This window comes from Astatotilapia calliptera, chromosome 15 (assembly GCF_900246225.1).
Source record: "Astatotilapia calliptera chromosome 15, fAstCal1.2, whole genome shotgun sequence".
In the NCBI taxonomy this organism is placed as follows: domain Eukaryota; kingdom Metazoa; phylum Chordata; class Actinopteri; order Cichliformes; family Cichlidae; genus Astatotilapia; species Astatotilapia calliptera.
Genome location: NC_039316.1, coordinates 19,768,167 through 19,912,345, shown reverse-complemented (window position 1 = coordinate 19,912,345; position 144,179 = coordinate 19,768,167). Strand labels below are relative to the sequence as shown.

At 40.0% G+C, this 144,179-nt stretch overlaps 5 protein-coding genes, 2 long non-coding RNA genes and 1 pseudogene across 7 annotated transcripts in view; 2 read left to right on the top strand and 6 right to left on the bottom strand.

Moving 5' to 3' along the window:
* LOC113007115 (GTPase IMAP family member 8-like) overlaps positions 1-1,278 on the bottom strand; it is a 9,881-nt gene extending 8,603 nt beyond the window's left edge. Inside the window, exon 1 of the mRNA XM_026143531.1 lies at positions 1,197-1,278. Coding sequence (XP_025999316.1) covers positions 1,197-1,221 — 25 coding nt within the window. The 5' untranslated portion in view covers positions 1,222-1,278. The remainder of the gene's footprint in view (positions 1-1,196) is intronic.
* A 17,247-nt stretch (positions 1,279-18,525) lies between these two features.
* Positions 18,526-19,842, top strand: LOC113037578 (G2/M phase-specific E3 ubiquitin-protein ligase-like). Its single transcript, XM_026194816.1, has 4 exons — positions 18,526-18,653; positions 18,778-19,045; positions 19,190-19,359; positions 19,839-19,842. The coding sequence occupies exons 1-4, from the start codon at positions 18,550-18,552 to the stop codon at positions 19,840-19,842; spliced, it is 546 nt and encodes a 181-aa protein (XP_026050601.1). The 5' UTR covers positions 18,526-18,549.
* Positions 19,843-20,389: 547 nt separating this feature from the next.
* LOC113037577 (uncharacterized) lies at positions 20,390-21,734 on the bottom strand (annotated as a pseudogene).
* A 25,308-nt stretch (positions 21,735-47,042) lies between these two features.
* Positions 47,043-60,964, bottom strand: LOC113037576 (uncharacterized). Its single transcript, XM_026194815.1, has 8 exons — positions 60,150-60,964; positions 57,917-57,989; positions 57,284-57,608; positions 57,060-57,107; positions 56,462-56,557; positions 48,849-48,932; positions 48,729-48,757; positions 47,043-47,270 (listed from the first exon to the last, which is right to left on the bottom strand). The coding sequence occupies exons 1-8, from the start codon at positions 60,641-60,643 to the stop codon at positions 47,205-47,207; spliced, it is 1,215 nt and encodes a 404-aa protein (XP_026050600.1). The 5' UTR covers positions 60,644-60,964; the 3' UTR covers positions 47,043-47,204.
* A 4,450-nt stretch (positions 60,965-65,414) lies between these two features.
* On the bottom strand, positions 65,415-67,532 carry LOC113006713 (uncharacterized). The gene is made up of 4 exons (XR_003269797.1): positions 67,466-67,532; positions 66,215-66,307; positions 66,099-66,127; positions 65,415-65,697 (listed from the first exon to the last, which is right to left on the bottom strand). It is a non-coding gene; the product is annotated as an uncharacterized LOC113006713 (long non-coding RNA).
* Positions 67,533-72,311: 4,779 nt separating this feature from the next.
* LOC113006760 (proline-rich nuclear receptor coactivator 1-like) lies at positions 72,312-78,438 on the bottom strand. The gene is made up of 2 exons (XM_026142921.1): positions 77,647-78,438; positions 72,312-75,128 (listed from the first exon to the last, which is right to left on the bottom strand). The coding sequence occupies exons 1-2, from the start codon at positions 77,980-77,982 to the stop codon at positions 74,658-74,660; spliced, it is 807 nt and encodes a 268-aa protein (XP_025998706.1). The 5' UTR covers positions 77,983-78,438; the 3' UTR covers positions 72,312-74,657.
* Positions 78,439-91,708: 13,270 nt separating this feature from the next.
* Positions 91,709-101,957, bottom strand: LOC113006675 (cysteine-rich protein 2-like). Its single transcript, XM_026142773.1, has 8 exons — positions 101,760-101,957; positions 97,208-97,302; positions 95,368-95,425; positions 95,147-95,278; positions 94,295-94,363; positions 94,053-94,147; positions 92,749-92,806; positions 91,709-92,162 (listed from the first exon to the last, which is right to left on the bottom strand). The coding sequence occupies exons 1-8, from the start codon at positions 101,800-101,802 to the stop codon at positions 92,098-92,100; spliced, it is 615 nt and encodes a 204-aa protein (XP_025998558.1). The 5' UTR covers positions 101,803-101,957; the 3' UTR covers positions 91,709-92,097.
* Positions 101,958-123,210: 21,253 nt separating this feature from the next.
* LOC113037297 (uncharacterized) lies at positions 123,211-124,204 on the top strand. The gene is made up of 3 exons (XR_003274611.1): positions 123,211-123,239; positions 123,785-123,853; positions 123,968-124,204. It is a non-coding gene; the product is annotated as an uncharacterized LOC113037297 (long non-coding RNA).
* The last annotated feature ends 19,975 nt before the right edge of the window (positions 124,205-144,179 follow it).

Genomic DNA, 144,179 nt, shown 5'->3' with positions numbered 1-144,179 from the left:
GCATGAGTATAGGTCTCTTTTTCCTCTTCTACTTTCCCATTGTTGTGTACTTTTTCAGTGTTTTCCTGTAACGCTGCCGATCTCCGACCTGTATTCCCATGTGATGTCTATGTTGTGTGCGTAAGTCGGGGGGGTTTCTATTCCACTGCGGGGCAACCTGCATGTGGCCAATAGAGTCTTTCATTCAACAATGAGCTATTATACGAAAACCCGCTGAGAACATGTGAGTCCCCACATGTCGTTTTCACGTCCCACGTCTCAGACAAAGTAAAACGTGAGACACATTTCGTTTGATGTGGTGTCCAACTTGTGTCGTTTAGTTTATTTCAGTGTTTTATTTTTTAGAACACATGTTATACTTGTTTTAGCAGCTCATTTTTAACTAAAACTGTTATTAAGAATATTATGATATAGGATTTTAGTGCTGTTTGTGGATATTCTGAAGACTGATGTAAAGTTGTCTTCAGAAACGATCAAGTTATGTGTTTTTAATATTCATTTCAGCTGCATCCTAAACTCTATTTTATATATTATTCCAGTGTAACAAACAAATCTGTCTAGTCTTTACTGGAACCTTTCAAAATAATTCACAGTTGAAACACTCCAACTCACAACAGAGCATCCCTCCATCAGGTCCAACCTACTATCAGTGGCTCTAAGGTGCCTGTGCTGATAGCTCTAGGTCTAACAAACTGCATTCAAAACAGGTGGGTTATGTGGTGGCTAACTGTCCAAAGATATAATGGGCATAACAAACTTAAAAAAAAAATTAAAAGAGGACCATGTGAGACATGTAAATCAGAAATTCTAGTAAAGTTTTTTTTTTTTTTTTCTCTTCTTTTTTAAATCTCTAGTAAATGGCCACACAGAGACCAAGTTCACGCGCTATTTGCAAGCCACACATTCTGGAAACGACATTCAACCTGCAGCCATTTTGTTAAGGGCAACTGCCATTAGTGAAGCTAGACTGAAAAGTAATAGCCTGGACTGAAGTCTTAAAAACAATGGAGACATACCTTGTATGATTTAATTTTAACTTTGCCGTTTTCTCTCTCTCTCTCTTTTTTTTTTTAAACCTTGGATACTTCTTTTCTTAAAGAAAACTAATAAAATAGAGATCGCCCCGTGCTTTAATTCTGAGATGTTTATTATAGAAATTAATTTTAAATGAGAGTGAAAGTGATAAAAGTACTCACCTTTCAATGCAGGTTTGCCAGCCATGTTTTTGTTTTTTGTTGTTTGTTATTTCCTAAGCAGTTGATCGAGTGTGTTCACTTTCTGGGGGTGACATTGAATAGTTTCGTTTCACTGAAAGAGCTGTAATATAGTCTGACCGTAAACTCCTCCCCAAGTGACACAAACAAGAGGTGGAGTAAATAACAGAGCTGCACCCAAATCACGGTATGGCAGTGTAGGAAGTCAGAGACTCAAAAAATCACCCGTTTCTCTGAATCCGACTTAGTATTGATGATCACCCCCTGTGATTTATTTAGGCTTCTTCATCTATTAGTCGGTCAAAGGTTATTTATTCACACACAGGAACAGAATAGACAAAAGATTCTGTAAACGAGAAATCCATTTTCCAAATCTGACTTGGGGGAGATATTACAGTGTTTAGAGATGATATATGTAAAACAAAATAGATGTAGTGATATCATAAAACGCCTCAGCAAGCGTGGTGTGAGACGAGTATTAATTGTCCCCAACTCTATTCACAATGAAAGTATATCACTCTATAATTAAACAGATAAAAATAAAGGCAAAGTATGTAAATACTTAAGAGCCCGTTCCCTTCCCTCTCCACCCTCCTTTATCTTTGAAGTTTCTGCTCTCCTTCGCTCTCTGGCGCCTTTTCCCTTGAGGCTTTTAGTAGGTGCAGTAGGTGAGCTGTTGTACACTTGTTTTCCATTTTCTTGTTTACCTCAGTATTTAAAGTTACAGTAAGTAAAAAACAAATCTTCACTACATCAGTTGAGCTGCTGAATTTGAACAGTTTAAAGTCAGACAGATGTGATTCACAGATTTGACCTAATAGTCAGGACACCGTGTATTTTCAGTAACGTCAGCCCCTCCTTTGCTCACGCCTTATGTAAACAGCCGTCCATAAGTAGCCTGTTTGAATTTTTACAGTCCTTAGGAGAAATTGGGGAGGGAGATGACTCCCGGGCATTCCTGAGTCTTTCGGGCCACGGCAAAGGCGGCCTGAGGAGGAGTGGGCACTGCGGCTGCTGCCTCTGTTAGTGTGTCTCAGCTTGCCCACCTTTTCGCTGATGTTTGTGAAGGGACCAGCTGGTTGACGCAGCGAGGGAGGTAGTAGTAATGCTGCCAGAGGACCATTTGACCGCGCGACCCATAACGCCATGAGGGCAGCCACGACCCTGAGGAGATGTTTCTCTGCAGGGCAGCAGGGTGCACCAAGGTCGTTATCTCCAACTCCCGACACAATTTGATTCCCCTGCGTCAGGAGCGCGCACCGGGCAGGGACAGCGGATCCAGTTGACTCCGCCTTCATTCCAACCTGCGAGACGTGGAAATAGTGATGTTTTACTTTTGTGCGTGCGGGGGGAAGGGGGGGGGGGGTTGTTACGTTATGGTTCAGTGTATGGATTACAACAGAGCGTTCTACCATAGCTCTTTTCTTCCACAGTCTACTTCCTACAAAACTTTATACATTTCAATGAAATTGTAAAGCTGAAGGATCAAGATTACTCAATGTTTTTGGGCTAGCAGCATGAACGTAAAACTGTTAAAGACTCAACTTGAAATGCAGACAAAATTAAAGAAATAAAATTGTTAACATTATAAGGCAGATTATACACAATTACTCTTCAGTGTACCCATGGAAAACTTGCTGTAACTGTGAAAACGTTTTACAAGGCAAACAACGAAAAGCTTTTTTGTACATGTGGGCTTTCCACACAGAGCTGGTGGAACCATTGCATACACCTGTCCCACTGAATCTGTCAAAAAAAAAAATAGGGCCAGCCTTAAATTTCTGAGGATTTCTTGTAACCGCTTGACAACAAGAATTTATGATTAAGTTTCCCCAGCTGTCATCAGTGTCGCGTTCTCTCGCTGCAGTAGTGGCAGGTAAATACCCCATTGTTAAGAAACAATTCACAAAGACGCAGACTTGACACTGAACTAAACCTACACTAAACACGAGGGCACATGACACAAAACCTAAGGACAAAACCTTAAACCAGAATAAACTGAAACATAGACTCATAATAATAATCAACGAAGCATAACAAGACAATCAGGATACCACCATAATAAAGAAAAATATAGGAAACTGAAAATCCTGGGTCAAAATGACATTTTTCTTTTCAGTTGTGTAGCTAGTAACTGGGAATCAAAGTAGCTAACCTCTCCAAATTACTGTTATATCAGTTAACAACAGCTTATCAGATAACAAGCTTAAACATGAAAAAGTACATCAGTTTATTGATTTGTTTAAATAAAACAGCTCATTCATTATTTCTGTAATACATCCAACTTTCATAAATGTCTACATATTTAAAATATTACAAATATTTCAACTGATTGGAGTATAAGTTTTCATTTTGCATTAAAATAAACAAATAATAATAAAAAATAAATATTAACAATTAAATAAAAAATACTGTTAGGACTTACTAACAAACAGTGTTATTATTACACCTGAAAAGCATGAATTCCTCGATCTCCAAAAGTTGATTCTGTTCATCTGGACGTAGCGTTTTCAGTGGGAGAAATGTTTCGTCACTCATCCAAGTGACTTCTTCAGTCTGAGCAGACTGCAGGTTTCCCCAATCTTATATAAGATTTCATACACACACTCAACACACACAATGAAACTACACGAAATGAGTATACCACTAAACTTGAAGTAAAATTATGAAAATTCAAAGAAAGAAAGTATAGAAATACAAAAAGCCTAAATTTAAAACCTAAAATATCAGTAAAGCCTAAAACACAACCTTCACTGTCTTGGGTCAAAAAAGGTTCGGTAATATTAAGGGGAAACATTTGCAACCCGAAGTTCATTCCACTTTTGTGACCTGTCATTAAACAAACAGGTAAACAAATCAATAGGATTGCAATGAGGACTGAATGGATCCAAGTACAAGTGAATATGATTTATTGAGATTTATTGGAATGAAGTATAAATGTTATTGTCCTTCAAAATGCCTTATATGTGCTACTTTTCCAGATTTGTAATATGTAGATTTTGTTGTGTAGCCTCTTATTTGTGATTGTCTCTGATCACTCTGTTTTGTTTCTGACATAACAGAATGAGAGCGAAGCACTCCATTTATCAGCAAATTAACCTTATAGCAGCTTTATCCAAAAAGCAGTATGGATTTGTGTGGATTGTTATGTGTAGTCAGAAATGTTTTGCATTAATATAAGAGGAATTGAATATCTCATTAAACTCCAAACAACAGATCTGCAGGAAAAATATCAAATCATAAGTAAAGAAATATTAATACTTAAGCAAAAGACACAGCAAAAGTATGTCTCTTTCTGCAATTTCACACAAATCTGTCATTGTTTCAAGCTGTTGATGGTAGCATAGATGTTTAGAGGTTTGGGATAAGAACAGGGGGAAGCTTTCACCATACTGTAGGTAACTGCTTCATCTTCATCTCTGCCATTTTTTGCCAGAACCTAGAGGTTAATTTACATTGTGATTAGTTTTATAATGTATACAGTCACTTGCCATTTTGTTAGGCTCACCTGTTTGACTGCTCAATAATGCAAATAATCACATAATCATATGTCAGCAATTGTGCATTTGCTAAAATAATGTAGTAGTTTTTTGTCGACATGGTCAAGGTGATTTCCTGAGGTTTACACTGAGCATCAGAATGGCAAAGAAAGGTAATTTAATTGATGTAGCATGATTGTTGGTGGCGGACAGGCTGCTCTGAGCCATTCAGAAACTATTGATGCACTAGGATTTTCCTTTATAGACAAAAGTCATTAAAAAGAGAGGAACTCCACTGAGCAGCAGTTCTCTGAGCAAAAGGCCTTGTTGATATGAGAGGTCAAAGGCCAGTTTGCGTCTAGCTGATGGAAAGGCATCAGTAACTCAAATAACCAATTATTAAAACCAAAGTAACCAAAACGAAAATAGAAAATTGGAAAAATGTTGCCTGTTCTAAAGAGTCTTAATTTGTGCTTTTAAATTTGAAAAGCAGTGACTTTGGTTTAAACAAAAGCATGGCACCATCCTGTTTCAGTCTGGTGGTGGGTATATTGATGTGAGGGATATTCTGATCTTGGGCCTTTTCTTTATGCCAAAGCCAAACTGTTGTTGCTGACCATGTCTTTTTTCTTTTTTTTACCCATCTTTTGATAGTTGCTTCCATCAGGATAATGTGCCATGTTATCCAGCTCAAATCACCTCACATTTGTTTCTAGAATAAGAAATTGGGTTCAGTGTACACCTTTGGGATGTGGTGGAGTGGGAGATGTCATCAAGGCTCTGCAGCAACAGTGTGATGCTATCATTTAAATATGAATCAAAATTCATGAGGAATGTTTGCCACTAAGAATTAAGGCAAAAAGGGGGCCCAGCTATGTAAAAGCAAAGTGTACATAAATCTGCCCGGTCCATGTAATTGATAACAATAAGGTTACCAAAGTTTTAGTAGTACTCTTGGTGAAGGTGATGGAGGCATAGCGAACAGCATCTTCAGGATCAGCTGACACAGAGACAACAACATAATGATTGCTGGGTTGATTCCACACTTCAGAGAGGAAGCAGTGCATAACTCTTTGCTATTACAGAGAGCTGAATAGTTGTGAAAGCAGACTGAGTCAGTATAAGGTCATTTTTCTGTTTTCTTCTTCTCTTTTTAAAAAAGAAATTGGATATCATCATAAATTAAAAGAAAAAAATTGCTGAATTTATTTTAATTTAATAAAACATTAAAAGATAAAATACAATTTTAAGTTCGCATGTGCTTAGTTTATCCCAGATTGGGATACAAAAAGTCTTTAGCAGTCATAGCCTATAACAAGCTTATAATTAAAGCAAAACTTACAGTGATTTCCCTGGTCTGCAATCTGTTTTCGGAAAAAGAGAAACCCACTTAGAGTCTTCAGGCTGCTTAGATATTTTTATTTATAAAAGGTTCATCTTGTGGAGGCTCTTACCTTTAAATTTCTTCCACTGGATGGATGGATGGATATAACAAGAACTACACATATTAGGAGTGCTACTACACCCACTAACGCAGCAATCACCTTCCCCCATTCTGAAGAAAAGGACAACATTTAAAAAAATTTCCAGTTTCTGTTCTGTTCATTGGCTAAAAATAAAATACTTTTTTTTGTTTTGTTTTTTTCCAGGCAAAGAAATGTTTAATCATCTTCTTGTGAGTAAAGAGATTCTTGTTGAGCAACAACATGATGTAAGACTTAGATGTGACTTAGAACATTAACTTTTAATAGGAAATGTGTCAAAATACAACATTTGAATTTCTTGGAAGGACAGTAGCAGAGTTTATATCAATACTGATTATTCTATATGGAAATTACTTGGATTGCAAATTGAGACGAAGAGCCCAATGACCACATTAACTTATATAGAGAGTCACCAGTACACAGGAGTACAGGAACTGCAATATTTTTAAAATTAAAAAAATAAAATAGAAACGAATCAAAACAAATACCAAATTCTCACCTCTTTCCATACCTTCATATTGTCATCATCATCATTTTTCACTTGGCACTTGAATAAATCATAATTCTTTGATGTGTAAACATTATGAGAAGTTGTAAATGTCACACTGGCTGAGCAGGCAGACTGTGACGTCTTCAAGCCTTTGTTATTATTATCAGTGGATTTATCTTCATACAGCCACTTCACTGTGTATCAGCATTGCTCATACATTGACACAGAGCAGGTCAAGGTCACCATGTTGCCTTCTTTACGTTCGCTCACTGATGAAAAAAGAAAAGAAAAATAAGGAGAATTTTCGGCAGTCCTCAGAGTAACTATGATTTTTACAGTAATATGATGTTGAACTGAGCCGTTTTGAGCTGATAGTATTATGATGGAAATACCCACTGTTAACAGGAAAGAGTCTGTTTATAAAACCTGGACCTTCTTGTTTTCCTGATTTGTTGAACATTCTGCAGGTGTAATCACCAACATCCTCAGCTGTGACATTTATCACCAGCGAACAGTTTACAGTCACACTTAGTCTGGGTGATTTATTCTTAGCATTTGCATGCATCTTCCCATTTTCAAACAGTGTCACTGCGCTCGGCTTTCTAGATGTAGTGAAGAGCCAGGTAGTGCTGTTACATTTTTCCTGATCATCTTTCACATTTCCACAAGACAAAGTGACTTTATCTCCAACTCTGACAGGACAGAGTCCTGAACTTCTGTTGCTGGTAAAATCAGAAACAAATGCAAAAATGATTATATAATATGATTATGATTATAATAATTTTAGATACATCAGTTTTTAAATAGTATTTCTCATTTTGACAAAGAAATTATTTGAGGGGGGCCTGAATGACTAAATAGAATGATACTTATACTATATAGCATCTTTTTTAATTCAATCTTTTTCACTTAATTAAACTGAAAGTGGTTTCTCCCTGGCGACGAAGACACTCTAAACTTGGGCAAACGTTTTGTGTTTACATCTCTTTCAACCAAGTAAAAGTTTGAAATTCTACTTGTAAATGTACACGTATCCTTACCTGATAATTGAAGTATATGTACCATTAGAGAAAAAAAACATTTGAATCCCTCTGCATTCCACCATTGTGTCTCTTGGGTTTTCTTCTTGTTTGTCACACTGTGTCTAAAAAAGTCCCTCCTATAAAGATATGTACCAGTCATTTCTGTCTACATGATTTTTACTTAAAAGGTAGAAAAGCCAAATGGCTGCTCTCTGGGACTCTAAGTGTCAATAGTCCCATGAATGACTATCCTCCACCTAAAACCGTGGTCCATAAGAAGAAAAATCTTATTTCTGTTATTGAAACAATGGAAACACACACTCTTAATTGATTTACATGGCACTATTGCATGTCAAGTTTGAATTCTTCTCTGTATTTTGCTTGCGCTGTCTGTGTTCTCTCATTTTCCCCTTTAAACATAACCAGTTGTGTTAGAGCAGCGGTCCCCAACCTTTTTTGCGCCACGGACCGGTTTATGCCCGACAATATTTTCACGGACCGGCCTTTAAGGTGTTGCGGATAAATACAACAAAATAAAACTAGTACCGGTACTGAAAAAAAGAAGATTTATTCATAACACACGTGAAAAGACCCAGGAAAACCGAGTTAACGATAAAAATGATAACAAAATAACGCTGAAAACCGATAAAAACCCTGAAAACCATACATTTCACACCTGAGCCTCAACTCTCGCGACCCGGCATCAAACGACTCACGGACTGGTACCGGTCCGAGGCCCAGGGGTTGGGGACCGCTGTGTTAGAGGACTGCCCATCCCAGGGCCTGGCTCTATTGGATGTGTCTTACTGTTCAACAATTATATTTGATGTAATGCGGAATTTCACTTTGGTCAAAATAGGTGTTCAACAAATCAGTGTGCTTGGTTACCTTATCAGCTTGTGATTTCCATCAATGTGCCACAATGAGTTTGGACCTGCAACCTGATATGTTCTTCGTTCTGGTCTCCGCAAAACTGCTCTAAGGGCAGCTGCTCCAGGATTTATTCGTAACATGCTTGCTCGAACCCTCCTTCGCTGTTCACGTAGTTCACGTACTCGCGGGGAGGCTCTGACAGCCTCAGGACCAATTTGTTCATTGCCAGCGACAATGTCCTGCACATGTTCATCCAAGGCACTGTCAGTCAGTTCCGCATACATTGATGCACGGGTGAAATGATACTGTCTGAAATAAGACAAAAAAACACGAGTATTTTATCACTGCCATAACAACACACTAGTTAGTGCACATTCAAATATACAAATTTTTACAACTTCACAATACCATTTAATTTGAATAAACAGTGAGTGTGTGTCACAAAGTCACACTGGTTTCAAAAGTCACTGACCGTAGATGTCTTCCAATTGTACGAAGTGAAACATTCAAAATATCAGCCATCTGAGGTGCAGTGAATCCACATGACTTCAGGAATGAAAGCTGTTCCCGAGTGATAAGGTAAAGGGATCTACCTCTACCTCTGTCGAAAACCACTGGTGCCTGGTATCCAAAAGAGCCTGAAAATATATAAGCGTTTGGTGTATTTGGAAAATAGGTTAAGACAGAGTCATAATTTATTTCACACTTTTGATGAGTCAAGGAATCGACACAATATGTGCTTACCTTGTTGGCCATGCTGAGTAGACAGTTCAACCTCCTGAATCAATTCAGCCAAGTCACGCAGAAGTTGATCTGCTGCAGTTACACTGATCAGTCTTCCTCTTGCCCACCGAAGGCTTCTCTGCATTGTCTCCAACCTCAAAGATATCAAAAAATTACTTCTTAATTCATGTTATATTTTCAGGCCATATTCCCCTTAAACATTTTATGCAAGTTAAAATGTTAGATGTTTTCCATCATGCTTTGATCATACCTCCTTAACGCTAACTGTAGCACATCTGGCCCAACATTGTCCATCAGCAGCCGCCGTGTGTGTTAAGAATGTTCTTGCACCTTGAGATGAATATCCTCCAGGCCATACTTTGTACTGTGATCCCACAAAGACAAAAATTGAAATTATTACTTTCAACAGGTTTATATATTTAAATAAATCAAAAATTTCATGTTAGTCTTCTGAAAATTGTGACTGAGCACTTTTGGAAACACTCTGTCATCCCTGTAAGTATTGGGACTGTGAACAGTTATAGAATACATCTGAAATAAATGTCAGATTCTAACAGGTTATAGTTCTGTTAATAGAGCTTTTGAATCTACGTTTCATACATATTTCTATCTTTAATAACAGTATGTCAACGATGTCAACCAATATTTTCATATTTCAAACACACACCCAAGTTAAAAATTTGAATCTCCACATCTTCTACTCTGCATATCTGAAAAATCAGTTTTGATAATGTTACAAATCCATTGTCAAATGTTCCCATCTATGTCATTTATCTTTGTTTATTTTAAATGCTGTCATTAGTTTTTATTTTTTTTCCAACTTATTAACAAAATGAAAATGGTCTACATTGTTTTGTTCACTTAAATAAAACGACATTTTTGTATCGTACTCTGGGTTCTTGAAGACCATGCTGTCTTTTAACTTTATTCTTTATTTTCTGCATATACTGTTTATTATTCATTTCTTTACTCGTTGAGGCTGTTCTCCTGCCATTCTGTGTTCCTAGTGCAAAGTCTGCATTACTGTGTCCTATCTTTAGTTGGTTACTACTTTATATTGTTGACGTCTAGTCTTTTGTGCACTTGCTTTTGCTTCCACTGGTCATACTTGTTTGATTCAATTCACCTGTGTCTTGTTTCTCCCAGCTGCGTCCTCTCTCCCTAATCAAGTATTTAAGCCCTCAGCTTTCCTCAGCTCTTTACTCTGTTGTTCTGTTTCAAGTTGTACACTTTGTTTGTCTACCTTGTGGCTTTCTGTGCATTAGTTTTGGATTCTAGGAACTTTTTAAAATAATCAGTATTATTATCTCTCTTCACTGTGGATTTGCCACACTCATATTTAAGGTCAGTTTTCAGTTCATGGAGTTTGTCTTTCAGTCTGCAGTAGGGCTGCCACGATTACGTCAACTATCAAAATTGTCAACATTGTTTGAAGCTTTGTAAGATCACAAAAGACACAGGAATAAGTAGTAGGATTTAAGAGTGTAATAACGGACGGAAACAGAAGATGGCAGCACTGCATGTACAAGGATGCCAGCTGCCGTTAAACCCTGAAGAAGAAGCTCTGTCCCAGAATTCATAGCGCAGCCCTGCTCAGTTTCCAACAATGGCAGCAGCTAGTTAGTTTTAATGTTACTCTCATTATTCTTTCTGGGTCACAAAATAAACGTTTAACATATTTTCAGGCGAGAATGTAGCTGTGTAAACCTCAAATATCTGCTCAGTTTATCAAGACACCACATATTTTCAAAAGCACTCCGACGTTTTCGGAGACGTCTGTTACCCACTAGCTCGATAGCTAGCCGGGGGCAAGGTCACTAGAGCCGTGAGAACAGCGGACTCCCGGCACATCGTTTTCAAACCCACCGCCATCTTTCGCTACTCAGGATAAATATATATAAGTCACTTAGATAAGTTAAAGATGATATTGTTTGGCTTTTTTTAGTATTTTATTTGTTCCTGAGTAAATCTGTTTGGCTGAGATTAAAGTTATAGTTTTTACACAGCTGAATAAACGTCAAGCAGACTGATTATCAGAAGTGTGAGATGCTGGAGAATATACTCTGGTATCCTGTTATATTTTAGATAGGAAGGAGTTTATTTACAACATTAACATTTCAACCCTGACCATAACTACGGATCAGATGAAAAAATCAACATCAATTCAATGTCGTCTTGCTATCTGGGATGGCAGTGCAGTACCGTGTAGCCTAATCCGGCTAATGTAACAAGTGTTATAAAACCGTATTTTAAATAATATAAAGTGGCTAAACTGAGTACCATATTAAAGACCTTATTAACATGCCTCATGCCTAAAATGGCATTCCTAACGGACCAAGGTTAGCATGATTTTTTTTTTTTTGCTTACTACAAAGCTAACATGTAACATGCGCTTAAAAGGACAAAGTAATGTTTCGGAATCATCGCTTAGCTTTTAGTTAGCAAAGTCGAACAGTAATTGAGATTAACTAGGGTACTTACGGTCAAATGTGTTTTTTGTTGGTGCAGAGATTTCGCATCACACAACACAAATATGAGGTTAACTGTGATTGGTTACCACAAATTCTGATCACAGGTTGTGGTAAGGGGTGGATAAAAAAAAACAAAAACCCCACAACCTTCAGTCTTGCTGATCCAATCACAATGTACCTTCTCCCGCCGTACTTTGAATTTTCGGGATGCTATATATGTATCTATATATCTATATATATATATATCTGCCCAGCCTTTTGGCGGACTTTTTATGGACAGTCATGTCTAAACGGAGCGCTGCATTTCGACGGAGAGTGTCCTGATTTCGTATTTGAGGTGAGAGACAAACGACTGGAGGTCCATTGTGCATCAAAACAATGATTTTATTAAAGCACATATATGTGGGAAGCCGAGCACGATCACTCAAACAGCACCGATCTTCCCAGAACAATAAATGAGGAGTCATATATATAACATCATGGTTTCAGGAAATATAACGCCCCTTGTGCGTCCAAGCTAGGGATGCACCGATACCACTTTTTTGGAAACGAGTACTTGCATTTCAGTACTCGCCGATACCGAGTACTTAATAAAAACATGATTTAAATTTGCAGGTAACAGCTTTAGTCTTATAATTTAACAAAAAACAAACAAACAAGGGACTAGTTTGGAATTAAGAACATTTATTTAAAATGAAAAGCATGTTGTATGCAACATATTACTGAATAAATAATTATAAAAAAACAAAATTTAATTTTAAATTTGTTCGTCTGTTTCTCTGTTTAGAAGTCTCACTAGCACAGTCACAGCTGGGATGACATCAGAGGCTAGTGCGTCGTAGCTGCTCACTGCTCAAGAGCCCATTGGTGAGCGGTGAGATAGTCAGGGAGTTCGTGCACTCGCTTTTGCTCAATGAGGGACTGGAGCATGTAATACGTGCTGTTCCAGTGCGTCTGTACGTCCTGTTGCAGTCTCTTTATTGGCTGGTTGAGCTGTCCCTGAATGTCCTCGAGGCGGGAGTAGGCTAAGGCGGAATGTTTAAAATGCCCAACTATTTTCCGTCCCACTGCTACAGCATCAGCTATGCTTCTCTGTGCTAATAAGCGTGGGTAAATAAGCGTGGGTAAACTCTTTGTACTCGTTGTTGTGTTGGGATTTTCCACTTCCCCTGCCAGTGGCGGACTCCCTCAGACATTGGTGCGTTGGTGGTTCTTTGTGTCTGGGGATGGGTGTCCAGGTACACACCGGCTCACTCCTTGGCGGCCGCTTATCGGAGCCTGGGGCTCGCTCGGGCCACTTCGGAGGTGGGGTGCCCCCGGCCTCTCGGCCTGGGTCTCGGTCACTCAGGCACAGCTGGCTGCTGGCGGAGCTCACGGGCACGTCACTGCAACTCCCCCTGGCTTCTGCTCCGCGGCTGCTGGGTGAGCCCTCATCTGGGACTCTCCTCAGCTCTTTCTGGGACAGTGGCGCGGCTGCCCCTCTGTTGGTCTTCCTTGGTCTCTTGTGTTCTGGGGGCCTCTGGATGTCTGGAGTTTTGATCTCCTCCATACCTGCTTCATGCCCTAGAGGACGGGGCTGTGGCCCCCCCACACCCTCTAGCAGATCATTACATGAAGGAACCTTTTAAAAAAACAAGCGCGTCCATGCTCACAGGTGTACACACGGGTGATCACACCCACAAACTACACCCTTTTTGGCTCCTACCTCAAAGCACACTGTGTTCTGTTGATCTTATGTGCTGCACAATAATGTTTAATATTTAGTATTTACTGTCATATTCCCATATATCATTGTGATGTTGTTTATTCTATTACTCTTGTTCTCTTCTGCTTGTTTTCTTTTTTCTTTCTCAACAGGTGATCCAGGTGATCGATATATGCTTTTTTTTCTCTGCCCGTTCTGTTGGTTTTTGTTTTTTGCCCTTCTCCCCCGTCCCTCTTCTCACCTGTTTCTCTTTCCCCTTCTTTCCCCCAGTCAAGTCTGTCCCGTATTCAACAAGTGAAAATAAAATAAACAATAAAAGGTGAATTAAATGGACCATTATGGCAAGGCTGGGATGGTCAGTTTGGTAAAGTAAATCCGTTGGGCATCTTTCTTTGCCTTTAGACAATAATTCTGATGGCAAAAGAGCCAAACGGGACAGGCAAAAAAAAAAAAAGACGTTTCACCTCTCATCCGAGAAGCTTCTTCAGTTCTAAGGTCAAATGGTGGAGAGTCCCAGATATAAACCTAGTGGGAGTAACCCCCCACAGAAGGACAAAAGGACCCCCTGATGATCCTCTAATCGCCTGAGCCAAGGTGTGAAACTGGGTGTGGGTCCCAATCAGCCAGAGTTTCGGGTGTGTTCATTGTGAAACCTGGCCCCACCTTATCATGCGAATTCCTGAGATCAGATGGCCCAGGATGTGAGTGGGCGTTAAGGCGTCTGGGAAGGGAACTCAAAACTGGATTATAGATGGCAGAGAGTTGGTGTCGTAAACCACCGCCTCTGTTCAAAGATGGTCGCTCACAGTGGACATAGATGGCTTCTTTCACTCCTCTTTCAAACCATCTGTCCTCTCTGTCCAAAATGTGAACATTGGCATCCTCGAAAGAGTGTCCTTTATCCTTAAGATGCAGATGGACTGCTGAGTCGTGTCCTGTGGAGGTGGCTCTTCTGTGTTGTGCCATGCGCTTGTGAAGTGGCTGTTTGGTCTCTCCGATGTAGAGGTCTGGGCATTCCTCGCTGCACTGTACAGCATACACCACATTGTTAAGTCTGTGTTTTGGCGTTTTGTCTTTCGGGTGAACCAGTTTTTGTCTGAGCGTGTTGCTGGGTCTGAAATACACCGGGATGTCATGCTTGGAGAAAACTCTCCTGAGTTTTTCTGATACACCGGCTACATAGGGGATGACAATGTTGTTGCGTCTGTCCTTCTTATCCTCGCTGGTGTCTGATCTTCTTTTCTGTTCCTCTTTGCTGACTTTAAGAACGCCCATTTAGGATAGCCGCACGTTTTGAGTGCTTCCTTTACATGTGTGTGTTCCTTCTTTTTTCCTTCAGGCTTAGAGGGAACATGTTCTGCCCGGTGGTGTAGGGTCCTAATTACTCCAAGTTTGTGGGAGTCAAACAGGAGGTACTGGTTCGTGTGTGTGGGCTTCCGGTAAACTTCGATGTTGAGTTTGCCGTTCTCTTCAATGTGCACGGCGCAGTCCAGGAAAGGCAAACGGTTGTCCTTTGTGTCTTCCCTAGTGAACTTGATGTTTTTATCCACAGCGTTAATGTGAGCAGTGAAGGATTCCACTTCTTGTGTCTTGATTTTGACCCAGGTGTTGTCTACATATCTGTACCAGTGGCTGGGTACTCTTCCTTTGAAGGAATGTGAAGAACTCATCAATATTTATTTTCATATTAATTATTTGGAGTGATGGGTTTGAAAAAAGAGAATTACATCATGGTGTCAGTTGTTTACAAATTGTAGAATTTGGCATTCGATTTTTAGCACTTTTGTAATCTTTATTTCCTTGCACCAATAAGTTGATGTTGAGACACTACAATGTGACAATTTACCCTTTTCCGTTTTTAGGGAAAGTTCTAAATGGCATTGCCAGCTAATTTGGTTTAAATTTGATTACAGATGCCACTCCTGCTACTCGGGTGGTCGTTCCTGTAAACCTAAATGCCACTGAATTCAGGCAGGCACTACGGGACAATATTGCATACATACCTTTGCAGTTCGATCTATGCAAAGTGAATGGACAGCGGCTCATTCTTCCTCTTGAAGAAGAGATGCCCCAAGAAATTAGAGCAAGAAACCTACTGGGTTGCTCCAATCTTTATATCCGTCCAAAGGTATTCAAATGTTCCACTGGGGTGGCTGATATGGCATAATTGTCACTATTACTGTAACTCAGTGGCGCTCCAGTCACCCTAGTATTGTATAAGACATCTTTAACATGTTACTGCTCAGAATAATAAATGCTGTGATTTTCCCCAAAGGATTTGAGACATTCATCTGCAGTGTTGCCAACTTAGCGACTTTGTGGCTATATTTAGCGAGTTTTCAGACCCCCTTAGCGACTTTTTTCCTAAAAAGCGACTTGCGACAAATCTGGCGACTTTTTCTTGTATTACTGGAGACTTATTTATGACGACTTTTTGACGTGAAAACACGTATCGCGCTTACTCTCAACAAGCAGCGGTGCTGCGGTGGGCACCTCACCCGTGCCAAAGCGCTCCCAGGCGGAGGATAGTCCTCCCCCAGCTGCTATCAGGGCATGAGACGTTCACACCTGTGCGTCCAAAAGGCAAATGAATCGTGCATGAGCGAAGCCGCTGCGCTGCTTCATTTTAAGTGTGGCTGTTTTGGTTCTTGTCTTTGACTTGTCCTCTGTTCTTGTTTGTCATTTGTTGTTCCATTTCATTTATATTTAAATACTCTGGTGTTTTAGATTACAGAAGCCAATGAGGACTCAACTGGTGGAGAAGTTGTGCAGTCTGAAATGGCAATGAAACTGTTTGACAACTGCCTTTGGACTGTAGCACTATAAATGCATTACACCCTCTCATCATCAATATTTACCATATTACAGTGTGCTGCATGACACCGAGACACCAGACCATGGCAGGCACAATGTACAGGAGCCAGAGGTTTTCAGGTAAATGGCACTCTGTTTGTTTATGAGTTGGAATTTTAATCTTAAACTATTGCACAATTTTATTTATTTTTTTGGTAAAACAACTGTTGTACAAACTAATTCTATCATTATTATAACTTGGATCATTTTGTGTAGTCTAGATCAATAAATATCTGCATTGGGGTCTTCTTCCTGCTATGAAATATTTCTGCTATTGCTTTGCAGTGGTCTGCATGAAAACCATACAGTTCATTCTAGTAGGCATGGTCTCCAGGAACCAGAGGTTAACAGGCAAGTGGTAGTTGTTGAACAACATGCCAAAACTTAAGTGTAAACTGGAACTTATAAAGCACACACCATAGGTAAATAGACACTCAATTAGTACAATATACGGGGTGAGACCAGCGAATATTAAAATTTTAAAGGTTGCATGTATTGAATTGATAACATTTATGTGCTCTGAATATAGACCAATGGTTCAATTGCCTCATTCGGTTTCTGTTTTGCTTTTTCATGTTTTTCAGATATGTTGATGTCGTGATATTGGTATTTTTAATTGCTGAAAATGCATCGATAACACTTTAGTCAGCCTGACCATTCAGACACTTGGAACTACAAATCACCCAAACTATTCCCAGTAAATGGGCACTGTAGTGGCAGTAAAAGAAGACTGCTGCCCTGTGATAATCTTTTGTGCGCAGGGAAAACTGCACTGTCAAAACTTGAAAGTTGCATTGTATAGTTTATTGATCCATTTTGGCAACCAATAACAAGATCCATTTTTGTTGCTTCATGCTGCTTGTCTCTCGAATTAAAAAAAAAAAAAAAAAACCCAAAAAACAAAAGGCCCATCTCAGTGCATGCTGGTCTTATACCAGTCTCTTAAGTTATCAAAAATAGCCCTGAAATTCTTCCTGGCTGACTTGATAAGATAAACAACAAAACAATGAAGTGAGCATTAACCTACAAATAAATAATGATTAACCCAAAAATAGAAGTAAACTAACAACAAACTTTATATTTTAATATTTTGAAATTTGTTAAAATACAAATGGCTCCAACAGATGCAATCAAGGACCACATGGCCATTTTAAGTGGCTGTATCTATACAGTAAAAGAATGTGAAATCAGATTCTTTGATCAGATGAGTCATTCCATTTCAGTATATATACATGATATTAAAAAAATCAAATGCATTTGTTCTGTTTAGGGAAGAGTTTTACATCGACTCTGCAGAGTCAGAAGTATCAGACCTGGATGAGGCTGTCCTGTATGGAAGCCCATTTCCGCCACTAAAAAAAAAAAAAAAAGCTAGTATCCATAACTCGAAATTTCGAGTTATTATCTTGAAATTTCGAGTTATTATCTTGAAATTTCGAGAAATATAACTCGAAATTTCGAGTTACTTTTCTCAAAATTTCGAGTTAGCTCTGCCAATCAAAAATATACGTGAATGAGGTCGCTTTCTTGTTACCCGGAAGCATATGGCGCAGGACCGCGCACTCAAAAACGGATCCCAACAAATTAAAGTATGTTTGCTGATAGTAACACCATGTGATTCAGCTAATAACACAGGGATTTCATCATTTGTGAAGCCAGGCTGAAAACACTCAGCAATCTGTGCATTCACGACTGGATGTAATACCGGTAGCTTAGCTGTAGCATTTGTAGCTGAGGGCTTCAGCTTCCGGGTAACATGGAAATGACGTCATTTACGTAGATTACTGATTGGCAGCGCTAACTCGAAATTTCGAGTTGCTTTTCTCAAAATTTTGAGTTAATATGTCGAAATTTCGAGAAAATAACTCGAAATTTCAAGAAAATCACTCGAAATTTCGAGAAAATAACTCGAAATTTCGAGAAAGTAACTCGAAATTTTGAGTTATGGATCCTTTTTTTTTTTTTAGTGGCAGAAACGGGCTTCCATAGTCCTGGCTTCCCCTGAACAAAATGACTCACATGTATGTCTCATGAACAACACTGCCAGAACTGCTGTGTATGTGTTTCATGTAGTCATGACCTTTCTCCCCCCCTTTTCTTCAGGACGAGATGGACCTTGTGACTGTGTTGAAAGATTTCCAGGAAACGCATCTTGACACCAGCAATTATTGTACAATAATAGCCCGACGAAGGAAAATCCTACATAGTGCCTGCATGGCACTTTCTAAGTCATATTTTGCCTGGCATAAATTGCCAAATATTGAATTTGTTGGTGAAATGGCCGATGATTATGGAGGCCCAAGGCGGGAATTTTTTCGGTAACCCATTCCCATCTCTCTCACACAATAATAGAATGCGTGAATGTGTTTTTTGTTGTTGCAAAGATGAAATCACAATTTGACTCATTTTTTTTGTTTGTTTTTTTACTACGTTTTCCTGCAGCTTACTTATGGTTGAAACTCAGAATTCCCTAGGGATTTTTGAGGGGAAGCCTGGCAGTCTGTTGTTCAGCTATAGTCAGCAGTTGCTGTCAAGCAACAAGTTTTATACGGCTGGTAAACTGATTGCTTGGTCGATAGCACACGATGGGCCAGGGCCACGGTGTATCAACAGACACCTGTTCTGTATGATGTGTGGCCAGAAGACATCTCTTGATGACTTCGATGTAGAGGTCTTCATGGATGAAGACATCAAACAGAACATAGAAAAGGTAAAGCTGTGTGCATGCTGAGGTGTAATTAAATTCAATGAAACACAATGCATAGCTTAACTCATCAGTGGAGCGTCTCAAAATGTAAGTACACTTAGTGAATGCTTTAAACGTATGTATTTATGGAGGTGCCTGATTTTCAAGGTTTCCAACTGCAGCACCCCAGAAGACCTGGCAGACTTGAAAAGTCACCTTGGGGACTGGATTGCAGGCTGTGGTATCCCTGACATCTACACTGCCACACTACTAGATGTTAAGAGGATAAGGGGCGAGATTGTATCTCATTTTGCCAAAAGTGGCCACCTACAGATTAGGTCTGTAATTTTTATTATTTTTATGGGTTTTTTTGCCATTTTTTTAAAGTAACTTCAGTTCTTTCCATAAATATAAAATAATTATTACTTTTTTATTTTTTAACCCTTTAAACACCAGTTTGTCCACTGCACCAGCTGGACGACAAACTCAAATCTCGCAATTTTATATAATTGCATTGCTACTGAAATTTCTTGTATTATTAATAGTAGAGTCTGGGGCATATAATTGATTCACATCAACATTGATTATAATGCATTGTTATTTTAGTGCAGAGAGAGCAAAAACAAAAACTCCCTCTCAGCTTGTTCGTGGCCAAAAATGGCCACCCCTTGTTTACATTTACAAAATGCTATAAAATTCATATATATTAAGAAAAATGTCCAGCTTTTTTTACTTGATTTTTTAGATTAGCATCAGGGCTATTCATCAAAATCAAAATGTCATTCAAATTCTGAATTTTAACCCTTTTAAACACCAGTTAGAGCACATAATCATAACAACTCATAAATAGAGAAAATCATAAAATCCCTTTTTTTTTTCTAAATAATATATGCCAACCATGATGAAGGTTAGATGCATAGCAATAATTAACAGCACCAATGACATTTATGCAACATTGTTTTTTTCTGCAGTGGCAGAAAAACCAAAAAAATTCCCTCTCAGCTTGTTCGTGGCCAAAAATGGCCACCCCTTGTTTACATTTACAGAATACTATAAAATTATTCTATATTAAAACATTTTTCTACTTAGACCAACTTTATTTTTTAAATGAAAACCAGTCCTAGTCATGAAAACCAAAATATAATTAAAATTCAGAAATTATACCCTTTGAATACCAGTCAAATTATATGTTACTACTATGTTTTTTGGGGGGCAATAAAGTTCACATTTTTTCAGCAGTTGAATGACGAAACCTTTTTTTTTTTTTTTAAATCATTGCAGGTCAGTGCCAGTAACAAAAATTATTATTATTAATATTTTGTATTATTCCTGTGAGTAATGACCCCAAAAAAAGAAACTCCCACTTTGTTAGTCATGCCAAAAACGGCCTTTTATTGCTTGTTTGTACAAAATAATGCTCTTTCTGTGTTTGTGTGTGTATGTGTGTGTGTGCACGCGATCTTTGCAGACACTCTTTCCACAGCTGGAGCAAGTGGTTGCCGTTCTTCTTCTGTTTATACACAGTTCGCACCTTTTCCTCATTTTGTTGATGGGCTGTGGGTCATACTCTGATTCTGACTGCTGTATCTCAGCAACAATAGCAGCGGCTGCTTTTGAGCGTGGGGCACAAGGCCATCTTGCAATTTCTGGAGTCACCAGCATATGGCCCAGCTCCTCCAGGAACACCCTTCGTTGGTAGGTTTTGGTGGACTCCCACTCAGGATGCACTGCTTTCCACAGGACAAAGGCATTGTATGCTGAGACGTCCAGAAGATTGTAGAACAGAGCCAGTGGCCAGCGACTGGTTTTCCTCCGACAACTGTAGGTGCCAACAACCTTGTCTAGGTTATCCACTCCACCTTTACACCTATTGTAGTCAAGGATTGCTGCTGGCTTCTTCTTTTCCCCATCACTGACTGCTGGTTCCCTATGCTTTGTGCTCAAAAGAAGCACATTCTTCCCTCGCTTGGGCATGTAGGAGACTGTCATGGTTTGGTGAAGGCAAAGAGAGATGAAAGAATCTTCCTCTGTCGCAGCTGAACAAGCTGGGGAGGGAGCTCTGGTTTGTTTCTCCGGATTGTGCCAAGCAGAGCTAGTTTTCTTCTGAGCAGCTCCTCTGCCAAGCTGAATGAAGTAAAGAAGTTGTCACAAGTGACAGTGTGTCCTTGGAAGCCCCTCTGTCAGTTGTAGCACAACTCTCATTCCCTGATTAACTTCCCGGGAACTTCCAGGTGATTTTCGTGTGTAAATTTCCATCTTCCAGGCATAGGAGGTTGCACATCACAGGTCACCCAGATTTTAATGCCATATTTTGTAGGCTTGCTGGGCATATACTGTCGAAATCCACATCGGCCTTTGAATGCAACCAGCTGCTCATCGACACACACATCAACTCCTGGATTGAACAGCAGGGGGAGACGAGCAACCCACTTTTCCCACAGGACCCGAAATGCAGCAAGCTTATCGCTCCTGAAACGTCCCGGGCGGGTGAGCTTGTCATCAAAGCGGACGTTAGCACTGATCTGGGAGTAGCGGTAGAGGGGCATTGTAGCACGAAATATTGCCCGTCCGGTCTTGTCAGCCCACAAACCACGCGTTGTTTCATCTCTTGGGCGGTAGACACCAGCTAGAATCAAAATTCCGATGTAGGCTCTCATCTCCACATCATCCACATCCCTCCAATCCTCACACTTTCGCCTCCCATACAGGTTTGTGTGGGTGCACAGCAGCTGAATGATCTCTTCTGTCACAAACAGGTCAAATGCAGATCTCAGGGTGCTAATGCGGGCAACTGCGTACAGGGTGGGCCCTGGAGTGATACTAGTGGGTACTGGATTGTAGCGCATGGTCTCCTCAGCAGTGGGAAACCACTCAATATTCCCAGAACGAGACATCCACTCAGCCACCGGCGCCCCGGTCTCTGCCGCTTCTCCTACCTTCTCTGCCATTAGCCGCTCTGCCTCGACTGCTGTCTCTGTATCATTCTCACTTGCTGAAGAAGAGGAATCGGGCACTGGATGGTAATCCTCATCACTGGTAGTGATGCTGTCATTCTCTGAGGAGACTGAAGAAGATGCCTCTTCTTCAGATGCAGAGGATTCCTCGTCATCTTCGCTTTCTGAGCGCATCACATAGTCAAGTGCTTGAAGCAGTGAATATGACCGTCTTGCCATCTTGCCAGAGCAAAAATGATCTTGAAGCTGCTGGGTTTATTTATAGCTTTACAAATGACTGCACCTGTATAAACCCCAGGACAGAATTAGAAATGGTCCCAGTTTGTTGTTGTTTATGCTACAGCTACAGCTTTGAACTTTGCAGAGTGTCCTGTGAGTTCTTTCTGTTTTTTTTTTGCAGGCAAAAAACGGTGTTTCCGTCTGTCTTTGAATGCCGCTTTTTACGTCACTCGGATGGTGCGTTCAGGGCGCCATCCGAGTGACGTGAAAAGCTGCGTTTGTCGGAACAGAACGCCTTTTTTTCGGCGTTTAGAATAATTAAAAGGCGTTTTTTACGCCATTTCTTAACCAAACGGGTTAGAAAAGTGGCAATTTTTGGCACTAATGGCTTGCCAAAACAGGGACTAGCAGTAACGTGGATCTGTTAGGCGTGCTTCCCCATGACACCAGGAAAAGAGATCGCCACTTTCAAAATAAAAGCTCATCTAAAAAAATACATGCAGGGCTTTAGCAGTCGAACTTTAAAAAAATAACTACATAAAAAATAAAAAAGACCAGTAATTTTATACGTTTTAAATTGTAAGTTTGAGACTTATAAAATAGTACTGATAATTTCATAATTCAAATTAGACAAGAATCGGGTCTGATCACCAACAAAAACCGCCCTAAAGTAAAGGGACAAAATCAACACAAGGCAGTACAATTGGGAAAAACAACAATCATAGTTAGCCAATCAGGCCGATGGCAACAGATTGCATCACAATTTGTAACATCAAAGACCAGCGGTCCCTTTCCCGGTCTTTCTGAAGAAACTTACAGACACAGTCATTCAGTCATCTCTTCTACTTTGTGCTCTTAGTGGTATTAAGAACTTCATAAAACGTAAGTATTGATATTGAAGCCGTTTTTGTTAGTGCCTTTATACTATGTATAACACATTATAATGTAGTGAAAGATAAAAAATCTAGCCATTTAAGTTCCTGTGAATATAAAGACCCCTAAAATTTGGTCTGACTTTTCTATCGGCCTATGAATGTTTTATATATGTGTATCTCCATTTTTCTCTCGAAGAAAAAAAATTACTTTTGATAAATTCACATTTAGTATTGATAGCAATGTATTTGTAGGTGTCATAGTTTGATGAACTTATTGTTTCAGGGATATTTAATTGAAAAAAACCACCTGAATGTATTCATGAAAATGGCATCTGTTTTTTTTATGAAATATTAAGATCTTACAGAATCAGACAAATCTTCCAGATCTATAACAGTTTTATAAACTTTAAGACGTTACGTTTGGGCTGTTAGTAGGAAAGAATTGCTTAAGGCTGGCACTCTGCCCTGGCAACCGTCTCCCAACTTTGCAAGCCAATTACTTTCCCAGTTACTCTATACAGCAGCTGAGTAACCAATAGGAGTATAGCTAAGTATTTATCGTATTCATAGCCCTGTATTGTCATGAAATTGTACTGTGCTGGAAGACAATTTACATAGCAGACAGGAGGAATAGTTGACAGGAACATATATAAAACAGAAATCTATTCAGCCCCAATGTTTTCACTGCCTGGTGCAAAGGGTAGTGGTCATCTCCCACAGAGCTGTTTCTGGTCATAAAATTGCCATTTTCTGCCCAGTTAAGGAGGGCGGGACTGACCAAAAAGCAGGGACAGTAATTCTATAATTTTATTGGCTCAAATGATTAAAAAGGGGAGCCAATATGAACTAAAGCCACAGAGACCAAGCAGGCGCACTATGTTTGTGTGTGTGCGCGCGTCCGTGCCGTGTGTGGGATGGGCAGGCAGGCAGGCAATCTTTGACTAGGTCTTCAGTAAGATGTCTGTAATGTTGCTGTTTTTCACTTCAGGAGCATGAATCCTTTTTCAGATAATCTTCCTATGATGATTCATTGTTTTCTATTGTCCACTGTAACCTATTTTCAAGTATTATTTTAATTAATAATTATTTTAATTATTATCTGAAAAACTTAAGTGGGGAAAAGAAAATTGTGATTTTTTTTTCTGCGTTCCATCCAGAGTGAATTGGATAGACTTACATGTGCTGTAATATTTGTATGTATTTTATGAAGGCTCATAAGCGTTTAATTAATTTTCAGACCAACATTTTGTAAAGATAATTTGTGTTTTTACAAAAATATTGAAATGTTTTCAGGTATGTAAATATCAAGCAGGAACCTCAGAAACACACGTAGGGTTGAGGAAGTTCATGATGTGTTTGTTTTATATCAAAATGTGAAGAGATGACATGAAAGCAACAGGTGTTACTGTATTCTGTCAGAACTGTATCCAGCAGAAATGTATGAACCTGTTAATGTGTTTATTTTGCTTTTTTTCCCCAGAATGGCCTTAAGGAAACTGACTGACAACCGGCCTGAGACGCCGTATTTCCGGCCCCCACCCATTCATATCCGGGTGTTGAAATGTTGTGACCAGCTAAAGGTGATTCAATTCAATTTTATTTATATAGCATCAAATCACAGACACACAGGAGTAAGATCATAGAAATACATTTCTTTATTTATGTATTTATCAGGTGATCAGCTGGGTTACTGAGGATGGAGAGGTCAAAGCACTGTTAACCAAAAAAAAAATAAAGTGGCAGCAATCACAGACGGAGAGACAGTGGCAAAAAATTACTTTGTTTGAAGAGTTCTCCTCCAAAGTAAAACAGGACATGTCCTACATGATGAGGGGACATGAGCTGAGGGGCCAAGCTCCCCCTTATCTCATCAATATCACTGCGAGGACACAGTTCTTTAAAGCTCCTGCCCTGGCAGTCTCGGAGGCCCTCATCATTAAGGCGGAGGAGCTGCTTAATCCACCTTCCCCAGCCAACACCACTAAAGATGAGCCCAACATCTGGAGGGCTCATGACAGTGGAAGGGGAGGTTGTGGAGGTAAATATTTGTGGTTCCATCAGAATTGATATTGCTTCAGGTTTTCAAAGAAACCATTACTTTTTTGTCTTTAAAAGTAAAAATAATAATTTTTGTTGTTGTTGTCGTCAAACAAACACAAAATTGTGAGAACAAGATCAACCACTATTATTTTGTAAATGGTTGTAGATTTATCATTAACAACAATAATAAAATAATAGATGTAGTAAGTCAAGAAAGTAGCACCTAGATGTACACACACAGATTTATGCAATCACTATAACTGACATTATATTTTAATTGAATTTTCAGTGTTCGGCAGTGAGGACAGTTTGCTCAGGCAAACAACTGGTGCCAATACGCACTCTCCAGCTAAAACAGGTAATGGTGCAACTAAAGTGTAATATTGAAAATGGTGAAAATAGGCATATTTGAGATTTCCATTAGTTAATGAATAAATGTTTCATTCTGTCATTTTTGTGATTTCAGGATGGGCATACCATGACTGTCTCCTTGTGGAGGGAGGCATCAATTGACAATGTTCATGTGGGAGATCAGATAAAGGTCTCCCATGTCAAAGTAAACCACTCTGCCTATGGTGTACAGCTCCAGACGATCTCCTATACTAAGATTGAGGTATGGAGAATCCATATGTTTGTACCAACATGTAATAGCAATGTCATTTAACAAAATGTTTAGAATTATAGGTGGTCCAAAAGATTGACTCTGTTCATCTGGATGTAGCATTTTCAGGTGGGAGAAACGTTTCGTCACTCATCCACGTGACTTCTTCAGTCTCAGACTGCAGGTTTCTGAGGTCTTTGATCAGGGCCCATGACAATTTGTATATTATTGATCAATGAACTGACCTTCCAGCCTATTGTTCCTTCAGTGGCAAGACAAGGCAAGTTTATTTATATAGCACAATTCAACAACAAGGTGATTCAAAGTGCTTTACAGAGACATTAAAAAACAAAAACAATAAAAGGAGCATGATTTAAAATCGATTAAAAAAACAAAAACAAAAAAAAAACAGTAGATAAAATCAGTAGTTAAAATGTACGTTTTGAAATTTAAGCTTAAAGGTGTGGATTTGGTGCTCTGATCTGAGGCTTTCTGGGAGTGTGGAGCATAAAAGCTGAATGCAGCTTCTCCGTGTCTGGTTCTGACTCTGGGAACTGATAAAAAACCGGATCCAGATAACCTGAGGGATCTGGAAGGTCCATACTGGGTCAGGAGGTTACTGATGTATTTTGGTCCTAAACCATTCAGAGCTTTATAGACCAGCATCAGAACTGTAAAATGAAGACATGCACAACCACAAGAGATTTGTTAGGCATTACTTTATTTGCAAATTAGATTTTTTTCAAACATAATAAATGTCTGCTAAGACATTGAGCAGCATCAGTAAAGCACATATTAAATTTTCCAAACACATGACTTACAACAAACCTAACTTCAACTCATTTTAAAAGAGTTTTTTCTTAAATAGAACAAGTTCAAGCTTTTGCAGCTGAAAAAAAAAGGTTTATATGTGTGAAGGAACTAACTTACAGAAGTGTTTCAGGATAAAAGGTGAATCAAATGGACCATTACGGAAACGTAACGCTGTTACAGTCCTGCAGCCTAACTGAAGAATTCAAACTGAGTGGCATGGTTCAGGGTTTTGTTTCTTTCTTTCTTTGGGATAATGACACTAATGATTGTGGGCACAAAAAGCTGAAATGGTTTGAAATCTCATTGTGTACTTTCAGTTCTCTGTTCCCAATCCCCCAGAAGACCTTAGACTCTAAGGTCTTCTGGGGGATTGGGAACTGAAATGATACAAAACAAATGCTCTAAGGCTTAGAGCATTTGTTTTGTATCATTTAAGTTCTAAATTATCAGACATGGTGCCAACTCACAAAGTGCAACAGGAGAATTGTATTATAATTTTTCATGTATCTGCTCAGTGATGCAAAAGAGAGAATGCCTTTCAAGTGGTTGAGCATTATCACAATAAAATGATTCATGGCAGAGTCTGTAACTGCTCAGTTATAGAAATAGACACCTGGTTTTACTGACTTCTCTACCTTAGTACCACAAAGTGCAGTTGCATGAAACAAGTGACTCTGATGCTTTTTTCCCCAGCCACCTGACTGTTATTGTTTTGTGTAATATTTAACTGTCATATAGTAAATCTAATCAGGGACTTTTCTTTTTATGATTGTAAATATTTATTTTATTACAGTTACTATTTTGCATCATTTTGTTGTTTTTTTGTTTTTAAAGCTTTTACAAAGCTTCATCTTTCATGAGGTGACGTATCTGATAATGAGTTTTTTGGTGTTCTGATAATCTTAGTTTCTAAATGTGCCAAATGTAGTGTTTGTAATTCAATAAACTTTCATGGGAGAAAAAAAAAAAAAAAGAAGTGTTTCAGGAAACCATAATAAAAAGTATAAAATACTGAAATGCCTATTATGGATATATTTGATATCAAGAAGAAGACAGATGTGTCGGTCGCGAACGAAATGGCTCTTAGAGGCGGATCTTTGACGTGAACGACGCGAGCCGGCTTCTTATCACGAGCTGTGTTTTTTTTTTTTCTTCCTTCTCTCACCCTGCTCTCTCGCACTTTTTTTCCGCTTCACTCCGCACGCGAGCCTTGTGCTTTGTGCTGGGCAGAGGGGGAAGGGGCGGTAGTTACACTCGCAGTAGCACAGGAACAGAGCGGGAGGGAAAGAGGAAGAGAGCCAGGGACAACAACGTCACATTAGGGCTACGTCCACACGTACCCGGGTATTTTTGAAAACGCAGATTTTTCTATGCGTTTGCACCTATCGTCCACACGTAAACGCCGGTTTTGGTGACTGAAAACGGATATTTTTAAAAACTCCGGCCAGAGTGGATATTTTCTAAAACTCAGTTTTTGCATTTACGTGTGGACGAGAAAAACGGAGAAAATGCAGCGTCAAAGATGTGCGCCTTTTTTGACGTCACACTGTGCTCCACGTTATTGTTTTGGTGAAATGAATTTCTACAATACTGTTACTGTTAATTGTAGTCTCTGCAGTGTATAAATGCTTACATATACACACATAGTTACTGTCCCTCCACACATACGACTCTGCTTCTATGCCCCAGCTTTGTTTACTTTTTCCCACCGAGGCTTCTAGACTTCTGATTGGCCAACATTTCTACACGGTTAGGAATATATCGCCACCTGCTGCTTTGGCATGTTCCTAACAGCGTTTTCCTTCATTTCTGCGTTTACGTGTGGACGGGACTATTTTTTAAAACGAAAACGGAAAATCTTTGTTTTCAAAAATACCCCGTGTACGTGTGGACGTAACCTACAAAGGTATAGAAATCACCCACAACTATTTTCAGTTAAGGATGATAAAGGATTCAGAAAGTTTATTTATGCCTATATGACAGAGAATATGCATCTTCTTTTTGTTTTCATATTTTAATTTATATTTAATTGTGTTGTGGTTTGCAGCGTTTTGTGTTGTTTCATTTAAATTTGTTTAAAAGGAAAAAGCTGAAAATTTAAGTAGTTAAAAGTTGAACTTTGAATAGTTGGTTTTTCTATTATATGATTTATTTATTACATTTTATGTGGAGTGAATAACTAAAAGTATATTTACGGTGGCCCCTAGAGACAAAGCACGTACATACTTCAAAACACGTACAAACTCCAAAACACGTACAAACTCCAAACACGTAAAACTGAGAAGCACGTAAAAACTCCAAAACATGTACAAACTCAGAAGCACATACAAAATACAACAGAAGTGCTCCACAATGTTAGGCCCAGTGTTGAGCTTTTGTTACCTAGAGGCTACACAAGCCAGCAAGTACCAACGACCAAGCCGGGTAGTATGTCACAAGCTCCCTTGGTGGAGTGAAACTCTGCCGTCTGCTCCTTGCTATGTAAAATATAACCGGGCGCTGGCGTAAACTCTCGACCGTCTCACACTTTGTTTAATTAGTTTTCTGTTTGATGTTTATTCAGCTGTGTGAAAACCCCGGAGGAACCTTCCTGAGGGATTAATAAAGTTAAATTAAATTAAATTAAATTTAATCAAGTGACTTATATATCATGTTTAACCCGAGTAGCGAAAGACCGCGGGGGTTTGAAGACGTGTGTCGGTCGGCTCAGATATTTGAAGTTTACACAGCTACATTCTCACCTGAAAATATGTTAAAAGTTTTTTTGCGACCCAGAAAGAGAAATAAGATTAATATTAAAACTAAGTAGCTGCCGCCATTGTTGGAAACTGGAATTGGCTGGGCCGTGCTATGAATTCTGCGATATGCTTTTTCAATTTTGTTGGTCCAGGTGGAAAATCGGGAGAAATTCGGGAGAATGGTGGCTCCATGAGATTTTCAGGAGGGGCACTGAAATTAGGGATTCTCACGGAAAAATCGGGAGGGTTGGCATGTATGGTTGTGGCAACACCACTAACCTTGTCAAACACCTCAGAGTAAATCATATCACAGAATATGAGGAGTGTATGTTGAGGCAAACTGAAGAGGAGGACAAGGACAGGTGCTGCTAGGGCGAGACAGACGTTTCTCACGGAGTCCTTTAGTGCTGCAGGCAGGCAAGGTGTTCAAATAGTGCACAACTTCAGTTTTTTTTTATTTCTATATGATGAACTCTGCATTATTAAGTGATAAGAACAAGTAATCTGATGTCCTGTAATCATTATGACGCTATAATTTGAGATACAATAAATAAAATAAGTTTTTGTACAAAGTATCGGTATCGGATCAGTATCGTCGATACCACCCTGAATATTACTTGGTATCAGATTGGAAAGGAAATCAGTGGTTGTCAGGGCTCTGTGTGCGGGCAGGCGGAGAGGAGGATCTAAGCGCAGGACTCGAACACAGAATTGTAAATCAAAACCTCAGCTTTATTGCTGACATGAGAACCAAACATGAAGTGAATACAGAAACCAAAAAAAAAACACACACACACACACACACACACACACACACACACACACACACACACACACACACACACACACACACACACACACACACAGAGGCATAATCTGAAGGTACGACACATGTGGACGCGGGAAAACACAGGGCTTAAATACACAGGGTAGTAATGAGGGAATGGGCAACAGAAGGGGGACACAGCTGGGAGAGATCAGGGCTAACGAGACGTGGGGGAACCAAGCTGCACACACTAACATAAGACAAAGACTTTCACAATAAAACAGGAAACATGAATTACTAAACAAGAACGCAGACTCGACACTGAGAGACAAAATAACATGGAATACATACATGGAACTCAAACAATACATGAAACCACAAATCCTTAAGCACGGATAAACAGAAAAAAGAAACTAATAATAAGCATCATTATCACTACAAGAGAACAAGAAAACAATCCATGAAGCAGAATTAAACCAAAATATAATAAACTCAAAATACTGGGTCCAACGGACCCAGAACCGTGACAATGGTATCGCACATCACTACCGAAAACGTTTGTCTAGGCTTGTATCTCACTTTTTTCATTTCAAACAATCAACATAAAATTTCACAGACATATTTTTATACGGTTTTTAAGGCTGTGGTGTTCATTTTTAAGCCCAGCGGCAGCAGCAACACTGGGCTGACACTAATTAGCTAGCAAGATTATAAACCTGGTGCTAAACTAAGAGAAGCCACAAAATCTGTTTGAATAAGAGTAAAAGTGTACTCACCAAGTCAGTGTATCAGGTAAAGATCCACAGCAATTATAACAATAATCTCTTGAGCTGAAGCTTCTCCAGGTTTGCTCAACATATTCCAGAAAAAATGCTGGCCCCATGAACATGTGGACTGATCCGTGCTAGGGAGGAGGACAGTAGTGATGTGGCATTTTCAAACCACATCGTTTCATCCTTCCGCACTGAGAAGCAACATTTCCAGCTTACCTAGCTTTTCTAAGTAAAGAAAACTCAAATAAATTGAGTTGATCACCATTTTTGCATGAAGAGTACTGGTAAGTTACTTAAATTGAGTTCTAATAACAAATTGATAAAAATTGAGTTCTGCCTACGTAATATTTTTATTAGTATGTCTTTTTTTAATTCTATACTTCTGTTTAGAATATACTTCTGTTTCTATATGTAATGTAGTATCATGTTCTCATTGTGTTTTTTTTTTCTCCTTTAATGCAGCACAAACAGGTAAGAAAGGCAGTATTGTGTCCCCATTATTGCTTTCTTGTCATCTTTTTGAGTGTGTGGTGCGAGTTGGATATGAATTTCAGTTGACTGCCATTGCCATTCCAGAATGCAGATTCTGCTCTGTAGTCTCTTGCATGAGACTGGTTCAGACCATTTTGCTTCCTGGCTTGATCCTGATTGGAAAAAAGACCAGTTAACTAAGTGGCATGGATGTGTGGACTGATTTCAAATGTGCAGTAGTGATGTGCGGATCGATCCTGAAATATCGATTCCTCCGATACCAGTCATTTATGTTCTAGAATCGATTCTCACATTAAAATATCGATATTTTAGTAATTTAGGGTAAATTTGTAGTTCATCATTAACAGGAGCACAGTGGAAAGAAACTATAACATTCGGATTGTCTACATTCAAAGGAACTACTTCCTCTTCCGCCTTTCATAGTCATGTGCGAAATATGGCTGTATAAATGTCTCGCATCCGCTAGTGCGCACTCACAACAATGGCTGAGCGTAATTGTGCGGACGTATTTTACCTCCACAAACAGCTGAGACGTGGTTTGCGATACATGTGGCAAAAAAGTGAGGTGTTGTGGCCATACTTGCCAACCTTGAGACCTCAGAATTATGGAGACATTCAAAAGGGGTTAAATACATTTTACAGGGTTTATTTATCGGATAAAATACGTTAAATGTCACCGTTATTATTAGAGATGGCACGATACCACTTTTTTTATATCCGATACCGATACCAATATCATAAATTTGGATATCTGCCGATACCGATATGAATCAGATATAGTGTTTTTTAATCAACAAAATTGTTTTTTTTAGATATCTTGCTGCATTTTGTATAAGTTCATACTCAAGTTTAAAACAACAACTACACTAAAGCTATTCTGTTATACCTGTATGCAAAAAAAAGTTTCATAGTTCAGCAATACTGATCAATCTAATAAACTTAAACCTACACCATCCTCCCTATTCTGGTATTTTAAAGAGTACTTAGCGTAAATATTAAGCAACCTAACTAATAGGGTTACAACTCCCAGCAACAACAAAAATAAATAAATAAAAATAGGGAACCACCCCTCACGCTCCACCTCATGATGCCTAATTGACGTAATCAACCTTAATTTGATGCAGTGTGAAAAAAAATGCACAGAAATCAATTATTTTTCAAGAAATATTAAATAGATTCAACATCTTTCTTCAACAAAATTGCAGACTGCACAGATGGTACCTTCCCAAAGGAAAAAGTACTATAGCTTACTAGGGTATATATATTAGACTTAATAGTTACTATATACATTAATTGACTTCTATTCATTTTACATCAAATTAAAACTTTGGGTGTCAGATAATTATTTATTAAAAGCTAGACATTTTAAATGAGAATAAGAAAGAAAAGTATGTCTTTGTGCCCCCTTTCCCCTGTTCATGCCCTATCGGCCCCCCTGGCTAAACTTTGCTAGATCCGCCCCTGCACAGTTACCAGCCGTCAGCTACGTAGAAAAAGATCCTGGTGTAGAAAGTAATATTAAATAAATTCTAACAACAGCTGATCAAGCTTAAACGTGCTGCTGTTGTTCAGCCGTTGGTTTCCTCTTTCTGGTGCAAAGTGGGCCAAAAACAAACAAGAGAGACGGACTCGCGACAGAAAAGCCGATCAGCTGATCATTAAGCAGTTTCATGATTGAAGTAGCAGCAGGAGAGGGAGGAAGAGAGAAGAGGCAGTCGCTCCATAAATCGGTTGTTAAGCTTAACGCAGGAATGCTTTACATTCAGAGATGGACTTACACACTTGCTTTACTTCTCTCGGGGATAACTTTGTCGGAGATGAAATGCCGGGTTGCTAGCGAAGCTCCACATGCTATCCAGACCACCGACAGGTCCCGCATGCCACAGCCGCTCTATCACGTGACCACACTGCTCCGACGTGCTAACGTTCTGAGGCGAGTTACGGCGTGTTGCAAGTTTTGTGAGGTGCTTTCGTGATATTTAATGGATCGGATTACATTTTTTATTTTTCTCCGATATGACGAGCGTATGTCGAGATGAACTGAAGAGGAGGACAGGGATGTGAGTGAAGTTGGCCCCCCCCACCTTCTTCAAATCCAACAAAAGTGGTATCAAACGTTTGTGCTACGTCTGTGCTGGTTTGTGCTGCTAAATTTTTCATTTGTGCTGCTATCATTTTAAAGATATTAATTGAAATTTCTATAGGTCATCAGAGGTCAACCAGCCCCCCCACATTAATTAAATTTTAAAAAATGGGTGTCAATCAACTGTGCTACGTTTGTGCTGGTTTGTGCTGCAAAAATTGTCGTTTTTGCCGCTTTCATTTTAAAGATATTAATGAAAATGTAAAGGTCAAAAGGTCAACCAGCCCCCCCACATTATCCAAATCAAACAAAATTGATGTCAAACGTTTGTGCTACGTTTGTGCTGGTTTGTGCTGCAAAAATTGTCATTTGTGCCGCTTTCATTTTAAAGATATTAATGAAAATGTAAAGGTCAAAAGGTCAACCAGCTCCCCCACATTAATGGAATTGAACAAAATTGATGTCAAATGTTTGTGCTACGTTTGTGCTGGTTTGTGCTGATAAAATTGTCGTTTGTGCTGCTATCATTTTAAAGATATTCAAGAAAATTTCTAGAGGTCATCAGAGGTCAACCAGCCCCCCCACATTAATGGAATCAAACAAAACTGGTGTCAATCAACTGTGCTACGTTTGTGCTGGTTTGTGCTGCTAAAATTGTCATTTGTGCCGCTTTCCTTTTAAAGATATTGATAAAAATTTCTAGAAGTCATCAGAGGTCAACCAGCCCCCCCACAGTAATGGAATCGAACAAAACTGGTGTCAAACGTTTGTGCTACGTTTGTGCTGCAAAAATTGTCATTTGTGCTGCCTCTGTTTTAAAGATATTTATGAAAATGCAAACGTCAAAAGGTAGTGCTGTTTGTAGTGCTATTATTTTAAATATATTAATAAAATTCCATCCATTTGCGTATCCTTTTAAGGGTCGCAGGGGGTGCTGGAATATATCCCAGCTGTCATAGGGCAAGAGGCAGGGTACATCCTGGACAGGTTGCCAGTCTGTCACAGGGCCAACACACAGGGACAGACAGCCATTCACACTCACATTCACACCTATGGGCAATTCGGATTAACCAATTAACCTATCACCACAAGCTGCATGCCTTTGGAGAGAGCCCGGAGAGAACCCACGCAAACACGGGGAGAGAACCTGCAAACTCCACACAGAAAGACCCTGACGTGATGGTGGAATTGAACTCAGGACCTTCTTGCTGTGCGGCAACAGTGCTAACTACCGTGCTGCCGTAATAATAACATTAAACAACATTTATGAAGAAATTTAAAGGGGCATGCCAGTAGGTGCGTTTATAATTAGATAAGGTGTTTTGAGCCAATAAGCTGGTTGTGGATCACTGACTACCATGTTTCTTAACATTACCTTACTCCATCTAGTGTGCTACCAGCAGGGTATATGCTAAAATGCTAATGGTTGTTAAAACATTAACCTAATAATTAGGGGTGCAACGATACACAAAATTCACGGTTCGGTTCGGTTCGATACTTTGGTGTCACGGTTCGATATTTTTTTCGATACAAAAAAATGTTCACGCCTTTTTAATTTGTCATTTATTAAAATTATAAATATATATTTTAACTCAAAAGTACAGTTTTTAAATTTAACCCTAACCCTTGTGCGTGTTTTTTATTTTGACAGCGAATGCGCACCTGCGGACCACTTATGTGCAGCCCTGGTTATATAGCTCATCATATCACAGCCACAGAAATTCTTTTGTCCATGAAACCATAAAGCTGCACTTTCTTTTTGCCTTATAGTCTGATTTGTCATAACTTCTCCGTTTTGTGGTAAGCTTTTCTTTGGCTGTCACTTCTTCACCCTGACCTGTCTTATTTGGCTCAGCAGAACTGAAATATATATCCTGCTGCTTTTACACACGCACTCACATAACGCTCAGCGATTCTCTGCGCGATCAACCTCTCACATGTTTAAGCTGCGGGAGATTTCACTTGTCATGTTTGCATAGTAAGCTAACGATTGATAAGACGATGTCAGAGGAATTGGTGCGCAAATTATCATCACTCACCAATCAGTGCTGTCCGAGCGATTGCAAAGTGAAAGCAAAAAAACAAGCACAAATTCAAACGCGATTTCAATATGTCACATATTGACAGTGGTTCACCGATGCCAATGACATAATTACCCAGCTACATTTCCGAAAAAATGTAAAAGCATTGACATATATTTTTCCTTCCTACAATAACCCGACGGGCAGGACAGAGATAGATTTTGGTGGCTCGACTGGAAAAATCGCTAGCCCCGGGACGTCAGGCTAGCGATATTGCGAGCCCTGTATCTGATTGAAGAATCATGCATCTTTGGAAAAGAGAGTTTATTACAGAGAAATGGCTCTTTCCAAAATAAAAGCTATACTATACGCTTCTTCTGGGCTATATTCTCAGCAGCATATTAAACATATCAGGTCCCCATAAGGAGACTCATGTGCTAACGGCTGTCTAAATGACTCGGCTAAAGTTTGTAGCATGCATGCTTGTTGTTTTTGCACTAGGATGATGTAAATGTGCAGTCATATTCGTTGTGTTCCCACTAGTGCTTTCAGGTTAATCTCGTTGAAATGACGTTAACGCCACAACACGGCAAATCTCCGTTAACGAGCTACCCCTGATAGCCCCGTGCATGGGGCTAGACAGCCAACACATTAACGAGCTAACTGCGCTAACACACTAGTTCCCACACATGTAATTGAGCATTGCGTGGCACATCCAACATACTGTTTTACTTTAGTCCATGACGCGCTTACCTTCAGGGTCATATGTCACATGAAAACCAAAATAATTCCAAACGCCAGATCTGAATGAGGGTGGGGGAGGTTCAATTTGCCATGTTGCAAGGAGAGCTTAACTTCTGTCTCGCTAGCTTTCCCTGCGCTCTTCCTTCTGACGATGCTGTCTGTGTCGTTATACTGTCGAGCGCTCAGTGGATCTGCGCTCGACAGTGTAGCCTAGGCGGAGTAGTCGAACGCAGATTCACTGAGCGCTCAACACAGACAGCATCGTCAGAAGGAAAGTTGATAAAATAAATTACAAATTTTGTATTGTTCGATACATATGCGTACCGAACCGAAAGCACTGTATCGAACGGTTCAATATCGATACGAATATCGTTGCACCCCTACTAATAATATGTGAACTGTAGCTTTTAAGTCAAATGCTAATATTAACAAAAGTGCTGTCATTTGTATGTGGGCTGTCATGAGCAAGTTGTATAAAATTAACATACACAGGAGTGCACTTCAGTGATTGAGCAAATCTGAACTCAAAGGCTCCAAACAGCCTGCAGAACTGTGAATCTTAGGTAACTGTCAATGTTACCTGAAAGGGCCGACCTATATTTTTTGCAAGAGTAAAACTTCTGTAGCCATGGTCACAAAGGGCTATTAAATGAGTGGGCTATTAAACACGTGTGGGATTGACACAGACACAGATTTATCTCAACAGAGTCTGGATTTATCTACAAGTATTTTAATGATGAGCTTTGAACATTGACTAAATTCATTTTTATACCGATCAAATGAATTTTGAACTTGATCGTGTTAAGGATAAACTGATAAACTCTGCCAAAAAAACCCAAACATAGCGACCTGTGTTTGGTTTGTGATCACCAGGGGGTGCTATCATACACATTCTTCTTCTGAGAGAAAAAAACAACAGTTGAAGAAAACATGTGCTAGCTGTCTTATTTGCATTTTTAAGCTAGATCCCATGAGCAACAGCAATCATCAACACTTCAATTTACTACGTCAAAACAGTGTATCAAAGTAAGTAATTTTATGTCCACTTAAAGATGTAGAATTAAAGTTATAACCAAATTTGAGCAGTAATATATCACATTTTTAATTTTTGCTTGACAGATGCCAAAGAAATCAGTGGTGGACAAAATTGCAGTATTGGCAAGGCCATGATGATTCACTTGGTAAAATAAATCCGCTTGGCATCTTTCTTGGCCTTAAGACAACAATTCTGATGGCTAAAGATCCAAACGGGACACAAAAAAAAAAAAAAAAAGAACAAAGCAGCTCTCCTTTTCAAAACAAAGACTGCAAGACTTTCAATGTGGAACTCCCATTTGAACAGTGGATACATATGATTCCACATAAAGTCACATACAAAAAGAATACTTTCAAGAAAAGGGAATACACAATTTTGAAGCCAGGTACATGGACTCATGTTGTAAACCAGGGAATCTGGAAAGAGGTTAAAAGTACATGCACCATTACTTTTAAACGAGACAAGGTGTACCCCAGAACTGTATCTTGTTTTATTAAAATCAGAGACTTTTGCAAAGAGTGTAGTGGCCAGCTGTACATTACATGTGATAAGGAACCTGAAAATCACTGCTCAATGGTGCTGAAGTGTGTAATGGCAAACACGGATGAATGCATGCACACTGGCTTTTCTAAGAGAGCCATGTCCGGAAGTCTGAGGGCACAAGTAACAAAAGAACTTTGTGAAGGCAGACTGCAGCCCCATGTGTGGAGAGCATCAGAGGCAGCAAAGCTGATGGACTTTGGTGATCCAGAGCCAAGCCATCTACCAAATTTGACAACTCTGTGCAAAGCCAAACACAAACAAAATCAACTAGAAGTTGCTCATAAAAACCCAATACTGTCTCTCCACTCATTAAAATACAGTTCCCCTCACAGTGTAAGCATTTGGGACATTGGATTAGACAAGTTCTTCTGTCACTACTGGAGTCACACTCAAATGCTGATGTACAAGACTGAAAAGCACCCCATAGTCGCCTTTGATGCGACTGGCTCAGTTGTAAAAAAGCTTCTCAGGCCTAATGGTTTGTCTGGAAATATCTTCCTGTATCAAGGTGTGCTAACAGGAAGGGACAACTCTCACGTTCCAGTGGTGCAAATGTTGTCAGAGAGACATGATGTCCAGGCAATCACAAGATGGTTATCGGAATGGATTCATGCTGGAGCACCAATCCCAAAGGAGGCCATCTGTGATTTCTCCTTAGCTTTACTTGGTGCTTTAGTTAAGGCTTTAACACATCATTCAGATTTGAAGAGCTACATTAATGAATGCTTTGGTGTCTTGCTTCGGAAAAAATCCTACAAACTACCACCATGTTTCATCAGAGTGGATGTGGCACACTTAATCAAAATGATTTGCCAGTGGGACTGTTTGAGAAAAAAGCCTCATCGGGTGAGGGATTTCTACATGCGATCAATGGCACAACTTGTCAAGTCCCAATCCTTGGAAGAAGCAAAGGTCCTAATACGCAGCATTGCTATTGTGGCATTAAGTGAGACAGAAGGCTGTGACAGTTTTGGAAACCCCATTATGTCATAAGTGTCCAAATCAAATCTGAAAAGAAAAATTGCAGATGAGACTATGGCTGTTTCTGATGACAAGGAAGAAGAAGACATTAGATTGGATCCATGCACAGAAATAAACACTGACTTAAGGCAGTGGGTGGCAGATATTTGTGAGGGGAGCAGGTGCCATGCTGAAGAGCATGGTGATCGAGACTATGCACTATCTACCTGAGCTCGTCCCACACCTAATTAGATTGGGAGGATACCTACCACTCTGGACTGGAGTAATGGTTCCCCTATTTCAGAGCGAAAAACTCACTGCAACTTCAGCTAATGTTGAAGCAGAGTTCAAGAACATTAAACATGGTCTGTTCAAGCATGAAAATCTCCCTATGAGGATAGATAAATTCATTGCACGTCATCTTGGTTTTATTGAAGGGAACATGCGGATCTGTTCTGCAAAACAAATACGAAAAGAAGCAGAGGTTGCCAGACAGGATGGTACAATGAAGCGTCAGTATCCACACAAAGCCTTTGTGGAGCAGGAAGTGGATGATAACCCCTCTCAGGAGCCCAAAATTGACACAGACATGGACATTGAAGAAACAGCAGCTTTGGAAAACTGGAGATGCCTTGCAGTTCCACCAAAGAAGAGGAAATTGACCTCATACCTCTCCCCTTGAACACCTGTGCCTTTGATGCCTTCTGTCAAAGTCTGTGCTGTGCTTACTGTGACAGTCGTACTGCTCAAAACATGTTGAATAGTTCAGAGGAGAACAAAGTATTCCAGCTTGTGAAATCCCTTGCTTCAAAGGGTGTCACTCAACATGCCTATTCATTGAGGGCAGAGGTGCTGAGCTCAATATTCTGCCCTGTTCAGTTGAAGACTGGTGTTCATCGTGTTGATGCACAATGCCATGTGTCCACAGTAATTCAAAAAACAATGACGGAAAATCCAAGTGTTCACTTCACAAGACAGTGTTCCTCCCAGTACTGCAAACTTTACACACCAAACACAAGGTAAATACCTTTTGTTTCCATTGATCTGTCAGTCCTCTCAGCTTCTGGCATAGCTCACCTTCAGTCTGCTGTTGAACAAGGGCTCAACCTTCCAGCATCGCCATGCCTAAGACCAATCGAAAGTCCTGATGCATCTCCAACAGCATTTAAAACAGATTCATCAGGAAAGCAACTTTGCACAGGGACTGTTTGTCACAGTTTCACCCTGAGAGACCTTGTATGGATTGACACAGACCTTGGAAAATGCTCTACAGAAATTCTGGAGCACAGTTTTCACAGTCCAAAAAGGTTTTGCTTACTGAATTCCCATCCACTCTGCTACTTCAAGGAGAGAAATTCACACTGAAAGCAGTCATTACATTTCAGGAGGGCCCAACACCAGAAACACTCGGGCATTATATGACATTCTGTAACAGGACCCCGTACATTTGGGAGATGTATGATGACCTAAGAAAGGATGTAACCATAGCATCTGAAAACACCAGCGTATGTCCGCACGCTGTGCTCTACACAAAGGAATGATGGCAAGATCTCATGAAAGAAAGTCCTTTTCTAGTTTGTGAGTTAGATGATGGAAATAGCTGTTATTTTTCAGTTATTGTATTAGACTTGTGAGGCTCAGACAGTTCCATGTATTTACCTTTTCTAACAGGACATATATATATACTACATTGTTCTCGTAGTTTTGTATTTTGTTACCAGCAAATAAAGTTTTTTCTCCAACCGAATGCATTAATTATTTTAAATGCTATATTTAACCTAGTTTTTAAATAAGTTATAGCAGTTTGATTACTAGGTTTAAGAGTGTGATCATAAGAAAAAAATATCCAATGCTGGTTAATATCTCTCAATTTCTTTACAGTAAAGAAAGTGGCTGGTTGAGCTTTAGAAACTTTTGGTAATATCTTTAAAATGAAAGCGGCACAAACGACAATTTTAGCAGCACAAGCCAGCACAAACGTAGCACAGTTGATTGACACCAGTTTTGTTTGATTCCATTAATGTGTGTGTGTGTGTGTGTTGGGGGGGGGGGGGCTGGTTGACCTCTGATGACCTCTAGAAATTTTCTTGAATATCTTTAAAATGATAGCAGCACAAACGACAATTTTAGCAGCACAAACCAGCACAAACGTAGCACAAACGTTTGACATCAATTTTGTTTGATTTGGGTAATGTGGGGGGGCTGGTTGACCTATTGACCTTTACATTTTCATTAATATCTTTAAAACAGAGGCAGCGCAAATGACAATTTTCGCAGCACAAACCAGCACAAACGTAGCACAGTTGATTGACACCCATTTTGTTTGATTTAATTAATGTGGGGGGGGGGGGGGGGGGGGGGGCTGGTTGACCTCTGATGACCTATTGAAATTTTTATTAATATCTTTAAAATGATGGTAGCACAAACGAAAAATTTTGCAGCACAAACCAGCACAAACGTTTGATACCACTTTTGTTGGATTTGAAGAAGGTGGGGGGCCACATGTTCAAATAGCACAACTCTGCATTATTAAGTGATAAGAACAAGTAATCTGATGTCCTGTAATCATTATGACGCTATAATTTGAGATACAATAAATAAAATAAGTTTTTGTACAAAGTATCGGTATCGGATCAGTATTGTCGATACCACCCTGAATATTACTTGGTATCGGATCGGAAAGGAAATCAGTGGTATCGCACATCACTAATGTGCAGTCTACACCTGTTCCTTTCAGTACACAGTCCACAAAAATAAAAATCTTTAAATTCAACCAACTTTGATTTAGATGTTTGTACTACCACTTTGAAGTTATGAAACCGATACACTTCACTCCTGAAACAATTACAGGAAATATATCTCAAAATCCACTGAAGACTTGCACACTGCTCAATGAGGCCTATTAATCAACCCAAAATCCTGGCAAAACATTTTACTCTTTAATCCATCGTGTTTGTAGATAAGTCTGTGAGCTTACTCTTTATTCTGCCTGTAAGCTAGATTTACCTTTCTTATTCGCACACATTATTCACACACACTGTGTGTACATTGTTGTACAGACATTAGTTAGCTCAGCGGTTCCCAAACTATTTTGCTAGGCCCCCCTTTTTTCTTCAAGAAAAATGTACGCGCGTGCATGCACAAGCACATCCTCCAACTACACACAACCATATTTTGCTCCATTGCTGTTTATTTCACACCTCAAACATTTAGTAAACAATTAACAAATACAAGTAAACTGCAATAAATTACAGGTAGTAATAAAATACACTACTAACTGTTTTACGCTACGTCCACACCTACACGGGAATTTTTTTGAAAACGCAGCTGTTTCGTCCACTGAGATTTTTTTAAAACTCCTTTTTTACTTTTCCGTGTGGACGAGGAATACAGAGTTCGTCACGCGACGTCAAAGGTATGTGACTTTTTTCACATCACACTGTGCGCCACGTTATTGTTTACATGAGATGAATTACAGAATGGCAGATAGAGACAAAATACTGTTAATCTGACTATTTGCAGGTTTACACGCTTACATATACACATGCAGTTACTGTCCCTCCATTTACAAAGGCAGAGGCGTCACGGTGTAATTATTTTACGTGTAGTTGTTTTTTTCCTGTGTAATAATATTCAACATTGCTATCAATACATTTTTCAAAAAATGCCTCTCTGTGCAAAATGGGTTTAAAAACATAAACAACTGTAGGATACTGTTAGTCCGTGATTTGAACCGAGGGAACAAATCGTGGCAGGATCAGCCTGATATTATTTGTATCCTTTGTATCCCACTGTAACTTTACTGTATATAAAGAGCTAACATCTCCAAAATGTCATGAGTAGTTAGTCATTACAAGAAGTGTTTGTGAACTAAAAGAATGTGGGATACTGTTTGTCCGTGATTTGGAGAGCCCAGCCCGTGCTCCCCATGAAGGGAAAAGCAATTCTGCAGGGGAGACCTACCTCGGCACTTGTGCAGGTGAAACCAAAAGGAAGATATGCTTCACCATATTTTCTAGTCTTTGGCTTAGAATGGAGTTGGTTTGGAAACATATTCAGCTATGCTTTATCTCTTGCTTTGAGTTTGTGTGGGCGCCCCATGCTAGCAGTGTCCAAGCGTTTTGTTTTTTTTTCCTTTTCATACCGCATTTACTTTATTAATGAAAATATTTTCATCCAATCGAATTCAACTATCATGTTTCTATACGCATCTTCTTCATGTCAACAGTTACAGAGTAAAATAGAACTGATTTCTTGCAGTCTTCATATCTTTAAAAAAAAAAATTAATATATCCTCATACAGCCACTTAACTTTGTATTTGCATTTCAGAATAGAGCGGGTTAACATGACTGCAATGTTTTTTTTTAATATATTCAGTGCCTGGTGGAAGGAAAAAAAAGGATAAAACATTTCAGAAAACCTCAATGTAGAGATTATTATTATGATATTGTATTATGACCCAAGAAAATAATAAGAATAATCAGAAGAGAACTGCTGGATGATGGATATTTTAAGATAAGATAAGATAAGATAAGATAAGATAACCTTTATTAGTCCCACACGTGGGAAATTTGTTTTGTCACAGCAGGAAGTTGACAGTGCAAAAGTTATGACGCATTTATTATGACATGATGAGATATTTTGAGCAATTAACATTTTGACTCTTAATCACACAGATAACAGCAGAAATCTCTTGATCTTCTTTTTGTCCCTGAACTTTCTACTGGTTTAAAGACCAGCATCCTCAGCTGTGACCTTCTCTGTCTAAGACACGCTGTCTGATTTTTTTTTTTTTAAATGTTAGTGAATCTTCCCAAATCAAGCAATGTTACTATTGCTGCGTTAGAACTACTGAAGGGAGTGTTAGTTTAGGTAAATTTTTCCTAATAATCTTTCACATTTTTGCAAAACAAAGTGACTGCTGCTGTAAAAGTGATAGATGGCAATATGTTAACAGTGCTGAAAGTTTGAAGGTACATTGTTTCAGCCAGCAGGGGGCAGTTGTTATGATGAGAACAGGACAGGAAGCTAATATGATGACAACAGGAACTTCCTGGGTTGACAGTTCCCCCACAAAGTCAATTAATCAAAAATGTTGATCTACCCCCTTCTAATCAAGTATTGCAGTAATCGTGTTAATAGCATCAAATATTTGGATATCAGAAACATTAAATATGCAACATGAAAGGCACTATGAAAGCTGCTGTTTTATACCAGGAGTTTCAGGTAAGTCTGGATGAACTCTCTCATCTTTGTTTCTGGGTCTTCTCCTGCTTTCTCCAGGATGCCTTAAAACAAGTAGTCCATCATCCCTCAATCACAGTTTCTTCCAAGAGTCTCGGTGAGGGAATTTACCAACTCTGAGGTCTGCATTTTCTGCAAAAAGTGATTCCACCTGCTGCTGGCTGAACTCCACTGAGTTTTCCACTGTAGAGAATTTCCAGTAAGGACAGGCATGTGTCAGAACTGGACAATTCCTTATCTATAGATTCCGAGTCCACCTTATCACTGGTGTATGTAGAGCAGGGGTGTCCAACTTAAGGCCTCAAGGGCCGGTGTCCTGCAGGTTTTACATATCACCCTGGGTCAACACACCTGAATCGAATGATTAGTTCATTACCAGGCCTCTGGAGAACTTCAAGACATGTTGAGGAGGTAATTTAGCCATTTAAATCAGCTTTGTTGGATCAAGGACACATCTAAAACCTGCAGGACACTGGCCCTTGAGGCCTGGAGTTGGACACCCCTGATGTAGAGGCTGCTCTTGGGAATTCGTCAAGGCAGTTTTTTTTGGTGGGTGTAGCTCCTTTGCTGCTGAAGGGAATCCATGTCTTTATACGAAATACTTCTCAGATCTTCATTATTGTACTCCAGAGTGCTGAAGTTTATGAAATTATAGCTAGATTTTTGTTTTATTACCTTAAAGGCTGGCAGAGAAAACTAATGACTGAAAAATGTTTGTAATCATTAACGTGCCGCCATGTTCAATACTGTTGAGATTCCCACATCACTACAGTACGGTGCTACAGTTTGAGTAACATTTAATTCAAACTTACAGATTTTCCCTTTCCATATCTGAAAGCATTGTCTACCTACAAAACAAAGATCCAAACAAGGAACTTTGCTTTGGGACTGCAGTACATTTTCAAAAGTGGAATCATTTATCAAACTGTAAAAAGCTCTAAAATGGCTTTAAAAAGTAAGAGGTGAAAAGGCAAGTGGCTGTATTCAAATGACACACAAGTTTAAGAATGGAAATAGGAGGCCTGACTGGAAGAACATAAGATACAAAACAACAACAGAGTTCTTAAGCATTTCTTTATTTGCAAATTGCGTTATGCTAAAATATTATAACTATAAGACTCAAAGCTCATTAGAGCACATCTTTAAAAACATGACTTACAAAAACTTCCCCTAATTCATTTCCAACTACTTCTTACTGACAGTCATAAAAATAAGTTCAAGTTTTTACAGTTGAAAAATTCCTCAACTCAGGTCTAAATTATATTAACCTTTACATGTCGAAGTGCTTGCACGAATGGATATAAAGCACAAAATATAAAATGTAAAAATATAACAAATATTTATTATTGATATATTTGATGTCAAGGTTAAGACAGGTGAGCACATATGATCAGTGTTGGTCAAGTTACTTGAAAAAAGTAATCAGTAACTGATTACTTCCCTTAAAAGTAATCCCATTACTTTACTGATTACTTATTTTCAAAAGTAATTAATTACTTAGTTACTTTTTAAAAACACGATTTACAACCTGAATAGATGATAAAGCAATAGCTCTTTCAGCCCAATTCTACTTTTTTGCATAATCCATCATACAGAATGTAATCAAATGGAAAAGTCTCTTTTTAAAACTTGTTTTATTAGTTTTAACCTTTTAACTTTATGCATCAAGCAAAAATTTAATTATATGCAACATTCACTGACTGGAAGAAATTTGTTTAATATTTAAACCTATTTTCTACACATTCCAGCACATAAAATAAAATATTTTTTTGTGTTTACACTCTCCCTTTCAAATAGATGCAAGTAAAACACAGCAGAAAATAAATAAAGTCAAAGACTAGCGGTCCTGTTGCTCTATTTTGACCTGTAAAGCAGGAGTGGGGTGGGCGGATGTTTGCCCTGGTGCAGGTGTGCCGCAGCGGTCAGTTGAAGAATCCGCGAGTTTCTCTGTGAATTTCCCATTACATCGTAGCGCACGCGGTGCTTGCTTGGAAGTTTAGGGGTTACAAGTAACACGTTACTGCCCATCTCTGCATATGATACTGTTAGGTTTTGTATTGTTGATTGTCATTTATGCTTAGAAATATTTAACCATGTATGCTTAGAGGTGTATAATTAATTGTGTAGTGATAGGTTGTGTGATCTTTAGCAGGCTGCAAAGGCTTGGTGTGTATTCCACACTAGAATGCACACCCACATCCTGGGAGCACGAGAGAGGTCGTACCTTCCCTTATTGTTTTATGGTAGGATTAATGTAGCTACGTCTGTTCTAGTCCAAGTGCTTTTTGTTTAGATGAACTGTTGGATTTTCCAGACCAGCAGGTTAAGGAAGTCGTTTATGGGGTCACACTCTGACCCCCCCCACACACACACACACACACACACACACACACACACACACACACACACACACACACACACACACACACACACAGTATTCTTTGTTTACATGTATACCTATGTAAGATGCTATATGTTAATGACCCTATGCATATTCATGTAACCACAATAAAAGGAGTGCTATGGGGAGCCTGGCTGAGAGTCTGACGGAGGTCAAGTGGTGGAACGACACTTGGCTCCAGGCAGGACTCCCTCATGCATGAGTAACATGAAGAACTTTGCCTACTTGTGTCTTGCTTTGCAGTGTAATTATATTGTCTTCAACGTTCCAGCGGATGGGTTCAAGCTACAAACCTATCAGATACATTCTGCAGACCATCGCCATTCTGACATTTGTACATGGAGAGATATTTTTTGATACAGCTGCTTTGGTGAATATCAGTAGATATTCTGTACAACTGCTTTTTAAAGAACTAGGCTGTGCCTTGGAGTGCCACAGAGGCAAAAAGATCCATTGGGTTCCTTAAAATATGTTAATAGGCTTTAAGACAGTTTACCCATTCAGGGTATGAAGATCTATTAATGCCCATTGCCTACTTAAATAGGAGCATTTTATTCCTTTTCCAAATCAAGGAATAAAAGTGCCTCAGCCTGAATTGTTTTGTCATGTATTGGTCGTAATATTTTGATTATGTACCATTATTCTCTACACCTACAGATTGAGGGACACCAGTAGTTTTTGCTTTGCTTGGTTTTTTTCTTCTTGTTCTTTTCTGGTCCAAAAATAGAAATGTTTTAATAACTAATAACAGAAAATATATTTAGTGAAATACGATTACTGCATTGCATTAGGACTTAAATGCTGCCCAAATTTATACTGAGTTAAAATGAGTTTCTGTTTTAAAGGTTCTTGTGCAAATATATAGCACACTGATGTTGTTCAGCCCTCATCAGAAGGCTGGGCATTTTCCTGCTTCACTGTTTCATCATCTTCCTCATTATACCCCTGTGAAATAAAGCAGAATTACATTCATGAGTTGTCTGACATAGTCACATTTTCCAGTAACAATATAATGACTCTAATCTTTAGGCATTTTTAGGCACGCCTGTCTGCATGTTATGAAGTAACATTTGAAGGTAGAACTTTCTGTATATTTCTGTTATGTCTTTTAAATGGATCCTTACCTGTAAACCAAAGTGCTGGTATCCAAAACACAAAGACTGTAATCATTGTTCCTCACTGTCTCTTTCTTTTATTTCTTCTATTACACAAGCTTTAAAAATACATTCACACCAGTGTCCTAGTATATGCAATAAGCGATTTAAGCCACAAGTCACATTTGCACACAACTTTTTCCTGTTTAACCACGCCCACACTGATAACACTTCGAAAGACATGATAGAAAGGCCGTATCACTTCTCATCTGCGTGTCTGTGTTGCGATTAGAAAACATGACAAGTAAGAGTATATTTTTAAGTCGATCTTTTTCAGAGTATCTTTTAGTATCTTAAAGTACTTTGAGCAGTCATAAAACTTCAAAAATGGGCTGTTTTAAAGTGTAATTTTTTCCTGTGCTTGCTGATTACAACAACTTAAAAAATATAGATTACTATTCTGCTAGTTTTACCAGGTTCATGTCATTAAGTATACTTTGCTTTAATTGCTTTTTGGCATGAGGGACTGACAGGTCAGCCTTACAGATACATTGGCTATGAAGCATGCACGAAATATACTGTGAAGTCAACGTGTGCTATAAATGTGGATTCAAGTGTGATTTTATGAGGTTTATTGAAAAGTCTAGCACTGTGAATGCCAGTCCAATTTTGTCAAATGGAGATTCTTCTCTGTTGTTTCTTGTGAGTGATTGGCTCTTTCATTCATTCATTACCCTTCATTTAGCACAAGGTAATTATACTAAAGAAATTGCATTATAATACCCAGAACATGACATGACCCTCATTTGGTGCACAGTTCCATCCAAAACTTAGGATAAAAAATGCTATCAATGAATAAAATTAACCATGAAAATAATGGGCTGTAGCTGTCTGTAGCTTTGGTGTGATGGGTTTTTTTTTTGTTTTTTTTTTTTTGTTTTTTTACAAAAACATGTCCATGAATGGAACTCAGTTTATAGATGGATTTTTTTATTTTATTTCGATAGTCAAAATAAGTCAGACATTTCTCCAAACTCAAAACGCTGCTAGGATTTAAATCATGTGAGATTTTTAGTTTCCATGAAATTTCAGCTTATTTGGTATTATTTATCATGGTTATTTAAGCTACAATAGAGGCACATATCACACCACAGGATGAGAAGCCTGTTTGTACTGGAACTGCATGAGAAGGTACTCATTCCAGAGATTCAATTATGGTAAAGCTGGTTATAAGATTTGTGTATAAGGAGGGGTTGATTTACAAATGGATTATTCACAGTTGACTTTGTAATCTGTTTAACAGACTCACCATGTTTCCATCCATTTTTGCTTTTGCAACTGAAAAGACAAAAAAAAAAGATTTAAGTTCAGATTCCAAAAACAAAATTCAGATTTTTCCACCCTTTTGTTTACATATGACTATTCTCACCAGCTTTTGTCAATATGTTGACGATCAGAACAACCGTTATGAGTGTTGCCAGACTCACAACGACAACAATGAGCCTGCACCAGACTGGAAAAAGAATGAAAACATGAAAGTATATTTTAAAATTAATGCAATCTGAAGTTTGGTTTCCCACAGCAACTTTTACATCTATTTGTCTTCTTTAAATTAAACCAGTGGTTCTCAAACCCTTTACATCATTCCCCACATGGCAGGAAGAAACAAAAACAAAACAATGACAAAAAAGCCTTGCTTCAACTTTATTTAGATAATAAACTCATTCACAATTAAAATCCTTCAGTAAGTTTCGTTTTAAACAAACAACTTTCATTTGCTTCATTATTCTGCACCACTTCTTCAAAAAAAGGAAACAAGTTAAGCAGAATGTGAACTTGGCCAAACATGGAAAAATAATGTTCAGTCTTAGGCTGAAACTTGTGAACGTAGATGAAAAAATATATAAATTAGTGAGAGTTTAATACTATTCACTCTTGCCTGTTCTCACACAGCCTGTTTTTATCTGCTGTGGCGTGGCTATAGGGGAGGCGGACGCACCTGAGTGGCATCCCTAATCATGCCTCGCTGGCTTAAAACAGGATAAACTAGGTCCTGTTGTTGTTGATGTGCATAGGCTGTAGCCGAAAAGCTGCAGCCGCGTGTGTATGTCGACAGCTGCAATAAGTGTACTGAAAAGTGCAAAAATGTGGTCGTGTCTCTCGTGCCCTACACCTGGGTTTGTATGGAATCAGAACGATGCCACCTTGAAACGAAACCGAAAAAAATATTGAAACCGAAAAAAAATATTGTAACTGAAATAAAAGTACTGAAAAATCTTGTATTGAAACAAAAAAAAAAAAAGTGATTGTGAAAAACAATAAAAAAAAATTTTCCGCTTACAATTGTTTTTTTTTTTTTTTTCAATTTCAATCCATTTTTTTTCGGTTTCAATCCACTTTTTGGTTTCAATCCATTTTTTGGTTTCAAAACATTTTTCAGTTTCACTCTGCTGGCACTGTTTTGGCGTCCGGGGGCGCGCTGGGGGGGCGGGGATTCCAACCCACATGTATTTGCATATATTATAATGCTAACCAATGACTGGAGAAAACACTGACGACGCGGCTGCGGTCACGGACAAACTTGCATGTGTCTGTTCGGGAATGGCAGATGCTGAGAGGTCCAGCGTTTACATTACCAACTATTTCAAAGTGACAGCCTGAGGTGTTCTTCAGTAAATTGGACTACTGGACAGGAGGACCTGAGGCCCCACCGCATTATTTTTGGGAAGTTAAATGTGTTTGTAAGCTAATCCGTAATTTAGGTCCTTAGCTAGCTACATAGCTAGCTAAAATGAGCACTCGGCTGTCGGGGAAACTTGTTTTGTAAAGTTCATTTAGCTAACCCGTGGCAGGTGAATGAATTTACCCTGACTAAAGAAATCAAGAGAAACGCACCGGGCTGCTTAGTGACTAACCACGGTTACTGTACTTTTATTATGAGTATTATACTGTAAGAGCAACAAGCTGGACTCTGCTTCTGCTCCTGTGGAGAGCTGATTATTAAATATGTGCAAACAGCAGCATGTTTTCTGTCGCTTTCCACATGTGGAAGGACATTAACGCCAACTTTTAAAAACCTGGCACTTCAGTAACCCCTCATTAGTCAATAGCTACGGATTAAATAGCAACGCCCGATACTTATGTACTGAAACCAACTACTTCCGCTTGTCAGCTTAAGTTAAAATATTAAATTTTTCCTCTGCTTATTTTTTTAGTATTTCTTTTTTCCTGAGTTTGTTACAAATATTCAGGTTAAAAAACTGTCCGAATTATTTTTAATGAGTTATGTTCACAAAGTCACTCTGTACAGCTTGCATCCTTTAGGACAAATAATTTGAAGCATTAATATTTCTGGTTCAATACCACCGCTGATAACACCTCCGTATGTTGTGACCAGGATGCAGCAGCAGACTGAACCTCGACTGAAACCTGCTCCATCATCTCATCTTTGCAGATGTCCATTTATAAAGCAACTGTATGCTAACGTCAAGGATGCATACAGCTCCTCCTCCCTCCCCCCACTTGGTAGGTCAGATCATAACCTGATTCACCTCACCCCCCGCTATGTGCCAATTGTGAGGAGGGAACCTGTGACCACCAGGACTGTTAGGAGGTGGTCAGAGGAGGCAATAGCGGAACTACAGGGCTGTTTCGAGGTGACCGACTGGGAAACACTCTGTGAGCCTCACGCCGAGGACATCAATGGGCTTACTGAGTGTATCACAGACTACATAACTTTCTGCACCGACTCCATTGTTCCAGCTCAGACTGTTCATTGTTACCCAAATAACAAGCCGTGGGTGACTAAGGACATCAAAGCCCTCCTCAACAACAAGAAGAGGGCTTTCAGAGGGGGCAACAAAGAGGAGGTGAGGAAGGTCCAGGTGTTACTAAAGGACAAGATCAGAGAGGCTAAGGACAATTACAGGAGGAAGCTGGAGTGGAAACTCCAGCAGAACAGCATGAGAGAGGTGTGGAGGGGCATGAAGACCATCACTGGATTCAGGCCAACCAACAGCAGGGGAGCTGAGGGAGGTGAGAATAGAGCCGACGAGTTGGATCTGTTTTTCAATAGATTCGACACCACAGTGTCTGCTCCCACCCCCACAACCTCACCTGCAGTCAGCCTGGAATCCAGAGCCACACCACTGTGCCAGCCTCTCTCTTCACATGTTGCCTCCTGTGAGATTCCTGACACCCCTCCCCCACCCATCACCTTCACTCAATACCAGGTTGAGATGCAAATGAGGAGACTTCACTCAGGCAAGTCTGCTGGACCAGACGGAGTGAGTCCCCTTGTCCTCAAGACCTGTGCCCCCCAGCTGTGTGGAGTCTTTCATAAACTGTTTATGCTGAGTCTGAGTCTGCAGAGGGTCCCGGTGATGTGGAAGACATCATGCCTCGTCCCTGTACCAAAGACGCCTCGTCCCAGTGGCCCCCAGGATTACAGGCCCGTGGCACTGACCTCCCACATCATGAAGACCCTGGAAAGGCTCATCCTGGACCAGCTGCGACCCATAGTAAGACCACATCTGGATCCCCTTCAGTTCGCTTATCAGCCTCGTCTCGGAACAGAGGACGCCATCATCTACCTGCTCAATCGTGTCTACACCCATCTGGACCAGCCGGCGAGCACTGTGAGGGTCATGTTTTTTGACTTTTCCAGTGCTTTCAACACCATCAGGCCGACCCTCCTGGGTGATAAGTTAGCAGCGATGCAGGTGGATGCTTCTCTGGTGTCCTGGATTGTTGATTACCTGACAGGAAGACCACAATATGTACGTCTCCCACAGTGTGTGTCTGACAAGGTGATTAGCAACACAGGGGCACCACAGGGGACTGTCCTCTCCCCCTTCCTCTTCACCCTCTACACCACAGACTTCAGCCACTGCACAGAGACCTGCCATCTTCAGAAGTTTTCTGATGACTCTGCGGTGGTTGGATGCATCAGCAGGGATGATGAGACAGAGTACCGGGCTGTGGTCGACTCCTTTGTCACGTGGTGTGAGCAGAATCATCTGCAGCTCAACGTGGCAAAGACCAAGGAACTGATCGTGGACTTCAGGAAGACCAGGAAACACTTGACCCCTGTTTCAATCCAGGGGGTCAGTGTTGACATTGTGGAGGACTATAAATACCTTGGAGTACACATTGACAATAAACTGGACTGGGCTAAAAACACCACAGCACTTTACAGGAAGGGCCAGAGTCGTCTCTATTTTTTGAGGCGACTGAGGTCCTTCAACATCTGCCAGAAAATGCTGAGGATTTTCTATGAGTCTGTGGTGGCCAGTGCGATCCTCTATGCTGTTGCATGCTGGGGGAGCAGGCTGAGGGTCGCAGATGCCAACAGACTTAATAAACTGATCCGTAAGGCCAGCAATGTTGTGGGGATGGAGCTGGACTCCCTCAAGGTGGTGTCGGAGAGGCGGATGCTGTCCAAGATAAAGACAATGTTGGATAACACCTCCCACCCACTCCATGACATGTTGGTCAGTCACAGGAGCTCGTTCAGTGAGAGACTGAGATTACCGAAAAGCACCACTGAACGACACAGGAAATCATTCCTGCCTGTGGCCATCTCCCTGTACAACGCATCCACTTAACACACTGTTTGCTGCTACAACTACACATGTTTCTTTTCCAAATATTTATTTATAAGTGACTTATGTATGTATGTATGTATATATATGTAGATATTGTACTATTCTTAGTTAGCGTATTGTCTGTCTTGTCTTAATGTTGGTTTAAAATGGAGCACTGTAACAAAAAATAATTTCCCCCAGGGATCAATAAAGTATTCTGATTCTGATTCTGATTCTGATCAACAACTCAAAGGTAAACATGATATTAGAAAATGTGTTAGTATATAAGGCAGGGGTGGGCAATTCCAGGCCCCGAGGGCCGGTGTCCCTGCAGGTTTTAGATGTGTCCTTGAACCAGCACAGCTGATTTAAATGGCTAAATTAGCTCCTCAACATGTCCTGAAGTTCTCCAGAGGCCTGGTAACGAACTAATCATGTGATTCAGGTGTGTTGACCCAAGGTGAGATCTAAAACCTGCAGGACACCGGCCCTCGGGGCCTGGAATTGCCCACCCCTGATATAAGGCCTTTAAAACAAATAAAAAATAAACAGCTCATATGTCAGCTGTCGGCAGAACTGTAGGACTGAACAACTTCAGATCCCGAGTGTGTGAGGACAGAGAAGGAATCAGCTCTATTTCAGATTTGAGAGAAACTTTATATTTCAGTTTGTGATGATTCTGTTCTGTTTGTGATTATAGGAGCCGTCCTCAGCACCACCCAGTGACAGATCATCCTATATCTTCAATCTTTGTAGTAACTCCAAAATTAACTGAAGAAAACAGTACAAAGGTTAAAGTACCACATGTGCTGTCAGTGAAAGCTGCAGCTGTTTTATTGATAAATTTAAAGACAAAAGGATTAATCACCCCTGTAACTGTCATTATTAGTAATGTGCAAATCATGAACATGAATATCGTTCAATACTCGAGAATCACTTTACTGACTCATGAATCATGATTCACAAGCCCAACTGACTCACTGACTCATCCCTGTTGCTGTTAGCAGCAATGTATCTAGCTTATAATTAAAATTGTGGAGAAAAACACAACACCCAGTATCTTAACAAAAAAAATTTCTGCTCTGAACTGGAAGAAAAAACACTGAGTAGAAGCTCATATCAAGACAATAGCTCCTCCATTCACAGTAGCATCGCTCTGCTAACATGCTAACAGCACATTTGAGCTACTCACCCCCTCCCTTCCTGTGCTGAATCGTAGGGTAAGTGAATCACTCAGGACTCACTAACCCCCTCCCTCCTGTGCTGAATCATAAGTGTAAGTGAATCACTCAGGACTCACTAACCCCCTCCCTCCTGTGCTGAATCGTAAGCGAATCACTCAGGACTCTCTCACCCCCTCCCTCCTGTGCTGAATCGTAGAGCGAACGAATCACTCAGGACTCTCTCACCCCCTCCCTCCTGTGCTGAATCGTAAGCTTAAGCGAATCACTCAGGACTCATTGGTCGTGTCCAAATTCATGGGCTGCATCCTCCTGAGGACCCGGCCTTCGCGGTCTACGTGGGCCGGGTCCTCAGAAGATCGGGTAGGCCGGAAGTAAACGGCCGTGAAATTGGACGGTCTAGCCTTCTGATTAGCGTCACCGCTGTCTCGGTGGAGTTTAATAAACTCAGCCGTCTGCTCCTTGCTGTCTAAAATATAACAGGACACTGGAGTAAACTCTCGGCCATCTCACACTTCTGTTTAATCAGTTTTCTGTTTGATGTTTAGTCAGCTGTGTAAAAACCAAGGAGGAACCCACTCGGGGGATTAATAAAGTTTCATTTTATCTAATCTAATAACTTTAATCTCAGCCAAACCGATTTACTCACGAACAAACAAAACACTGAAAAAAGCCCAACAATAACATTTTTAGGTTGTCTAAGTGACTTATATATTACGTTTGTCACGGCCGGGCGGGTTACACACAGTAATTCGGCGTGCCCGTGTGGCGTGCTGGCTAGACCCAAGCGCGGCGAAGGCTAGCGGTGGGTTTGGAGCAGGCACACAGTTATTCTAGTAACGATCAGTGCACGAAGCGTGGCTTCGGAACGGTCGTTACCGACAGAGAGCGAGCGGAGCCGGGAAGAGAAAAAGGATTGAAGGGATAATCACTCACGGTTGCTGAATCAGGCGGAGACTGACGTCGGCAGAGTTTCGGAGCTCCTGACACGAAGAGAATGATGTCTGAGCGGCGAACAGGTGGGTGGCGTCTCTCTTTTAACCCCGGCCCCGTGATCAGCTGATCACAGCTGATCACCGGCTGACAACGTTTAACCCGAGCAGCGAAAGTCCGCGGTGATCTGAAAACGATGTGCCGGGAGTTGTGCCATTCTCGGCCGCATCAGTAAGCCTCGAGCTCCCGGCTAGCTATCGAGCTGGTGGGTAGCAGACGTCTCCGAAAACGTCGAAGCACTTTAGCAAAGATGCGATATCTTGATAAACCGAGCAGATATTTGATGTTTACACAGCTACTTTCTCGCCTGAAAATATGTTAAAAGTTTATTTTGTGACCCAGAAAGATTAATAAGAGTAATTTTAAAACTTAGTAGTGGCCGCCATTAGCCAGAAACTGGAGCTTGGCTGGGCCGCGCTATGAATTCTGGGATATGGTGGGCCACGAAGGACACACCCGACCCATCCTTCAAATTCGGAAAAAGGAGCACGCATTTGTCGGCTGCATTCGGAGGGGTCTACGAATTTGGACAGCCCTCGGCGCGTCGCTGTGACGTAATCGGTCTACAAATGCGGCCTCAGGAGAATGCAGCCCATGAATTTGGACACGACAATTCACCCCCTCCCTCCTGGCTCACAGCTTCTTCTTCTTGGTTGCCAATGTTAAGGCGCATTACCGCCCCCTGGCTCACAGCTCAGTGGACATTTAGATAAGAAAATATATATTTGACACATTTAAGGAAAATACTAATTAGTGACTAACCACAAAATACTAATAAAATAAAAATAAACAAGATAAATGTTTATTAAGCAATTTTGATAGGAAATTGCTTAATTTTAGAAATGTTTTTTGCTCTATAAAATAGTTGTTTTCTTTTAGAATCACTCATCTTAGCAGTAGGATATACATGAAAATATACATTTTTTTTTCCTCTGGTCAACTGACTCAGTGAATCAAATGACTCAAAAATCCGATTCACTTTGGTGAGTGACTCATTAAAACTCGATTCAGTCAAAAGAATCAAATTTACCATCACTAATGTGGTCATACCTGTATTTATGTTGTTTTCAGATGTTATTTCAAAGTTATTTTTAAATTCATAAAACTCTCTTGATTACTTACCTGTTGAAAGAGGGGTGAAGGAAAAAGCTCCACTTTGTTATTATATATTGTAACGCACACATAAAGACATAACTTGATATGTTGCTGTAATATTCAGAATGGCCACAGTTGCAGAGCACAAAGACTGTGATATTTTATATATGAGTTATCTCTACTGATACCCGTGATGTTGTGGATCCACTTCACTTTTGTGTGTTCACAGTTTTCAGGAGTCGAAATAGAGGAGTTATTATCTCCAGGTTTCTTTTCAGTGACTGCTAGAAAAGAATTGCAAAAGAAAAAAATCAACGTTGTAATAATAATTATTGTAAAAACCAGCATCTTCAACTGTGTCAACAAATTATCTAATCAAATGCATCAGATTGTTCTGTCATTTTTTTTTGGCATGTGAATAAATACAAATTCTGTAATTTGTAAATATAATCTGAAGTTATTAATTTCACACTGTAACTTTTGCAACAGTTTTTTTATTATCTTTAACCAAATCACATCCTTAATTTGGTGTTAATGATGATGAAATTGTCTTGTTTCTGCATTCTCAACTGAACAACAAAACACAACTCAATCAACTGCTTAATAAAAAACTGTCAGCCTGCCATCTGATATGACTTAACATCAAACAGCACTGTCAAAATAACCCCCAAAAATTTTCATTTCAGTTTCAATGGTTTTTGCTGCACATTCACTTGTTTACTAATTGACCAACACAAACCTGAATGCTTAAACCATCCTTCATGTCAGACTGTGTTGTGGTTTTACCTGTATTTGTGTTGTTTTTAGACATTGTTGTTGAATTTGTTTCTTCACCTAAATAAAAGAACAAAATTCAGCCAAGTGTTCACTTGGAAACTGCACCTATTCTAACAGAACATACAGACAATAAAGCTTCAGAAAATGTAAATGAATAAATACTTTCGGTAGTAATTAGTCACATTAGTTTAATTTTAATTTAAAATTGATAAAACTCTGCCTTAGTTACTTACTTGTTAAGTGAGGGCTGAAGGCAAAAGGCTCCATGATGCCATGCATTCTAACTACACACATAAAGTCATAAGGTGATATGTTACTATAGGTAAAATTCATTATGGTGACAGTTGCGGAGCACGAAGACCGTGATGTTTTTACATATGAAATCTCTCTATTGACATCCGTGCTGTTGTGGATCCACTTCACTTTCTTGATGTCTTGATCACACTTTTTAGGAGTCGACACAGAACAGTTCAAAGTCACATTACCTCCATATTTCTGTTCAGTGACTGGTGAAAATGCATAGCAAAAAGAATGATTAACTCGGTACTGATAAGTATTCTAACATATCTATTGCACTGTAATGAACTCTAACAGCAATTTGAACTCGAAGATATTGAAAGTGTAAATACTCACTGACAACAACAGAAAGATCAATGAGATGAACAGAACTGGGATTTCTCCCTGTGTTTTCAGGCACTGTGCAGGTGTACTGACCAGCATCCTCAACTGTTACCTTGGGTATAACCAGAGAACAGTCTGTGTTGACACTCAGTCTGTCTGACGTAACTTTTCCTCCAATGCTCATTTGATTAATAAGCTCTTGTTCAGCTGCGCCATTTGAACCAGTGAATGTCCAGAAGCTACACTTTGGACAAGGCAAACTGACTTTCTTTCCATCTCTGACAATTAAGGGCAAAAGACTCACTCCTCCCTGTGTTCCTGCAGATATGAAAGAAAAACGCCTGCATTACTATTACATATTAGTGTAGATATTTTTCAGATGTAGGAAAGTTTGCACAAAAAAAAAAAAAAAGCTTGGTTCTCATCTGTTCCAAGACTGATGAAACAAACACGCCTGTCTGCATGTTATGAAGTAACATTTGAAGGTAGAACTTTCTGTATATTTCTGTTATGTCTTTTAAATGGATCCTTACCTGTAAACCAAAGTGCTGGTATCCAAAACACAAAGACTGTAATCATTGTTCCTCACTGTCTCTTTCTTTTATTTCTTCTATTACACAAGCTTTAAAAATACATTCACACCAGTGTCCTAGTATATGCAATAAGCGATTTAAGCCACAAGTCACATTTGCACACAACTTTTTCCTGTTTAACCACGCCCACACTGATAACACTTCGAAAGACATGATAGAAAGGCCGTATCACTTCTCATCTGCGTGTCTGTGTTGCGATTAGAAAACATGACAAGTAAGAGTATATTTTTAAGTCGATCTTTTTCAGAGTATCTTTTAGTATCTTAAAGTACTTTGAGCAGTCATAAGACTTCAAAAATGGGCTGTTTTAAAGTGTAATTTTTTCCTGTGCTTGCTGATTACAACAACTTAAAAAAATATAGATTACTATTCTGCTAGTTTTACCAGGTTCATGTCATTAAGTATACTTTGCTTTAATTGCTTTTTGGCATGAGGGACTGACAGGTCAGCCTTACAGATACATTGGCTATGAAGCATGCACGAAATATACTGTGAAGTCAACGTGTGCTATAAACAGGGCTGGACTGGGACAAAACAAAATCAGCCCGGACATTTTGACTAGAGACCGGCCCACCAGGTGTTATAGGAAAAACCATAAAGCCTTTGAATGAAAACAGTTGGAAGAGTCAGATAATTATTTGTTAAAAGCTAGAAATTTTAAATGAGAATAAGAAAGAAAAGTATTTCTTTGTGCCCCCCTTTCCCTGTTAATGCTCTACCTGGCCCCCCTGGCAAAACTTTGCTAGACCCGCCCCTGCACAGTTCCCAGCTGTCAGCTACACAGAAAAGGATCCTGGTGTAAGTTGTCTCTCAGAAACAGTTCATAGCTTTCCTTCAACCCATTTGTCATGGTTGGCTGTGTGGCAGGCAACCATACCCAAAACACTGGAGCAGGGGAAGCAGATCAAACAGTTCGAGAGGCCGACCCGGAGGTTGCCGGCACAAAAGTTCATAAGTCAAACAGTCGGGGGGCCAACCAGGTTGGTGACCCAGTTGACATAGCTGGTGGTGTGGAAGTTGCAGGTGGTGGAGATGGTGGTGGCTGAACGGTCTCGCCAGAACCGTCAGCAGACAAGGCAGGAGGCTGGACGGGCTCCTCGGGCCCTGAGCTACTTGATGCTGTCCTGAAATATGAGCTGCTGGCCGGAGCAGCCAAGCGAGCTGCTGGCCGGAGCAGCCAAGCGAGCTGCTGGCCGGAGCAGCCAAGCGAGCTGCTGGCCGGAGCAGCCAAGCGAGCTGCTGGCCGGAGCAGCCAAGCGAGCTGCTGGCCGGAGCAGCCAAGCGAGCTGCTGGCCGGAGCAGCCAAGCGAGCTGCTGGCCGGAGCAGCCAAGCGAGCTGCGGGCCGGAGCAGCCAAGCGAGCTGCTGGCCGGAGCAGCCAAGCGAGCTGCTGGCCGGAGCAGCCAAGCGAGCTGCTGGCCGGAGCAGCCAAGCGAGCTGCCTCAGTGGAGCAGCCAAGCGAGCTGCTGGCCGGAGCAGCCAAGCGAGCTGCCTCAGTGGAGCTTTTAAATGAGTCGGGAAATGCTGGCTCTTTAGCCTCTAGCGGTCCGGGGTCTGCTGAGGGAGGGCACTCAGACTCTGGGGAGGCCCTGAAGAATGTTTCAATATCTGCAACATTACCACTTGAGGTCTTTAAATGAGTGTCTGCAGTCCAAGAAAAACATTTGGGCGCACACTGAACAGTCTCTTGAGGTGGCAGTTCAGAGAATAAAACAGTCTTAATGTTCTCAGAGCTTAGGTTAATTGTCTCTGGGGTGGAAGCCGCAGCTTTAGCTGATTCATGGATAGCTGATACGGGGTTAACAGGCTCAGGTGGAGCAGAAGAAACAGTCAGTTTTATTGTTATGCCCAGAAAGAGTGCGGGAAGAACTGTCGTGGTTACTCACAGCTGCTGATTGGAGGGGCTAGAGTGCGGCTGTAGCGAGGAATGGTGATGGCTCCGGTGCTTCCTCCTGGAAGTGGGAGTACAGACTGCAGAGGAGAACGGCAATGGCGGAGAGGCAGACTCTTCATCCTGCAACCATATGGCCGCAAGGAAAGAGGCTGGCGAGCGATAGTTGGAGCAGACCGGAGTCAGTAGTTCACTCTGTGGCCACGGCAAGGGGTTGATATCCTGCCGCGGCGATCGCTGTGGTGTCGCAGAAAGCTCTATGTTCGGCTGCTGCTGTGTTGCAGGGAGCTCACACTGCTTCGTGGCGAGCTCCGTCTGCTGCTGTGGTTGCTGCGGAGGCCTCGGAGTGGAGTACTGCAAACGAGCAAAGACTGCTAGCTCCCGAGCCTGAAGAACCTCCTGGGCTTCGTGCAGCTCGTCCATTAAGCTCATAAATCCCTTAAGTTGGCGGAGATGTGGATTTCCCCTCGAGGATTGTTCCGATAGCATTTAATCCAATCGCCATTGCCTTAGTATCCTTCGTGTGGGAAATTCGCTTTATGAGGCCCATGACGCGGGTGAGATCGCTCTCCCGAGATGAGCCTGCTGGGTCCAGGTTATGGTCACGTCGTTCTGTCATGGTTGGCTGTATGGCAGGCAGGCAGGAGCGGTGGACCCAAAATGCAGGACTCTTAGGAAACGAGGTTTCAACTGAAAATGCAGCTTTATTGCTGGAACAAAACTTCAACATAAAGTAAAACTCACAAAAGCAAACAAAACTCTAAACTGAGGTGCAGGAGGACTGGAACTCATGAACACACAGCAAGTTGCAGGTACAACACAACAGGGAGCACAGGAAAACACAGGGCTTAAATACACAGGGGAGTAATTAGGAAATGGGCAACAGGAGGGAGACACAGCTGGGAGAAATTAGGCTAACGAGACAAGAGAAAGGTAAAACTGAACACATTGACATGAGACATGAACTCTCAGAATAAAACAGGAAACTAACAGACACAGAGAACCAGAACGGACACTGAACTTGGCAGGCAGACTCACGAGCAGACACAGTGACACCATGGACAAACAGAGGGAACACAGGCAGGCATGAAACAACACACTAACACATAGCAAACCTAAACAAAAGACACGGCAGAATAAACAAGAATATAGAAGAATATAAAGAAACACAAAACACAGAGTCCTCAGACTCAGGACCATGACACCATTCATGTCACCTAAAAGGTAAACCTGTTTCTCTATCACCTGTTCAGCTCTGATGATTCAGTAAGGACATCTCCTGGTTTCATCTTCATGTTTCCCTCTCACCAGATAACCAAAGCGATATCATGACTACACCACATGGGAGGGGGGCGGAAGATGAATGAAATTTACCAAGTGAGACTGAGTGTTATCAGAGCCAGTTTGTAGTCAGTTTTTAGTCAGCTGTTGGTCATTCTTAATCTTTTTACTTTGTTAATCTTATTCATTGTATATCTTATTGTTTATTTTACTCATGTTGATTTATTTTTATCTTCTTTTTCAATTATATATTTGTTTTGTTTATTGATTTCATTGTATGCTTAAAGTATGGTTTTAACTGCTATCTCTGTTTTATTATTGGAAAGCACTTTGGTCAACTTTGTTGTTTTTAAAAGTGCTATATAAATAAAGTTGGATTGGATTGGATTGGATGACCAGCAGCTTTTACAGCCGTGGCTCCAACAAACATCAGCTGATACTAGAAAATAATATTAAATAAATTCTAACAACAGCTTATCAAGTTTAAAGGCGCTTCTGCTGTTTAACGCGACCTCTGCTAGTTTCCTCTTTCTGGCGCAAAGCGGGAGATAAACAAGCAAGAGAGATGGGACTTGCGGCAGAAACGCCGATCAGCTGATCATTGATCAGTTTCATGATTGAAGTAGCAGCAGGAGAGGGAGGGGGGAGAATGAGAGAAGAAGAGGCAGCTGACAGCGTAAAGACCAGGGGTGATTCTAGGATCAGAGCCCAGCCAGGCAAGATAAATCTGTTTGTCAGTCCCTGCATCCTTAAATTTTGTCCCGAGTTCTCTCTGACTGTCACTTTGGTGCATTTAAACCCCTGTTCCTCCCTGTCCTCATCGTCTGTTGTCTTCATCTCCATTATCAGTCATCATAATTTTACCATCTCTGTGCAAGTCTGCAAATTTCTTTATTAAATCACAAGATTCTTAAATTCAACAAGTCTCTCTGTGCCTGGGTCCTCGTCACAAAACATGACATCACTGTTTTGTACATTTTAACACAATTTAATCCCACATTTGTGAAAGAAAAGCAAAACACTTTTTTGAAAAGTCTGTAAGAAAACCATCAAATCTGATCAAGGTTATTTAAATGCTGCCAAAGAAGAATGAATTGGAATAAAAAAAAAAATACATATCCTGCCCTTAATTACTGGGGGAGAATAATGAATGATGCTCATAGTGAGTAAAAAGTAAACTGAGTGCACTTTTTGGACAGAGATTCACTTTTAATGTGTATGTATAATATAATACATAAAAATACACTCCCAAAACAGAATAGGTTATTACAAATAAATTATTACAAAATATTAATAAAAACTATAAAAATGGAGGCAACTTTGCCTGTGGTAGAATGTATACAATGTATGAAAAAATCTTTATTGCGGATACTAATTTTACTAATTTAATAATACTTATTTTGTGTTGTAAGATTTATGAGTTTCATGCTTTCATAGTGGTACTTGCACATTCATTTGCACATTGATGGACTACAATCCTCTACTGTACAAGTAGTGCGGTAGGACAGACAATCACACACCTCATCGGACGGACTCTATTGCAATACACCCGTTTTACCTTTTACCCTCTCTCAGATGTAATGAGAGGTAAGTTGGGAGTACTACAATCTCTTTCCATCCCACCTGTTTCAACATGTGTCTCTTTCTCTGTTATATCTTATCTTCAATTTCAATCAGTATCAGAACTGCTCTGTCTTTAAGACTGTCTGCACAATTCACTGAATAGTTCCTCAGATGTTGACTATTTATGTTTGTATTTGATGAGTGATGTTACTTCTTCATTTTCTCTTCTTCATTTTAATGTCACTTACTTTGTTTTGTTGACTTTTTAGCTGCTGCAGACAAATCAGTGGTGTCTATAATGGAAGAAACACAATACAGCAGTGAAGAAAGGCTATACAAATGTGCTTGCACTTTAAACACTATGACATTTAAGACACTATAAACATGCAAATCTTAACCCCTTTTTTATCTACTGCATTATGCACATTGAGTTTAAGTATAATGATATGTGCTATATAAATAAAATTGCTATGGTCAGTACGTCTGGAAAAGTTACTATATTAATAATGTTTTCCTTACTTGAGGCTAGAAGAAAAGGTTAGCTGAGTAGCTCAGCTTTTCGGCTTCTCAGTATGACAGCTGTATCATTTTACTATGTTCTAACAAATAATGTTTAAGTGTACAAGTATTTAACAATCTCACAACAACAATGCAGCTCGTGGCCTTGTCTATATGGAAATTTGATATAAGGTCAACAAATACAAATATAGATCTTGTTCTTTATTTACATTCCAGAGAATAGTTTAGTCAGTAAACAGTATTTAAGTGTTGCAAATAAGAGCAGGTTAGGCTGAGACAGTCATGGCCCACTTCATCCAAATGGTCTAAAAGGAAACGTGGTCCTTAGCAACACCGCTCATCAATCTCATCACAGCAGCAGCAGTTCCACACTAAAGGCTTATCACAGCAGCAGCTCAGCAACCAATTCAGCGTTAGCCTTCCCACCCAGGTCGACCGACATCAGGACCGCTCCTATGCTAGGGCACGGCATGTCCCAACATCTGTCCTTAAGTCTAGGGTGAGGGAAGTTGAGTGCCCTGCCCCCACCTGAGCCATGGCAAATAGGTGAACATCGTGCACAGCCCTGGCCTCAGCCAGATGTTTACAGATGTGTTAGAACAGCTGCATGGAGGACACATATGAACACAAACAGGTGCCAAGTGGTTTCATGTGGTTAAATGCAAGGAAACATGCAAGAAATGAATTACAACAAAAGCATAATACAGCTAGATAAATGAGGCAAACAATATAGGAAAGTGGAACTGGCTGCAGGTGTATGTGCAGGAGAGCAAATTGTAAAACTGGGGTCAGGGATCTGTAGTACAACGTGATTAGAGAACTTCAAGTTTAACCAGTCTTAATATATTGATATGTTTCTAAAGCACTGTACATAGGACTTATTATTCTTTACTTGCTTTCAGAGCATCTAATATTATAATGGATGCAGCTGAAAGAATAAGAGGAAAACCATCCTACGAACATCTAAACATATTATTTTGGTGAAATTTGCAATTGTGCTTAAACCATATCCATACAGTGCTTTTTTAATACTGAAATAATTTTTCTATTACTTACACTCATCTACTGCTTTGGCTGCATGTGTTTAACATCTGATTTTTTTCTAACGTATTTTCATACTACTTACAAATTCATCTTCATTAAAAATGCAGCATCACTCCCTGTGCAGTTTGCAACTGGTTACGTGCTGCCAGTACTGCCTATTTCATGTCAGCAGTTGGAGAATCTTGGTTCATTCATTGAGTCGATACCCACCTTGATATGACCAGTTAAACCAGTTACTGACTTTGGGATGTTGAAACCATAAACCGAACTATAAATTTATAAAGACAAAAACAAAACAAAACAAAAAAATGTCTTACTTTCTTCTGTACATGGCCCATGTTATGCTTTTGTGGTAAACAAGGGACTGGGTATATCCTTACACACTGAGGTCCCCTAGTGGCTGAAAGGAGCTATACAAGAAATAAATGTAAAAAAATAAAAAATATATTTGTTCTTCATCTTTACCTTTAAAAGAAAGGGAAGAAAAGTATTCAAAATGAATATTTGTACATTTTATTTACAACTTACATAATAGCATTATTCACAGCTCATTAAGAATCTCATTAAACCCAAAGTGAACTTCTTAGTGCAAGATGTGACTGTAATTAAATTCAAAAAGAAAAAGAAAAGAAATATTTAATTAGACTAAAGGGAGAACACTTTCGAGAATGAAGTTGAAATAACATTTTGAAAAAAAGTCTAAATACAACATTGAGATTAAAGCTGTTGTTTGAAGACAAATAACTGCCACAAATTCTATACCCTCTACAAAATGCATTGTGTGGATGAGTTGGTGAAATCATACTTCAGAAGGAAATTATTTCTCTAACTCTAAGCACGTAAAAGCAGCATGGTGATAGCATAAGGACGTTGAAGAGAAAGCTGCATCTGGCCCGAAGGTCAAATGTGCAGTAAAGAGGCTGTATTGTGTATCACAAGACACAATAAGATAGCTGATCAGGTTGTTTCACTAATTCATAACAAGACATTTTGTAGAGGGTATAGTGGTTGTGGATGGTGTAGTGGTGTGATGATAATTTCCATGGCGATGCTCAGTGAAGTCTGACAGAAACAGCAGAGTCTCCAGTGGTTTCATAGTGTATTGCAACTTCATCTTTATCCTTATTATAGGACACCTATGAAAAATAAATAGGTCAATGAGTCAATAAATAAATAAAAATGATCAGACTGGTCTTTCTAATTGTCTATGATTTCTATTATAACCCTTTAATTTTGATTTAATTAAAGTTTAACTTATAATGTTAGCTTATCATGTGTGTGTGTGTGTGTGTGTGTGTGTGTGTGTGTGCATCCACTTGTGCTCTTTAGATTTTTTTTCTGTGTTGTTTTCCTGTCAGTCTGTAGTGTAGTGTAGCCTGTTACAGCAGCTATTGGTTCTACCTTAACAACTGCACCCATCCACTTTACAAGACCAAACTTTCAAGTGTGTGTTTTTAAGGTGGTCTAATCTCCAGTCATGACCTTTTCTATCTGAAGAGATATATGTGAATATTAAATTACTGAGTTTTCCACATACTGTTGCTTGAACCATCTGTGTTTTGTTCCCTAAAAAACAGAAAAAAAAGAATTAAATTCTATTTTGATTATTATTAAGAATTGAGATCTTTTAAAACGTCTCATAATTAAACATACCTTTAGTTCTGGCCCATGTGTTGACCATTACCACAGCTGTTATAAGTGCTGCTAAACCTACAAGGATGATAATGGACCTCGAAGAGGATGAAGCTGCAAAGAGAATAAAACCATGATATTGTTTACTTCCAGCTAACAATTTTGCTGGACTTCATTTTAATAAAAACTAACATCCTATTTACCTTGTGAGAATGTTTTTCAACACTCTGAAAATCGTTGCCTTTGTTGACTATATCTTACTTATATCTTACGTTTTAGACAATTTGGTTTGAATTTGACTATCTCAAATCTGGGAATAGATAATGTGTAATATATCCATAAACTGGTTTTATTATTTTGTGCTTCTCATCAAACTGTTCAGGTTTTATTTATGTTCTTCCTTTATATTTTTTTCAAGGTCAGAATTGTTCGTTATTATACTAAATTTAGGAACTCCAATAATGAAAAGTTGGAATTGTTAGTCTGCTTGCCTATCGATCTTGCTTATAGATATTTTGTACTGACAGAAGATGGCACTAAACATGTTTTTAAAATCTTAACTTTAAGCTCTTATTTCATAAAACCAGCTACACAGACAGTGTCCATGGTCTAAATTAGTCTTTATACCTGAAGTGTTCCATGTCCACTTTAAAGCTGAGTGTCTGGCAGACCCTGAACTTCAACAGGTAACAACAGCAGTGAATAGGAGTCAGGCTCCAGTCTCCGTTTCTACCTGTTCATGTTTCTACAGTCGAATCACAGTGACAATCGCTTGGTTCTGGTTTTCATCTTTGCTTTGTGCTTTCGGTTCTTTGTTCATACCTAAATGCTAAAAGAAAGATCATAAATAAATGTCCTGTATTTGTATAGCACTTTACTAATCCCCAGGGACCCCAAAGCGCTTTACACAACCAGTCATCCACCCATTCACACACTGGTGATGGCAAGCTAGGTTGTAGCCACAGCCACCCTGGGGCGCAATGACAGAGGCGAGGCTGCCGGACACTGGCATCACCGGGCCCTGTGACCACCACCAGTATGCAACGGGTGAAGTGTCTTGCTCAAGGACACAACGACCGAGACTGTTCAAGCCGGGGCTCGAACCGGCAACCTTCCAACTACAAGGTGAACTTCCAACTCTTGAGCCACGAAGAAAGAAAGAGAATCCACTCAACAGATAATCTTAATGTAACCATGATAACTGTTATGTTTCAATTTCTGTTCTAATGAAAAGGGAATCTGAGTAGAGAATAGTTTGAAGTAAATACTCACTGGAGAGAACTGAAAGATCAAAATCTTGAGTTGGTTTTACTGCTGATGTGCAATGTTTGTAGCGGTAACGACCAACATCCTCAACTGTGAGCTTCTTTATAAGCAGAGAACAGTTTGTTGTAACACTCAGTCTGTCTGATTTAGTTTTGGCCTCTTCACCAATCTGCCCAAGTGTGATCAGCTCTACTGCTGGTTGATCTCTTGAGAAAAAGGTCCATGTAGTCTTGTCACATTTATTCTGGTCATCGATCACATTCAGACAAGGCAGAATGACATCATCCCCAACTCTCTTTAAAATGGATATTACATTTCCAGATACTATTGAGAAAATTGAAGAGAAATTTAAAACACACTTATTACAAATCAGATCTTTTTTTAAACCATCAGATTAAATATGATTTTATATCCAACAGAAGTTTATCAATGTATCTCATACTCAATTAAAACAACAGAGCCCATTTAGTTGCCACAATACATAAATGAACATATTATTGCTAAAGATATATTTTATTGCCATTAAAAATGAGTTCTGTATCCTTACCTACAACCTGAAATATCAGGATCAGCCATGACGATATTTTATTCCATCTAAGTTTAACCATTGTTCCATCACTCGCCACTCTCAGCTTCTCTGAACTGGTTCCTCTTAAAGACTATTTGTAGTTTTTGTAATTTGTAATTAGTGAGTCACTTCCTCATTGTTACCTCAGAGATTTTAGTTTTGTTTTGTTTTTCTCACGTTTTTGCTGATTTAAATGCTTACATTTAATTTTATATTCCCTCACCAAGGACTCACCAGATAAACGTGACTGGGAAGTTGAATGTGTGACTATTGGAAAATTGATTTTTTTCTTTAATGTACAGTATATTTATAAATAAATTAGCAAAAAGGAAGCACATAAGAGCAGACAGTTAGTTATTCACTGCTATGAGAAAGAAGGTATATCATACCATTTCTTGTTCCTCATTACAGCTCTTTGGCAACCTTTCTAAGAATTAAAGGGGAAGTGTTTTTGGTGAGAATGTGGTGAGTAAGGTCTAATAATCATCACACAAACACGGAACATAAAATGGTTAAGACACTGATGAACTGGCTGACGATTAGGCAAGTAAGGCAAGTATCCTCAGTATTACTACAGTATATAAATTAAATGTCTTTTTTCCCCCCATAAAATATACATTTGTACAAAAACAACTTATATTCCCACATCAGGTGATTGTTTAATGCTGTCTGAGATGGATTTAAATTTATACTATATTAAATTAACTGTATTATATTATAGAGTATTAAAATAGATGGTTTATGGTCATTTTATTAATATTTGAGAGTTCTTTGTCCAGTATGACATGTTGCTCCCACCTGATAAAATAGGAATTTAATAATAAACAGAAGACAGTAATTTGATTTAATTTACCTAAATGTATCAGAAACTCTAATAGACAACCTAGGCAATCCCCTTACCCCTTTGTGATGCTGTAATGTAATTATTAATCTAGTTAGCACCAGTAAGCGTCACCATTCAGGTGGATCCACGGTTGGTGTGGCTCATCTTGTTCACAGGACTTGTTCACCAGATACAGTGCCTCAAACCCAAAATAATGCAGATACTGTAATTTAAAAACGATGAAACTAGTTTATGGCTTTAGGAATAAGACTTTAGCGATAAAATAATGATATAGGGTAGATATATTCAGATATCGATCTGTGCTTAATGGGCTTTTCTCTGCTTATAAAGTTGCACCTACTTTAGAAAGGCGGAATTTGATTTGGGTTTGTGGTAGCCTAGTTGAATATGATGTTAGTTTGTATCATAAGCTGAGATAAAGGTCACTCTGAAGACTGATGAGCATTGTCAACAGGTTTACTGACATTCAAAAGGGTAAAACTAAAAACAAGACAAAAAATACAGTCATGATATATATATATGTACAGCATAATATGCATTCATATATCACCCTGCTACTACATAGCATATGTCATATGTATAATTATGTAAACCTTTCAAACTACTACTGATGCTATCCCAGACGACCTCCAAAATCGCAGGTAACTAGCTTAACAAAAGGACTAGCTTTACAGCCAAATACTGCATTAGCGGACAACATATTGTACAAAAACAAAGTTGTAACTTATACTGTAAGTACATACCAGCGATACAACCATAAACAGAAGATGTGGACAGTGTTTTCTCCAACAGGACACCATAAACTGTGTGCCGATTAGTGATGTGCGGATCGATCCTGAAATATCGATTCCTCCGATACCAATCATTTATGAATCAATTCTCACATTAAAATAAAGATATTTTAGTAATTTAGAGTAAATTTGTAGTTCATCATTAACAGGAACACAGTGGAAAGAAACTATAACATTCGGATTGTCTACATTCAAAGGAACTACTTCCTCTTCCACCTTTCATAGTCATGTGCAAAATATGGCTGTATAAATGTCTCGCAGCCCCTTGACGTGCGCACTCACAACAATGGCTGAGCGTAATTGGAGTCATGTGCGGACTTATTTTACCTCCACAAACAGCTGAGCCGTGGTTTGCGATACATGTGGCAAAAAAGTGCTCCAAGAGTGAGGTGTTGTGGCCATACTAGGGAGACATTCAAAAGGGCTGTTGGGGGGATAAATACATTTTACAGGGTTTATTTATCGGATAAAATATGTTAAATGTCACCGTTATTATTGGCCGGCCCGGAAACAGCGATGGTGTCCAAATTCAGAGGCTGCTTCCACCTGAGGACCCGGCCTTTGCGGTCTAAAGAAAGCCGGGTAGTACGTCACAGGCTCCCTCGGTGGAGTGAAACTCTGCCGTCTGCTCCTTGCTATCTAAAATATAACCGGGCGCTGTTTAACCCAAGTAGCGAAAGACCGCGGGGGTTTAAAGACGATGTGTCGGTTTACACAGCTACATTCTCACCTGAAAATATGTTAATAGTTTTTTTGCGACCCAGAAAGAGAAATAAGAGTAATATTAAAACTAAGTAGCTGCCGTCATTGTTGGAAACTGGAATTGGCTGGGCAACACAATGAATTCTGCGATATGCTTTTTCAATTTTGTTGTCCAGGTGAAAAATCGGGAGAAATTCGGGAGAATGGTGGCTCCGGGAGATTTTCGGGAGAGGCACTGAAATTCCGTATTCTCACGGAAAAATTAGGAGGGTTGGCATGTATGGTTGTGGCAACACCACTAACCTTGTCAAACACCTCAGAGTAAATCATATCACAGAATATGAGGCGCGTATGTTGAGGTGAACTGAAGAGGAGGACAGGGACAGGTGCTGCTAGGGCGAGACAGACGTCTCTCACAGAGTCCTTTAGTGCTGCAGGCAGGCAAGGTGTTCAAGTAGCGCACAACTTCATTTTTTTTATTTCTATATGATGAACTCTGCATTATTAAGTGATAAGAACAAGTAATCTGATGTCCTGTAATCATTATGATGCTATAATTTCATACAATAAATAAAATAAGTTTTTGTACAAAGTATCGGTATCGGATCAGTATCGTCGATACCACCCTGAATATTACTTGGTATCAGATCGGAAAGGAAATCAGTCGTATCGCACATCACCAGTGCCGAAATGTTTCCCTTCTTTTTGCTTACTCGCTTTTCTTGACTGAGCCGACTTCCTGTTCAATAAAGTTTTTCAAAATAAAGCCGTTTCTAAAGTGCATTACTTGGAGCAACCACAGAGGGTGCTGCAAACACATAATGAATAATAAACTGACTCAGAATGATATTTTAGTGATACAACATTTCACAACTTTTAGTGATAACAGAACAGTATCACTTTTGGTCCCAATGAACAGTAATACTGCTCACTGGCGTTTTTCTTTGTTTCTTTTGTTTTTTGCTAAACTCTTTAGACAGATAAATAAATATACATATAAAACATTGCATTTATTAATTATTTGAGTTAATAAAACATTAAAACTTATATGAATTCAGTTTTCATATTTCGAAAGTATTTGCAAATGTCTAGGCCAAGTAAAATCACAATGCCATGCAATGATAACACAAGCTCTGCTTACTTATTTTAGGAGGATTTTTTTTTCTTTCACAAGAATAGACATTTGTTCAAAATAACTAGTAAGGTTCAGCTGTCTGATCAAGTTTGAATCACATCAGCAGGATGAATGCATTTAAATCCCTGTGAGATGCATCAGATTTAATATTACTATTGATATTAATATTAGTCACCTGCAGTTAGTCACGGGACTGAGGATTTATAAAGAGTTTACTAGGGGTAGGATGTGGCCTACTTTAAAAATTGTTAACTTCTTAAATGAGTCTGGATGCAGGGATATTTGGAAGGATTTGTTACATTGGTAAAATGGGCAAAATTTGAGATTTTGTATCTTCACCAGCGCACATCCCAGTATCCTTCTGAATTCATAAAAGGAATGAAGTAAAGTATGGTCTGCAGATTCTGACTGCCCTTGGTCATATGTATGGACTTTTTAATTTTCAGGTCATACTGTAATGTGTTATGTTAACACCATCAGTCAGTGTCTTTTATTCTATTGCTGGACTAATATTCATTGAAATAGGAACTAAAGGGCAGAAGTGTGCTTCTTTGCAGCCTTGGCTGGTAAGTTCACACTTCAACCTCGTCTCAAAATATGGTTGTTTATTACTCCAAAAACCACACACAGTGACTAAAACTAATGTGTGTGTGTGAATATGATAAAATATTTATAGTTAAATGAGTAATGATGCCATGATGATGTGATAGTTCCTTATTCTGGTAAAAGTTGCCACAATAGTCTTGCAATTTCCCTTATGTCCCATTTTCACAAAAATAACTCCACCTGTAATGAATACTCAAACAATATAGTAGGGGTTACCAATTTTTTAATTGCATTTTAAATTTTTGATATGAAAGACTTTATAAAATAAACACCTTTTATTCTCAAATTGTGGCATGGACAAATTTTTATGCTTATTCTTATAAATGGAATGAAATGATTTTAAAACACTGCAATGAAATGGGCAGTTTTTCTTGCTACATTAATACAATTTTCCATTCAAGCGACGTCACAGAGGTCAAAGAAAAAGATCCAGCAACTGCCTGCATCCATGAAAATTAATTAAGTTAAAAAAGTGAGAGAAAAAAAAAAAACTTATGGTACATAATCATAAGATGACCTGTATTAACTTTAACACATACTTCACTCCTGGTAAACAATCATGTGTGTAAGAAACACAAATACAGGTAAGAGGTACATGGCATGAGCATGTGAGTGAAAATCAAGTCCCCTTTAGGAAAAAAAGAAGTCATACAAAAAGAAAGAAAAAAAACTTGACTTTGTCCAAGTGAGCCTTAAACATCTGTAAAAAGTTAAAGTGTGCAAACATTGTGATGTGTGTGTACAACAGTGATTTCTCCTTTATGTCCTTGCTTTCACTGAAAAAGCTAAACTTCAAAAATTAATCTCTTTTCAACATACTTTGTTCTTTTTTTTCTATTCAGCAAATAACACATAGCACACAAACATTGCTGTGACTCCGTTCTCTCCTCATTTAGACATCCTCACTTACTGCATGTTTACCTGCCTCTATTACCACATAATAGCACAAATCAATCATTCCCAGTGTCTGAGGCAGCAGGAATGACCAATTCATCCATGGATAAAATGTCTGATAGTAGCTCAACATCCAATTTACAATTTTCCAAATTCAAAAGCGAAACAATAAAATGTCTTTAGAAGATTTCAGGAGGTAGAAACAACAAATGCTTGGGGATTTTTTTTTCCTTCAATATAGTGACTTCAAAACAAATTATTTAATCAACTCACTCTAATCCTGGCATTTCATATAAAAATGAGGACAGCTGAGTTACTGATTCATTATAACAAAATTTTACATCACTGATTGTCAAAAAAACAAAACAACAAAACTGAAAATTGTTATTTTAATTTTACTGCCATGAAGTCCCTGAAACATTAATGTGTAGATGTACTTCAGATACTGTTTTGTAAACAGTTTTCTGGTGTGGGGACAAAAAAAAAAAATTAAGAAGAACAAAAAAGAAAAAAGGCTAAGTGCTCGGTGGACACAAAGAAAAAGCAAACTTAAAGTGTACACACTTTTTATATCAGTGCAATAAATTTAAAAAAAGAAAAGAAAAAGCACTTGGTGTGGATGCAGGATACTGACTTTCTGCAGCAGCTGGTTTGTGCGACTTTTCACATCGTCGTCATTATCTTGCTTTCACTGAGGCTTCAACAGCCCCGTCAGCATCACAGTCCCTGATTTGACTCTCGACTCTCCACCAGCTGGACCCGTGTTGAGGGAAGGGAAAGAACTTCAGCTAGCAGCTGTAACTTAAGGTCATGCCTTTTCTTTTCCCCCCCCCCATTTTTGATTAGTCCACTTTCCAAGCCTTTTGAAAGGTACACTGCCAGAACGTGGAAGTCCTCTCCTGTGCTCTAAGCTGGCTGGTGAATTCATCAAAGTGGCTGGTCAAGCTTTGGAACATCAAAACAAGGTGTCCTGCCCTTCCTGATTGCTCTAACTGATTTACACTGAAAACAGTCGCTTACATCCACTGTGCCTCATGCTGATGAAGCTGTAACAAAGTGCCTCAGTTCGCAGGGGGACTATTTTTTTTCTCTTTTCTGGAAAAACCTCAGTAACAAAACTAGAATCTCAGTTAAAATAACAAGAAAATATACACAAATGTGTGTTTACAATAGATTATGTACATTTACACAAGTGCTTTAAAAAGTCAAACACATGGCTGCCATTTCCAAAGTGTTCACAAAGAAAGTGCCGTCATCACTTTGCATGACGTAAACATCAGACACTGATTGTTTTGCTGCTGGAGGCGACTTCAGATCACTTTTGCACAATCTCACTAACTGAGTGACAAAAAACCTTTCAGTCATTTATCAGCTTACCAGAAGTCAGGAAGTATCTGATAAACATCTGACATACACAGCATGTCAGTCAGATTTCCAGCAACAACACAACGTGCACAAAATGTTCACAAATGCAGGCAGCATGTTGGCTAATGGGAAATTGTACTACAGTGAATAAAACTCCCTACATTGTATTGCAGTGTGTTAAAAGGGCCAAACTACATTTAACTTTCCATTTTAATTTTCCAATTGTGGGTATTAAAGGTTAATCGCAGAGCAGACACTATAGGTCAGCTCTGATTTGAAACTCCAAATTGTGGTCATGATGCATCCTGAACCTTCAGCAGTGACTTCAAATGAACAGTCATTTGCTCCCGGCTTTGGTTGCTCTTAATAGGCTCATCTTCTTCGACCCAGTGGCTGGGCGGTTTCGGTAAGACACTGGGTGAGGGTGGCTCACTGAACTTAGCTCCAGCATAGACCTTCTCACCATCTTTGAGGTATTCAGGTGCAGCTTCAGCAGGCAGTGCATTCACAATCTTTACGTTGTTGGAGGGGTGGAGGGGCTTTTTCTGCTCTTGAGCCTGATGGACGGAGGTGGGTTTATTAGGTGTGCTGTTATCTTTCTTCTTTGTGGGGTGAGCCACACCAGGTGTTTGGCTCTGCTTGGGCTTGTGGCTCCTGGTGTTCACATTATGGTTGGTCTGATCATGCTTAGGCAGGCTGCGGTTAGCTTGACCCCCTGGTTGTGCAGCCCCTCGCTCCAATCTGCCACCTTTAAATTTCAGCAGCTGCAAAACACAAAGTTTGAAATAAAACTGGATTAATATTCATTGAAATTTAAACTAAATGGCAGACGTCTGCTTCTTTGCAGACTTGGCTAGTAACTGACACTTCACCCTCTTGTCTAGATATGGTCATTTATTACTCCAAAACACACACGCACATCTCAGTGACCAAAATGTTAACACTGTGGTTAACTGATGTCATCGTGATGTCACAGTGGCTGTCTTATTAATCATAGTGTAGGGACCACAGTAGGGGATGTTTTTGACCTTACAAAAACATTTCCAGAGTGAGGTTGCTTGTAAAATGTGGGTTAAATGCATAGTTGGAAGCTCAAAATATCAGCATAGTTGCGTTTAGATAAAATCTTGGGTTTTAAAGGTTCTTTCGGCATCTTGGCTCAAGCTAAACAAAAACAAGAATTTGGAGACGTGATGAATAGGAAATAAGTGCAACATGGCTAACCATTTAATCACTTTTGTCCCCGCACCCCCCTCCAATCAGCCTTAGGAGCCAAAATTATCACTTAATTTAAATAGCATTTAATCAATTACTGAATGCTACAATCATAAAATCTGGAAACATTTGGCTTTGAAAACAAAATACAGTGGAACCCCGACTTATGAAATTAATTCGTTCCAGAGGGTCTTTCGTAAGTCAAAATTTTCCTAAGTCAAAGCACCTTTTTCCATCGCCTTTTGAGTGAGGCGATGCTGGCTGAAGACGAAGTTCTTGGTGGAGGAGGAGGTGGCGGAGGTTGAAGAAAGCATACGTATGCATGCATACACACGTGTACATGTACATAACATTATGGAATTTAATTTAATTTTTTAAAATTTTCTATTTTATCTATTTCGTTACGCGGGCATTTTGCTGTACCACGGGCAGAAATATTGTTGTTAAGTGCCTTCGTAACTTGAATTTTTTGTTAAATGGGGTCTTCCTAAGCCGGGGTTCCACTGTTATGTATATAAAAAAGTCGCACATTATCATCTTTTAGGTTTATGTGGTAAAGCTGATGTCAAAAAGTTGCTTATTTCTACCACCGGTATTTACACATCAACATTATGAGTCATTTGGACTCATCTGTGTGTACAATTATAACTTTTCTGCTTGAACAGTTTTTCTCTCACAGCTGCTGAGACAAACACACAGCCTGTAGTTTAGGTTTCACTTTTGGAGAAACTGACTTACTCGTCGACGCTTCAAACCTTCCTCATTTGTTATTATCTTCTGTGCTTGCATATCCAAATTCCCATCTGTTTATGTAGGCATGGTAATGTCTAAAGGAACGAATTTATTGACACCAATGTTTTGCATAAAAATCCAGTTGTTGACTGTTACAGACTCCTGATTTATTTATTTTTTTATTTATTTTTTTTTGGGGGGGGGGGGGTTTACATTTCACTATCAGAGTATAACCACAGTGTAGAAACAGAGTTTATACCCAAAGAGAAAAAGGAAAAGAAATACAAAAGACTCGGGTGTGTTGAAGACCCACTGCCAGTTAGATGATGTCATTATTTTGTAATAACCTGATAAGCTTGGGGGCGTAGTATTGCGATAGACTGAACAGTTTCATACTTGTTTTCACCCACCCCGTCAAATTGCTACACACAGCAACACCCTGTTTTCTGATATTCTTAAACATGCAGGTTTTCTCCTGACTCAAAACAAGCCATTTAACCACAACTGATCCGCTTTGATAGTTTGTGTTACTATAAGTAACAGAAACAATTTAGCTTGAGTAAAACGAAAGTTTGAAGTTTGAAGGAAAATATGATTAAAACTGTTGCTAATACAGTCCAGGTGATTTTCCTTTGGTGGAGGCCCAAACAAAGCTTAGGCAGGAACCAAACATTTTTAATAAGCAGGAACAACATTGCACATTTATATTAACGCCAAAAAGTCCGTCTGTTAAAGCAATACACTTCCTATACCAAAAACATGTTTTCATTGTCTTTTTTGTGGACTCTCCCATCTGCATTTATCTGACAGGCAAGCCTGCCATCCATGCGTAATTGGGAACATTTTTTCCTCGCTAATCAGCGGGTGAAAGAGGAACAAAGACTCGACTCACGTCACCTTCAAGAGAAAGAGTGGTAACTGCGTCAGTTAAAAACGCCTCAGGCACAACAACTGGGTTTCAGCCCAATTAGTTTTGTATGGGTATCTTTACGTGTACTTTTACATGAGTCTGCATGTACTTCTACACAAATACTTTAATATACACATGGCTGTAGACACTGAATTTTCATTAAATGTTTGGATTATAAAATATAATGAACAACCAATTTTACCAAATTTAACAGTATGCCAGAGAAACAAACCTTAAAATAAAATATATTAAAGCTTATTAGACGTTTTGTACTTTCTGAAGGCAACCGATATGATCATACACTTTGTGGATCATAGTTTATTTTCCCATTATGGTTTTAATAGCCTTTGTTCAACTTGCTACAGGTTTACTTGTCAGTTCAGCACCAAGCCCGTGCAGAGCTGCAGTGCAGCTGTAATCTGTACCTCTTTCCTGGCTCCATGTTTGAGGGGATGGAGGGTGAGCACGGTCTCACCGGGCTCGGTTCCGACCTGAGATGCGGGTCTGTGACCAGTCGAGGCCGTCAGGGTGTTGTTGTTGCTGTGGTGGTGGTGGTCCGACAGGCGGCTGTTGGGGCAGTTTCTCGGGGGTTTGTGGTGGTGCAGCGGCGCTGCGTTCCGCAGCTTCCTTCCGCCTTTCTTCAGCAGAACCTGCTTCGTTTTGTTCGTCACATCGCTGCTGGAAATCAGCGATATCGGGTTGTTATTTTCGACGTTGCCGATGTTGGCTTCATCGCCATAAGCGGTAGATCCGTCCAACATGTCTCTGAAGTGGCGAAAACATAAACAGGCTGTCTAATTCCTCCGCGGCTGTTGTTTTAGCTAACAACGTCACAGGCTAACAGTTAGCTACCAATTAGCTAAGTGGATAATTCGCTTTCCTTTTTTCGAGCTGCCCTCACACAGAAAACAAATACTTAACGAATTTAACGTTAAAGTATATCAACGGAAGCTCCAGTGTGGAAACTTAAAAGGTTTTTTTTCAGTTATTGCTGCCGCTAAACAATGGATGACACGTCGTGCAAAATGAGCCTGTCAAAGCAGAAGTGGCAGAGAGCTTAAGTTACCCATAATAAAATACGTCACTTCCGGTAGAACCTTTCAAAGCAAAACGACTAACTGTGCATCCGTCAAAGTACAAAAGGGCATTCAGACTCAAACGAGAATTTCTGCGAGAAAGGTTTGATTTTTGACCCTTAACGTATACACCCCACCCTAATTTATTAATAATGAAATGATGAAATTAATATTTTAACCAAAAAATCTAATAACATTGGTAACCCATATAAAATACAATATTAATGTAATAATTAAGTATCAGCATTTAATAACACTTGGAGGAAAAGTCAGAACGGTAGAAATCATAACATAAGGTGACATGGAGTGCAGATATTGGTATATTTTGCAGAAAATCTCCTTAACTTCCGGTATTTGTCTGTTGAACTGGATGTTTTGCTACTTCCGGGGTCCGTGTTTCCAGTAAGGGGCGTGTCAGACCGCATCCTGCCAGTGACGTTTTATTCTGAGTTCCTCTGTTTTTTTATTTGGTTATGTCTTTCAAAGGCGGAGCATTAATGTAATATAAGAAAAGCAAAATAAATAATTTCAGCTGCAGTGGGCAGGGCTTATGTTGCCAGTGCAGTTAGTAGGCTGTTTGTTGTTGTCATGTGACAGACTACAAACGGACCTGTAGAAACCTGCACCCTGCTCTGATGTTCTTGGGGGATGTCTGACTTGAAGTTTCCTTCTTCCTGAAATTTAGACATCAAACATTAATTTCTCTGATTAATAAGAGGTCTCCGATCTCATTAAAGTCTTCTCTGTATCACTGTGTTTGAAATACTATGGATGAAGACACATATTAATTTATTAATTTATATAACCCCTGTCAATAATAGATAAGCTTTTAAATATTTCACAATGAAAAAAAACAAACCGAATGAATTAAAGGTATACCTTTAACGGTCCGTCAGTGACGCCTTGTGGTAAAGAAATGAACTGCACTGCATGAGCGCCCACTTTCCTTAGCCGGAGCAGCTTTCAAGAGTGAGCAAAACAACCCCTGTGAGATTTCGTGAGGAATTTTGAGTGCTCTATTTTTATGTCCTGTTAGACTACCCTTGTTATATTTGATTGTATATTTTTAAAGTTACTTCTTTTACTTGTAAGATTATATTTAGACAGATGTACATATGTACGGTTTATGGGGATTCCTGGTGCAGCTAATAACACCTAAAAACAAATGTTTGACATCCTTGTGGAACGCCATGTAGCGTGCATCTAGGATTATCTAAATGGACACAGTTTAACATTATTGACTTAAGTCTGCTTATGTATTAAATAAACAACAAAATAAATAATTTAAGTACATCTCCTCCTATATACTCAATATACCCACGACCTCAACAAGAAGTCTAACGCAAGAGAGAAAAATGACTACACAATAACCACAGAATACATGCATTTCAATTCATGGTACTGCTAATATTTTTCCAGCATTTTTCCAGCGCCATCAACGGCGCTGCTGTGGAGAGAGTGAGCAGCTTCCGGTTCCTTGGAGTACATCTGGCTGAGGATCTTACGTGGTCAGTACACACAAACAAAACAGTGAAGAAGGCGCAGCAGCGCCTCTTCTTTCTCAGGAGACTGAAAAGATTCGGCATGAGCCCCCGCATCCTCAGGACCTTCTATCACTGTGCCATTGAGAGCATCCTCACTGGATGCATCACCACCTGGTATGGCAACAGCACCGCCTACAACTGCAAAGCTCTCCAGAGAGTAGTGCGGTGCTCTGAACGGATAATTGGAGGTGAGCTTCCCTCCCTCCAAGACATCTACAGGAAGCGCTGCCTGAGGAAAGCGGGGAGGATCATCAAGGACTCCAGTCACCCCAGCCATAAACTGTTCAGACTACTTCCATCAGGAAGGAGGTTCTGCAGCATCCGGTCCCGTACCAGCAGACTGAGAGACAGCTTCTTCCACCAGGCCATCAGACTGCTGAACACGTCATAGACACCTCAGCTTCACTACTGGAACTTTAACATTATGCACTCCATACTGTATATAAATGCCACTTGTTTTGCACATATTCAACTCTGTATATTTTATATATTTTATTATTATTATTATTATTATTTTATTTTTATTTTTTTTACTATTTAATTTGTAAAAATGTGTATACACACACACACACACACACACACACACACACACACACACACACACACACACACACGTAGGAAAATATTCAGTATACACATCCAGAAATGCATACACTATTATATATTGTACATATATTTATTAGTTTCAGGTTGGCCATTCTTGTATTTTGCTCGTTTGTGTTGTTGTGTTTGCACATCTCTGTTGCTTGTGGGGCTCGCACACAAGAATTTCACTCGCATGTGCTGTGCCAGTGTGCCTGCACATGTGATGTGACAATAAAAGTGATTTGATTTGATTTGATTTGAATGTGTTCTTTGCTTGTAAGCAGGTTATGATTGGTCTTTTTAATTTTAAAAGCTAACATTTTAGTTCTCAAATAATCAGCTAAGACAAAAAAAATGTCAGTTACAGTAATTGCACTGCAAGGATTTGACACTTGTGTGATAGCAAACCTGAGTTCATTGTCACTATGCAAGAACAGACAAAGCCCAGCAGAAACCTTGACGAGGATCTTCATCTGCCCCCACCTGGGAAGAGCTTCAGAAAGGAGAGACATCAGAGGCAAGAAGAGGGGTCCCTATTTGCTTCCAACTCTCAACAACACCAACGACCAGGACCAGGGACCACGACCTTCCCCCAAACCCCTGACAGGCCATCACCCTCCTCCCCCTCCTTGTCTCCCTCCTCCCCACACCTGAAATTCACTGAAGAGATGATGGAGCGGGTCAATGCTGGGCTTAGATCTACCCCCCGGCCCAATCCCTTTTTGTCCCCCATAAACCCCCCACCAGAGCGGCCAAAGGTTTGTCACCAAGCCCCGCCCTCAACAGTGCAATCAAAGTTACATTGCCCAGCCCCGCCCCCTTAGTTCCTGCTTACCACCTTCATGCTCTGTCTCCACAGTCTGATGTGTGATGTGTGGAGGGTCTGGGCTGCGAGGATTATGGCAGTGGTGACTTTTCCCAGGAGAAGCTGGGACCCTGTTTACTAGAAGGTTTTAAAAGTTCTGTACTTTTAGGTGACAGAAGGAGACATGTGGCCTGGTCAAAACACAGAGAGCTGCACTCTAAAAGATCTTTAAATATAGTAAACATACCTTGTGTGCCACAGACTGCTCCCAAACACGAGGGGACAAGTAATACCTCTAAAACACTTAAGTTGGCTTTATTAAACGTTAGATCTTTAGCTGGGAAAACATTTTTAATTAATGATTTAATCACTGAGCACAGCCTTGATTTTATGTTTTTAACTGAAACTTGGTTGGACCAAAATAACAGTGGAGCTGTTCTCATCGAGATGACCCCCCCCTAACTACAGTTTTATCAGTGAGGTCAGGGTGAGCAGGAGAGGAGGAGGGGTTGCTGTCTTATTTAATGAATCATTTCAATGTAAGCAGCTATCTCCTGGAAGTTTTCAGTCTTTTGAATATGTGGCTTCACAGCTGAAGGCCCCATCCAAAGCTGTGTTTCTTAATGTTTACAGGCCTCCCAAATACTGCACAGACTTTTTTAATGATCTCAGTGAACTGCTGTCTGTGATCTGTGTTTATTTCGACTGTGTAATTATTGTCGGGGATTTTAACATCCATGTGGACAACCCTCAGGACAAAGGGACTAAAGACCAGAGTAACACTTTGGGCTGACTCAGCATGTAACACAGGCCACACATAATAGAGGACACACTCTTGAACTACTGATCTCCAAGGGCCTGAGCATTTCAAAGGTTACTGTGTCTGATGTGGGCCTGTCTGATCATTACTGTGTTTTCTTTGAAAGTAAAATCTCAGCCCACACAAATATATCAACAACAGTGATCACAAAACGGTGTATAACTGAACACAGTAGTGCAATTTTTAACCAGGTCTTCCCATTAACACCTGACCTGTCCAGAGGGTCAGTCAATGAGCTCGTCAATAGCTTCAATGCTAAAATGTTAAATGTTATGGACACTATTGCTCCCATTGAGGTGAAGGTTTTCTCTGGAAGGAAGAAGTCTCCATGGAGAAACTCCACACTGGTGAAAAATGAAAAAAGAGAGTGTAGGAAAGCTGAGCGCAGATGGAGAAAAACAAACCTCCAGGTTCACTATGACATCATAAAGAGATACTTCGCAATTATAATTTACAACTGAGGAGTGCAAGGAGGTCCTACTTCGCTGACATCATCACCAAAAACAGTCATAATGCTCGGGTCCTATTTGCTACAGTTGACAGGCTAACAAACCCTCCTGTGTCATTGGCAGCTGAACTTCATTCGACCATGGCCTGCAATGACTTTGCCAAATCTTCACAGACAAAATCCAAAAGATTAGACAAGCAATTGGTACATCAACAGCAGATTCAGGATATGTACTGTGTCCACCGAAAAACTGTTTAAACACCATGAAACAGTTTCACCCTATTAACAGTAAAGATCTGGAGGACATCTTAGGTCAACTGAACTCCTCCTCTTGCTGTTTAGATGTCCTGCCAACAAGTTTTTTCAAAAAGGTCTCAAAGACTTTAGAGTCAGACCTGTTACAGATCGTCGACTTTTCTTTAATGTCAGGTGTGTTTCCAGAACCACTAAAAACTGCTGTAATTAAACCTATACTGAAAAAGGACAATTTTGACAAGACACAAATGAACAACTACAGGCCGATCTCAAATCTCCCATTTTTAAGTAAGATCATTGAAAAAGCAGTTTCTCAACAGCTTAATTACTTCTTAACACAGAATAACTGCTATGATGCCTTCCAGTCAGGTTTTAGACAGAACCACAGCACTGAAACCGCTCTGACCAAAGTGTTTAATGACATATGGCTGAACACAGACAGTGGAAAAATGTCAGTCTTAGTTTTACTGGATCTCAGTGCAGCATTTGATACAGTTGACCACAACATATTACTCAAACGACTGGAGAACTGGGCAGGTCTTTCAGGAACTGTACTAAACTGGTTCAAAACATACGTAGAAAACAGGAAATACTTTGTATCAATAGGTAACTTCACATCTGAGCAGACAAGTATCACATGTGGAGTTCCCCAAGGTTCCATCTTGGGACCCCTTCTGTTTAACATTTACGTGCTCCCACTGGCACAGATTATAAAGAACAACAAAATAAACTATCACAGCTATGCAGATGACACACAAATATATATCACAATCAAATCAGTTTATTTATATAGCACTTTTCACAGGATAAAAACCACAACGTGCTTCACAGTAATATAAAACAGAAATACATACAATACATTAATAATAAAACACACAGCACAAATCTAATTAAAAGCCAATCTAAATAAATGAGTCTTAAGCTGCTTTTTAAAAGAATAAATACAATCAAGGCAATGTAATGATGGAGGGAGAGCATTCCACAACCTGGGGGCCACCGCTCTAAAAGATCTATCACCTCTGGTTTTAAAATATGTTCGAGGGACTACCAACAGCCTTTGATTAGAAGATCTCAGGCTGTGAGAGGGAGCATGGGGTTCTAAAAGATCATAAATGTAAGCAGGGGCATCACAATCCAAAGCTTTAAAAGACAATGTCACCAGGAGACCGAGGCCCTGTACAGGCTCTTGGTAAATGCATTGAGGAAATTAATGACTGGTTGTGCCACAATTTTCTCCAGCTAAACAAAAACAAAACTGAAGTAATAGTCTTTGGTGCCAAAGAAAAACGATTACAGGTCACCTTAGAACTTCAATCTATACACCTAAAAACCACAAACCAGGTGAGAAATTTGGGTGTAGTGATGGAAGCAGTTTGACTGTTTTTTTTTAAACTTAAAACAACACAGTCATCTTACTATCACCTCAAGAATATTTCAAGGATAAAAGATCTGATGTCTCAACAGGACCTGGAAAAACTAGTCCATGCATTCATCTTTAGTAGGCTTGATTACTGTAACAGCACCTTTACAGGTCTACCTAAAAAATCAGTCAGACAACTACAGCTCATTCAGAACTCTGCTGCTCGAGTTCTCACTAAGACCAAAAAAGTGGACCACATCAGTCCAGCTCTGAGGTCTTTACACTGGCTGCCTGTCCGTCAGAGGATAGACTTTAAAGTTCTGATGCTGGTCTATAAAGCTTTGAATGGTTTAGGACCAAAATACTTCAGCGACCTCCTGACCCAGATCCTCCTGGATCCGTTTTTTTTTATCAGTTCCCAGAGTCAGAACCAGACACGGAGAAGCTGCATTCAGCTTTCATGCTCCTTATATCTGGAACAAACTCCCAGAAAGCCTCAGACCAGCTGAAACAGTCAGTTTATTTAAAACCAGGTTGAAGACTCACCTGTTCTCAGCTGCTTTTGAATAAAACACCAAATCCATACTTTTAAGCTTAAATTTCAAAACTTACATTTTAACTACTGATTTTATCTACTGTTCCTTCTTTTTTTCTTTTTTCAATTTTAAATCATGCTTTTTATTTGTTTTTGTTTTTTAATGTCTCTGTAAAGCACCTTGAATCACCTTGTTGTTGAATTGTGCTACATAAATACACTTGCCTTGCCTTTCTTATGGCATTTCTGGCTGTTGGTCACACATAACAAGCAACATGAAGACACAATTCAAATTTTGGTTGAAATTCTTTTTAACACTTTATAGAATAAAAGGCTAACCAACTAAATCATGTTTCCCCTTTGACATGACTGTTTCGTAATAGACTGTGTGTGTATCCAGCAAACAGTTCACCCACACCTGCCCAGTGTGGCGCTGTGCAGACATGTTTGCTAGGACATTAATAATAATTAAAGAAACGCCATACAGGGAGATGTGACTAGTGTGGAGGAGATGGAACCAAATGTTATATTACACTGTCAGAAAAATGAAGCTGAAAGAAGGCGACTGATTCAAAGCCTCCATGGTGTTGTAGTTCAAACATTGACCTGACAAACCAAATGTCCATTTGAGACTGGAAAAATATATAAATGCTTGGGGTTTGTGACAAGAAGGACATCCATGTAAAAATGAAATATGTGGTGCAACAAGAGAGCAGCAGAAAGTAGTGTTTTTTTTTTTCAGACTTCATACCATTTGCTGGTTGTAATGTACCAGGGAGCACAGGTGGGCCTTACACTGTGAGGCTAAGGATGGTCCCCAGTATGGCAGCCCAGACCTAGAGCGTGGGCATACTGTGAGTACACTGCATAGCGGTACTGTGGACTCCTTTCTGCTTAGTGTGGGCAGCCCGCACTATGTGTTGCCCCTCTGGTGCCCATCTGTCCTGCCTCTCATGCCAGTACAGGGGTCTGCAGTTGGCTTCCCACTGTGAGCTGTGTGGGTTTCCATAAAATCTGAAACTCACACAGGCCCCAACCACCATATTTGCTGGGAACAGAAACACAGTAACAATGAACTCAGGTTTGCTATCACACACTTTTTGTTAGGAGGTGGTCGTAGGTGTATTGTTGTTGTTGCTGTTTGGGTGTTGTTTTCTTTTTGGTTATAGGTAGGCGAGGCGGGGCTTGATGGCACTCCAACACACCTGCGACGCATCGGACGTCATCTGTGAGCGCTTTTAGGGAGCAGAGTCACGGACGTCTGGTGTCGGAGTATTATCGCTGTCACAAGTGGTAACGAGCTAGCACAGGCTGCATCTGTTGATTTTACGCTGTGGAGCTGTATGTTTTAATGGATCCACGTTTTGCCTACTTTTGTTGTCTTAGCCTGTTCCATCGCCTGCCCGCCTACCTAGGATTTTCTGTTGGCTATTCTGGATCCGCGACGGAGTGCTACGTACCATCAGGCGGCGATCACCGCAGTGGTTTTGGTTTAGGTGGTCAAGTAAGCTCTCCAACTCTCTCTCCGTCCACTTGTGTTTAACGTGCGGCTTTCAACGGTATGCCATAAACTCTGTTTATTTTCCTGTTGTCAGGTAACTCCGGTGTGTCTGCTATCTACCTGTATGCTTCGGCTCCGTCTCATCGCCTCGGTGTTTTTCTCCTGGCACGTTTTATTTTATCACTGTATATAGCCCTTTCCCTTGTAAATATTCCCCCTTACTTGTGGATATAAAAGACTTGCATCACTACTCTGCGTCCGTGTGTGTTTCTGCCACGTAATCCATCTGTGTAGTCCAGCCCACCTAACAGAATACTCCGAACATTTTGATGGATTCGGCAGAACACGCAGGTCCCGCGTCCGGCGATTTACTCCAGAAACACGAGGAGTCTTTGTCTAGTTTGTCTCGGCAGCTGGCAGCGTCCGAGCAGTGGGCAGGCCGAGTTAACGAGACCTTGTCGGCCATTCAAGAGACTTTGGCTCGGCTAGTTCCTCCTACTGCTCCCGCTGTTCCTGCTCCCCCGCCCGTACCGTCTGCCTCATTGAGTGTGGGCTCTGTTCGTGATCCCGCTCCCCCGGCTCTGGTGCCTTTCACGGGAGAGTTGGGCCGTTGCGGGGGTTTTTTGATTCAAGTTTCTCTGCTTTTTCAGCGTTATCCCCAAGCGTTTTCTAATGATGCTGTTAAGATTTCTCATGTTATCGGTGCCCTTCGTGATCGTGCTTTAGACTGGGCCGAGTCTTATCTCGCTCTGCATCCCGTGGAGACTGTCACGTATGTGCAGTTTGTTCGGGATTTTAAGGCTGTTTTTCACCACCCCCTGCGCTCTGATGAGGCCGCGCGGCAATTGCACGGGCTCCGCCAAGGGGGCCGGTCGGTGGCGGAGTTTTCTATTGATTTCCGGGTTAAAGCTGCGGAGACGGGGTGGGGTGAGGACGCGTTGCGCGGGGCTTTCGTCATTGGATTGGACGATCGCATGAAGGATGAACTCGCCACTCGCGATGAACCGGAGAGTTTCGAGGCTCTGGTTAATCTGGCTATTCGCATCGATAATCGCCTTCGCGAGCGTGAGAGGGAGAGGGGTGGCCGGGTCTGTGCTGAAAGTGCTGAGCGCGCCGTGGTGCGCTCGGTATTCCGTCCTCCTCCTCCCGGTCCGGCCCGCGCACGGTCTCCTCCGGCGTCCGCCGCTGAGGAGCCTATGCAGTTGGGTCGTACACGGCTGACGCTGGAGGAGCGTCGGAGGCGTTTCGAGGGGCGGTTGTGTTTGTATTGTGGCCAGTCGGGCCATTTTGTGTCCACCTGCCCGTTGCGGCCAAAAGGCGGTGCCCACCAGTAACTGTGGGGGTACTGGTGGGTGGCACTGACTCTCTTTCTCAAATTCCCCGCATGCAACTTCCTGCTGTGGTGTATGCCGCGTCTGGCGCTTTCTCTACTAACGCGCTTTTGGATTCTGGCGCTGAGCAGAATTTTCTTGACGGCGGTCTCACGAGGCGTCTCGGGATTAAGACTGTACCCTTGCGGGTTCCCGTCTCTGTTGTGGCTCTCACCGGTCAGTTGCTGCCCTCCGTCACTCATGAGACTGAACCGGTTTCGTTGATTCTTTCTGGTAATCATCGTGAGGTTCTTCGTTTTTTTGTTTTTTCCTCCCCGGAGTCTCCCATCGTTTTAGGTTATCCGTGGTTCGAGCGTCATAATCCTCATATCGATTGGTCCTCCCGTCGCATTGAGAGTTGGAGTAGCCACTGCTTGTCTCACTGTTTACAGTCTGCTCTTCCGCCTTCGCCTGTCTGCTCGTCTGAACTGGCGCCTGAGGAGGTGGATCTTTCGTCTGTACCTGAACAATATCATGATCTGGGGGCAGTTTTCAGTAAACGCTGTGCGCTCTCGCTTCCCCCCCATCGCCCTTATGATTGTGGCATTGATCTGTTACCTGGGGCTCCTCTACCCACCAGCCGGCTGTATAACCTCTCTGGTCCTGAGAAGGCAGCTATGGAGAGGTATATTACGGAGTCACTGGAGGCGGGCCTGATTCGTCCATCGTCTTCGCCGTTGGCGGCGGGTTTTTTCTTTGTGGACAAGAAAGATGGATCTCTCCGACCCTGCATTGATTTTCGGGGTCTTAATGACATTACTGTGAAGAACAAATATCCTCTTCCCCTGATCTCTTCTGCTTTTGAACCTCTACAGGACGCGGTCATTTTTACGAAGCTGGACCTTCGCAATGCTTACCATCTGGTGCGCATGCGCCAGGGAGATGAGTGGAAGACTGCTTTTAACACTCACCGTGGACATTACGAATACTTGGTAATGCCTTTTGGTCTGACGAATGCGCCGGCAGTGTTTCAGGCGTTGATCAATGATGTGCTTCGGGACTTTTTGAATCGGTGTGTGTTCGTTTATTTGGATGACATCCTTGTTTTTTCGCGGTCATTGGAGGACCATGTGCAGCAGGTGCGCAGCGTTTTGCAGCGCCTCCTGGAAAACAAACTTTTTGTGAAAGCGGAGAAGTGCGAGTTTCATGCTCGTTCTGTGTCGTTCCTGGGCTATGTTTTTGCTAAGGGGCGGGTGGGGCCGGATCCTGGCAAGATCAAGGCGATTGCTGATTGGCCGACTCCTTCCTCGCGCAAACATCTGCAGAGGTTTTTGGGGTTTGCTAATTTTTATCGCCGTTTTATTAAGAACTTCAGTCAGATCACCCTTCCGCTCACCCGGCTTACGTCCGCGACTCGAGTTTTCTGTTGGTCTCCTGAGGCCGAGCAGGCGTTTGCTCGGTTGAAGGGGTTGTTTTGTTCCGCGCCCGTTCTCGCCCACCCGGATGGTGCCAGACAGTTTGTGGTGGAGGTGGATGCTTCTGAGGTGGGTGCGGGGGCGGTGTTGTCGCAGCGCTCGTGCGATGATGGCCGTCTCCATCCGTGCGCGTTTTTTTCGCGGCGGTTTTCTCCGGCTGAGCGGAACTATGACGTGGGTAATCGTGAGCTGCTGGCGGTTAAGCTGGCTTTGGAGGAGTGGCGTCACTGGTTGGAGGGGGCGGAACAGCCGTTTGTGGTTTGGACTGACCATAGGAACCTCTCTTATATTCGGAGTGCGAAGCGGCTTAACTCCAGGCAGGCCAGGTGGCAGCTGTTTTTTAGCCGGTTCCATTTTACGATCTCGTTTCGCCCGGGTTCTCGCAATGTTAAGCCAGACGCTCTGTCCCGTCAGTTTTCCCCCGCGTCTGAGTCTACGGGGGTGGTTCCGATCATCCCCTCGTCTTGCGTGGTGGGGGCCGTGACTTGGGAGATCGAGAGCTTGGTGCGCCAGGCACAGCGGCAGGATCCAGACCCGGGTTCGGGCCCGCAGGGTGGACTGTTTGTTCCGGCGGCCGTGCGCGCGCGTGTCTTGCACTGGGCGCACGCGTCTCGTTTTGCTTGTCATCCTGGCGTGCGTCGTACGGTTTCCCTGCTGCAGCGCTCCTTTTGGTGGCCCGCTTTGGCGAGGGATGCCCGCGAGTATGTGCTGGCCTGTGACATTTGTGCGCGCAATAAGAGCCGTCACCTGGCCCCTCCCGGGTTGCTGCATCCCCTGCCTGTCCCTGGTCGACCTTGGTCGCATATTGCAGTGGACTTTGTTACCGGGTTGCCACGTTCCGCTGGTCACTCGGTGATCCTCACCATTGTGGACAGGTTCTCCAAGGCGGCGCATTTTGTCCCTCTGTCTAAACTTCCTTCTGCCCTGGATACTGCTCGCGTGCTCGTGGATCATGTTTTTCGGTTGCATGGACTTCCTTTGGACATTGTATCGGACCGGGGGCCTCAGTTTGTTTCTCGGGTGTGGAAGGCTTTTTGTACTGCGTTGGGAGTGGGGGTGAGCCTTTCTTCGGGCTATCACCCACAGTCTAATGGACAGACTGAAAGGGCCAATCAGCAGCTGGAGTCCGCCTTGCGCTGTGTGGCCTCCTCTGACCCCGCTTCCTGGAGTGGTCATCTCGCTTGGATTGAGTATGCTTATAACTCTCTCACCTCGTCAGCTACGGGGTTTTCTCCGTTTGAGGTCTGTCTGGGATATCAGCCGCCGTTGTTTCCTTCTCAGGAGGTGGAGATTGCGGTTCCGGCCGTGCGGGATCATCTACGTCGCAGTCGGAGGATTTGGCGCCGGACCAAGGCGGCGCTGCTCCGGACCGTGTCTCAGACTCGCCGGGCTGCTGATCGGAGGAGGACGCCTGCGCCTCAATACACCGTGGGCCAACAGGTTTGGCTGTCCTCTGCGAATGTTCCGTTGAAGTGCGTGGCCAGGAAGCTTGCTCCTCGCTTCCTGGGTCCTTTCACCATCCAACGCATCATCAATCCTGTGTCGGTTAGGCTGCAACTACCGGCTTCTATGAGGATTCATCCTACATTCCATGTTTCTCAACTACAGCCAGTCTCTCGCAGCCCGCTGTGCCCACCCGTGGAGCCTCCTCCGCCCGCCCGGGTGGTGGACGGGGGTCCTGTCTATTCAGTCCGGCGGCTGCTGGATGTGCGCCGTCGTGGCCGAGGTTTCCAGTTTCTGGTGGACTGGGAGGGGTATGGCCCGGAGGAGCGCTCCTGGGTCTCGAGGGCTTTCATTGTGGACCCAGCGCTTATTGTGGATTTTTACAGGAGGCACCCTGACAAGCCTGGAGGACCGCCGGGTGGCGTTCCTTGAGGGGGGGATACTGTTAGGAGGTGGTCGTAGGTGTATTGTTGTTGTTGCTGTTTGGGTGTTGTTTTCTTTTTGGTTATAGGTAGGCGAGGCGGGGCTTGATGGCACTCCAACACACCTGCGACGCATCGGACGTCATCTGTGAGCGCTTTTAGGGAGCAGAGTCACGGACGTCTGGTGTCGGAGTATTATCGCTGTCACAAGTGGTAACGAGCTAGCACAGGCTGCATCTGTTGATTTTACGCTGTGGAGCTGTATGTTTTAATGGATCCACGTTTTGCCTACTTTTGTTGTCTTAGCCTGTTCCATCGCCTGCCCGCCTACCTAGGATTTTCTGTTGGCTATTCTGGATCCGCGACGGAGTGCTACGTACCATCAGGCGGCGATCACCGCAGTGGTTTTGGTTTAGGTGGTCAAGTAAGCTCTCCAACTCTCTCTCCGTCCACTTGTGTTTAACGTGCGGCTTTCAACGGTATGCCATAAACTCTGTTTATTTTCCTGTTGTCAGGTAACTCCGGTGTGTCTGCTATCTACCTGTATGCTTCGGCTCCGTCTCATCGCCTCGGTGTTTTTCTCCTGGCACGTTTTATTTTATCACTGTATATAGCCCTTTCCCTTGTAAATATTCCCCCTTACTTGTGGATATAAAAGACTTGCATCACTACTCTGCGTCCGTGTGTGTTTCTGCCACGTAATCCATCTGTGTAGTCCAGCCCACCTAACACTTTTACTGTATAAAATGTGAAGAACAGCAGATCATTTCTTGTTTGCAGCAACCCTCAAAATCACCTTAATGGCATTCGTTAAAATGCACTCCTTTGTAAAATGTATATCTTCACTACGCTATCATTCGTATTTATAGAACCAAGACAAACTTGTTCAAAAAACACTGACTATAAACTGGAGGGCTGGTACTTTTTTTTGTTTGTTTGTTTGTTTTCATACAGTACATGTTTTAAGTGCACAAAAGTCAAAAATCTACTAATCCAGAGTGAAAAGAATACAGGAGCCTTCATTCACTATAGTAACAGGCTAATAATTATTTGGCAAAGAGAACCAAGAAACTCAAAGGCAAATCTGAAAGTCACATGGGAGGACATATTAAAGGCCTGTTTCGGTACAAAAAATAGATATATAAACAATATACAAATACAACATAAACATCTAAGTTTCCATCCCTGTGAGTGTAGTACATATCATTTGTCACAATGACCACTGAAGGCAAATCATAGAGACACAGAGGGTCCTGGTGGCGTTTCTCTGTCTGCGTGCTGGAAGCAGCTTCAGAGCTCAAGACTGCGCTTCAGCTTCAGGATCGTCGTAGATGTAGCTGCCGACACCTCCGGTGTTTACGCCTGAGAAGGGTAGACCAGACGTTTAAATTTAAAGGGTCTGTTCACTCAAAAAACATACATTAACACGAAATAACCATTTGGCTGGTTATGGTTCACTTTGCAAAGGTTTTGGGATTGGTTCCTGAAAAATACAAACATCGACTCCATATAATTGTATCCTTCTTTGCTATAATAACATGGAGCTGGAGTATGATAACACAGACACAGCTTAAGATTTTCCAAAGTTTTCCAGCCTTGTAGACTAAATAATAAAGACTAACTAGCTGTCCATGTCAATTATAGTATTTACTAGACTTTTTAAATCCTCACACAGTTTTTTTTCTCTTCATATACATTTCACATCGACATAGATATTGGTATTATAGGTCACCTTGAATCTGATCCTTCAAGGTCATAAAACAGTGAGTATTTATTTCTACCCTGAAAGCTGACTAATACGACTGCCTCAGATGTATTTATGTCACTAAATTAACATATTTTACAGATTTTTGTGGGACACAGTGGTTTGAGCCATTGTTTTAAAAAACAGTCCAGCACCAGCCTTCCCCGCAGCCCAGTCCCCCCCTCCCATACTCAGATTACATACCTTTTGGTCCAAACAGTACAGCATAGCATGGTTTGTGGCAGTAAGGCTGCCCATCATGCTGAAACACAGAGAAAACCATTCCTCTCAATTCTTCCATATTTGAAAATGTTTTCACTTAGTGTTTCATTCTACCTTAACTCTCAGCAACATTCAGTGTACATGAGATAGAAACAACTACAACATTTATCTGCTTTCTCTTTTTTCTACCAGCTGAAAACCCCAGAACACAATATGCTAAATATAAACAGCTTCTATTAACTGACATCAATCAAATTCAGCAACAAACACATTTTACACCTCAGCAACATCTCATCATGTGATGGCTGGATTGAATTTTAACACTAGACAGGCTCAGCTTATTTTTAACTCGTGTCTGGGGCACAATAACTGGATGGGGATGTGGCCACAGAGATGTTACACCTCACCTTTACTTTAGCCTGACAGACTAAATCCTTTGAATTACAGCTATACAAATTAAAGATGATTACATGAAGATGAATGTCAGTGATGTAGTGGCTCATCCGGTTCATGAGCCATCACGGCTCACGTTTACTGATTATAAAACGACAAATGGGATCTTAACCCTCAGAATGCTTTGGGTGTAAAGCCATTAGGGGATCATTTTGTGACTCTTGTGAACTGTCGGTGAACAGACAGACACTGATGTCTCACCATGTTAGAAGTTTATTGATTCTTTGGCTGAATTAACTAAAACATTTTCTTATGTGACTCAAATACTATATGTGTATTTTTGACAATCTACCTGTAGAACATCTAGGAACTGACTCTGTCTTTCACCCATGATGACGCCTTGACTAGACCCACAGTTACACACATATAATTACAGTCTCATTGTGTGCATTTTAAAACAGCAAAATGCCATCACTAGCACTGATGTTAAGTTAGTACAATTAAAATAATCTGGAGCCATAAAAACAACCTGAAAAAAAAGAGAAACTCACTAAACATTTTTGGCATAATAATAAATTGAAAAATGGAGATCAGAGATTTATCATAATGTGTAGCTGGAGCTTGTGATAATGTGTCCTTTTCTATCTTGTGACATAATCTAAGTCAGTAAAGAAAACACAATACATGACTGTATGACAGAGAAAAGACGAAGATGTTGTGTATCTCTGTGAAAATTAAAATTGTGTTCAACGATTTCACACTCTGAGATCTTTCTTGATTAAACGAATACATTTTGAATATGACTAGAGTAACTGTCTGTGTATCTAATCAAAAACACTAACATTTTTACTAATACTCTGATTTCCAGCTTTGCAAACTGACTCATCTCTCACCTCTGCATGGCTGCCCGGTGCCAGAGTCTTATTGCATCTCTCACAGCGCAGACAAGGCCGGTGCCAGTTCTTCCCGAGAGATGACACCTTCTCAGCTGCACAGACAGAAACACGGACCATGGTAGAGACAGTCATTACACCGAGCAGAGGACTAAAACAGACAGTTTCCAATGCTTATGTAGAAATGTAGGACAAATACATGCTTGTCGCAGAATTTAAATATGAAACAGCATTCTGCTCACCAAAATACACTGTCTTGTTGCATCTGGGGCAGATGTTGGGGCCTCCAGAGAAAGATGAGAAGCTTGCAGCTGCAAAAGTTACAATGAATTAAACAAAAAAACTTAATAGTAACTACATCAGATATTTAGTGATTTAAATAAACGCCATTAGATAGAATTTGTGGTTTACATCATTTTAGTTGTACCGTAAAGCCAGAAGCCTAGAAACTAACTGAAAACAATATTGTTTTAAATAATTATAGGTATGAAGTAAGGTAATTTAATCCTGCCAGTTTTTGCAGCATTAGAGATTGCCTCAGTTCTCTAGTTTGAGATGTAATGATCAATCTGCTGTAGTGAGATCAGCACCTTTGCACCAACAGGAACATGGACTGCACCACTTTCTGAACAAACCATCAAAAAGATAATTAAAGACACATGCGTGTAGACCATCAAAATAAAAATAATAATAATGGCTACAGAAATAAATATGTCTGGGAAAATACACAGGAAAACATAAAATGTTTAAAAATGTCACAATAATAATAATAAAAACATGTAAAATTAAATAAATGAAAACGAAAATGAAAACGAAAATGAATTCATGTCAGTGCCCGTAAATGCATTACTTTGCTGTAGGATTACGGCACTAATTGATATTTTTACTTTAGCTTTGATTCTTCATATTTCTGTCCTTAGTTTTCTCCATTAATTCTCACTTTCCCTAAAACATATCTGGGGCTCATTTATTCCTTTTGTGTTCTTTAGTTTGCTGTTCCAAACCTGAATTAAACTGTATCCTGCCACAGAGGCACTGAGTTTCTCCTCCTTCCATATGACAGTTTTTCTATTTCTGCTCCACATATTTCTCACCCTTCACTGGTCCCCGTGCGGGGGCTTTTTTCTCCTCCTCTGGTTTGGCGTTTGTTTCCAAGGAAACGGCTGCAGGGGCTTCGTTGACAGGATTGTCGTACACGTAGGATCCAGCTCCACCGATGTTTACACCTAAAAACATCAAATGGTAGAATTCATAAATCTAAGTTTTATGAATCTGTGTTCATCGTCTGTATTTGCACATCAGGGAGAAACCCCACCTTTTGGTCCAAAGAGGGTGGCGTAGCATGGCTTGTGGCAATAAGGCTTTCCATCATGCTGCACAGTGTAAAGGGGACAGACAGAGGAAACATCCATTTCTTAACACATAGAATAGAATAGAACTTTATTAACCCCTGGGGAGGTTCCCTCGGGGAAATTGTGATTCCAGTTGACCTTAAATACAAATAAAAAAAAAAATCAAGCAGATACAAATGGACTGAAGCTATACCTGTAACTGTTAATATTATGAACCAGACGGAAAAAAGAAAAAAAAAAACGGCAGTTATATAAACTGTTGTTTTCAGTCTGTGTGGATTCACATAATCCTCCAAACTTGGACTGCATTTGAAGGCATTTGACTTTGTCTAACCATTTATTTTTATGGTAATAAAAGCCCTTATCTCACTTTTGTTTTTAGACATAAAATAAGCCTCACTGATTCAGTAAAAGTAATGCTCCTTGTCATCTAGACACTGTCATCGTTTATATAAATACTCTGTGGAGTTTTTTCAGTCATCCCAGGAATGTACATTCACACAGGATGTGTTTTTCAGCTAAACTCAATTGAACCTTTCAAGCAAATATGCATGTCAAAGTGGTTCACATGACAAGACCAAAAAAACTGAAGACTAACAATAAAACCATTCTGAAAGCAGACAAATGTGCACAACTACTACTACTACTACTGCACATTCACCCAGTGTACATACTACATGTATATATATATATATATAATGTTCTTCCTCTACACTCCCCCCCCCCCCCCCCCCCCCATTTTTGCACATGTCGAGGAGCGTGTCAGGCTACATTTCACTGTGTGTTATACTTGTATAACTATGCATGTGACAAATAAAGAACCTTGAACTTGAACAATAAAGGCCAAAATGAAGCACTGTGAAGAAAATACGGAGATAATGGACAATAAAGTTGCTCTCACTGACTAAATCAATGCATTTTAGCAGCGTACAATGAATACCATTGTCAGCTCATCTGTGATTTTCAGTACATCCCTTCCTTCTTAAAATCTAATTAAAACACAGCAAGAGCCACAAACAGTTTAATCTGATAAGTCTGATGAGTTTTAAATAACAGGCTGCTGAGCTGTTAATTTTATGTACAGCTAATTTTGTACCGAGTTTGTTCTGAACAGACTGAAGAACATCATGCATTGTGAATGATGATGAGCTGTCATATGTGAATATAAATGCATTATAACAATGATTAAAGGGGGACACAGAGTACAAATCTTCGAGCTTATTTAAACATGATTAGGCTAAGCATACTCATTTTCATATAACTTGCACTACATGCACATAACCACGATTCAAGTCTATTTTCTTTAATCAACAGTTGAAACTGCCATCTCATCAAAGCACTAAGATGTGTGAAACCCTGTTGTCTCTGAGATTTACGCCTTCTGGTTTATGGTTCTCTACAACAATGTCAGACAATGTTAAACTCCTTAGTAAAGTACAGGCGCTTCCAGGTTTCTCGGAGGAGTGACGCACTGAAGATACACAGGTACTGACTTTCCTGCACAGTACATACGTGTTTTCAAAGACAGCACAGTAACTGTCCAAAAAATCCAGCTACTTTCTGCTGATGTTAAATGATCAGGTTTTTTGGTTGATTTCAAAAAGTCTGTATTTTACCATCAAACCAGGCTTACAGCCTCACAGTGCATGGGACATTATTGTTCACAGTCACGGTTTATTATGTTGATGCAATGTAGCCTACCAACATAACCTTTGAACATGAAATATTTGCACTTCATAAAACAAAAACAAATCATAACTGCTTAAGGAAAATGAAGCATATACACTCTTCACATCCTGTTACCTCAGCATGGCCTCCCGGATTCAGAGTTTTGTTGCAGCGCTCACATTTTAGACAGAACTTGTGCCAGTCTTTCCCTAAAGATGACACTTTCTCCGCTGTGGGACAGGAAGAGACAAAGATCGTTTGATGTTATATCGTGCTTTTGGTTTATGAAACATAAAATAAATGGACTTAGTCCTGGAATTTCTTATAATATAATGAAGTTAATGAAGTCACAAGTTCGTCACAGCATGCATATATAAGTCTTTGGATCCAAAACGATATCTGGACTAGTTTGCAATAATTCATTGGTAGTGTGTGTGTGTGTGTGTGTGTGTGTGTGTGTGTGTGTGTGTGTGAGTGGGCGGGGACGCTATAAACAATTTAGATTATTTGAATTTTGGGAAGAACCCACTGCAACCAGAAGACCCACAAAGGAAAAGAAATATGCAATCTCTACTCAGAAGGCTGGATTCAAACCCAGGACCTTCTTGGTGTGAAACTCTGACCGCGGCACTACAGTTCTGCCCCCACTAACACACTAACAAATATTACTTACTTTTAAGTTGGATCAGTTTATAACTCTGGTAAAGTTTGAATTCAAATCTGTGTATAACCTTTTGAGTAATCCTGAAAACTAATAAACAAACTAACAAATCATACAGTACCAATCACATGGCACTCTTGACAGAGGGAATATGTTAATAAAATCTGATTATAAGTGCACTCAATGAAGTCTGAGTCATACTTTTACAAAATAAATGCAGTGACTGTTGAGAAAGAGCCATCCTCTATGGGTCAGTGCTTTAGTGCTTAGAAAAGAGCGCTGCCACTGAATGCAGAGAAAGGGGAAAACGTTTTTTTTTCTCTTTCTTTTTGTGCTTTATTTGTGCACCAGTGCGATCACTCCTCCACAGGCAGGATCCTTTTGCTGCTGCTTTGAACAGAACCCATCTTTTCTATGAGAAAAAGAAACATTTTGTCCTAAAAAAAAAAGGTTATTTTGATACAAAAAGTAGCTAGTTTTGCCATGAAATCAACCTTCACATATGGGTCCAGCAACCTTTGGAAGAAATGATATGCACTGTTATTAAGGTTTTTGTGGGGGTGTGTGTCAGCATGTGAAGTACAGTAGCAATTATATTTTCTGACACAACCTGAATACACAAGATAAGCACTAATGTATTCTGAATTATAACAGCCGAGTGTCGGTCGAAGTTACAGACGACATTTAATGGGCACTTATGAGTTCATATCAGCCTGAAGCACATTCTTTCCACTGCTTTCTAAAGGGCAGTGTGGTGACTCAGACATTCCATTTTTCTTATTTATTCCTTTTTTTTAATAGAGCTACTGTCTGTTCTTCCATCCCTTCACATACTAAAGTTACCTTAATCTGAAGGTAAATCTAAATGTGAAGTCTTAAAAAATACCTGTTTTAAAATTTGGCAAGGTCGATCAAACAACTGATCTCTTTCCTGTCTGGATAATGGATGATCTTTGGATAATGTTAGCACAGCAGGGACTTTTGGAGGTTTTCCTCTGTTTCCAGTCTTAATGCTTAAAACCACAGAGTAGTGAATATATACCATATCAAAAACCCACAAAACTGACAACCAACTAGTCCTTTAACATTAAAACTGTGTTTAACGAAGGTGGAACTCATACACACAAAGCAAAAACTGCAGTAACTTTCACACATATATGTGTGACATGTCTAACACCACTCAGAAAAAGTTGGCATAAAGAGAGAAGAACTAAAACAACTTGTTTCACATGGAGGATGGAGTGAAGGACTTCACCGAGGCCAAGAATAAGATAGTTAACAATCATTTTCAACTTTGAATCCAGCACAGCCACTTTGATTGAGCCCTTTAATGAAAATACTGAATTGGAAATGAATGCAATCCCTTTTAGCATAATGGACACAAATACAAGTTGGAAATCACAGAAACTAGAGTGCAAGTTAATGACACCTGCTGCAAACATAACACATAGTACAGTGTGTTCAAATTACTCTGTTGTCCAAGTCACTTTGCAACCCACTTCCACCCATGCTCTTCCCGTTCATGCTGCTCCTTATTAAGGTATTATCCATGGTCATGTGATACCTGCTCTGCTCTGTACAGGGGGTCTTGCTGTTGCTCTTTCCACCACCAACTTTTAATCTCTGCACATTATGGTAGGACAGAGCTGTACCACACTGTACCACCAAATTACCATAGATGGAAAGAGCTGTCTTCTGTGGACTACAGCGGTCATGACTGAACTGTTTTTTTTTTCTACCCAGTTATTTATGTGACTGCAAGGGAAAAATACATACAGTGTGAGTCAAGAGGGAAAACAAATATTACTCTGTTCAGTCAAAAGAAAAACATCATAACCCCCTTTTTAAGACCCGCAGTTTCAGTCACAGAGACTTTTTTGTCTAAAAGACAGGAGGATGGACAGAGGGAGCGAGAAATTCACTGACAGTTGCTTATCTGTTTGTCCTCCTCCCAAAATATCTCAGCTGATACCCTGAGACTGATACAACATGACACTTCCTGTTTAGACTCAATGCCTGGCCTCCCTGTCAGTGTGATATCTGACAGTAAGTCCCACCGACACACAGAAATATGCCTGGATGGTGAAGGGCTCCAGTCTGCACAGCATAACATTGGTTTTCTTCTGGGTTCTTACTCAAGGAACTGAATTTACTGAAGAAATCACATTAGCTCAGTTTATTATTTAAAAATCACATTATAGACTCCGTGTCTCGAGCATCATCTTCTTTATGGCTATCGAGAACTTTGCATCCAGAAATCCTAAAGGCTAAACTATCTCTACTGTAATAAAATCCCCTGCAAAACAACAGTATCCACTTCTAGGAGGAATACATTTTTGCCAGAACCTCGTTTTTTTTTTTAAAGCTTCTAATTTCCTGCAGAGTTTCAAAAGAGAGAGAGAGAGAGCAGCAGTTTGACTGAGCCTGCAGGGTGTGGTTTTGCTGTTGTTTTCCAGAGAAATGGGGAAGGGGAAAGAACAAAAAGAATATTGATCCATAAAACGAATTGGCAAATCAATCAATTATTTACCATGCCATATGGCATTGCACCCAAATGGAAAAAAGAAGAAGCTAAAAATAGATGTTAAATTAACTCCTTAGTATCATAGTACCTCACCCTATTTGACAGTATTGTTTACTATCAAGTGAATATAGTATCCAGTAACCAGGGATTAACACGCTTAAACTCATCCTACCTGCTTCTAAAAGCCAACATAAAAAGGATTTTTCACAAGCTGTCAGAAAACACAGCTGAGGCTATGACTACAGGTCTGTTAATGGCTCCCTGTAATCTTATCCAAAGATAGTGAACCCATCACTGCCTGATATGGGTTGTGTCGATATGCACCAGTTGTCTGTTGGACTCTGAGATTCACCATCTGGGGAATTTTTGGATCAGTTTTAGAGAAAAACTGTCACTTTGATTTCACATCCAATCTGGCAACGTGTCCGTGGTACTCAGCTGTGAATTTCTCTGACATTCTGTTGGACTGCTTTTAGGACCCAGAGTTTTGTATTGTAATGTAGTTACATGCTTATTTTGATATATTCTGTAAAAGACTTTCAAGCTTTAAATCAAATTTGACAGGTTAAAATAGTTAATAAATAAATTTACATGCCTTTACGTGGGTGAAATTATGCCCCATACAGTGACAGAGGATGCCACTGTATAAGGCATCCTCTGTCACTTTGTCTTTATATGCCACTGTATAAAGACAAATAATATTCATACTGTATATTTTAAAGTACTTTGACTCAGTGACACGACAGTAACATTTTCACACTGTAAATATAAATATCACTGATGTGGAGATTATGTTGTGACACTTGTATATAATTAGTTTGACTAATACTGGCTTGACTGATCAGCTGTTATTACCCCAACAAAGATAGACAACACGGTAAATGTGTGGTCCAATAAAAAGGATGCAAGAATGTGATCGATGAATATAAAGACAGACTCTATTAGTTAGTTTGCCCACAAGATAACATCACACAAAACCTCAAAGGATTCCAGTTAAAAATCTCTTTGTTCTGTGCAAATGGTAAAGGAAATAATGAGTGATTTAGTGTGAATGCATTTTTAATGTACTACCAATAAATAATTCATATGTGTAAATGAATTATTTATTGTGTAAAATTCACGATTCTAATCATTGTTTCCACCTAACACATAATAAAAATAAAAATCATCCAACAGGATGAATGAGTGTCTTAAATAGTTATGTCTCTCTGTGTGTGGGAGACTCGATAAGCCTATTTATAACAAAACAATGCCCATTTTGATCAATGGGTGGAAATCTTCTGTAGAGCTCTAAAATCAGTGATGTATCCGCAAATTCTCATTATGTTGTATCCGAGAAAACACGTTATCGATTATAAGTAAAAGTCGATTTAAAGAATACTGCACTGTCAGTCTTTCATATTATAACCACCCCCCGGTTGACTATAACACTCCCACCCAGCGGTCATCGCATCTGTTAGAATCATGATGCTGGGCGGCCTCTGCAGCGGCTGCTCACTCACCGAAATACACCGTTTTCTCGCATTTTGGACATTTTGACGCCATGGTCGGTGTAAAGAGAGGAACAGGATGTTTTTCTGTTGGTCCTTTCTGTCTGTCTGCAGCTCCGGCGGCGCAGACACACCTCAGATGATGCTGACGGCGGCGGTGACTGTGATGAGACTGCGCCTCACATCCACCCTCTGCTTCTTCTCTTTCAATTGTATAACTCCGCCCTCGGGGTGACATCATGCAGCTCGCAACCCACCAGACAAAAATGTACATTTATGCCTCTGCATATCCTGTAAAAGCTTTTTCAAAAAAAAAAAGAAAAAAAAAAGCCTCGGCCAAATTATCACATTGCTTTTTACATTATCATCATTTCCAGAGAACATCTGCTGAATGCACTGCTGCCACTCAAATTTCTCAATATAGTACCAGCATCAGCCCAAGGCTCTAGTTACACTTTTAAAAACCAAGAGAGCATTAAAGAAAGTTTTTATTGCACACGTTCTACTCCATTAATTATTGTAAACCCATATGCACATATATACATTGCTGTGCCAGCCTCTGGTTTGGAAATCTGGTTAATCTGATATCCTAGCAAAGTTAGCTCTTCTGCATTAATCAGTGTTGCCTTTTAGTTCTGTTTGTTTCCCCTGTGTGGTTGTTAGGTTACACAGCATAGCTCTGCACAGGGAATGTTAAGTGATGCTCCGCAGCTCCCAAGTATATTACTCCGCATTCTTGGCCCAGAGATACCAGGGAGCTGACAGACAAACGACTTTTACGTGGGGTTAAGAATAAAATGTCAACACTAAATTATTTGACTATTTTAGACAGAAAAGGGCAAAAAATTCAGAGAAATCACCAGGATATGAAAATTGTCCTCACAAAGTGGCAAATTTAGAATATTAAATGTCTCAAAATGACACAACATATTATTATGAAGATATGGAACACTATGCAACATAACCAAAAATAAAACAGAAACAGTAATAAAAACACAGTGTATACAGAAAAAATGTAATAGGATGATATTTCTTTAAATGCTTGGTAAGTCATTGACAGTGTAGTTGTATCTTTCTCTTAGTTCTACTAAACAAACCAGCTGCTGACAGGCGTTTGATATTTTCCATCTGCACTAGAGTGCCATCAATAGTCTCAATATTTAAGTTATCTCAAGATCAACTAACCCAGGTGTTGCACATTGATGTTACATCTTTGAGTTCAAACGTAACTAATAATAATTTGCAGTTAGAGGGAAAAGTGAAATAGCTATCCTTCAATGCTGTTTAAAATAAATGCAGCATAAAAGATCACTTTAATTTACGTAGTGCCATTCACAACAGTCGTCACATAACACCCCTCTATGAGCAAGAACTTGGGAAAGAAAAACTATCTTTTAACAGGAAGTAAGCTCCAGCTGAATATATATATATATATATATATATAAAATTCTGAAGTGTAGTCGGATGTTAACAAAGAGAGGGAAGGTAGCCAGAAAAGAGGGGATAAAACTACCAGAAGGCAACATTGCAGACATAGAGGACAGTTACAAGTACCTGGGGATCCCGCAGGCAAATGGGAACCATGAAGAGGCCGCTAGGAAAGCTGCAACCACCAAGTACCTGCAGAGGGTCAGGCAAGTCCTGAGGAGTCAGCTGAACGGTAAGAACAAGATCCGGGCTATCAACACCTATGCCCTGCCCGTGATCAGGTGCCCTGCTGGGGTAATAGGCTGGCCAAAGGAGGAGATAGAAGCCACTGACATCAAGACAAGAAAGCTCCTTACCATGCATGGAGGGTTTCACCCCAAGTCCAGCACCCTGAGGCTGTACGCTAAGCGGAAGGAAGGGGGCCGGGGACTGGTGAGTGTCAGCATCACAGTCCAGGATGAGACAAGGAACATCCAAGAATACATTGGGAAGATGGCCCCAACTGACCGAGTGCTCAGTGAATACCTCAGGCAGCAGAAACCCAAGAAAGAGGAGGGAGACGAGGAACCATCATGGAAGGACAGGCCCCTGCACGGTATGTACCACCGACAGATAGAGGAGGTGGCTGATATCCAGAAATCCTACCAGTGGCTGGACAAAGCTGGACTGAAAGACAGCACAGAGGCACTAATCATGGCAGCACAGGAACAAACTCTGAGCACAAGATCCATAGAGGCTGGGGTCTATCACACCAGGCAAGACCCCAGGTGCAGGCTGTGTAAAGATGCCCCAGAGACAATCCAGCACATAACAGCAGGGTGCAAGATGCTAGCAGGCAAGGCATACATGGAACGCCATAATCAAGTGGCCGGCATAGTGTACAGGAACATCTGTGCCGAGTATAACCGGGAAGTCCCGAGGTCAAAATGGGAGATGCCCCGAAGGGTGATGGAGAATGACCGAGCTAAGATCCTGTGGGACTTCCAGATACAGACGGACAAAATGGTGGTGGCTAACCAGTCCCAGCCATTCACCACCTGAACCCACCCATCCAAGTTTTTTAATTCAGTTTACTGAAACCCACATAAAATGAATAAAGCATTAGGAGACAGTGAGCAGAGAATATTCAACCAGAAAACTGCATCAGTAAAACTTTTTTTATTAAGTCTCCTTGGCAGACACGTAGTGTAAACACACATAAACTTTAGCAAAGATGGAAACAGTAGCAGGTTTTTTTTGTCTGTGGTTAGTACATTTGGTCTTGAGCCAAATGGGGCCTGGGAATGCACTAATCTTAAAATAAACACCTACGGATGGCGTCTGTCTGAAACCTTTGGCACAGATATCCACATTAACTATATGTCATTGGTGAAGCAGAGGCTCAGCTCTGAAGCGGCTTCTGTCTCTGATCAACCTAAAAGGCTCTCATATTGCATTTCATGTGTATGAAAGCTACACAAGGACAACCTGATTGTTTTTAGGAGATATAATTTATTTTAAAAGTGTGGGACTCCTGACTCTGTTTGGACCCTTGCTCAAGTTGTTCAGCTTGCCAAGTGCAATATGGGCAAGGAATAAACACATAAATAAGTACAACAGTATTTTATTAATATAACTACACTAATAGTCTGCAACTACTTGCCAACAAAAAAATAGGCAGCTGTGCATCACTGTTAGCCCTCGTGGCTTCATTTGGCTTTTAAAGGATGATGATTTTGCTTAATGTTTAAATATTAAAAGCAAGGTCCAGTTCAGGTAATTTAATTGAGCAAAAATAACACCAAGAAGAGAATAATACAGCACAATACAGAAAGAAAAGAAAAACAAGAAAGAATTAGCTTGTAGCTAATCGCTGTTACGTTGTTAAAAATAAAAGGACTACAATTTGTTTAACTAAGTGATAGAAGATGGGGAAACAGAGATTTTTAGAATGTGTTACTCTACAATTGTGTTATATAAGGGGGTCCAGAAAAAGAAACTAAAAGTTATGATACAGGAATACTGGGTTAAATCACCAGTCAGTGACACTTTGTTACTTTTATGGAGGAAAGTAAATTTAAGATGAGCATTTGTGTTATTTCTCATGGGACACTATTTGAATTTACTTTTGCAGCTCTCTGTTAACATAAACACAAAACACAGTAACCACTGGTGCAAGTGTTGCTATGAAACAATGAAAAACACATTCTGCAATAGCAACATGACTTTAAAGATAGATCATCCAAATACTCTGGATAATATTCTGGAGGAAACAGATATAGTTCACATTGGATCTGCTTCTTTGACGAGATCTGTAAAACAAACAAACAAAAAAAAAGGAAGCTGTTAAATCAAAATCTCGAGTTTCCTATTAATTTCCTCCTTCATCTACAGGTGCATCCAGTGAAAACCTGTGACACCTTTTTATCAGTGATCAAAATGTGAAACACGACTTCATCCACAGCTTTTGACACAGTATGCACACTGTGATTTGAAGAGAGTAGGGCCAAATTGCAGTTACAGTAGAGCTTTTTGACATGCAAGTCGAATCAGCTTGACACAGAAAGTTGTTATTTGCTCGCGCCACAACTTTGAGATCAGTGGTGAAACTGCCTTAAAATCTTGTATTTCCCATCATTCCAAGGATTCAGGTAGACATTATTTGTCAAAAAAAAAAAATTAGATGTGATTTTCTTGGGTTTTTTGTAGTGTATGTATATTGTCCGTTCTATAAACATAAATTGAGACACACAAGTATTTTTAATTTCAAGTGCTGAATGTTGCATTTGTAAGCATATACAGAACAATTCTCTCAAGAAGTGGATGCTTTACTAGTGTGACATACCCCAGAATACCATAAATTATACTAGAAAACAAACAAACAAAAAAATCCCAAACACTAACAGGACAGGAAATGGATAGAAAACTGTGATCAGATTCTTTCTTAATTTTGAGAATATCTCAATAATTTAATTATATTTGACTTCCTTGCTTTAACAGATGTAACTGCATTGGTCTAACAGTGAGAAAAGTAGATTTTAATTTAAGTGAGACATTTGGACATTTAGGTAAATGATGCTTTACCCTGCTGAAATAACTCTCACCCCTGCTCTCTTGAGCGAGACACTGAAGTCCATCTGTTCCTCTAGAGCTGCCCTGAGGTTGAACTCTGAGTTGTTCTGCTCTTATTTAGATGTTTTGATTATAAAGATGACAGTTTGAATGCTTGAAATGTCTGTGACTGTGGAGTGTTGTAAAACTGAAGGATCGAATCAAGTCTCATTGACTGTAATTGTGTTTTAATATTTACCAAACAAGGTTCTGAAGCAGGCATTGACTCTCTCATTTCATTTTCTGAAGTATTTTTAGCAGTTTCACAGGGGTGAGGACCCAGACGCAGGGCACAGAAAACTGGGAACAAGTCCAAAATAGATATTTTTATTCAAGAACATTCAGTGTTCATGTACAAAAAGACAGGCAGCATTGGAAAAGAAAACACAAACAGAGCAAGTAATTAATATATCATTCTAAAACAATACACCCATTTGTACTTACCTTTCATCAAATTTTCATAAAGTCTACATTTGAATTGTATTTTTTTTTTAAATATTCTTTACTCTCACACTCTTAAACACTACCACAGCTGTCATATGCACATCTAAAAATTAAGTTTATGCAATAACAATTGTAATTCCTCAGATCCCCCCTTGTCTTAATGATAGAGCTGTAATACCAAGAATTCTGTTGACTTAAAATCTCTGCATTTTTCATGGATTTCCTTCCTGGCTTCACATAAGCTACACTTGCCACAGGTATTTTCTAGTTTTAGCCATACAGTGTTTTTAGGAGTAAACTACTGTACAGTACTTTTCTTCTTATGCACAGTGACACTGCTGATTTTTCTGCAGCAGCTGTATTGTTATCAGATTGTATTGTATATTTAAGCTCTTAATTTTTATTTTATTTATTCTTTTTCAAATTTTAAAGTTTATTAGCTGCACATTTAAAGTAGACTTTTCATGTTTGATTTTGAGGTGACAACATTAAGATGTAAACAATAGAAAGATGTACATGGGAGTCTGTTTCTTGTTGTCTTCCTGACATGAACTGTCTGTAGTTGTCCTGACAAACATCTTGATGTGTAACCTTCTTTGTAACCAGACCACAGTTTGCTTTAACACACTGTCTGTCTGATTTAGTTTCAGCTCCTTTGTCAGTCTGCCCATGTCCAAAGAGTGGTACTATTTCTAAACTCAGTGAAGAGCCATATAATACTGTTGCAGTTATGCTGAGCAATCATCACGCTGCAAAGAGTCTTCATCACCATCTCTAAACAGTGAAAAAAGACTGTTTCCCAGATGCTGCTGTTGTCAAAAATGAAAGAGATATTTTACCAGCAAATTAATTACGTTTTTACCAGTTTGTGTTTCATATTTGGTTGAAATTTTAAAATAATGTGTGCTGTATCTCTCATTACGGGCGATCGTGGCTCAAGAGTTGGGAGTTCGCCTTGTAATCGGAAGGTTGCCGGTTCGAGCCCCGGCTTGGACAGTCTCGGTTGTTGTGTCCTTGGGCAAGACACTTCACCCGTTGCCTACTGGTGGTGGTCAGAGGGCCCGGTGGCGCCAGTGTCCGGCAGCCTCGCCTCTGTCAGTGCGCCCCAGGGCGGCTGCGGCTACACCGTAGCTTGCCATCACCAGTGTGTGAATGGGTGAATGACTGGATATGTAGAGCGCTTTGGGGTCCTTAGGGACTAGTAAAGCGCTATATAAATACAGGCCATTTACCATTACGTGTAATTTTCAAAATCATTAAATGGAAAAATATATAAAGAAATAAATACACTGGATTCACCAGAATGTGATGATAGTGCATTCTCTCTTTCCCACATAGCAGACAGGTCTGGCCCATATCTGGTGTCAAGCCGGCACTGCTGGCTGACTTCTGGCATGGTAAGCGGTACGTCATCCAGATATAGGCCAGGCCTGGCGTAGATGGCACTGTTTATGTGATGGCATGCAATATCTGGCCCGATTATGGTTTGGTTTATGTGGCCCAGGCTCATAGAAAACAGGTCTTCCCTGGATCCGGCATCAATCAGAATCAGAATCAGAAAGGGGTTTATTGCCAAATGTTGAGCAGGTTTACAACATTAGGAAATTGCTGCGGTGCTTCAGTGCAAACATAGTGTCATAAATAGCACTTAAATAGTGTCATAAATAGCACTTAAATAGACATGAAAAAATAAAAGTAGGGATAAGAATTAAAAGTGCTAATAAAGCTGGCACTTCTGGCTGACTGGTGTGATGGTAGGGTGTATGTTAACCAGATATGGGCCAGGTCTGGCAATGATGGCACTATTTATGTTCCTATGTTCCTATTTTAGGAACATAGGAACATGGGAACATATAGTATTGCAACAAATATTGCAGCCAGCGTTTCAAACGCAGGTTTGACAGGTTTGTGAGTGTACACTTTATCCAAAACCTAGTAAGGGTTTACTTACAGTTAAGACTGGGTGGTTGTAGCTCAGGAAGTAGAGCAGGTCCCCTACTGATTGGAAGGTAAGTGATTCGATCCCTGGCTCCTCCAGTCTGCATGTGAAGAGTGTGAATGTGTATGAATGTAGTTAGGAAGCACTCGGTTTGTAGAAAGTGTGTAATTGGGTGAGTGTGGCATATGGTACTTTGAGTAATCCGGGAGAGTAGAAAAGTCCTATATAAGAATCAGTCCATTCAGTGTCTGAACAGAGTTTTGTCATGGTGCTTTTGCACAGTTATGTTCCGGCACATGTTGTTATTTCATGGCTTGAGTAAGGTACACATTAGGCTGACATCTGGGGCCAGAGCCCACACATGGACCAGCACAAGACCACCAGTGTGTCTGCAACTGGCCTTGTGCTGGCCCATGTGTGGGCCACATCTGGCAAACCAGGTCTGGGCCACCAAAGGGTCATCAATGGGCCATACCAATTTTGCTATGTGGGTTCAGTCTCTACTCTAATGACGCATGTCTGAAATTTCATCTAAAGATATATCTGTGTTGCATGAGTAAGGAGGTGTCACTTTGCTTCTGTTTCCAACATTTGTTGAATTAGTTGAAATAATCCATTTAATGTATCACAATTTAGGGTTAAACACAAACATTTGCAGTGGTCTGGTAAATGACGTAAGACAAAGTTGGAGATGTTAAGTTACTAGTGAAGATATAAGATGGCCCTAATGTGGCTGTCAATTTCTAGAGTGCATTTCTTGTCAGAAATTGCCAAGAAATTGAGTGTTAACACTGATGAAAGCTGCTCTAGCACTAGGTCCCCCTTTTTGAACATATAAACATATTTCTGTTGTTATGAAATGGTTGATAACAGGTCTTGATGCATTCTCAATCATGCAGGAAAGTAAATCTCCAAAACTTGATTCTGCTCATCTGGACGTAGCGTTTTGTGGGAGAAACGTTTCGTCACTCATCCAAGTGACTTCTTCAGTCTCAGCTGACTGCAGGTTTCCCCAAATCTTATAAACAGTAAATTTGCATAGTGACTGAAACCAGCCCACTGAAGGAACAATTGTCACGAAGTGGGATGGACTCAAGTGCAGACAAGGCAGCTAGAATACAGTTCCGTTTATTACTATACAACACCAGGTGCAAATATATACAAGTGAGAGGGCGGGGGAAATCCAGGGCACAGGGAAATCCGGGAAAGGAGCTCTTCACACACGAGGGACTTCACAAAAAACACAGCACACCAGCAGCCCGCACACCAAGGGTTCCAGGGAAACGGAATTCCTGTTTACAGACAACAAGTGATTAATCCAAAGGGTCAGCGATACAAAAAGGCAACAAGAGACTAGTACTCCGGAGCTTACTACCGAGGTTACTCAATAGTCCAGCGACGAGATGTTTCCAGCCACTGCCTTAAGTAGTGGATGAGTTTAGGTGATGAGCCACAGGTGTGTGATTAACTTCAGGTGCGAGGGCCAGGGGCAGGAGCCCGCAATGAGCTTTGCCCTAGCAAGACACGGCAAGCGTGAGAGAGGTACATGTAAACAAGAAACATATGTAGCCAACCTGAGTCAGCCGGGCAGACACGGGGACCATGACAACAATGGGCTGGGAGGTCAGTTCCTTAATCTTAATTATGCAAATTCTCATGACCATTGATCAACAACCACTGACCAAAACCCACTGATCAATAGCCATGAGTACCATTCACAGAGAGTTGAAGAGAGTCCCAACATGAACCTCAAAAATAAAATTTTAAGTAAAGAAAAACAAACATCAATTGTCTCAAGTGCCTCATTATGAATAGTTTAATATCGACAGAAACAAACTTGTTTCCATATTCTGTTTCCATAAATGCGGCAGCTCTGGTGCAGGTGAGTATTTATTGAACAGGAGTAGATACAATAGTGATGTGACGTTCTGTATCGAGGCTTCGAAGCTTGTGTCGAGTAATGGAGGGGGCGTTTCCGCGATGCGTGTATCGAGGCTTGCTTCATTTATGGGAGGAGCTGAAAATGATGACGTCTGAAGCCTCGCTGCCCGGCTGTACCATGTGACTGGTTCATGAAGTGGTTCGAACTTTGCCGCGAGCTATGACAGCGATACAAACCCCTCAGACTTCATTCAAAATGTGGGTGTTTGATGGAGAGTTGCGGTTAGTGAGAGTTTGGAGACCGTTTGGAGGTTTATGAGAGTGAGGAGAGAAAGTCAGGAGAGAATGGAGCCAGCTAAGAAGAGGAGGATGTCCTCCCCTGTGTGGGAACATTTTGATCTTATTCCTCCCAACAAGGTATGTAAATTTCTACAGAAGATGTATTTTCATAATACTGATGGTGCAATACAATTTATGTTAAGCTGTCTTTACTTTTGTACAAGGTGAAGTGTTTGCTGTGTGCCAGGGAGCTGGGATATAATAACAACACCTCATCCATGCTTAGGCACTACAGAGCTTTGCATGAGAATAAGGGGAACACCGAATGTGGAGCAAGACCAGGTGAGCCATCAAATGCCATGATAATATAGCATGCCGTAATGTTACTAAATGATATAACAATATTATACAGCTGTAATAAGTTACGTGTGTGATATTTATATTTGTGCTTTGTCTTTATTGTCTTTCCTCAGGAGAACAATCTCAAATAGATGAAGACCTGGTTAGCATGGTGATTGAGGACTCTCAGCCATTTAGCAATGTGGAGGACAAAGGATTCAAAAGATTTGTTAAAACATTAAATCCTAACTATGTTCTCCCCACTAAAGGTTATAAAAGCAGTGAAAATTTAGTTTTTACTGAATAAAATATGGGCAGGACTGACGCCTCAGTGTGTAGCTGTCCATACCTCAACGTTACAAAAGCACAACCACTGTCCACACCCCAACCACACCTCACCTCACAGTAAATGATCATTTCCATTTTAAGCATTTCCAAATGATCATTTTCCATACTGCCAGTATAAATATACAAAGTATACTGCCATCACTACAATATACATGTTTTACACACTCCTTTTGTTGTTGACATTTACAGGCTGTGTGCAAAAGGCCACACTCTTCAAATTCATGCCAACTAATATTTTTGCATTTTCCAGTAGATGTCCTACTAGAGCAAATGAAGCTTCAAGAAGCTTTGCGCTGGGGTGAACCAATTGGATGAAAAGCTTCAATGCTTCATTTGCCCATCACTAAGATACAAACAGAAGCGGTGGGTGAACATGAAACTGGTAAACCTAAACTGGGCAAAACTAATAAAACAAACCAGAATGAAGATGCAGGGCAGTACGGCGAGACGCAGGGAGACCGAGGGGAACAACACAGACAAACCAGCAACTAACAAAGGCAGACATGAGGTTTAAATACACAGAAGGATAACGAGGGAATGAGACACAAAAGGAGGGCACAGCTGGGAGTAATCCGACCTGACGAGACAGGGGAAAAGTAAATTGACACACTGAGATCAGACACGGACCTTCAAAGTAAAACAGGAAACACATACACGTAATGACATAACACACCAACCTAACACAGACTGGGGGACACAGAACATAGGAACATGAAGCAGAAGAGTACAAACACCCAAGGTAACCAAAACCACAGAATAAAAATAAACTAAAACATAAACACGCAGTCACAGACTCCAGACCATGACACACAGTGCCACAACATCACGATGTTAATGTTTTTTTTCTAAAAATACTACGCTGTTCAAGCCTCCAACTCCCTCTTTTATTAATAACCCCACAACTGCCATTTCTAACCCCATAATAACACAATTCTCAATTACACAGGATTAGAGTAAACAAATGTATCCAATAATAATAACGTGTTAATGTTTAACTTTAAACTGTGATAGATTAAACAGATGATCGCAACTAATTTAGCAAATGCTGTTGACTGGAAGAAATGATTGAAGTCACTAAAAGGAAGTGACACGTCATTACTCACAGGAAACAGATTTATTTTTAGATATCTTTGAGGAGAATCTTCAGAGATGTGTCATTAGATCAAGAGAATAAGAAGAAGCACAATGTTTACAGTCAGATGGATTCAGATGGATAATCTGCTTTTACTGATTTGTTTGGTTGCAGGTAAGGATACAAATGACATAGATTTTAAACCAAAGATGAGACAAAAGCTGGTGTTTATTTAAAATGGTCCTCAGCAGTGTTGGTCAAGTTACTTGAAAAAAGTAATCAGTAACTAATTACTGTAACTAAATACTGATTATATTTAGACAAAGTATGAACAACACAGCCGTACTCTGAGTTTGCTGGTCACATTTCTCTTTCTTTCTCTCAACATCAGCAAGTGGGCAACATTCATCTTTGATTGTCAGAATTGATGATGAGGCTACTTTACCCTGTGAAAATGTGAAACATGGTCAGGATAACTGTGACAACATTGAGTGGCTCTTCAATGACTTCATTGAAAGAAACACTGTAACACTTTTTGAACATGGACAGAAAGAAGCAGACAGACTGAATGTTACAGCAGGCTGTGCTCTGGTTATAAAGAAGGTCACAGATCAGGATGTTGGTTGTTACACCTGCAGGCAGTTCATATCAGGAAGCCAACACTCAGACTCTTTGGTTTTTTTATTTTTGCTTCACAGTAAGTATTTACATCTTAATGTTTTTAACTTAAAGTGTCTTTAAAAAAATTGCTGAAGCATTACATTAATTATAATTAGTAATGTTCATTTTTTTTCTCTTGGTGTCTTTCTCTCTCATCTTCATTATCGCCAGTGACTGAACAGAAGGACAATGATAAACTCATCTTGTCCTGCAATGTGTTCCCACATCAAAACTGTAGTTACACAGTGGAGTGGCTGTATCAGGGTAAAGAGGAAATATCTAACTCAGATATGGAGATATCACCAGGTGAATGCAGTTCTACTGTCACATTTAGATCATCTACCTTTAAGCAGACGATTTATGAGTCATTGAAGTGTAATGTGACAAATAAAGACACTAAATCAGCACAGCTGTTTCCCTTTACCTTGAAGTCCTCGGGTGACAAAACAGGTGAGAACGGTGCTGAACTAAAATTGAAATTCATAATTACAACAAATATATGTTCATCTTATGTAACTGACTTTAAATATAACAGCAGTGTTAAAAAGAATACTACTTAAGCAACATGGTGTATATTCTCATTGTACAGGTGGAGATGAAAGAACAGCAACAACAAAATCAACAACTACAGTTATGCCAACGTCAGCTATAAGAAGTGGAGAGACTACTTTAGAGGACAGAACCACATCAAATGGAAGTTACATAACATTTCCAAACAAAAGAAAAGAAAAACGAGGTAGTGACTAAAACCACAAATACGAATGTCACAGCTGAAATAGAATTCATTTGATTCAGTGTGTCTCACAAGGCTTACAACATCCAGCTCATTTCACAGTGGCAGCGACTGCGCTGATTTTTATTCTGTTTCCAGGTTGGTCATGGTGGTTCATTGTTGTTCTTGTGGGTTTGGCAACACTCACAGGGATTGCTGTAATCATAATCAGACAGAAGACAATGAAAGGTGAGACCAATCACAGATTGAAAGGTAAATTAAAAACGTTAATTGTGTATTTTCAATGTGTGTAGAAATATGTTTCATTTTGAGAGTTTCATGTATAAGGCAGTTTCCAGACAGCTGTTTACAGGTGTTGCACATCTGCAAACGTTTCACTGATCATTGAGATTTCTATTTGAAGACGTGCGGAAACAAAATCATGATGATAAATGTAACATATGTAATTGTCTCCTTTTGACTGTTGTGGTTTTGCCATGTGTTAGATGTTTGTTTTTGTTTGTTTGCTTTAGAAATGAGACAAAACTGAAACTGTGGATTTTCAGTACGAAAGCTAAACATGATTGTCTTGTCTTTTCAGGAAATAAAAGGCAAAGGGAAGAAAACACAGTGAGTTTAACACTAATAATAAAATACTTTATGTAAATGTGAGTATAACATGTAGTGTAGAAATAAGTAGTTGCAGCAACAAAGGATTCATGGGGGATAATATAAAATAGCCGATGCCCAAAAATAAATAAGAAAACTGTGAGATTCTTACTCCGCTGTCCTGTATTTGTGCAGAGCAGAACTTCAACCCTGCAAAGGTCACATACTACGCCCAGTACTCACTGCTGTATGTGCTGTGTGAAATGTGTCTGTGTGAATGAAGACAAATACTTGAAAGCTGACAGTTGATGAGCTGATTGTCATAATATTGCAGACTGAACCTGGTGTTTCCTATGCTTCCATCAACTTCACCAGGAAGAGTAAGACGAAAGCCCAGGTAAAGTATATTTCTATCCAAATCATGACCAGTATGTGTTGTTTTAAATTATAAGGTATGTGGAATTTAGCTTTCATGTTTTCTTTTAGGTTCTAGGTGACGGTGACACTGTGACCTATAGCACTGTGAAAACTTTCTCCACTTCTGGAGTTTTCTGTGATCCCAGCAGCCTTTACTCCAATGTAAACAAACCAAAGAAATAAGATATTACTTACTGCATGTATGACGTTGTTTAAAATGTTGCATATTTTGACTGACTGATCATCAACTAAGATGCAGGTTAGAGTAAACAGGGCTATAAGCATGCTCTAAAATAGGAAATCTAACTTTGTAACTGCTTGAAACTTGTTGTCTGTGGTCATGGGCACAAGGTATGATGCAGCTCATCTTATCTCATTGCTAGCTTATGCAGTCTTTATTTGATATAATTTCTGAAGAATTGTTTTGTAGTTCATATACAAAAATAATGGATTGGATTTATATAATGCTTTTCAAGGGATCCAAAGCGCTTTACAATGCCACTATTCATTCACTCACTCGCTGGTGGAGGCAAGCGGTGTAGCCACAGCTGCCCTGGGGCAGACTGACAGAAGCGAGGCTGCCATATCGCGCCATCGGCCCCTCTGGCCAACACCAGTAGGCGGTAGGGTAAAGTGTCTTGCCCAAGGACACAACGATCAGGACAGAGAGCCCAGGGATCGAACCGGCGACCTTCCGGTTACAGATGCGCTTCCCAAACCCCTGAGCCACAGTCGATTTAGGGGTGATGGAACAGACGATATCAGATCTTCAGGCATGAAGCCACTGAGCTGAGACTCCCTCTCGAGGTGGACAGTGTGAAAAACATCACCTAAAAATGAAGGTCTTGTAGAATTAGCTGCTTTGTTATTTTAGTTTTTCTGTTAAAAATAATTTGATAATTTTCACATCTGCTACTTAAATGAGTTTTTGTCATTTTTGTCTTTATTGTTTATTATTATTAGTACCACAACAATGCAAGTTTATATCAGTGTAAAGCTTAACACAATTAAAGTGAAATCAGTCTCTCTTATTATTCTGCTTGTTTAATTATTTGGCTTTGTTAATTATCTTTCATGTTTTGGGGTCAATAAAAGCCTATTTTTGAATTAAACATCTGTGTCCTCTATGCCTTATTGCTTGGTCCCTGACAATTCACTAAGAATCTTCACACCTCCAACTTCCTGTTCTGTCACTAACCACACAGGAGTACATGTAATAGCACAATAACACAATACTAAAGTACACAAGCTTAGAATAGGCAAACTATAAAAAATAAATTTTTACTTTTAACTCTAAATTGTAACAAACAGGTGATCTCAACTAATTCAACAAATATTGGTGATTGGAAGAGAAAGACTGAAGTCAATGTGAGGAAGTGACACCTCATTACTCAGAGGAAACAGATGTATTTTTATATGTCTTTACAAAAAAGGTTTAGAGATGTGTCATTAGAGAGGCGACCTGGAGAGCGCAAGAAGTACGTTTACATTCAAATGGATTTGTGTTATTTCCTTATACTGATTTGTCTGCAGATTTTGCTGTATATACAGCAGAAATAATTTTACATTTTAAACCAAAGCTGAGACACAAAATTGTATTTAAAATGGTCCTTATATTAAGTATCCATGAAGCAGTCATATTATTATTGGTAACAGTTCTCTTCCTTGTTCTCAACAGCGTCAACAGGACAACTTTTATCTTTGACTGTCAAGTGTTGGTGATGAAGCCATGTTGCCCTGTTAAAGTGTAAAGGATGTTCAGCATAATTCTGATGGTGTTGTCTGGATCTTGAATTCTTTAAGGGGATAAACAGCAGTAGCACTCTTTGAATATGGGCTAAATCATTCATTCTGAGTCTTACTGAGTCTTATAAACAAGGTCATAGATCAGGATGTTGGTCATTACAACAGCAGGCAGTTCATATCAGGAAGACAGGAAGTATCAGACTCTCATGTTCATCTATCAGTGAATATTTAGATCTTAATGTGTCTTAAAGTGTCTTAAAGTTTTTAGAACAACAGACTGAGATTTTATATTGATATTGATTACAGTGTTGAGACTAATTTTCCTTTTAATGTCTTTCTCTTTCAAAATATCCGTCACCATCATTGACCAAACAAAAGGACAATGGTAAAGTCACCACTCTGTGAGGACACATTAGCCTTGTAGACACACTGTGGAGTGGGTGTATGAGGGTAAAGAAAAAATACCCTGACAAATGGAGATAGCACCTACTTCCTGTGCTTCTGCTGTGGCATTAACATTTTTCTTTGGTCAAAAGTCAAAGTTTGGTGTGTAGTTTGTTGGTAATTTTATTTTTTTTGGTCAACATAGGTCAGTGACTAGTGCCGGGTTTGTCACTCATGTATTACACAGTACTGTTGTCTAAAAATTAATGTAATGTAATTAAACACCAGAGAAAGTAATTTGTTACAGTTCTCATCACATTACTTTTACATAACCCGTAACATAATCTAAGCTACCAATTATTAAGGCTACAGTCCCACAAACTCACACAGATCCCGATCCTAATACAGCTACGCAGAGTAATTCTACTGTAGAAACATGTACAGATAGAGCTGGATGTTGCACTGTTATACGAGTGATTGATTTGTTACCTGTGGACGATCGGGATTTGGTTGCTGGGCTGGGGTTGGCATACACTCAGTTTTATCATTATATTATCATTATGTTAGATTAAAAAGGTTATTCAACAAATGTTAGAGTTCAGAAGAAAAAGACTGAAGTCACCGTGAGGAAGTGACACCTCATTACTCACAGGAAATAGATATATTTTTCTTGCCATCTTTATTCTTTTTTCCTGTCTCTTGCATCTTACTGTTGTTTTTCTCTGATGTTGTGGGCTAGATATTTTTGTTGGGCCCAATCGCTGCCAGAGCGCCTTACTTCAGCCTTCACAGCTTTTTTTTAAAATGTCTAATCACCATTACTTGGGTCCTTACTCAAGAAAAGTCATGTATTGCACATTTTGCTTGTTCCTTTAAAGAAAAAAGTATTGCAGTGCATTACTTTTGAAATTTGTTACACCACTTGTTTTGCATTGTAACATTAACACAATTTAACAGCATGAACTTATAGGTTACACACACCAACACAAATACCCATCCAAATGGGGGCACAGATACACTCTTTGTTTTAGATTTTAGGAATAAAACAAAGGCAACAATGCAAAGAAAAGATAAAGTGATTCAGTGATTTTAGTTTAGAAACATGAAGAGGTAAACAAGGCTGCAAGCCTGACTCCTCATCACTGCTTTGGTTGAAGTCCAGGGTCTGGCTGCTGGGACTGGGTATAAAATCAGCTTTATCATCACTCTGCTTTCCTGGTTAGCTTTGCATTTGGATGTTGTCAGTGCAGAAGCTTGCAAAGAGCCAAAGTTGTGTTGGCAGCATAATGCTGTTGCTTCTGTTCTGGATGAAGTTTCTACTTTACTATAATTCTCTTCTGCTTTTGTGCATTAAAAAAATTAATAAAAGTAATGTTCATATTTTCACTCCCCAAGGCGAAGGTAGGGTTTCCAATTCCAGAAAGACCAGCAGCGGCTGGCTAATTTCATCATTTGTGTGTTGGTTACGTAGGGGAGAAAGTTATGTCAGAGACAGACAAGACGCGTCACAGCACTGACGCATCTTGTCTGTCTTTGTTCCAAGTTACTGTGATGTCACCATGTTGGACTGGGGGGGTTTATGCTCCATGTTAAACATCTCAAAGACTCTTCTTTTTTCTAATAATAACACAGTCTAACAGAAAAGGATTTGCATTTCTGTGAACAACTTATCTCAGCTGATCGTCTCTGCATTAATATTAAATGACTTCCTGTAATCTCATGTTGGCTAAGTGAATGACGTGAGAAGACGCAGACGTTAAGTCATTATGAGGATGTGACACCTCACAGACCACAAGAAGCACATGTTGCATTTGTGTTTCAGAAGAACTCTCAGAGACTGCATAGTGAGCGTTACAAGGAGACACCAAAAGGCACGATGTTTCCAAGCAGATGGTTTAAGATTTCTTTTTTCATGATGATGATGCTTCAGTTTGCAGGTAAGGACACACATTAAATTGCAAACATTCTAGTGTTACATCATTAAATACTATATGCTTAAATGCCATGCTGTTATTGTTTACTTGAATCTTGAAATCTAAAGGTGAGACATCAGTTTGTTTTTCATTTCTTTTGACTTTCAGACTATTTCTCAACAGCAGCAACTAAGCAAAAACTGTCTGGTCATGTTTACATGTAATCATATTACTAAAACCCATCTTTGTATAAAGGACCTGGATCCCATTTTAGAGACTTTTTTTTTTTTGCTCTGAGTGTAGAAAAGACAACCAGACATGTTTTCATTGTGTCCTGATCTCTGTAGAAATGTTCAAATCCATCAGCTCACAGAGACGAGACACTGATATCTATTGGAAACCTACTCTCTTTTACTTCAGTGGGGCATGTTTGTTCAGTTCAGTTCAAAAACAAGTAGGACCGTAAATAAGTGTAGGGCTCAGTCCCAAACATGTATGGTGAGCATTAAATGAAAGAATCGCAGGTTTTGAAACAGGTTGATGGCTCTGATCCTAATGGCAACTATTACAAATACATTTCAATACATCAAGAGCATATTTAATACATTGAATGTGCTTTTTTTTGCTTTCAAAGATATGCATGACATAAATAATTTTAAACTGTAAACCAAATCTGAGACAGAAATGTGTAAAATGCAGTGGATTTAAAATTATCCTCACACTAAGTACTGTATTTAAAAAAAACCTGTCAATTTATCACACACTGAGGTTAATTATGGAGTTCCACAGGGTTCAGTGCTAGGACCAATTCTGTTTACATTATACATGCTTCCCTTAGGCAGCATCATTAGAAGACATAGCATACATTTTCACTGCTATGCTGATGACACCCAGCTCTATCTGTCCATGAAGCCAGACACACCAATTAGTTAGACTGCAGGAATGTCTTAAAGACATAAAGACCTGGATGGCCGCTAACTTTCTGCTTCTTAATTCAGATAAAACTGAGGTTATTGTACTCGGCCCTGAAAATCTTAGAAATATGGTATCTAACCAGATTCTTACTCTGGATGGCATTACCTTGGCCTCCAGTAACACTGTGAGGACCCTTGGAGTCATTTTTGACCAGGACATGTCCTTCAACGCACATATTAAACAAATATGTAAGACTGCTTTCTTCCATTTGCGCAACATCTCTAAAATTAGAAATATCCTGTCTCAGAGTGACGCTGAAAAACTAGTTCATGCATTTATTACTTCCAGGCTGGACTACTGTAATTCATTATTATCAGGATGTCCAAAAAACTCACTGAAAAGCCTTCGGCTAATCCAAAATGCTGCAGCAAGAGTACTGACAGGGACTAGAAAGAGAGAGCATATTTCTCCTGTTTTGGCTTCCCTTCATTGGCTTCCTGTTAAATCCAGAATTGAATTCAAAATCCTGCTCCTCACATACAAGGTCTTAAATAATCAGGCCCCATCTTATCTTAATGACCTTGTAGTACCATATCACCCTATTAGAGCACTTCGCTCTCGCTCTGCAGGCCTACTTGTTGTTCCTAGAGTATTTAAAAGTAGAATGGGAAGGAGAGCCTTCAGTTTTCAGGCCCCTCTTCTGTGGAACCAGCTTCCAGTTTGGATTCGGGAGACAGACACTATCTCTACTTTCAAGATTAGGCTTAAAACTTTCCTTTTTGCTAAAGCATATAGTTAGGGCTGGACCAGGTGATCCTGAATCCTCCCTTAGTTATGCTGCAATAGACTTAGGCTGCCGGGGGATTCCCATGATGCATTGAGTTTTTCCTTTCCAGTCACCTTTCTCACTCACTATGTATTAATAGACCTCTCTGCATTGAATCATATCTGTTATTAACCTCTGTCTCTCTTCCACAGCATGTCTTTTATCCTGTCTTCCTTCTCTCACCCCAACCGGTCGCAGCAGATGGCCGCCCCTCCCTGAGCCTGGTTCTGCTGGAGGTTTCTTCCTGTTAAAAGGGAGTTTTTCCTTCCCACTGTCGCCAAAGTGCTTGCTCATAGGGGGTCATATGATTGTTGGGTTTTTCTCTGTATCTATGAAGCGCCTTGAGGCGACTTTTGTTGTGATTTGGCGCTATATAAATAAAATTGAATTGAATTGAATCAGTTTGTTGATCAAATTTGTCTCTGTCTCTCTTATTTCAGCAACAGCAACCTGGCAACATTTAGCGTTTATTGTAAGAGATGGTGATGAAGTCGCGTTGCCGTGTAAAAATCCAGTAGATGGTCAGCGTAACTGTGACAGTACAACCTGGATGTTCATGAATTTAAGAAGTGCAAAAACAGTAACACTCTTTGAACATGATCAGTTTCACAAAGAAGCTGGAGCTAAGTTAGGTAGACTGAGCGTTACAGCAAACTGTTCTCTAGTTATTCAGAAGGTCACAGATCAGGATGTTGGTCTGTACAAATGCAAACGGTTCATATCAGGAAACCAACAAGACTCACCTGTTCATCTTTCTGTTATTCACAGTGAGTATTTGTATATCAGTGTTGTCAAGTTAATGTGTTTTGTTTTGAGCAACATACTGAAATATTACAAAAATATTCATTAAAATGATGAGGCTAATGTTTCTGTTGTTGTCTTTATCTCTCGATATCTCCATCATCACCAGTGACTGAACAAAAAAGCAACGATAAAGTCATCTTTTACTGCTACGTGTTCTCATATGAAGGCTGTAGGCATTCAGTGGAGTGGGTCTACGAGGGTAAAGAGAATATATCCTCAGTCATGGAGATTTCATCACGTTCCTGTAATTCCAATGTGGCATTTGAGACATCTCACTTTAATCAGAAGTCAATTTTGTCTGAATTACTGTTTGTAAGGTGTAAAGTGACAGATGAAGACAAAAGAGTGCAGCTGTTTCCCTTCAGCCCTCCGTCCTCGGGTGAGAAAACGTAAAAACTATAATTGACCTCAAACTGTTGCTTATAATTAAACCAAATATGCGTCCATGTGTTCCAGGTTGGTCATGGTGGTATGTTTATGTGACTGTGGGTTTATCAGCACTCTTAATTATCATAGTGATCATCTCATGGAAGAAAATGAAAGGTAGGACCATTCACAAATTAAACATTAAAATTAAAAAGTTAAATGTTTCATCTTTTGTCTGTATCATTGTGTAGATCTTTGTATAAAAATATTGGATGTTTCAGCGTTCATGTTTGATATGTTTTGCTGACTTTGCATTGAGGAAAACAGTTTATGGCTTGATGATAAATACAACTGAGAAAGCTTAGCAACTGACCATAGTTTGAATTTCAGCAGGCAAAGACGTGAGATCAGCAGATCACCTGATCAGTCATTTGTGCAAGTGTCTGAAACCCACTTCTGTGTCTGACTTATGTCATATCTGTTGTTTTTTCCAGGAAATAAAGAACAAAAGGAAGGAAATAAGGTAGTTTAAACACTACAATGTTTATTAGTACTAAATATTTGTACTGTCGCAAAAACCGATTTATAGGGACTGCATATACAGCAGAAAAAGCATAATTTGAGTCACCTATGTTTCTGTGCCTGTGCAGGAACCAAGCTTAAGCCCCAAAGAGGCTCAGTCTGGTTCAGAAGCCAGTCACAACACTGTGAGATCACACACACTACACCCAGTTCAAAGTTACACTTACTGCTGTATAGGGATGGGTACCGGTATCTGGCACCGGTTCTGACATAAACGGTACCCAGACCGAAAAGCAGGGCACATTTCGGTGCTTCATTTCGGTGCTTCATTTCGGTGCTTTTTTTCCCTGAGATGTCACACACTTTGGATTCTAGCCAATCATTTTACCTTTGCAAGTGTAGTAGGCGGGCCCAGGTACGTACGTTCTTTTAGAGCAGAGCTACAGATTAGCTGCCCAAGGTTAAGCGGTCAAAGTCTGGCTGTACTTCACAGCAAAAGATGCAAACTCAGCAGCCTGCAACAAGTGCTTTAAGGTGACACTGTGCAAAGGAGGTAACACCTCGAATCTGATGAAACACCTGGTGACGCATAGCGTTTTTTTAAAGGCTGAGAAATGCACCGTATTTGATAGCTTGCTGCGAGACCTCACACCGTGCACATCTACTGCGGGTGTGGTGCCTGTTATCGACCCGGAGTTAGCAACATGCACCCGAAGAGGAGAGTCCTGGCCCCTAGCCCTGCCAGTGTAGCAGAAATGATGACGGATGATGATGGCAGCAGCAGCCGTTCTTCTCTGCGTGAGTAGCTTAATGTTGTTCGTGTGTAAGCTAACCACGTTATTAAATGAATGCATGTAAGGTGAACTAGCAAACACTGTCATAGTTACATGTGGCTGTCTTCTTGTTTGATGGCAGATGCTCCCTTCACCCTGGCCAAAAAGGCTAAAATGACCAAAGAAAAAGTGGGAAACAGCTAAACATGAGAGGTTTTTGGACAAAGTTGGTGTTTTTTTTCCCCATTGTTTAAGCACTGCTTCCAACCAAGAGTGATACCATATATACCCTATAGCTGCAGAAAAGGCTAACATTGTTATCTTTTTACAAAAAACAGCTAAACATGAAAGGTTCTTGATTCTTTAAGCACCGGTTCGAGCACCGTTTAAGCACCGGCACTGCTTCAAAAGTACCGGTTTGGTACTGGTATCGGATAAAACCTAAACGATACCCATCCCTACTGCTGTATTTGTTCATTCTAACATGTCTGTTTAAAAAAACCCCAGTGCTTGACAAAGGTTTTGAATTCAAAATAATTTTGTATCCATTATAATGTCTTCAATTTATAGGCTGAACCTGACGACGGTGTTTCTTATGCCACCATCAGCTTTGCCAAGAAGACCCAGAATAAAGCCAGGGTAAGATCTGTAATCGGTTACAATGAAGATGTTGGCATCCAAATCATAACTATCAAAACTTCTGACATGTATGATTAATTAAGGTAGGAATTTCTTATTCATGTTTTCTTTAAGGTACCCTGTAATGGTGCAGATGATACTGTGACATACAGCACTGTAAACGCTTCCTCATCTTCTGCTGGATATTCTTCTTCCAGTGATCTCTATTCCATCATCAACAAACCAAAGAAATATATGACTGGATTATGATTTCTTTTCTTGTGCACTATCGTACATGAAGCCACCGAGATAACACAGACTCCCTCTAGAGGTGGAGAGGGTGAAAATATTCCCAGATTGAAAATGCAATAAAATGAGATACTTATGTGAAATGGATATTTGTGTATGAGTGTTTGTCAGTCACTAACAGACAACCAAAGAAACATAGTTCTGTTAGCAGTATAATGTGGCTGTTTCTGTCCTGGATGCTGTTTCCACTTTACCATCGCACTCATATCCTTTTGTGCAATAAAACCAAAAATGTTGTCCATTACTCTACTACTCAAAAGCTGTATTGCTGTACAGCTTCTCCTCTCCACAACTTTCTTCGTTCTATAAATGAACTGTAATCATCTAATTACATTGCAAGTGCTGGAGTGAACTTTTTTCACTGCTTTGCGAATGGGTCATTCATTCTGCCAGTCACATGACAAAAAGTAAGATTGATGGTCAGGATAACTATCATAATAATATCATGGACTTCAGTCAAGGAAACACAGCAGCGGAATTGACTGGCTGACTGGAAGTGGGTGTCTGATTCAAGGTTCAAGATTTATGATGGCGATCACTGAACCTACAGAAAGGTCATATCAGAGGGCATTGAGGATTAGATTTTATTGTTCTTCTTTCTGTTTCTGAGAGTATTAACATCATCATTGCTTCTCATTGTGTCCTATTAGAACATAAAATGGATATTTTAAAAATAATTACACTGATGAAACTCATTTCTGTCTTGTTATTTCTTAACAAGAGGAAAAAATGGTTGAGTACACAAACATTTATTCTTACACTTTGTTACATGTCATACTGACAGTATGAAACATCCAAATCTGGGCTTGTACTGGTTTGGTGAGCTGATGTTGAAGTTTTCAGTCATTCTGTGAAGTCTGACAGAGGGAGAAGCCTTCAGCATTTTCAGACACCATCACGACATCTTCATGATCACAGATGTAGGAAAATAAAAAAGCTGGGACATGGCTTTTTGCACCATTGCCACCACCTTCTGCCAGTCATGGGGCATCACATCCTACCAGTCACAAATAAGAAGGCAGCAACTATACTCTGTATTTTCAAATAAAGATAATACTGTATTTGATTTTTTTAATACTTTAATGACTATTTGAAAATTCAAAAATGTATTGTACCAGAACCAGAGGACAGTCCACTGAAGCACTCAGTCGGTCATGTTCTTGTCTTGAGCCACTAATCAGTGAGTTAGTACTGCCACATTTTTTAGTGTATGTGTGGCATTGCCACAAACAAAATATTACGTCCAGCTCTTACTTTAAATACAATGACATTATGACAACATTTTTTTAAATTACTAAATTAAATACAGTGACATGTAAATAATAAATATGAAAGTCAGCACATCAGTGAGAGGATCATTTCATACATGTAAGTTTGTGTCATATATTTGAATGTGGGTGCAATATGTCTTCCGTCTTGCAGTGTATTATGCACAAAAACCATCTCACAGTAAAGTTGTCAAACATATCATTTTCAGTCATGGGAGAGTATTTACACTAAAACATTAAAAAGAACAGATGTGGGTAACCTAATTTGTTAAACACAAAGTAATATTTAGTTATATGATACAAGGTAACACATTATGTTTAACATTTAAAACGTTTTAAAAATAAACAAGGAGATATGATACAATTTCCATTTACTCATGGTAACACAGAGCATAAAAGCAATAAATAGTATGTATAACCTATCTTTTTGTACTCTGTGTTGGTGGAAACTTTATGAATGAGGAAATGGCATAAAGCATCACTCAGCTTTTTTCAAATGCAGAAGGAGGGGAGAGCTCAGAGGTTGTTGAAGAAAAATTGCCAACGAGGGACTAAGTTGTTCAAAGTTTAAGTAAACTCTCTCTCTGGAACTTGGAGTTTACCTCATCCAAGGGTTGACAAACCCACAATAGTATCTTCCTACCCAGACACATAAAAACCCTAAAACAGGGCCCAGAGCTCTGGTGCTATTGTATCCCTGTTTTTACTAAAACACTTTCCCATTCACGTCAAAGAATTCTTCATGCAATGAGGAACCAGCAGGTCGCAGACCACAAAAGCATCTTATCTGTGTTTCACCACTGTGGCATGGTAGCTGCTACAGGATGCCTACTTTTCATTGCAAACATTTCAGTTTTTAATGCTGATGAATTATATGAAAATAATACTACATTGTCATATTCATATTCCCCTGTATACTCTATCTTAATGCCATTTATGATTCTAATTTTAGATTCTCCGTTGAGGTAAAAACGCACCACTGTCTACTGTGAAAATGCATTAAAAATATGAGAAAAACAACATTAAATGAAAAACTGTCTCTCTACTCATACGTACACTAAATTTGGTTAAAAATTTATATTTTTTAACAATTGATAGGTGTGCAAGAGGCAGACTAAAGTCACTATGACAGAGCAACACCTCAAAAACCACATAAAGCAGAAGCTGTGTGTAACTTTAAGAAAATACAAGAGACTGTGTCATTAGTGAGCACGAGAACGAGAAAGAGATGGCTGAATTCGGGAGCGTTAAAATGACTGTATTTCTGCTTCTGATGCTTCAGTTTACAAGTAAGGACAAGTTTTGCTGGCAACTTTGTTTGACTCAATGAGACTACATTTGAGACCAACTTGTTTCGTATCAAAAATAATCCTCAAACTAAATTTGCGCCAAGTCACATTTGTGATCTTTATCTGTCATATTTCTCTTTTTTTTTCTCAGCACCAACAATTCATCTACTTCAATCTGTCTCTATTGTCATAGTTGGTGATGACCTCACTTTGCCTTGTGAAAATGTGACACATGGTCAGGATGACTGTAACAGTACTACCTGGGCCTTCAGTGGTTCAACAGACACGGCAGTAGTGGAGTTGGCCACTCATGGGCAGATTCACAAAGATGTTAGAGCTAAGTCAGCCAGGCTGAGTGTTAGTGAAGACTGTTCTCTGGTTGTAAACAAGGTCACAGTTGAGGATGCTGGCCGTTACACGTGCAGACAAATCAAATCAGGAAATGAAGTTTCAGAGTTTGATGTCTATCTTTCCGTTATTAACAGTGAGTATTTCATTCATAATTTTTTCAGCTCAAACTGTGTGTAAAACATTAAAATATTCAATACTGTGATTAAACTATTTTTTCTCTCATCTTTTGTCTTCACCAGCGACTCAACATGACAACGGTAACAAAGCCATCTTGAGCTGCTCCTTGTTGGCATATAAACCCTGTACATACACAGTAGAGTGGCTCTACGAGGGTGAAGAGAACATCTATACAGACATGAAGATATTACCAGGTTCCTGCTCTTCAGCAGTGACATTTAAATCTCAACTTAATCAGAAGTCAAAGATTTATGAGTCTCTGAAGTGCAATGTGACAGATGAGTCCAGTAACAAAGTGAAGCTGTTTCCCTTCAGCTCTCAGTCGTCAGGTGAGAAAACAAGCTGCTATTACCTCAAAGTAAAGAGTATCATTAAAAAAAGCTTCATCTGTAAATCTTTTTAAGTTTAAACAGCCATTTCAGCCATAATATTCTGCATGTTTTTGCCATTGATTGGGGAAAAGGAACATAAGACACATTTTCATTGTACAGATTTGATTTGGCTGCTGTTTTGTGTTTTCAGTTGAGAATGCAATGACAACAAAAAAATCCACAACAGCAAAAAAGTTAATAGTGACACCAAATCCAGCACCGGAGGCAGAATAATTAAAAAACAGTAATGAAAACAGGATCACTCATGATAATTAGATTTTGCAATAGGCTACATCAGAAGGGAAATACAAAAAAAGTGCTAAAATTGTACTCATCACCACTATGATTTAAAAAAAATAACTATGTGTCAGTAAAAATAAATATTAATCCTTAGATTTTTTAAAAGTAAGTTCAACATGGATTAATTTTCTTTCCAGGTTGGTCATGGGAGCATATTATATTTCCTGCTTTAGTAGCAGTCTTAGTTGCTGCTGTGGTGATGATCACAAGGAAGAAAACTAGAGGTGAGAACAGGACAAATGTAAATCAGCGTTTTAACTGTTAAATTTAATGTGTTTTGCTGACTCATGACATGATGAAGTTCAAGTTATGTGGACAAGTCTTAGATTATTAAATTAGACAACCAGTCTTTACCAGTTTAATCAGTTGAGACAACACCGTTTTCTATAATAACTATAAGAACACAGACTCAGAACTAGAAGCGCAACTCAATTTTTTCCTCTTTGCAGGGAACATGGAAATGGATGGACAGAACAATGTGAGTTTCATCCATTGATCATTCTGATTCTTCAATAAAAAACTGAGTTTTGGTGATTGTCTGTTAAGTTCTCTACACCTGTATGACCCTAGGAAAATAAATTTTTTTTAATATAGTGAAAGTAAAACTTTACAGAAAAAGTTGATTTAATGTGGAGAATCTAAAAATGAACAAACCGGGCCTGTAGTTGTCTGTGTCACTTTGTGACTAGTTGAAAAGGAGTGTGTTAATTTCAGTCATATTTCACATGGAAGATGTTGACTTGTCTACAAGCAGTCACCATTTACTCTCTGACATGTAGTGAAACTTTAAAAGTGCGATGGAAACTGCCATCAGAGAGTGTCCACCTTCAAATGAAAAGTTGTGCCTTATAACTATAAAGTACACATTTCAAAAGGTGCAGCTTTTACTTCGACAGAGAACATTCTCTGCTCCCGGTTTGTGTGCTCTTTTCATATTTTTACCACCACTTGCAAGTGTAGTTTGCAAGTGCTAGCTAATTGTTGTCTTCTATCCAAATTGCTCATGGGAGCAGGAACCTACTAGTGACCAAAGCAATTGTAAGAAGGTTTTTGGTGCAGTACTATATACCACTTTATGAAAAACGTCATATTATCCGATGCCAGCAACTCCTAACAACCACTCTCCAACCATTCACGAAATGCATATATTCAAGTTTCAGCAGAATACCTACACTTAATTTTATAAGCTGTGTGCAGGGACCGAGTTTAAACACGGCAGAGACTCACATTCTCTGAACTGTGTCTATGTGCAAAATACTTTAATACTTAAATCAAGGTTTGGATTAATGTGTTAGCAATCATTATGTGCTCGTCCTTATGTAGACTGAACCTGAAGATGACATTTCCTTGGCTTCCATCAGCTACACCAAGAACACCAGAGAAGAAGGCACAGTAAGCTTTGTGATGGGTTACAGTGAGGATGTTAATATCAGTTCTGTTATTATTGTTGTTGTTATTATTATTATTGTTTAAGTATTATTAAGTATAGAATTATTTCTTCTTCTAAGCTCTAGGTGGTGATGATAAAGGTGACAGTGTGACCTACAGCTGTGAAAGCCTTCTCGTCTTCTTCTGGAGTTTAATCCTAGCAACGTCTCCTCCACAGTCAACAAATCAAAGAAATAAATCCAGTCATGTTCACTCAACATATTTAAAAATGCTTTGAATGTTGCCTGATTGTTCAGTTACCGATGATCTAGATCTAAATTAAAGGGGCTAGTGCTATTATTAAGTAGTAAAACAATGATTTTTAACAACCTGACAATTGTCTTTACTTATCTCAGTGTTATATTATGTAATCTTTCTTTAATGCAACTTTTAAAGGATAATTCTGTTTTTTTTCTACACTGAATAATGAAAACACATCCTGCTTTAGTGTTGATAGAGCAAAGCAGTTGCAAATCACCTCCATCATCCATAAAGCCACAGAGCAGAGACTCCCTCTAGAGGTAGAGAATGTGAATATATTGGGTCCTCAGCATTAGGAAATAAAATTATGGCTTTCAATATATTTTTGTGTTATTTACATCTACAACAATAAAAACTAAATAGGTCTCAGAAAAGAAAAAAACATCTTGTTTCATGTTTCTTGTTTGGCATGCTTTGAACATAACCACTATTAAACAATCAAAAAGTAACTGTTTATTTCACTGCTTTGTTGGGTCTCTATCTCCATCTTAGCCATCTCTTCCTTGTTGAGGCGAGGGATTCTGGTTTTGTGGCACAAATATAATGGTGTACAGTAAGAGTTGAGCGAGCACGGGCAGAAATGTTGAGAGCGCGAGCAACACATTGCGAGCGAACGCAAGTGCAAAAACTGAGCGAGAGGGGCTGCTATTGTGTGTGTGTGTGTGGATAATAGCAAACACTGAAATACATTTTTTGCACGCAGCAATGAATTTCGTTCACTCAAATTTAGCTTTTCTTCGCTCAAAATAAATTTCTCCTGAAAATGCAACACTTGCACCTGCAAATTTTTTTTTACGTGCGCTCAATTTTTTTTTTACGTGCGCTCAGAATAGTGACACAAAAACAACGCCATAACAGCCCTGTAACTAGTGGGAAACAGACAAATTCTGCCCCCTGGTGGGAAAAGGTAAAATCTGCATTCCACAATAAAAAGCAAGTGTATAATCACTGGATATTGTACTCTTAGAAGCTTCAATGTCAAAGCATCCTACACTTACAAACCGGGCTAAGATGCAAAACAAAAAAACAAGCAAAAGGAACAAAGTTAAGTTATATGTAAAATAAGGCTGGCAATCAGATTGGCAACCTGTCCAGGTTGGATCTCACCTCTTGCCCTCTGGTAGCTGAGATAGCCTCCAGCAGCACTGTGACCCTGAGAAGGAAGATAATGGATGGCTATAAGTTAGATTTCTACATAATGTTTATTTTAACAAACCATCTGACAGCAACATAAACAGACAAACAGGTCTGTCTCAGTTTAGTGATCATAAGTTTCTAGTGTTTCTCGGGGCCCCTCTCACGGGGGGGGGGGCTATACCTTCTCCCTCACAGAGAGAATTATGACCTTGTTTTCTGCTTGGCTGTCACCTAAGGATTTACATCCCTGATAAACAGAAGGAGTCTCACTATCTGTTTAACGTCTCCCATTACAATGGCCTCACTGTGTTAACATTCCCCATGCATGCAAACTAGTGACAGGAGTGCTCTTACTATAGTAAAGAGAGAAAGTGATATTACTATAACTAATGTGATTTGATTAAATATGTGATTAATAAATGAGAAAAGAAATCTGCCACCACAACATTCTCTAGTCAAGAAGGTGAAGGTGGAGGGAGAGCTCCAAAAGAAGAGACTAAAGTCACTATCAGGAAGTGACACCTCATAGTGACTAATTTATGTCAGAGGTAAACACCCCTTAAAGCTCCCAGGCCTCTGGTGTGTAGAGAACCTTTTTATTATATTAAACCCTCTTTATTGTAAAGACATTTTTCCTGCTCCAGCTTTGATCCTCGGAACAAAATTCCTAACTTTCCCCGCATTCAAGTTGGCCCCCTGAAGTGTTCTTCTGCTCTGCCTGCCCCCCTCCAGGTCAATTCAGTGCAGTTGAGTTGTATTTATATGGCACCAAATCACAACAACAGTTGCCTCAAAGTGCTTTATATTGCAACGTAAAACCCTTCAAATGCCCTGAACTTCCTAACCCCCAGATCTGTCACCTGCTCCGTCTCCTGGTATTTGACTTGCATTTTTTTTTTCTTTTTTTTTTTTTTTGCCTGTCCCATTTGGTTCTTTAGCCATCAGAATTGTTGTCTGAAGACCAACAAGGATACCCAATGGATTTACTTTGCCAAATGGATTATCGTGGCATTGCCGTATTGGTCCATTTGATCGACCTTTGTTTTTATCATTTATTATTATTTATTATATTTTATTTTCAGATGTTACAGACGGGACAGACATGAGTGAGGGATAGGAAAGGGAGAGAGAAAGAGGAAGGAAAAGAAAAACAGAAGGGGAGAGGGACAGTGAGAAAGGGGGGGAGAAAAAATAAAAACTCCTGGATCACCTGTTGAGAGAAGAAGAATAGAAAACAAGCAAAAACACAAAAACCAAAGCAACATACTAAACACAACACCATCGCATTAATCTAGCTAAGTGTAAACAGCAGTAAATACTAAATATTCAATGTTGTTGTGCAGCACGCAGGACAGACAGCGCACAATGTGCTTTGAAGTAGCAGCCAAGAAAGGTGTAATTTAAGTCTACGAGCAGTGAACACCCGTGTGCACACCTGTGTGGATCAGCGCGCTTGTATTCCAATGGTTTCCACATGTAATGGTCTGCAAGAGGATGTAGCAAGCCATAGCCCCGTCCCCCAGGGCGTGAAGCAGGCATGGAGGAGATCCAGGCCCCAGACATCCAGAGGCCCCAGAGTGCGAGAGCCCAAGGAGGACCACCGGAGGGGCATCCGTGCCACCCTCATGGGAAGGGCTGAGGATCCCCAGATGAGGCGTCACCCAGTAGCCACCGAGCAGAAGCTAGAGGGGGCTGCACCAGCATGCCCGCCCAGCTGTGCCAGAGTGAACCGAGCCGCAGGCCCAGAGGCCCGAGGGCCCCCCGCACCCCGGAAGAGGCCTGACCGAGCAACAGGCGCCAGGCCCCGCCAGGTAGCCACCGGGAGTGAGCCGGTACATACCTGAGTGCCCAGCCCCGGACACCAAGAACCACCAATGCACCGACCCCTGAGGGCATCAGTCACCGGCAGGGAGTGTGGTGAGGGGAGATAGGCCTTGGAGGGCCTGGGAGTTCCCAGAGAGGTGGAGTCTAAGACCCGACCTGACATATAGACACAGACAAACAGGCACACACAGACACAAACATGCATTCCCACCCTCATGCACACATATACAAACACTCAGCACTCACCCAACGTAAGGATTGACATAAATGGACATGTACACACAATCACACTCCCCAAACATACTCTATACCCCGGGTCCAGGTACCCTCGCCCCCAGAGGGGGAAACAGAACCCAGACCCAAGAGATGTTACCCTTCCCCCCGGGGTGGAGGCAAGCAGATCGTCCCAGGCTCCGCAGCAGTAGGGAGGCCAATCGGACAGCCAACATCTCCTCCCAGCCCCCCCGCCCCGATGGTTAGCAGAGAACGGGGATGTGTGAAGACCCCATACCTCCCTCCTCCCGCTCATGTGTAGTGTTGCTGCGTGTTGTTCTAAAGTGCATTTAAAACAAGGGAGAGCATGGTGCTGCTGCCAGAGAGCAGCAGGTGTTAGCATTTGTCTTGCATTTGACCTTATTTGCTTATTGATTTTTATTTCGTCTTGAAGAAATAATTTTTGCAAAAGTTTACTTTCACAACAAAATAAACGGACATAGTATGATGGGAAAATTGTAATTTTATCATGATGTTTATCTCAATAAATGCTCTTGTAGCCACATTCTCAACAAAACACCTATTTTGGTACGCAGAGAAAATGACATCAGACTTCTAAAGAGGTTTCAGACTACTGACACTTGTTCTGATGGCATCATTGTTTTGCATCAATGATATTAGGAGTTAAATTTAGGTGGCAGAATAAATGAACTCTTTATGTCAGTTAATATGCATTCCCAAACATCACACTGAAACCTGGTTGTGTTTTTTTTTCTAATAATCACAAAATAAAGAGAAATAAAAGAGAGCTGCATTTCTCATTACACTTATCTCAACTGACAATCTTCACACATTTGACTTCCTATAATCTATTGTTGGCCAAGATGTGACAGAGGAGAATGAAGTCACTAGCAGGAAGTGACACCTCGCAAACCCCACACAGCACAAGTATTTATCTTTAACAAGTCAAATCTTTAGATGCAGTGTCATTAGTGTGTATGAGTACAGAAGAAGCACCATGGTCCTATTCAGATGGATTGAAGTGTTTTTATTCTCTCTACTAATACTTCAGTGTAAAGGTAAGGACACATATTAAAATACAAATATTGCATCAACATGTAATATGACTTTACCTATGAAGGAGTATTATGGCCACATTAAGGAAAAAATATTGATGATTTTGATAAAAAGGAATTTCAAGATTCAAGTCGATAATCGATTTTGGATTTTTTTGAAAAAAAAAAAGTCAAAAAGTGGAGATTACGGTTGTTGTTTGAAGACAAACTGCCACGGATGCTATACTCTCTGCAAAAAGCCTTGTTTAGATGAGTTAGTGAAACAAACTGATCAGCTGTCTTGTGATGCAACATAAATACTCTTTATTGAATGAGTCTGTAACCACTGATAACTTTGCATCTATCCACTCCCATCTGTTTCATTTTGTACAAATCCACTCTTCCACATTTGTGTGGTTTTTCCATCTTACAGATTGCAGCTTTCTGCACCATTTTTTCAACGTCCTTATACTTATCGCCACGCAGTGTTTACGTGTTAGAGCTGAGATAACAGAGAAATTATGATGAACTACCTCAACTTGATGTATATAATTGCTCGACGTATTTGATTTACAATATGATTTTTTGGTTATTGAAAATGTTTTTTCCCCATCTTAAAAATATAAAGTAATAATTTACCAGTTAAATAATGCACCACCTTTTGGCTACTGTAGCTGTAACATTAATATGTAATTGTAATCATAGATCTGACACACTGGTATGTTTGTATACTTGGGGAGTGTTTATCAAGGCACTACACACATATGGCTAGATGTTTCTGTAAACAGTTCAATAACTTCCCAGTCAGTTATCAGTGCGCACTCCTCTCTCAGGTCTCTGGCTTCACTATATATAAAGAGAGAAACCTCATCAGTTAAATTAGCTCTCCAGTCTGTCCCTCCAGCCTCTTGGCATTGCTCCCTTGACCTCACTGCCTCACTCCTTCTCTGCAGCTGAGCCAGGGACCAAACCTCTGCCACGGTAATATTTAATGTCAGACAGTTTGTTGCATGTATTTATTTAATTGTCTGCATTTTTTTTATTGTTTCAGGCAACAATGTAACAACAACACAGACAGTAACACACACATCAAAAAATACAAGTATTATTGAACCTACATCAGTAAATGGAACAGTAAGGACTTCATCAGGTAGTGCCTGTCTGTTGTTACAGTCAACATTTGGGCAATAAAAGCCGAACTAAAGTTTTTTTTTTAATACATTTATTTTATTTAAGGTGACCACACAACAACACCAATCCCCACAACATCAAAATCAACAAATGCACCTACTGTATCACCATCAAGCCAACCTACATCAACAACTGGAACAACTGAAAGAAATACTTTATCAGGTACTGACTGCATCGCTTGCACCTTTATTAAGCCTAAGGTCTGAACTGTAGACTGTAGACTCGAGCTGTGGCTCCATCATAAAGCTTTTTATTGCTCACAGCATCCAAAGCTCAACATTACCAGTGATTGTGGTTTTAATTTTTCTTTCCAGAAATTTGGAAACGGGTGATCATTGTTCTTGTGGGAATTCTGGTACTAATACTTGCTATAGTCATCAACACATGGAATAAACCTAACGGTGAGTTAGAAAAAAAATGACAGCTATAGTTGAAAGTATAATTGAGAACCTTGGATTTGAAATTCTAAACTCAAGTTTGTTTACTTTTATCTTGTATTTTCATCTTTTTTTAGGAAGCAAAACACAGGTGGAAGAAGCGACTAAGGTGGCGAGTGAACGCAGCTGCCAAAAAAATGTATGTAGCTACTTTTAGAAGACTCCCTTATTTAAAGTCCCAAAATGAGAACAGCTTGCACATATTTAAGAGACTGAGTGTAAACCCTGATATGACCCAGTCCAGCAGCCAGTCAGAACAAAGTGAACAGACATTATTCTCACAGCTACTGCATTTATTCTTTGAAATGTATTTTTATCCTTTATAAGAATGGATGAAAGACAAATAGGACAAGAAAAACCCCAAAAGGACTGATACCTGTCAAACTGACTCCGCATATGCATTAGTGAGCAGTCTATATGTTGTCTTCACTGTTCAGGCTGATGCTGAAGATGTCTCCTATGTCTCTGTCAGTTTTATCAGGAGGTCCAAGTGTAAAGCCAAGGTAAGGTTCTCAAAAGAATATATTAACATTAAGATCGTGAATTTTAAACTTCTGTCACAGGTCAGAAAAAAATAATTGTGCTCCATCATATTTCATTCCAGGTCTGTAATGATAATGATGAAGATGACACTGTGACTTACAGCACTGTGAAATTTCCTTCCTCTTCTGCTGGCGTTTCCACTGATCCCAGCAACCTCTATTCCACCATCAACAAACAAAAGAAACACGTTCCAGCCTGAAGGTTACATTTTTTTATGATTGATTGTTTGCATTATATGATAAATATGTGAAAAACATTTTTACATTTTCCTTTAACTAAAAAAAAAAGAAAGAAAAAAATGACCTGCATTTGATAAGATGACACACATGATCGACACACTGGCTAAAGTTTCCCACCTTTTATTTAAGTTGAGTTGTTGTTAATATCTATCATATGTCAATGATAGTGATCTCTTTGGTATACAATTGTGAAAAAATTTGCTCTTAATGTACAATCATGAATACAAACAGCACCAAGCTTTCGAGGTAGTGAAACAAAGAAACCACTGACACTCCCTCTAGAGGTTGAGGTTAACGTTTTATACTGTGTGCTCATGTACTGTAGGCAAAGTCAATATTTTATATCTCTTTGCCTTTTTAATATTGTTACTTTGTTTTGGAAATGTAACAAAAACTTACTTGTTTAAGTCCAATTGAATTACCTGATCTAACTGTGTCTATGATATAATATTAATTATTACTCCAACTGTAAGTTTTGTAAGTTTTGCATCTACTAATTAAGATGTTTTTTGTGGAAAAAATAAAATATAATGTAAAAAAATCCCCCCAAAAACATCCCTGCTTTTCCACATTCCATTAAGCTGCTATAACACAAATGAACACCTAACTATCTGCATATAAAACCAGAAAGTATAACATCTATGACTTAGCTTAATTTATACTGATGTTTTAGCTTACAAATAAATAAACACATGATTCACAATGTAACAAAACCTGAGCTGAGGAGAGTAAAAGAACTATTTAGTGAGACTGTTGAAGCAGAGTGCTTCTAGGAAGCCAACAGAAGAGGCGAAACCCTTCAGAGCAATGGTACTGAAGAAGAGCATGGGCAGGCAGTCACAGGTTGGGAATCAGATGGCTGAGGCCTCATCCATCTTAGGAGTAAAAGAATGAGAAGCACTAGCTCTGGTTCAGATGCTGTCACTGGAAAGGTTGTGTCCAGTCACGACTCTGGATCAGAAGCTTGGGAGGTTGATCCAAGCAGGAACTTAAAAGCTAAACATGCAAAGGTTAGCTGTGACTTTGATACTGGAGCAGGCTGATGTAGGAGGCAGGCTGTAACACTGAAACTATGCAAACACCAGCTGACTCTGGAGCATGGGTGGCACGTTTGAGAGCAGTCAGTGGCGATGTTGGGAACAAGGCAACTGGTATGACACTAGCTTTTGGCTAGAAAACCTCTGTACAAAACAACAGTTGCATTGCTTTATCGTGTATCATTGTCTCATGTGCTGTCCTTGATTTAATAAACTCAAATAACTTACCAGCTGGGCGGAAAAAGACTTGTGAAAGAGAAGAGTGGTTTCTGAAGTGAAGACTGGACTCTATTGAGCAGAGCAGTGATAAATCAGCAGCAGTAAAAGCTGCGTGTATTATTGCCACTTCCCCTTCCTGTTATCTCATCACTATTATTAAACCTCTCTTGTTTGTACTAAGCTCTGACATTTCACTGCATACCTGTATATCATTTTACTTTAGATATATTATGATTCTAATTTTTAATTTTAGAATTTTACAAGACACACAGCAACTTTTCTGGTTGTAAGAGAACAATAAAGACTCAGAAACCTAATCTGTGACAATATATGTTAGAAAATGCTTATTGTTTGGGACAGATCTCATAAATAATCATGTAATTTATGTCACGTTAAAGTCATGCATATCTGGTTATTTTCAGAGGGCCTACTTTGGTCATGTACTGCTTAACTGTCCTTCAGACTCATCTGTTCCATACCCAGTGTGGTAAAGTACCATTATGTCACATATACCAAGAGCCTGTTTGCACATGGTCTATAAAAGAAAAGAGTTCATAGATATGTTTGACTTCCTCTGTGCTATTTCAGATCAAGAAATTACTTTACTAAACAGCAAATGACAATTATTAAGTCTGAATTAATGAAGACCAGTGCAGTTTTGAAATTGATTAATCAAATAAACAAAAGCAGGCGCAGATGACCTGTCACATTTTCACCTGTGTCATTGTCCTGTCATGGTGACCCAGTGGTTATGTTTTGATTATTAATATTCTAAAATTTAGTGGATTTTCATGCTTTAGTCTTTTGTATTCTTGGCTCCCTTAGTTATTCTTTAGTATTTTGTGATTTCTAGTCTCTTGGTTTCTGTCTCTGTGCCTCCCGTCTGTTCCATGTGTCGCGTCTAGCCAAGCCCCAGATCCAGCGTCAAGTCTGCCTCTCAGTCTGTGTCTCATGTTTCCTGTTTTATTTTGATAGTTCCTTGTCATGTGTTTAGTGTGTTTGGTTTTGCTTCCTCGCAGTGTTGTGTGTGCATGTGTGTGTGTGTGCGCGCGCGCGCGCGTGCATTTGAAGGCATTTTTGAGGCTCAAAATGTGGTTTTAGTGTCAGGGTTACAATTAGGTTGCGGTTAGGTTTAGGCTGAGGGTTAGAATTAGGCATTCAGTTTTGATGGTACTAAGATATGAAAATGAGTATGTGTGTGATTAGTCCCAGCTGTTTTTCTTTCCTGGTTCTCATTTCTTTGTTACCCTTTTGTGTATTTGTCCTCTGTCTTGATCTGTCTGTTGTCGGTTCATACAGTAAATGTACCATTTATTGTATATGTTTTTTTACTGTCATGGTCCTGGGTCGGTGACCCAGCGCTTTTAGTTTGTTATCATTTTCTAGATGATGATTGTTTAAGTTCTGTGTTATATTCGGTCTGCGTCTGTATCTGTCTGTCTATGGTGTCACCCCATCTGTTTGTGAATCTGTCTGTTTAGTTCAATGTCTTGTCTGGTTCCATGTGTCTGAGTTTCCTGTTTTATTGTGAAGGTCCGTGTCGTATGTGAGTGTGATCAGTTTACGTTTCCCCTGTCCCGTCAGCCCAGATTCCTCCCAGCTGTGTTGCCCTCCTGTCTCTCATCCCCTGATTACTGGTGTGTGTATTTAAGCCCTGTGTGTTCTCCTGCCTGTTGCCGGTTTGTCTGTATTACTCAGTGTCAGTCTGTGTTTCCACCGTGTCTTCTCCCTGCTGTTCATCGTCATCCTCCTCTGCTCGTTTTCATTCAGGTTTGTGCTCTGTAGTTTAGTTGTTTCCCAGTTTAGTTTAGTTCGAGCCCCGTTTGCTGTTTGTCCACATTCTTTTTGTGTTCAATAAATCACCTTCACTTCTCCACGACTGCCTGCGATTGGATCCTCATTTATTCCACACGGCTCGCCTCGGCAGCCGTGACAGTTACCTCCATTTTAGTCATTCTTTGCTTTTGTTTGTTTTCTTGTTCAGCCAAAATAACTGCTCAGTTTTTGTTAATGTCCACCTCCACCCCCCTTTGTCTGCATTTGGATCCGCTCTTGTGGTGGATCATAAATTTGATTAGTTTTGAAGTTGTACATCTCTGTTCCTTACATTTCATGTCATGCCCTTATTAATGTTTTATTTGTTGCTTTGAATGTTTTCGAATAGAATATGCAGTGGGAATATAGAGGGAGATAAGCAGTGAAAGTTTTGCCTGGGTTGATTGTGCGTTGATCCATTGTTAATGCCTCAGGGCTCCAGTAGGTGGGTTCGCGCGCTTCCTCCTTCACTCAATACAGACGAGTGAGAGTGAGAGCTGCGTGTCTGTGCCGTTCTTTCACCTCTCCTCACTATTTCCCCTGTTTAAGGTAACTGTCATGCACAAATCTGTATAAATGTGTGTTACTGTTGATTATTACATTGTTATCATTGTTCATTGTAGTGAAAGATGTGAATTGCGGACTATTTTGCTGAGAAGTTCCAGTTAATCTCTGTTGCTGCGTATGATAGTTTTCGCTATTACTCCGCCATATTGTGTGAAGATTTTTCTGTTACTATCTGTATAAGTTAACTACTGAAAGACATGCAGTACTTAAAGTATTATTTGATTGCTGTGGAAAGTTAGTGACTGTGTCAGCTAACATGTGCGAGTTAAAAATATGTTTTTGTCTAATGCTACAGTTCATGTTATCTAAAGTATTCTCATCAGCTAATGCAGCGAACAATAGTGACTTAGTTTGGATACAGTTGTCCTGAGACTGAGTGCATCCATAAGAATATTGTTTTGGTTGTATTGCTTCTGAAACTCAATACAGACGAGTGAGAGTGAGAGCTGCGTGTCTGTGCCGTTCTTTCACCTCTCCTCACTATTTCCCCTGTTTAAGGGCACAACACTCTCTCATCTCCATGCTGTCTGCCTTAACAGACATGATATTATGAGACATGAAGCTACTGAGAAAGCTGAGACTCCCTCTACAGGTGGAGATGGTGAAAAAGGAAGGACGCTGACATAATGCGAGCATTGCACCATGCCTCTGATACTTAAATAAATATTGCTTTCTCTGTGCAAAGTTTGATCGCTCTAGACATTTTTATGCATTCTCATATACAGTCCCACTAGACTTTAAGTTCACTTTATGCTTAAACACCTTTTAACCAAGGTAGACAGTTATTAATGCACAAATAAATGCATATGATCATCTGACCACAGACAAAAACTGGTGAAGGTAAACAAACCTTCCTGAAGGCCTGCCCATTTTTTAGCAAGATCAACTAAACATTCAGTCCAAACTCTGCTGGAAGTTTTCTTCCTCATAATCAAACAAGTGACCTCAAAAACACATCAGATTCAACTATTTTCTGTCAGAGTTGGGGTGGCTGAAGTCTTAGTGGTGACAATGAAGAAGAGATCAGGGGCCCGTTCTTCGTACCTCGCTAAGTAGGTTAGCCGGATTAGATTGTTGACGATTTCGCGTGATCCTGGATCAGTCGGTTCCCCGAAGCTCATCCGGGACTTGCTGTCATAGCAACAGAGCCGTAAGCGTAAACCTGCTCGGGAGCAGGTTTACTTTATGTAAACAGGATTAGATCGCGGCCACGTAGGTATGTCCGCTTCATTTATACGAAAGCAACAGCGATATTTTTCCACTGTTTCACCATAAATAAATATTATCAATGTAACTAAAGATAATGCAGCACTTGATCCTTTTATTGATGTCACACAGATACATACAGGTCATTTCCTAAAAAAGGGAAATGAACTATTAACATTCTATTACATGTATGTGATTATTACAGATGTAATTCATATTTCAGAGTAGTAATTGTAAATTACTTCGTGTAATCGAGATGAGAGACCACGGCTATAAAAGCGAAGGTGGATTTGGGAAGCCTGTCGCAGCCATGTCCTGTCCGTATACGCGACCAACCCATTGCGGAAGGTGCAAGATTGATAAGGAGAGTCCTCAGAATTCAGCGTATATTGCGGGACAGACAGGATCCTTTAGCTCAGCGCGACAGTGTGCTCATAGAGAGATATCGATATTCCCGTGAGGGTATTATTTACTTAACCAACTTGTTGACGAGGGGGTGCAGGACCACCACCTGTCTTTTTTTCCTCTGCCCTTTTCTTGGTTGCTGTTATGAACAAACTAACAGAGTATTACAGGCCAGTATTACCTTGCCAAGAGACGCAAAGCAATCTAAGAGATAAATATTACCATTCTGTAGAATACTCCTGTATTCCACTTTTACTTGTTCCCATGTTCTTGTGGGTCCTGTTGTGGCTCTAATGTGAAAGGGGATATAATATAACATATTATAATATAATATAATGCCATATGATATTGGACAATATAGTGTCATATGATAGATCTACCCTACCGCCTACTGGTGTTGGCCAGAGGGGCCGATGGCGCGATATGGCAGCCTGGCTACAACCGTAGCTGCCTCCACCAGTGTGTGAATGTCGGAGTGAATGAATAGTGGTATCGTAAAGCGCTTTGGGTGCCTTGGAAAGCGCTATATGAACCCAATCCATTATTATTAGTATTATTATTAAATTACCTACGAGTTTGATTTGTCAGCAACTTTCTGCCAGCCCTCTCTCCTTGCTTTTGCAGCCTTTGCAGTGTTCTCTTGCGTTTTAATTAAACTCTGAAACTCCTGAAATCCCTCACTCATGAGTTCTTGCTCTGCTGCCGGAAAATACCGAGCACGCCCCTTCGACATTTTCGCCGACCAATCAGCGGGTTGCCGATCAATGTTTCTACTATCGATGCGTAGCCCCTTTTACGACACCCAGTGATGTCACATTCCTGCGTCCAGCTGTAGTAATCGTCAACAGCAGGTGTGTTCGGGGAACCGGATTAGCGAGCTCACGGTTAGCGCGATGATTTGATCTTGGATGTGTCATTTGATCTTGGATGTAGTAAGCGACGTACGAAGAACGGGCCCCAGAGCTCTGCTGCTCTGAGCGGGCTGGTCAGTGATGCTTCTTTGCCACATTAAAATGGTATGAGTAAAAGATAAAATAAAAGATTATATTGGATCTCAAGCATTTAATGTTAAGTATTTTTCTCTCAGATGTAATTTATTTTTTATTTTTTTTGCATTGACTTTATCCACCCCTTTGTGACTAAAAATAAAATGTTCAAAGACAAACGTGCTGATGAGGAAGTCACACCTTAGTATTCACATGAAGTACATACTGTTCTAGTCTGCAAAAGAAGCAAAATTTCAAACTCTGTCATTGATGAGTGTGAAACAAAAAAAGACAAAAACAGGGACAAAGAAACATGATAGTTGAGAGCAGATGAATTAAAATGCCTGTAACTCTGATAGTCATGCTTTTGTTTGCAGATAATTATTCATATAACACCTGTTCAATTTTTTGAACACTGCACATAACTCCCTAAAAATAAAATAATTATGCTGGTTAAATTCATCTTAATGTTTATTGTGTGTTATCAATGCAAAAAGTTGGGAAAACAGAGTTTGCATCTGACCACACATTGCTAGCATGATAATGTTTATTCTTTTAAATGCCATCTTTATCATAAGTATTGGTATTTTCAAAGAACAACCAGTTAGAAATTTTTTAACAAAATCTGAGACACACAGAAACTTGAATTTTAGTTAATTTAAGCTCTTGCAAGGGAGCATTAACAAACACGGAGCTTATTGCTAGTTCTCAAAGGGGAAAACCCTTTAAGTCTATTTTATACAGATATTACATCTTCATATTTGTTTTTTTTTTTTCTATATTTGTGCTTTGGAATGTAACCAGATTTCTTCCAGAATTTTCTTGCCAGTCAGCAACTATCTTGGTAACACCACTTGAGTTTGTGTGTTGTAGGCTAACATGCTTACATCCTTATCATGTATGTAATAATACTCAAGCTTCGTCTTGTAAATATCACAGTTACCATCAATAATGGTGCGTGCAAACACAAAAAACAAATATGGCTCCTCCCTTAGGGGTTTTGTGGTATGTTTATTTATGCTTCACAATGAAAAAACAACTTCTTGCTTCGCAGCCACTGTGGCCATATCCTCACCATTTATTTGGGCAGTTAAATAAACATACTGTGAGAGTCATACGTTTAAATACAATACCAGCCAAATCTGATTAAAGTAAATCAATAATAAATAAGGTAAACAATGTACTTTTAAGACTTATCTCAAAACGTATGTCAAAATAAGTTTAACAACATTAAATCTGAATGTCATGGTCTTACCTGCAATATGTTTAACTCTCCATCATGGCTAATAATGAGACTGAATACAGACAAACAAATAACATGTGAAAACGTTTTTGTATTAATAACTACTATTTGTGCATTTTATTTTATTTTTTTATTAAAAGCATGGTTTGTACAAGGTTGTATTTTTCTCTTCTTTCTCCAGGCCTGTCCTAATCGGCTTACTCAGTCTGTATGTATCACTAGATCCAATCCTGCTCCCCTAGCAGACAAAAGTAAGGGACACCGGAGATGTCATGTCTTAGTTTGCTTCAAGACCACTAGAGGGTGCTGCCATAAAACTATTCATCCATCCATTCTCTTCCGCTTATCCTTTTCAGGGTCGCGGGGGTGGCGGAGCCTATCCCAGCTGTCATAGGGTGAGAGGCGGGGTACACCCTGGACAGGTCGCCAGTCTGTCGACTGGGCTAACACACAGAGACAGACAACCATTCACACTC

Bases quoted from the DNA above. Each gene is read 5' to 3' on its own strand.
- LOC113037578 (XM_026194816.1), top strand. From the start codon at position 18,550: ATGGCACTTTCTAAGTCATATTTTGCCTGGCATAAATTGCCAAATATT. The intron at 18,654-18,777 runs GTAACCCATTCC...GTTTTCCTGCAG, and splicing joins CCAAGGCGGGAATTTTTTCG to CTTACTTATGGTTGAAACTC. The intron at 19,046-19,189 runs GTAAAGCTGTGT...CTGATTTTCAAG, and splicing joins TCAAACAGAACATAGAAAAG to GTTTCCAACTGCAGCACCCC.
- LOC113037576 (XM_026194815.1), bottom strand. From the start codon at position 60,643: ATGCTATCGGAACAATCCTCGAGGGGAAATCCACATCTCCGCCAACTT. The intron at 57,609-57,916 runs GTGTAGCTTCTG...TAGATATGTTAG, and splicing joins GTCAGTTTGCCTTGTCCAAA to AATACTTATCAGTACCGAGT. The intron at 57,108-57,283 runs GTAAGTAACTAA...TCTTTTATTTAG, and splicing joins CTTCAGCCCTCACTTAACAA to GTGAAGAAACAAATTCAACA.
- LOC113006760 (XM_026142921.1), bottom strand. From the start codon at position 77,982: ATGTTGGACGGATCTACCGCTTATGGCGATGAAGCCAACATCGGCAAC. The intron at 75,129-77,646 runs GTACAGATTACA...TGTGTTTTGCAG, and splicing joins AACATGGAGCCAGGAAAGAG to CTGCTGAAATTTAAAGGTGG.
- LOC113006675 (XM_026142773.1), bottom strand. From the start codon at position 101,802: ATGGCGTCAAAATGTCCAAAATGCGAGAAAACGGTGTATTTCG. The intron at 95,426-97,207 runs GTAACAGGATGT...TACACTGTGCAG, and splicing joins ATCCGGGAGGCCATGCTGAG to CATGATGGAAAGCCTTATTG. The intron at 94,148-94,294 runs GTGAGCAGAATG...CTGTCTGTGCAG, and splicing joins CAACAAGACAGTGTATTTTG to CTGAGAAGGTGTCATCTCTC.